Genomic DNA, 128,256 nt, shown 5'->3' on the forward strand with positions numbered 1-128,256 from the left:
AGCACCGTTGGAATCACTGGAGTGACTTGAGTTGAATGACCCCTACTACGTCACTTTCCGCCATACTGGACCTCCGCCATATTGGATTTAGTCCAAACTCTACGAAAATGTTCAGCGTTCGTAAATTTCCTCCGATTTTCATGACACTTGGCTGAGATGATCATCAGACCGAGCCGCACAAAAGATACTTGGCAGATTTTTCAATTTCAAGTTTGTTTGCCCGTGACAGCCAATCAAATATGGTGACGAAGCCGCCAAACAGGAAGTGGACAAACATCTAGGTGACGCTTTGAGTTAACATAACAAAACTCGAGACCATTAGTCAGGACACTGTCCCAATCACTCACACCAATTTTCATGCATATACATTGAACACACTAGCGCCACCACCAGTTTAATGCTGGACATGCGTTTATGCGCGTGATCCTCTTTTGTCTAATATTCACAATTGAGGTAGTGTCTGAATCCTTGTACCATCCCGAGTTCATCGACCCCTATCCCGTCACTTTCTGCCATATTGGACCTCCGCCATATTGGATTTGGTCCAAACTCTACGGAAAGTTTCAGCGGTCACAAACTTCATTTGATTTTCAGGGAACTTGGCGGAGATGATCTTCAGACCGAGCCGCACAAACGATACTAGTCAGATTTTTTTATTTCATTTTTGTTTGCCCGTGACAGCCAATCAAATATGGCGACGATGCCGCCTAACAGGAAGTGGGCAAACATCTCGGCTACGCTTTCATGTATGAAGTCCAAACTTGGTACAGGGACTTGGTATCTGATTGTGAGGACGCACTAGGAAATTGGCATCATTTGGCCTCTATAGGGGGCGCTGCAATACAGGAAGTGAGCTTGTATCTCAGCAACGCTTTGATGTACGAAGTCCAAACTTGGTATAGAGACTTGGTACCTGATTGTGGGGATGCACTAGGAAATTGGTGTCATTTGGCCTCTACAGGGGGCGCTGCAATACAGGAAGTGAGCTTGTATCTCAGCAACGCTTTGATGTATGAAGTCCAAACTTGGTACAGGGACTTGGTATCTGATTGTGAGGACACAGTAGGAAATTGGCATCATTTGGCCTCTATAGGGGGCGCTGTAATACAGGAAGTGGGCTCAAATCTCAGCAACGCTTCGTTGTATGAAGTCCAAACTTGATACATGGACATATTAGCTGATTGTGAGGACATGCAAGGAAAGTGGTCTCATTTGACCTCTAGGGGTGCTGTAATAAAGAATGTGAGCTCACATCAAAGCAACACTTTGGTGTATGAAGTCCAAACTTGGTAGACGGACATGGGAGCTGATTGTAAGAACGCACAAGGACATTGGTGTAATTTGGCCTCTAGGGGCGCTGTAACAAAGTAAATGAGCTTATTTCTCAGCCGTTCTTTATCCAATTGCCATCAAACTTGCTGTGAGTGCTTGCTCATGCCATGGCAACGCCATTCCTGCTATAGCGCACTGCTTGGCCCCCGCATTGCTGCTTGCAGCTATATTTATTATTATAACCTTTTCTTTTCAAAAATGAATGCGCTCTAACCGCTTAACGTACAGACATGTTGAAATAACTGTTGTGTAGGTCTGGAATTGGGCAAGAGAGTTATCATTTCAGATTTTTTGAAAAGTTTATACTTTTTGAGAAATAAGGGATTAAAAATGTTAAAAAACGTATTTTTCTCCCTATGACATCACAAAGGGGGCTCATTTAGAAGGGTCGTAAAGTAATCAGGTGCGGGTCCACCTACATACAATCTGGCACTCCCTAAACTAGTCCTACACATCCTGTAATTAATCGCTTTTGACCACACTGCTTTCACACTGCTCAATTCTCTTCAAGAAAGTTTACGTTCTTGGTGTGTGCTTCGTCCAACAAACTACGAAACGGACGTTTTCCTACCACACCCAATGAAGTTACAATTAATTTGTGTTTGTTATTCAAATGGAGTATGTGAAGTCTGTTTTTAACGACTCGCCTAGTAATCAAGTAAGCAAGCAAGCTGGCTGTCATCGATTAGCAACAAACTCCTAGCTGCTACGTCTAGAGAGTACGTTTCCCATTATTTCCCAATATTTTGTCAGATTAATAGTGGGTTACTGAGGTTAGCATTAGGGCTGTAACATATGCGATTCGAAACCAAAATCGCGATACTCATATCCACACACCTTTGTCGCGGTGTGAGAAGGCAGAATCGCGACACATCCTTTTTAGTGTTTCACACAGCGCTTTGCAGCTTATACGCTCCTTGCCCCGCTCTCTCTCGCTCTCCCTTTCTCGCTCAATGGACACGCGCAACTCGGCCTGCACAATCCAAAAAACATTCACAATCGTGAAAGCATAGACGCATAGAAGACGACTAGCTAAATGACTATTAATATATAAACCGTTCGTTATTTATAAACGGGGTCACCGGAGGAAAATAGGGGAGGGTCATGTCTTTTTATTCTTTGTTGAGGGGAGGGTCACCTAACTTTTTTTCGTCTAGGAGGGAGGGTCACCCATCTTTTGTATTAATGAAAACAGCAAAAAATCAAAGTGGCTTGTTTGATTGTTGATTTCTGTCGCCATATAACGTTCTCTTTCGTTCCATAGCTCTGTCAACATTGAACAATGAAAATAAGGGAGATTTCCCGGGTTTCTCACGCAAAATACGGAAAATGTCAACATTCGTTCCCATTAACGTTGGAAGGGTTGGAGCAACAAAGTAGCCTACTTTATTCACGCCTAACAGCCTATATCCATTTGGTCAACTTTATCCAGCCCTAAAAAAGCTAAATTTAACTTTGGTTTACTTGTAGTTTACCGTGTAGCCTAACTTTAAACAGTGTGCATGCTTAACATAAAGCATACTTGTGCTTCATTCATCCATACATCCAGCTCCTAACGTTTTGACAAGCATTTCTACCAATTGACCTTGTTCCTGCCCATCTCTAGCTTTGCTGTCTCCATCCTTTCTGTTTTTGTTGTTTGCAAAAAAATATATTGCAATTGACACCATCTTCTCGACGAGAAGCTTGGGTTCAGGGGAACCCGACTGTCCTGCCGGAACGTTTGCAGCTGGCTACTCGATGGACGCGTGGGAGCAGTGGCGGGTCGTGTGCCTGGCGGCTCTTTCTGTGGAGGACATTGAAGATATCTACCTATTCGGAACCATGATAACAGGTCTCATGCTGATTGGATTAGGCATTGCCCTGGTTTATCGAGGAAACCAAAAGACGGTGACAGCTGTTCAAAGCCCCGTAAGGCTGCCCGTTATGATTGAAGCAGTGGGCAGAGCTGTCGTCACCCAGACTGGGACCATCAAGCATTTGATGGATACCAGGATGGATCAGACGGATACTAGGTTGGATACTAAGTTGGATAACATCACGGAGAAGCTCACTGCTCTACAAAGGCAATTGGACCAGAATGGACTAAGAGGGTAGACGTGTAAATTGGATTGCGGCTACCCGCCCCAAGACCAAACAACTACAATCTTATCTGCTTTTGGCGCCCCTTAACCAGCACTGGCCTTGGCCAAGGCCGCTGCTGGAAAACAACTCCCCTGGAAGAGCACTGCAGCGAGACGCTCTTGCATCCCTTTCCCCACCCCCCCCACAGACACCTGCTGATTGTGGACTCTGACTGGGACATGACCAAGGCTGTCTCCATAGCAATTTGCTGTGTTATCGCTTTGACAATCTTGCGGACTGAGGCACTAAGACTTTTGGCACCAGGCGGAGCGCTTCACCAGGCCTACACATACATCTAACACATATACAGACATGCAGTCACCCCCGCCACCCCATCCAACGCCTTCGCCGCTTGTACCCCCCAGTCTGTCAAGCGGGTCTGTGACCAGCGCCGCAAATGGCTGCAGGACCAGATGGCTGCCTGCCTGCACTGGTATCCCTCCACCCCCCACTCTCCCCCCCCCTGTGTTGCAAGCGTGTCTTTCATGTAAAGTGTTGTGTAAAGTGTATGTGCTAATGTTGCTGAGGTGCTTTTTTTCCTGTTCCCACACTGTGCTCCCCACAGGAGCATAGTCTGGGGGTTGCCTTTTTTTTCTCCTCCCCTCTCCTCATGTTATGCTGTATTTTTCTTTAATGCCCTGTCTTCCTGCCCTGTCTACCCCCTTTGTCATATTGTATGTATGTTTGTATGGTCAGGTTGATGGTCAATTTCACTGGTACTTGTTACTATGTGACAAATAAAGTCCTATCCTATATAGTATTTATTGGTAACCAGCAACAAGTGCAATTTGTTAATCGCTGTCATTCTCTCTCCTGCCAACAAAAATGTGTTACGTTCCAAGTAGCAGTGCGTAATTCTGCTTCATAAAGTTGAACAAATACATTTGGTCATATAAATAGCCAGTTTATGGTCTACAGTGTAGTTGGTAAGTTATGGTAGGCCAACTTGGTGTGAATATACAGGGGGAATTCTTTGTCTAGCTGAGTAGCCTGGCAGGTGCGCACGTAGGCATAGCCTACTGCCGAACACTGCAAGCGCTAATGAATCGTGCTCTCACGACAACCACGTCGTTAACTTAAATAGGCCTAGGTTAACATCACTCTGAGTTCGCATTCAAGCAAGCAAAACGATGATTTGAATACATCTGTTTCACTGGAAGGGCAAGGGGTAACAACAGGACTACACAGAGACAGGCCAGAATGCAGGACTAATGTTATGAGAGTATTACAGTAATATGGGATATTCTACGGGAAAATATTAAAACGGCAAGACAGCAGGAAAACGTTAAAATGATAAACCCGGAAAAAGTTGGCATGTTAGTTATTTTTCGGTCCCTGTGATTATTTGTGAAATTGTGCAAACGGCCTTTTCAAGTCATTTGAGAAGGAAGGAGTGTAGCAAGCTCCCAAATTGACGCTCGTCTGAGAAATTTTGGATAATGTTCAGCTTCGCCAGCTTTACAATGACTGAGGAAGCCTAGAGACGAGTCCATAGCAATGTGTTGAATTTGTTATTACCCAGTGTGCTTTGTTGAATGGTCTCAATGCTTTATTGTTTTATTTCATGTGAATACTTACTAGAGGAGTAACTTTTCAAGTAGGCTAATGCAGTTGCAGGAAGTGTGCATTTAGTTTCCATGCTTATTGTGTTTCCACAACAATGTTAGTGAGTAAATCTACTGAAATGGCCACCATCTTGGTGAAGTGTGATGTGTAAGGCCACATTTACACATAGCCGGGTATTTAGAGAAACAAATATTTTTCCCCCTCCGTTTTCAATAATAACATTGTGCACACAACATTGTTTTCAACTTGTCATTTACATCAACCCGCATAAATACGCTGTCGAGCGCCATAATAACTATGCCAAACCTATGGGTGGCAGTGTAGGGAAAGGAATAAAGCCATGCTGGCCAATCAAAATCCTCAGAATCGACACCAACGACTAACACGAACAGTAAAAATGCTGACCTCCGTGCGATCCTTCGCCTCTGCTCCTCCATGTAGAGCAGTTGTTGCAAATGCAAACAGGCCAGAAGCGTTTGCACAAAAGTAAAAATTAGTAGCACCTTAACAGCATTCATGATAATCCTGATCAGTAGCCAAAGAAACTGTAAACATCAGGCGCTCACATGACGTTAAGGATTTTCTGGCGCATAATGTGACGTTTAAGAAACTAAAACGCCGTATTTCCCTGTTGACACGGCAGCACATAACTGGCGTTATCAGAAATCTCCACTTTGGCCGGAGGTTTTAGAAATAATCGTTTTCTGTGATAAAAACGGGGTTTTGGTGTAAACGAGAGGCCAAACCGCAAGGGAATATCTGCGTTTTCCCTTCGTGTAAACGCGGTCTAAGATCAGAAAGCAGAGGTTGATTTTAGGACGGTAGCATATGTTGATGTGTTTTCATAGCGCGTAAGAGCGTGGGCGGAAGACATCGACAATTGGCCGGGGAGGGTCATGTCATTTTTGAAAATGCTGCTGGAGGGTCGTTGAAAATTATATTGCAGGCAGGGGAGGGTCATGTAACTTTTGATCGAAGCACTCAAAATCCCTCCGGTGATCCCGTTTATAAATAACGAACGGTCCCTTAGCATCATTAGCATGCTGAACATATTTGTTTAAAACTCTTGCATTCAATTTGACTGATCATCTCAATACCAATGTTTCCCAAAAGGGCCTGTCCCAAGGAGAACAGTAATTACCTTGAAACTTTAACACACATGGGGAAACTGAACAGTCCAACCAGTAGACTATGGTAAGCTAGCCAATTATACTTTGTTTACAATATTCCCAGGCTTCAACCAGACAGCTGAATTAAAGAGGTAGAGTTGTAATATAAATAGTAGGCCTAGGCTATAGGCTAATCTGCATAAAGTGTGCTGTCATAAATATCAGAAATGCAGTATTCTCTCTTTTTATATCAGGATATAAAATAGAACAGATATATTATATTTTAAATTATATTCTAATCCTCTAGTGTGCCAATGTTATTTAATAAAATGTCTAGCCCCCCGCCCCCCTCTCCAAAAAAAATATAAAAAATCGAGGTTTGTATTGAACTGTGGGTCAAAAATCGTGATGCAAACCAAATCTAGAATGTTGGGGGGAGGTGGGGGGCACTGCAATTGTCCCGCCTGCGGGACACCCACAGTGTGTTAATTAACTGCTCGCGAATCCCCGTGTTCATATCCTTTTTAAAAAATCATTGTTTTTTCACAACAATCACGCTGTTAAATAAAGTTAAAATGTCGATTACAGAATGGTTCGGCAGCCACAATTGGTTGTATAGTATAAATCAGATGTTTTAGGTACTAGCCTATGACTGTAATGTAAAGTAATTGAGAAGTCAAGGGGAGTGAGTGAAGAGTCATCTGTAACATGATGGATACCTCTCAACCGTCCTGCAGGCAAGCAGTGCACTGTAGTCCACTTCATTTTTGCTGTAGCATTTTGGTAGCAAAATCTTAATTTTTACGAAACAAGACTACAGTTTGTGACAAAATACCGAATAATAAATACATTTTAACTCATCAAAGGCCAGGCAAACTATACCCACCGACCAACAGCTTGCAGATATGCTCTGCGTCTCCAATACTACAAAAACTCCCAGTCAGAGAGCGATCGTCGATGCACATAATTTGGGGAGAGGCAAAAAGTGTATACAGTAGCCTGTTAAAAAAAACTATTTGATCCCAAATGCCATCAGCATTCTTAACAAAACTTACACATACCTGCCTGAGCTGCTTTTTATGTAGCCTATATTTAAACTTATTTTCATTTTCTATATGGTTTCCCTTTTTTGTACTGTACTTGTTTTAATGATATCGATGTGTCTGAGATGTTGTCTGTCCATCTGTCTATGTCTGGTGAGCCAAAGACAAATGTCCACTATGGTGTAGGCAGGCCTACATTAAAGATTTATTGTAGGCTATTCTATTCTATTCCACGACGCGTAACGTTAGACATGTAGAGATGGAGGAATGCTTTTCAAGTAGCCTATATTATAGCGCTCTCGCAAAACTCATTTGGAAAAGAAAGGATATAATGTGATGTCGTGGTCTTATCGCCCTCTCATGGTGAATAGCACGGATGATTGTTCTTCTTTGTCAATCGGACCATCGTCAAAATGAAACACCATTGTGACAAGTGTGAAAATAGCTGCCTGGATATGCATATGCCCTGAAATAACTGAACATAATTGAAATTTTGGGGATACATATATGACAACCTTTTTCATGCACAATCTGTATGGTGCTTTACATTATCAGATTAATCAAACTAAAATCACTTAAATTTGATAAAAAATGCCCCCCTCCCCCTCCTCCGCTTTTGGTGCTTCCCTACTTTCTAGCTGCAGTGCAGCTGCAGTGCAATAAGTAGATGCCACATATTGGGTCTTGACATATTCACAGGAATCCCTAGAAATGGGTCATTCCACGCCAACTCAGCCACCCATGTACATGACACCTCTCAGATTTTGAAAATATGCCTTATGTTAACAAACGAGGGAATCTGAAGTTTCAGCTCAATATCTCAAACGGTTTGCCCGTGGCGTCCATTTGAATTTCGGGTGCCACGGCCGTAATTGACACATTGAAATGGTAGAAGGCTGGAAACTGGTGTGGTAGTTCATTGTAGCCTGTACTACACACTTCTGGAGGCAGAATCAACATTCCTTACTGTTGGAATGATCATATTTATTCTAAACAGGATTATTTGTTATATGTGGGAACCTTGCTCTTGCCAAAATGAATTTGAAGGGTATGGTACCACTGGCGGGGGTTTTATGGGGGTCCAAAATCCCTCTCCAGCAGAGGTGACTCTTTTGGAACCCCATATTTGGACCCCCAAATGACCATGTGGGCACTTGATGATCCTAATGGGATTTATACCAGATAAAGATACATATTTGTTCTTTCTTTTAATGAAATAATATTTTTGACTATGAAGCTCCATAATATGAATTTTATTCTTCATAATGCACCATTTTGGACATTGTTTCCAGAAGTCTGGAATGTAAATCAGGGAGAATTTAGTGATGTTAAAGCATGAAAATAGTGGAAATAACTTAGTATTATGCTCAGTGATGGCAAACAATTAAATACTGAGACTGTCACGGATTAACCCCTTATCCCCCATGAAAGAGACCCGCCATCAAACTTTTAAAGAACTAAATAACAAGAATGTTACATAGTGTAAGAGTTTTTCCTTGCCGCTGTCACTCTCCAAATAAAATTTAATTGAAAATTGAATTGAATAGTGTCTTTAACTATTATCCAAGAAATTGTGGAAGCAGTGGCATAATTTTGTCATGGTCCTTTTGGTCAAGTTTGAATTGGCGAGCACTGCGTCCATAGATGTCTGGCACACTGACACAACAAATGATATGTTGGAATGGCACCCAACAGGGGATCTGTCTTTGGTCCGATGGCCATGTGAGGATGTTGTTGACCACCCAAAAAGTGAAAAATCACACATGCCGTCAAAATGTTTTAGGACTTTGGTGACCCACCTCTTACCCAAACAGTAAGGAATGTTGATTCTGCCTCCAGAATTGTGTAGAATATGCTACAAAGAACTACCACGCCAGTTTCCAGCCTTCTACCACTATTAGAACAGACGTTATGGGCTTCCAAAAATGGCAAAAGATGAAATGTGAAATTCCAATGTGTCAATTACGGCCATGGCACCCGAAATTCAAATGGACGCCACGGGCAAACCGTTTGAGATATTGAGCCTCGTTTGGTAACATAAGGCATGTTTTCACCAATTTTCAGCAAAATCTGAGAGGTACCATGTACATGATACCCTGATTTTGGCTGTTTTCACTTGGAAGGACCCAAATGGAATATTTGTCGCCGGCCTCATCAAGGGGCCGGCCCAGTACCCAATGACGATCCCAGATACACACACACACAACACAGAGACGAAGTTTACCAAAGTACAAATACAAGTTTATTTATCAGTTCTTCTAAAAACACACAAGGCAGCCTGCTGGGCGAATATGGGCAGTGTATAGGAGCACTACACTTCACCCCTACGAATATTAGAAGGCTGTTCACCATCCCTTTGGCACAATCCCATGTGATCGTTGGATCGTGTTATGGATCTCTTCTAACTTCTCCCGTCTGCAGATGATCCGTCGCGTCGTTGACACAGCCACCTGGGAGTTGGACAGCGAACACCACCGTAACTATCAAGCAGAAAAGTAGATAGAACGAGCAAACAAATGTCCTTCCCTGCTTAGTCTGGAGCGGTTGGCGTGGCTCTTCCTCAGCGATCCGTGGCCTACTGGTTAGCGCTTCGGACCTGTAACCGGAGGGTTGCCGGTTCGAACCCCGACCAGTAGGCACAGCTGAAGTGCCCTTGAGCAACGCACCTAACCCCTCACTGCTCCCCGAGCGCCGCTGTTGTTGCAGGCAGCTCACTGCGCCGGGATTAGTGTGTGCTTCACCTCACTGTGTGCTGAGTGTGTTTCACTAATTCACGGATTGGGATAAATGCAGAGACCAAATTTCCCTCACGGGATCAAAAGAGTATATATACTTATACTATATATATATATATTATATACTATGTATTATATATATACTTATATTATATACTATACTTCACATACAGAATAATACATGTTAAGCTCCTATTGGTGTCCACTGTGCATGTTCGCATACAGAATAATACATGTTAAGCTCCTATTGGTGTCCACCGTGTCCATAACATCATGAGTCTACATACTATCCCAGACAGCAAAATATATTTGGGCCAGATTTGGTCCAGATCGTCATTAGCATTTGGCGCAGATCTACTAAACGGACCTGCCCCGGGGTCATTTCTTCCAACGGGCCAATACCGGAACAGGTTGGAATTACGGATCAGAGACAGATCTGGGCCAGAACTGGCCCAGTACAGTTAATATTGCCATGGCATTTGGTGCGGATCTGGCCCAGACTCATATTCTACATCTGGGGCTCATCTGGCCCTGGTCTGTGATTCATATTTAAGCTATCAGAGAATTAAGACCCACACAATTTGTAATTTTCAAAATAGTTTTTTATTTTAAAAAGGCAAAAGAGAACACTGTGTCAGCTAGCCTAAGCTTAGGCCTACAACATAACACAAACCAATATGTGAAATATAAGGCTTATGTTGATAAACAAACTCCGCTAAACGCACTGAAAGAAAATGTCATGTTAACATAGTCCGTTGCATCTAACCGGCTGATGTCCCGATGATGATGACGACGGCGCTCAGCTGTGTCGGAGGAAGATTACTGGCAGTCTGGTGAGCACTGAAAGCACAGAACAGTTGGGCGATCCTGCAGATCAACAGGTCGGTGGACTTTGACAGCGACAGTTTGTTGTTTCGTGAGAGTTCTTCGACGTTAGCTAGGCTACTCAATCCAGACTGCAGGGCAGGCTGCTATCATGGCAGCTCGCAGGTCAGCAGCAGTTCCTTGGTCGCGGCAGCGGCAGATCTCTCGCAGAGGCTAGCTGTCCTGAGAAATATTTTCGAGCAGACGGTGAATAGCAGCGCCGTTCACGGATGGATGTCAGAGGACCAGGGCAAAAACTAGCCCAATGGACTAAGGTTAAAGTTAGGCATCAACCTGCGATTCTTCCTCACTGCTCCTGTGAGACGTACAAAAAGCACACAAAGCAAAGAAACAAAGAGTAAATATTAGATTCAACATCCAAAGATTATTTATTTTATAACAGTATAGTATGCCAACAACGCATTGCATCCCAAACCGGATAAACTGGAGGACAGCGACAATTCTTGTGGATCTTCGATAAAAAGCCTAGTGTTTACAGCCAAGTTTTTCCACTCTAAATCCATTTTAAAAAACGCTGGCCGTCTATGCAATACCTGCAGTGCTACTAGCAGCAAGGCTAGCTACAGACAAAGTGGGTAACGTTAGCGCTAATGGCTACGAATTTGCAGCTAACACACAATGGACACGATATTAAGCGATTTTGGTAAATAATAAGCAAAGCTCACCAATTTAGCCTTAAAGCTCATGTTCACATAGTTGTGGATGCATGTTTAAAAGAACCTAGACTACAAGCTAACCGTAGCTACTACCTAGCTTGTCTGGCACGTTTCAGTTTGTCAGAATTTCAGAGTAAACTAAGTTTGTAAACTTTCATGTTTAATACAGGCCTAAATATTTAGCAGACTAAAATGACATCAACACCAGTTTACATTTAAAATGATACTTGTATAATGTACTTACCAATAATCACAAAGACGGTGCAGCCAGTCTTCCACTCTGCATATTCACATAACGCAGAGTTGCAGGTTTATGTGGGGGGAAAGTGTTCCGTTAGTTGTGGCGCGTCAGGTCTGCACAGCTCCTGCGGATCTGGCCCACACCCGCCGGGCGGACTCAATTCACTTGTGGCGCGTCTGGTCTGCGAAGCTGCCCCGGATAGGCGCCGCACCCGCTGGATGGACTGTCACAGTCAGAAGCTACAGATCTGTGAAAAATGAAGATGTGTGGTAGTGACATTTTTCACCAAAACGCCAGCGACACATCCTTTCTACACTCACACACACCTCCCGACACGCACAGACACTCCCATTGACACGCCGGCGCACTCACACATAGACCCAGACACCTGTTAGCACCTCCTACACACCTTATTCAAACTTTTTCCTTGTAGCGCGCCTATCGCGAAAATGCACACGTCACAAACGCACACATTTCTCAGTTAAAACATTTACTTACCATCGTTGCGAGCAACGCAGGTACCAGTTGTCTCCTCCCATATTCCACTCGCAACACAATAGGCTTGTTTGACTTCGGCTGAGTCTGACTTGGTCTGGCTTACTACGTAAACGTGATCTTCAGAGCCTAGCCGGGAGGAGCTACAACAGAGGGCAGCTCATCCCGGACAGAAAGGCTACAGTCTGCCTGACGTGACTCGCGGGAGACATCGCGGGAGATATCGCGGAATGTTGTTTGCAATAAACACAGCAGAACTTTAATTCTTACTCATTAAAATGAGCATGATGACTGACCAAATAAATTCTTATGATGTAGTTTAAATAAACCACTGTTGTCACACAGTTAACAGGCCTGCATTGTAGCACATAAATTCAATATCAAGTGTTTTCCCTATATGTGTGTCTATCTATTTAGCCAACAGCAGAAAATAACAGAAAATCCAAACGTTTTCAGTAGGCTAGCCTACCATTGTTGCAGAAATCACGTATAAGAAGGTATCCCTTCATTTCGGTTTATTTTCGCATATTCCAACATAAGGAAGCAGCATGAGCCTCTAGTCATAATCGTCATGAGGACATTCCTCCCAAATGGCCCTATCACGTCTTTGAACTGACGTCATGAGGGCGTGTTACAGCTCGTGCAGCTCGTGGAAGGCAACTGCAAGATCTGTCTGCAGGCTAACCTAGCGTTCACGGGCTTCGGAAAAACCTTTCTCCGAGTGAAAACATCATCATTCCGCGTCATTCACGTCACTTAATGTGTGAGTCAGAGGTCGGAAACTGGGGCTAGATTTTGCTAACAGAGTTGCCCAGTTAGGGGCTCGTCATCACTTTTGTCGTCACGTTGTAGTTCGTTTGTAGTCCATGTGGCCTTTCATGTCCAACAGTTTTAATGTGAACTTGGGAATTTGCCCTTTTTATCACTTGAAAAGCTGCATATCTTTCTTTCACGAGCATCTTACACTATATTTTAAGCAAATACAGTTGTTTGTTTAGGATTAGTGAGTGTATGTTTTAACCTTTGTTGTGGCATCCGTGTTTGTCACACATTCGATGGCAAAGCACTTGAACACTTGCTGTCGGAAAAACAAAGTAGCCATGGGGGCGGTCCATAGATATATACACTAGATGTCACCTTGACTACTGCTGTTCATTGGAACGAATGCGTCAATCGAGACGCCATCTTGCTTCAGTGATCCACTCCTCTATAATGCATTAGCGTCAATCTGGGCAAAGATCTAGCGAAAATAAAATCACCATAAATCGTCAAAATCTCAAGCAATTATCTAGTTTTTTGGGTTGTTCCAACTGACAGGCATGTATTTATGGTTGAGTCTAGAGAAAACTAAGCTTAAGACGATAATAAAGATACATTTTACCCGTCTAGCCCCATAGACTCCCATTCATTCTGCACTAGCTAGCGGCGGCCCCTAGAGGAACAATGAGTAAACTGCAACCAGGTTCGATACAATGAAAGTAAACAGGCTCTTTGTAGACAGGCTCTGGTTGAGGCCACATACCCCTCGTCTCGTTTACTCATGTAAGTTGTAATCTCACCAGAAGTTGCTGTAGATCTGTAGAACATTTACCTCTGCTACTACATAGGCTACGCCAGTCGTTACTTTTATAATCATGGGTCAGTGCCATAGGCAAACGAGATGTAGCTGAATTCATAAATGACAAAGCCATGAGAAAGGTGATTTTCTTACGTTTCAACAACAAAGAAGCCGATCTGCCATCATTGTGAGAAGTTCCCAAATTTGTCGCTAATCGCTAAAAAGGTTTTCTATCGCTGGGGATGGCCAAACGTCGCTAAATAGGTAACGCTGACAATACAGGAGAACTAGTTTAGCGCTTCAGATCCCTGTACAAAGATGGCGGCGGTGTTGACGCATGCTGAGAAGCAGAAGGCGACATCTAGTGTATATATCTATGGGGGCGGTCCTTGTCATTCCGAGGTGCTCTGAATGCACCCTAAGACTCCCGCGATATTTTAAGGCCATGTGACATGGTGTCACGGTGGTAAGTCCCTCCCCGGCTGACAGAAGTCGGACAGAATTTCTAACCAGTATGCATTGCGTCCATCCCAGTATGCATTGTGTTCAACCCAGCATGCATCACATCAAGTCAGATCTGCACAGATCTGCCGCAAGTCGAACTCCCCTAGTGACTTAACCCCTACTGTGTCCGGTTCAGTGGCGCAAACTTTGATGACGTAATATGTGAGTAATTGTTTTGTAGCTTTATTTCATGCAGTATACTGAGTAAATGTGGGATGTATGTTTTCTACTTTTTAAAAGCTATTTTCTGGGGATATTGTGGTAATTTGTATGTACTTCCAAATGTATGTTTTTAAAGGTTTTTGTAATGCTATTTTCTGATTGGTTTATTGTCTGTCCAATCACTGCTCTCGGGTAGATTGTGAGCCCTTCAAAAGGGCAGGGGTTTTCATTTGGGGGGAGAGAGAGCCAGGGGAAAGCACGCTTGCTGTGAAGCTGTGCAGAAGTAAGTGCAAGAGAAAGTGTGATCGTGATCGTTCTGTAAACAGTCTTTTGTTGTAGTTATATTTGTGTTGCCTGATTGAGGCCGGTTTTGTTTTCCGTTTATTCTCAGTTTTTGTTTTCTCTTTTGTTAATCACTGCTACTGCACTGTAAATAAAACTCGCACCCGCTTCACTTTAGCTTTGAGTTGCCTAGTCGTTCTTCTTGCGGTCATCCTGATATGAGAGAGGGGTGGGCAAACCTCAATCTCACACTATCATAATGTCAATCCCTCCCCCACAGGTAATAGTAATCTGTCCATATTAAGCACCCCCACCTCCAGTTACACAAGCAGTCCACAGTCATACCCAAAAACAGCACAAACCATAAACCCCAGGCGACATATTCATGTTGTTTTATCCAATATTAGTTGTGCAGATGTATAGTCCATCTTATACACACCCATTGAAGCAACAAAGAAAATGCAAAAAAAGAGACTTTTGTGTAATTATTCCATATTTTGTGTAGTCATTCTATATCAGAACCCCTGACATACAGTCCAAATAGTCTACAAAAAAACCTCAGAGTGTTACCTTTCATTTGAGACCAGGATTATTCTTCTACACCAAGAGGTTGCCACACAGTAAGCCTTTTATTGTCAGTATGCATTTTGGGAACCCAAAAGTCCTATGGGGAGTTTCCATAGGGCATTTTACAAAACGCATGAGCATACCTTGGCAAATAATGGTCCAAAGCACTCATTTTTTATTCTATATTGATCTACTTTTTCACACAGCTTCACAAGACCTGGTGCTAGGGCTCAGTTGTGTTTCTAAGTCATCTCAAGTGACCTAGAGGGCTGACATGTGGTCAGTTCAGAGGTACTTGTTATCCGGCAGAAATATAGAACAGTATTCTAGCCTCTGTACCTCTGTGTTAGTACTTCCCACAGTTATTCTGATTGTTCCCTAAGAAACTACAAGGTCTCACAGCTTTCTAAAGAGACCAAGCATTTGATGGTAGGCCAAACTAGGTGGGAACAGTGGCCTCTGAAGTAGGGACAGTGCAATTTCGAGGGGGAAAAGTCTAAAAATACCCATCCCATATGAAGTTAAGTTCAGAGCCTATGTTACCATAGTGACTTACATAGCCTGACCGTTTTGGAACTGAAATCCCAGGTTTATCGCTTACTCTGGGTTAACATACCCAGTTAAGCCAGTAAACCTGCTTTCTGGAATACCCCCCAGGGGACTACCGCACTAATGGTTTATGATATAGGCCTTTTGCTGCCACCAGAATGTTGATGTTCTTACATGGACATACTCAAATACACACAATAGTGTTTACCAGACATATTGTAAGGGACTGTTCGTTATTTATTGAAGGGGCCACCATTTTGAGTGCTTCAGTCAAAAGTTGCATGACCCTCCCTTGCCTGCTAGAAATTGTTCAATGACACTCATTTTGACAGAATTGTCAAAAAAGACATGACCCTCCCCTGCCAATTGTCGCTGTCTTCCGCCCGTGCTGCTTTGTGCCACGAAGACACACTGTGATAACATTCTTAAATCAATCTTTCCCGGGAGCTTGCATGCTACCAGTCCTTCCTTTTCAAATGTGTTGCACCTGTTTGCACAATTTCACAAATAATCATATGTGATTAATAATGTGACAAATAATCCCTGTGCATGGGGACCGAAACAATGCATGCCAACTTTTTCTGTGTTTATCACGTATTTTAACTTTCCCCCCCGCTGTCTTGCCGTTTTAATATTTTCCCGTAGAATATCCCATATTTTAATACTCTCATAACATTAGCCCTGCCATCGGGCCTGTCTCTGTTTTGCCCTGTTGCTACCCCCTTGCCCTTCCAACGAAAAAGATGTCTTCAAATCATCGTTTTCCTTGCTTGAAGGGGAAAGTTTAAGTTTAACGGCGTGATTGTCGTGATAGCACGATTCATTGGCGCTTGCATGTTCGGCCGTATGTCTACGTGCGCACCTGCCTACCATCAGGCTACTCAGCTAGGCCTACTAGAGAAAGAATTTCCCCTGTTTGTATGTTCACTCCAAGTTGGCCTGCCATAACTTACCAACTCTGCACTGTAGACCCTAAACTGGCTATTTATATTTTTCTGTGAAATAAGCAAATGTATTTGTTCAACTTTATGAAGCAGAATTACGCACTAGGCTACTTTACACATTTTTGTTTGCGCAGGAGAGAGAATGACAGCGATTAACAAATTGCACTTGTTGCTGTTTACCAATAAATACTATATATTTTTGCAAACAACAAAAACAGAAAGGATGGAGACAGCAAAGCTAGAGATTGGGCAGGAACAAGGTCAATTGGTAGATATGCTTGTCAAAACGTTAGGAGCTGGATGTGGATGCATGAAGCACAAGTATGCTTTACTAATATTAAGCATGCACGCTGTTTAACGTTACACGGTATACTAAAAGTAAGCCAAAGGTAAATGTAGCCTTTTTAGGGCTGTGTAAAGTTGACCAAATTACTGTAATATAGGCTGTTAGGCGTGAATAAAGTAGGCTACTTTGTTGCTACATCCCTTCTGACGTTAATGGGGACGATGTTGACATTTTCCCGTATTTTGGGTGAGAAACCTGGGGCATCTCCCTTATTTTCAATGTTCAATGTTGACAGCTATGGAACGAAAGAGAACGTAATATGGCGCCAGAAATCACATTCCCTCTAGAACAGGGGTGTCAAACATACGGCCCGCGGGCCGGATGCGGCCCGCTAGATGGTTTAATCCGGCCCAGACTTGTAGAGAATACATTTCTGAAAAAGACATTTCTGACTGGTCCTGTGCTGTCAGTTTGGCTACATTGTCGGGAGAAAAGCAGGCGTTGCGACAAAATTCAGAGACAAAGTGCAGCCTGCAAACGGAGGACAAGATGTTTGGGCATTTTATTGTATTTTGCACCAGGAAGTGTTGTAAAACACTAAACTTGGATCATGTTAAAGTGTGGTTGTGCAAACTGTAAATTTAATCAGGTCGCGAGGTCTGACTCACCGTCAGTTTGACTGTTTTCTTAGTGATAATGGCATTCTGTCTGGCTTACCATACCACGCTGTAGTACGGTGGTTAAGCCGAGGTGCCGTACTCAAGCGTTTCTTTGAACTACGAGAGGAAATTGGACAGTTCTTGGAGAAAAAAGGCAGACCAGTAGCAATTTAAATGCCCGGAATGGGTGCAGGATCTGGCCTTGGTGGATAGCCTATTACACAGCACCGCCACCTAGCCTACAAAATTATTTGATCTGATGTAACCTAATCGTATCAGTTGATCGTATTGCTCATGCACTGCTAACTTATGTTTGTTAAATTCATTTTATTTTTCATACATTTGCACATTTACATTTTTAAGGCAGAATGTTAACTTTCTTCATAGCTCCCACTTGAGTTTAGTGTGGTGAGTTGGTTCAGGTGGTCAGATGTAAAAATGTAGGCCTATCCACTCAACTTTAAAAATAAACCAGTTGTTTATGAGAGTGAAATGCATTTTATTTCAATTTCATTGGCTCTCTGAATAAATGTGTAATAATCTAATATATCCCTTGTGATTATGTAGGCTACAAATGTAGGCTGAATGGTAAAGCATAGCCTACTGAAAAAAAACTAAGCTGGAGATTTGGATTTGTCAAAGGATGTTTTGCAATTATTTCACTGGTCCGGCCCACTTGAGATCAGATGGGCTGTATGTGGCCCCTGAACCAAAATGAGTTTGACACCCCTGCTCTAGAACCTTTGCTAGTGCCTATGTCCCTCAGTCTCCATTGAGTCTCTACGAAAGCCGCAGCGCGAGGCCTTTATCTTGCTACTCTGCAAGAAAGAAGGAAATGAGGGGTAAACGTGGTGTGCAGAGAGGGGTGCCCGAAGTGTGAAGACTGAGACTGAGAGCTACATGGAAAAATATGCACCTAGGCCACTTTGAAATGTTGCTGTTTTCATGATTACAAAATTTGGGTGACCCCCCCTCCTACACTAAAAAAAGTTGGGTGACCCTCCCCTCAACAAAGAATAAAAAGACATGACCCTCCCCTATTTTCCTACGGTGGTCCATTCCATGAATACCGAACGGTCCATAAGACTAACTTGTTCTGACTATTCAGTTTGTTTCCTTTACTCAATAAATGCTATATCACAATAAAAAGTTTATCTTTGAGCCAGTGCTGAGAAATTTGCTCATTTTGGCATATAAGGCGGTCATCTTGGATTTTACACTCTACTGAGTTTCATGTAAGAAATACAGCTTGGCAAACAGCAAAAATGGATTCAGCATAAAAAATACCCCTAGAATAGTTTATTTGCCAACTTTTACGCAAAAATGCCTGAGGATTTTTATTTAGGCACATTTTTGTGATTTCAACCTGGTCTGAAGCAGTTTATTTCAAGAAACAATTAGAATTTTACACACCAACACAAGTTAACTTCACAGCAAGTCTATAACCATATAATCTTGAGACTACGCAACCTCATCGTACCTGAACTGCCTAATATACAGTATATCTCTTTATATCCAGAGCCGGACAGTAACGGAGTACATTTACTTGAGTACAGTACTTGAGTACAATTTTGAGGGATCTGTACTTTACTCGAGTATCATTTTTGGGGAGTAGTCATGACTTTACTCAAGTACATTTGAGAGGCAAATATTGTACTCTTTACTCCATTACATTTCTATCCATAACCGTGAGTACCCATTACTTAGAAAAATCTCGGAAACCCTCAATTTGTTGTTTCCCTCTCAAACGTGATTGGATTGTGCAGGCGCCACTGATTGAGACAGCCTATCAGCAATAACCTTCTGCTTTCCGCCAAAGTCAACTCCATGGTCAGATTTAGATAAGAGACGAAGCCATAGACGAAACAATGGATGAAGACGCAGCAGGTCCATCCCGGGAACCTGAGGCCCCACATCGCCAGACTATTTCAATTTTCTGAACAAGTTAATGATAGTTTTCACTTCAAGTGTTTCAATTACAAAATAGTATTTTGTATTTAAAATATGTATTTTAAATACATGTATTACAAAATACTGCCCATCCCTGGCAACATGGTCAAAAGATGAAAATTACTTGATTCAATTCCTTTTACATTCTCCAAGGTATTAACATTAAAAATTTTCATAACTCCATGTCGGACGTTTCTGTACATAAATGTGAGCACTGTGGCCGTAGTAATGCAATATTTAGAAAATGTAGGCTACTCTTGTACTCTTGATACTTTTAAAAACAAGTACTTCAGTACTTTTACTTAAGTAGACATTTGACTGTTGTACTTTTACTTGTACTTGAGTAAAATTTAGCAAAGGGTATCTGTACTTTTACTCAAGTAATGAAGCTGTGTACTCTGTCCGCCTCTGTTTATATCAGAGCCATGTCTTCAGGCTACCAGTGAAATCTATTGGAATTTCAGTAACGTTAAAGGACAATTCCGGCGCAAAATGAACCTAGGGGTATAACACATGTGTACCGAGTTCGACCGTTCGCTGGGATTTGTTTTCATGCTAGTCAAATGTGACCAGTTTTATTGCAAACCGCTTATTAGCGTTTAACGCTAGCCTTCGGGGCACACGTACAGTAGAAAGAAATCGCTATTTCTATACCACTAACAAGGCTTAAAATAGCACCACACTTACACAGTAGCATAATGAGGGTCTCTACATGTAAACCGAAGCATTGAGAACTTTGTAAGTGTATAGGCAGTTTATTAAAAAGAAACACATTACCGTTGACGTCTGGTTCACATACAGGCAGGCGCCTTGGTTAAACAGAACTCTGGGATATGAAGTGAATCTCGGGTGAAACGTTGTTGCAGAAGGACTGTGTAAAAGAGAAGCACTGAACGCAACAGGAGACATAAGAGATGGCAGGTTATTTGAACGAATTTGAAGACATCGAGGATGAACCCTTATTGGACGTCCTTATCTTGGGAGCTCCGTGAGAGGGCTATGAGAGAGAGAGCTAGAAGCTACCTGTAGTCAATACCACACAGGCGGCGGCGATCCATACCAGAGGGACCAGATGAATCCAATAAGTAAGTACACTATACAAGTTATGTTACATCGGAGCTATTATTTCTGATAGGCCTATATTGAGCAAATTACGTTTGATTTTAGTTCACATCGCCTGCCTGTATATGTGAACCAGATATGAACGTGTTTCTTTTTAATAAACTGCCTGTACACTTACAAAGTTCTCAATGCTTCGGTTTACATGTAGAGACCCTCATTATGCTACTGTGTAAGTGTGGTGCTATTTTGAGCCTTGTTAGTGGTATAGAAATAGCGATTTCTTTCTACTGTACGTGTGCCCCGAAGGCTAGCGTTAAACGCTAATAAGCGGTTTGCAATAAAACTGGTCACATTCGACTAGCATGAAAACAAATCCCAGCAAACGGTCGAAGTCGGTACACATGTGTTATTAACCCCTAGGTTCATTTTGCGCCGGAATTGTCCTTTAACATAACATGATAACGTTAGTTTTAAGGCTAAGTTTACATTTACCAAAAGAGCTTGCTTTATTGAGTGTTAACAGTTGATTTTCCAGCACAGATCAGCAAGAAAATGGCCACTTCAGTTTCCATCAATCCTGCACTGAAAAAAAAAGTTCCTTGAATTTACATGATTTTAATGTGTACATCGGTCCCACATAATCAGAATGTGTCCAGCTGACACAATTTTTACACTTTTGTTCTAGTTAATCGTTTCTTGTAAAACCTACACATTGAAATCACATCGTATTACATAAAAAAATCATGTTGAATGAAGATAATACCTTCATATTTATGTAATACCAATGTATTGTGTAATGCAAAAGTAATTTTATCATGTCAATAGTAATAGATTGTAAAAGGTACTTCTAACTTCATTTATTAATGCTAAAAAAATAAACTCTTAAAGTTTTATGTCCCTATAGTACCAGAACAGTGTCTTTTAACTGTTTTTTTTTCTAGAATTGCAGACATCTGTTATACATCTTTTTACTGAAAAGAGTCAAGTCAGTTTAGTAGTCAATTTTTATTGAAAGCAACATGAAATACACAGTATTGTTTTTTATCCAGCAATTGACAAATGGAAAAAAGTGCAGCAAACATCACAGGGAGAGGAGAAAGATAGAGGAGAGAGGAAGATGAGAGAGAGAAGTGAGAGAGGGGGAAGAGAGAGAGGGAGAGAAGAGAAAGAAAGAGAGAGATCAGGCCTGAAGACTGATGGACCAGATTCAAAGATGACTGACCAAAAGGTGACATTTCTAGTTCCTAAAATAAAGATAATGAATAATTAATAATAATAAAAAAAACATCCACAAAAAGATTCCATGACCCGTGGTCACTCAGCCATTGATAGTCCTTTCAGGTTTCAACATAGTAAAAACAGTATTTCTTTTTAAAAAAATAAAAATGGAAAGTCATTCACTGAAACAGGGTGTTCTTTAACCAACCTTGGGAGTTTGCCTTCATCCAGCTCCATGAAGATTTTTTGCAATGCCTCAAAGGTGTATCTAAGCACGGGCAGGTACATGAGGTTATCAACTCCGACATAGTGACAGCTAATGGCCATGTAGATCTGTCAAAACTTTATTCCTTGGAGTACGACCCCAATGTCCTCTGTCTCACTTGACTCATGTTCTCTCAGGACATAAACCTCGCAGCTGGGGCTTATCTAGGAGCTGTTGACCATCCACATTCGTCTACATGGACAGAACTACTTACCATAAACGGCAGCCCATTGCGTTTCAAGGTGGATACTGGCGCGTCCGTGACTGCTATCCCAGAGACAGAATATGTACAGGATCGATATGGCAACCACACAGCGGCGCAAAGACCACTGCTAGGGCCCGCCAACCAACCTCTGGATGTAAAAGGGCAAGTACATGCAGTCATTCAGAGAGGCGACAGAAAGATTGAGGAGGAGGTGTTCATTGTGAAGGACCTGAGCACACCCTTACTGGGCCTCCCTGCCATTCGCAGACTGCAGATGATTCCACAGCTCCATAGCATAGACGACGCAGAGGCACACTTTCGCTCAACCTACCCAGATGTCTTCACAGGGCTAGGTAAACTTAAAGGAGAGTACAAAATTAAGCTGAAAGACGATGCAGCACACTACGTTCTCTCCGCACCACGTCGTGTAGCCATTCCCCTCCGCAGCAAAGTGAAAGAGGAATTGGACCGGATGGAGAAGATGGGGGTCATAGGCCGCGTGGAAGAACCAACTGAATGGTGCGCAGGCATGGTCCCTATTGTGAAAACATCAGGGAAAATACGCATTTGTGTAGACTTAACACTTCTGAATGAGAATGTCATCAGAGAGAGGCTCATATTACCGGCAGTGGATGAGACGCTGGCCAAGCTAGAAGGAGCCAGAATCTTCACAAAGCTCGACGCGACATCAGGCTTCTGGCAGGTACCACTTCATAAAGACTCAATGCTGTTGACCACATTCATCACACCAGAGGGACGCTACTACTTCAAGAGGCTCCCTTTTGGAATATCTTCGGCTCCAGAACATTTTCAGAAGAGGATTTCTCAGCTGATCGATGGTGTTGACGGAGCCCTGTGCCATGCTGATGATGTCCTTGTCACGGGAAAGGATCGGGCAGAGCATGACGAACGGCTGCACAAAGTGCTACAGAAATTCAGAGAAGCTGGACTCACTCTGAACGAGAAATGCCAGTTTGCTATGTGTGAGATTCGATTCCTGGGCCATGTCATAAACTCAACAGGCATCAGAGCAGACCCAGATAAAATAAAAGCGATCCTTGACATGCCTGAGCCGAAGGATGTAGGGGACGTTCGCCATTTCATGGGCATGGTGAATTATGTGGGCAAATTTTCACCACGTCTGCCTGACCTGACAAAGCCCATCCGCGACCTGTTAAAGTCAGAGAACAGCTGGACATGGCAGGCACCCCAACAGAAAGCGTTCCTGGAGACGAAGAAGGAACTAGGGTCAGAGACTGTGTTAGCCCAATACAGCCCAAGTCACGAAACCATGGTATCAGCCGATGCCTCTTCCTATGGAATAGGAGGTGTGTTGACACAAAAACAGCCAGACGGTGAATGGAGACCTGTAGTTTTCATTTCTAGAAGTCTGACCAAGGCCGAATCGCGATACGCCCAAATAGAAAAAGAGGCTTTAGCTGCGACCTGGGCATGTGAGCGCCTGCGAGGATACTTGAGTGGGCTGGATTTTACTATAAGGACTGATCACAAGCCACTTATAACCCTCCTGAAGTCCAGAGCACTGGACGACCTCCCTCCGAGGATTATCAGATTCAGACTTAGATTGCTCAGATTTAATTTCAACATAATCCATGTCCCAGGCAAAAACTTGATAACAGCTGATGCCCTGTCGAGAGCGCCTCTTCCAGCCACAGCTACGGAGGCAGAGCAAGACCTGGAAAAGGAATGTAAAGCTTACCTGGACAGTGTAGTAGAAAGCCTCCCAGCCACACCGACAAAGCTGGAACAGATTAAGAGTGCACAAACCTCAGACAACACATGCAAATGTCTCAGTCAATACATTGCAAATGGCTGGCCTGAACACAGACGAGATGTACACGAGCTGCTGCTGCCCTACTGGCCTGACAGGTCAGTCCTGCACCATGGAGGATTACTCATGAAAGGTGAGAGACTCATAATACCTGAAAGCATGAGACCTGATATCTTGCAGAGACTTCACCAGGGACATCAAGGTATCAACAAATGCCTAGCTAGAGCTAGAGAATCAGTCTGGTGGCCAGGCATTACGTCTGCTGTGAAGCAGATGGTTGAGAGATGTGAGATTTGCGCACGGGAAGCTCACACAGCAGTCGAGCCTCTGCTCACTACCGATCTCCCAAACAGACCATGGCAGAGAGTCGCAGCAGATCTTTTCCAATGGCAGAATGGGAACTATTTAGTCATGATAGACTACTTTTCTCGCTTTATCGAAGTTTGCAACCTACCCAACAGCACATCTGCAAAACAGACTATTGCAAGAATTAAAGCTGTGTTTGCTAGGTATGGATGCCCAGAAGTGCTTGTCACGGACAATGGTCCACAATTTTCCTGTCACGAATTCGCTCTGTTTGCGCGAGATTATGACTTCATGCACGTGACAAGCAGCCCCCGTTATCCCCAGAGCAATGGGGAGGCTGAACGGGCCGTCAGAACCGTGAAGTCCCTTTTGGAGAAAGAGGGAGATTTCCACAAGGCTCTGTTGGCCTACAGGGCCACCCCATTGGCACATGGGAGCTCCCCAGCACAACTACTGATGGGGAGGAGAATCAGAACACCAGTCCCAGTGTCACCAGAGCAGTTACAACCACAGTGGCCTGATCTCAAGAGATTCAGAGAAAAGGACACTGCCTTGAAACTGCAGCATCAACAAACGTTCAACCGGAGACACCGTACCCTGCCACCTCTTCAGCCTGGACAGCAGGTGTGGATCAGACCCACACGCACCAGAGGGACAGTAGTGGGGCCTGCACCTACACCGCGCTCATACAAGGTGGAAACCCCGGAAGGAGGACGGATGTGGCGCAACCGTTCGCACCTCAGAGAGGTACCAGTACCTCCAACATCAGGTGAGGTGACAATGACTAGGTCAGGGAGACTGACCAGGGCTCCTGAGAGACTGGACCTTTGAACAGTATACACACATGCACACCACGGTGGACAAGAAAGAAAGACAATAAGACATGTTAAAAAGAAGAAAAAAAGTCACTATTTTCCTGTTTGAAAATTGAAATGTTTATTAGAAAAGGCATGTTCTGGTTATTGAAAACTAAAGGTTTACGTAATAGCCACAGTGAAATGTAATGTCTTCTGTTAGCCTCTCGGTTTACATTTACTGATGAATATATTACAATGATTTGAAGTTCTGCCAAAACAGTTAAACGTTCATCTAAAAGGGGGAGATGTAATGGCATGATATGACCACTTGGGGACACTCTGAAGAGTTGACATTGGAATGTAGAACAAGTGAAGAAATATAATAAAAGTTATCTAGCTGCATCCTGATTGTTGTGTCCTTGAATACAGAGTATAGAGGAACAATACAGCTACAAAGAGCATTCATAGCCTAGAGAAAACGATACATTTTTCTTTATCTGCAATGTTCCAGGAAGATAGGCTTACATTTATAGGCTGTCCCTGTTTGATCACAGGTCCAAGAAAACGAGTGGATATAACGTCAATGCATTCTAGTTATGTTTCATGTACTTTATTTCATGTTGAGTTTTGCTTACCAGCATGCATTGCGATCCATTTAGTATTTTTGGCTATTATTAGTTTTTAATATTTTGAAACAATATGGTTTGAACAATTTATCTTAGGCTAGCCTAGGCCTATACTCTGATGATGTTTTGAACAATATGCTACGGGATATGCCCATTAAAGTTTATTAAGAAAATGACACCGTAGATGTGAAAGCAGCACATCCTAGCCCGGTATAAATGTCCATGTGTACTCATCATTAGTGTAATGCATTCCGAGGACGTGATTTCATACATGCGTGAAAATATGAGGTGAGTGAAGTTGTAGAACAAGTCATTAATGTGTGTTCATGTTCCGTCTACCTCTCTCCTAGCAACGCTGAGACTTACAGGATGTAATACCATACCATACCAAATCGCGCTTCATGTTTTCTTTTTTTTTTTACCATCGCGGAAATATAGACGTCGCGCGCATAACGTCGCGGTGACCAGTACAGGACGTCCTCTCAAAGTCTCGTGGACGTCTTTTAGACCTCCCGAACAGAGGTCCGCGGGACGTAAAGGGAACCCTACACAATGTCGAGGAGGTGACGTTCGCCAGGGGACCTTTAGGGGACGTCGCCAGGACTTCATTTTGTTTACTGGGTTATGCCTAGTCTGTGCATAGATTGGGGAGAGCACGTAGCCTATACCTAGTCTAGTGCATGTCAAACCTTTAGATGAAAAACACTCTTTAATAATAGGCCTACAATAAATAAATAAACTGCTAATGAAGTTTGCTTTTGACCATCGCATCGCCTGTAACTCCGTGATAAAAGGACGTAACAGGGAAGTATTTGGCTGAGCAACGAAAGGTTAATATGTTTTATGTTTTGTCCACATGATGTAGCTATGTCTATCGTTGTTGCACTCAAAGAAAACTGGAATGTTTCATTCGCCCTCCTTTTCGATCGTCCTGGTGCCTAGGCCTACACTACTTTGGAGCGGTCGTTCTCTCTCCACTTTACTTTCATGTTGACATGTCGAGTTTAATCTCGTCGTGGCAAAAATATTTTTTTCTTCATGTGTGGCCCTAATACTCTGTTGTATGTATTTGTGCGAGGGTTGAAACATCTTAATATTTTTTTTGTCTGGATATAAATGTCACAACTGTGCAGCCAGATCTACACAAACATTTTAAAGCCTGTGTTGCAGGTTAACCACCACTGTTGATTAATGGGTAGGGGAGAACCGGCACAATTGTAACACTTTTTTATTTTTCCAGATCAAACTCGATTTACACAAAGACGATAGACTTGAGAGCTGTGAAATTTGACCAGAACAGAGTCGTACATGTCTACTCCATGAAAGTTGAAACAGAATTTAAAAAATATGTTATAGTTTGTCAATAATTTAACTTAACAGCGACATGTACCTTTGTTACAACCTTGACGCAGCCATAAAAAAGTGCGGTACAGTTGTAATAGTATAGCGTCATGAATGTAACAGTGCTAATATCGTGAATCCTATAACATATTTTAACACAAAACACTGCTGGCTTAAACAAAGAGCATCTGTTTTCATATAAAATCAACAAAAAAAGTCAAAATGTATGACTGTTAAAGCTAATTTATTGCATTATTGATTAGCCATTGCAGACCATATGTTACGGTGTTATGCTAGCTCACAATAACCTTTAAATATGCTTATTTTGGCCATATCCACTTGATAAAACCAGTAAATATAGTTGATAAACTGCTTATTTCTTACATGTCTGAAGCATTTGGTCCAACAGTTATATTTCAAGTTGCTGTGTTAACTTTAATTGGGTGATCGCGGCACAAAAATCATAATCCATAACTCGCAATCAGAATGTTCGCGCATGCGCGATAAAATCAGTTAATTTTGCCATAGAGACGGGTGTTACAACTGACCCGCGCAGGTCATGTTTTTCATTTAATTGCATTTGCTGTGACTATATAAATCAAATGGCACTAATGTTAACTTGAAACAGAGGGACTGAAGATATGAATGACATGTGATTGAAGTCCACACGCTCAAATTTGATGAAGCAAACTTAAACAAACAGTTGCGGTTAAATTTTTTTTCGTATTTATCGTAGACCATTCATATTTGGATGGCTGTAAGATTATACATAATTACATGATATGTGTCTGTTTACATTTCTGTAGCTACACCATATCTTGAGAATAAAACACTGTTACATTTGTACCGCTGTTACAACTGTACATAAAGCACTCAATATATGTATATCATTTTTAAAAATGTCTCCAAATGGTGTTAAATGTCAGTTTTTGTTGTTTTTAGCATTAGCGGGTTTTTTTACGCAATTGACCGTTCACAAAACCCCGCCCATCGAACGAAGATGAGCCAATGGCAGTTCAGTAGCTCCGTGCAGGCAGACATGGCCCGTCAACTTCACCTTATGACTCCATAGAAATGTATTGGGAGCCTTGATATTTGTCCGGTTTTATGGGATTTTATAGTGATATGAGTTCAAAAGGACAGTCAAATGACATATGTGTGATTAACACAACACCGATACACAGAAAAATGCCTTTCAATCTTGATAAGGTTTTCTGTAATTATGTTAAATTAGATTAAATTCTCTCGTCCCAGATCTCCACTATTTTGAAGTAAAGGGTTAACATTACTCCTTAGCAAACCATAACGAAAACAGTGCTCCACCACATCTGTGGATTAAGCCACACAGTCAACTCTATGACTACGTTTACACGAAGCATGGTATTTTCCTAAACGAATATCTGGCCATCTACATTTGCAAATAAAACTGCATTTACACGAGACCGTGTACATACATGCTGTCATGAGCACGCCAAACCACAGTGGCAGTTTAACGATAAGCTCAAGCTCACATTAACCAATCAGAACCCTGAAAAGTCGCACGTGAGAACATGTAAATGTAAACATTGGTCGCACATTTGGTGTACTTCTGTCGCATACTGTGACGTTGGCTGCCCAAAACTCTGTTTACCACAGTTTACAACCAAACGCATAAACAAAGTTTTCCAAAAAAATCACTTTGGCCGGAGTTTTTTTGGATAGCCGTTTTAGGGGGCGAATTCTCCGTTTGCGTCTAAATGAAAGGCTCAAGCGTAGGGAAATGTCTTTGTTTATAAAAATACACATACTCGTGTAAACGGGGTCTATGTAAGTAAGATAAATAAGGATGTTAATTGCCAGCATTGTATATAAAATGATTGTCACTTGGAGGAGACTTGTAGATAACTAACGTTAGCATAGTTAGCTAACCGCTGCTAATAACGTGCTAGCTTCGTCACGTCAGAGAAACATGGGGCTGTGCTATAGATCAGTGGGCTGTGCACAGTAGTATAACATTTATTCACCATATAATAATAAAGTTGAAGTGGCTCTGCAATTTAGGCTATGTTTCCGTTTTTTGGCAGCACCATGTTTCTCAAACCCTTCTGAAAATTTCAGGTACATATTTAGCATTTTTGAGCATTCCAGTCTGGAGAAATTCGACTTTATATCAGGTGTGCGCCGGTTATTTATGCCGCTGCTGTTGGCCGGTTGCAACGTACGCTCATCAATACGTCATCGACACGCCTCTTTATGCAGACAGGATTCGATCAAAGATTGTTAAGGCGGAGCAAGATACTTCGTCGTAGTTCATGTCTATGGGCGCGAAATGGGGATCGAATCCTGTCTGCATAAAAAGGCGTGTCGATGACGTATTGACGAGCGTACGTTGCAACCGGCCAACAGCAGCAGCATAAAAACCGGCGCACACCTGATATAAAGTCGATTTTCTCCAGACTGGATTGCTCAAAAATGTTAAAAATGGACCTGATATGTTCAGAAGGGTTTGAGGATCACGAAAACGTGCCCGAAATTCACATCACACAGGTTGCTAGGTTACGGGGACGCTGGCGAGACACATCGCTCCGTCTGGCATCATGTTTTTGTTTGTTTTTATGTAATGTTCGTAATTTTATGTAATGTCATGTTTATTTTTTTTATTGGTTTGTCTAGTTAAATGTTTTCCCTATTTATTTACGCTATTTTTGATAGTTTTCATGTTATTCTTAGTCCTTTTTACTGCTTCTAAGTCAGCTGATGTCGTTGAAATTTGTCCATTGGGAGCTTGCTATGGCTAGCTTTTGCCCTAGCTTGGCATCGGACATCCTTCCATCTATCCGTGAGCGGTGCAGCACTTCACTGTCTGGTCGAGGGGATCTCTCGGGACAGCTGGACCTAGGCTACTCTGCGAAAGATCTGCCGTGGCCGCCGAGCTATTGCTGACCTGCGAGCTGCCTTGCCAACTGTAGACTAACGTTAACGGTGAAGAGCTGCAATCTCACGGAGCAACAAACAGTCGCTGTTCTACACGATCGCCCAGTACTTTGGACTGTGCTTCCAGTCATCTCCAGACTGCGGTCTACAAGGCCTAGCTTCTAACGTTAACGTTATCTCCAGACTGCCAGTGAATTCACCGGGTTGGTCAGTTGCTAAAGAACTTAGCTGTTGCCATTGCATTGGTTGTGAAGACACAGCTCTGTGCGCAGTTTTCACGGATCATCATTGCCCTTGGACATTTTCAGCTGGTTTGGAAATTGGACTAATTTTAACATCACTTTTCCCCCTTTTTAAAGGTGCCTCTGCTCTGCATAAAGGGGGATTTTGACCCCCCCTCGTGCGATCCGGGTTCCCGGAAGTGACTCCTGATGAAATATCTTGCTCCGCCTTAACAATCTTTGATTCGATCCCCATTTCGCGCCCATAGACATGAACTACGACGAAGTATCTTGCTCCGCCTTAACAATCTTTGGGTGCATTCAGAGCACCTCGGAATGACAAGGACCGTCCTCATGGCTACTTTGTTTTTCCGACAGCAAGTGTTCAAGTGCTTTGCCATCGAATGTGTGACAAACACGGATGCCACAACAAAGGGTAAAACATACACTCACTAATCCTAAACAAACAACTGTATTTGCTTGAAAAATTCCCAAGTTCACATTAAAACTGTTGGACATGAAAGGCCACATGGACTACAAACGAACTACAACGTGACGACAAAAGTGATGACGAGCCCCTAACTGGGCAACTCTGTTAGCAAAATCTAGCCCCAGTTTCCGACCTCTGACTCACACATTAAGTGACGTGAATGACGCGGAATGATGATGTTTTCACTCGGAGAAAGGTTTTTCCGCAGCCCATGAACGCTAGGTTTGATTTCAATGCACTCCAATGGACATCGCGGTTACACTTTCAACATAAAGTTTGTATATTTACACTTCGAATTTCGTCACAGCATTTATATCATGATGTGTTATTAAACCCATAGAGAATACTACGGCAAATGTAAAAATACATTAAGCTAATCCTAATAATTATTTTAGCCACAAACACTTTGCGGTGGAGCATACAGTGTGTAAAAATTGCATTTGGGGCTTTCTGCTATATGAGAGCTATCACTCTACTATTATTCCCAGTCATTATCAAGGAAAATATAATGTTCAGATATGCGACACATTATTAATGGCATTGTATAACAACCCTCATAGTAATAGGTATATTTTAACATTTTCAAATGTATTTATTTGTTGCTTTTATTTTTCCTTCCAACTTGCTGAGGCCCCCCTGGCACCCCCTCGTGGCCCCCCAGGGGGCCCCGGCCCCCACTTTGAAAACCACTGGGCTAGCCAACACTCCTGAATGGTTTGTCCTGATGGTTTTGCATTTTTCGTTAGTGGCGTGCGATATCAAAGGCTTCCATTTACTGCACTGCGGTGCGGTAGCCCTGTTAACAATGTCGCAAAAGCTACTGGTAGGCCTACAATTCTCACAAAACTTGTTGGAAAGGTGTAGCACATGCTAAGGAAATCCCATTCATTTTTGGACCCGATCAGACTCGAAGGGAACTTTGAAGCATTTTCCATACTGTAGCCTATTTTCTCGCAATGATAGCGAAAGTGAAAGTGCCCTTTTAGTTTAAATGATGAATTTGTGCGTGCCCATGTCAGTCATTTCTTTCACGTCTTGCATGTTACTGTAGCCTACATTTAGGTGCGAACTCAATCGCGCATCCATGCAGGCAAAACGTAGAACTCATGGCAAGTATGGCGACGGCACACAACTTAGGAAAGAACGTTTACAATGCTGGCGGTGATAGCCTACAGTTAATGTGAATCGCGGACAATAATTAAAGAAAGAAATCGCTCCATTCAAATAAAAGCTGTAGTATTGTTTCTACATGGCAAATTTCTGTCAGAAACCAGGCTATAATGCATGGGGTAACGTGAGGGGAGTCAGACAGAAGAGGGTCCTGTCTTAGTAGCCTATTCCTGAATCATGTCCCTTTCTAACTACGTTAAAATTGTGTGTTTAGCCGCCAGTATATAATAAAATCAAAACACAAATACAAAATCTTATTAGGCTATAGGTCCAACCCTGTAGCCTCTCTAAGCCTTAGTTTTTAAAAAATACTCAGGTGTAAGTAATTAGTCAAAGAGCCATTGTATTCTGTGTAATAAGGTTAACAAAGATACTCTAGTTTATAGAGTACATTATAATATTATAATGTTCAATACATTTTGGAGACAAATGGAGTCATAACACAGGTCTATGTCCAGGGATGGATTACTGAATGGGCCTACTGGGCCCAAGAGCTCAGGGCGCCCTGAAGCCCAAGCCTCTGTGTGAAGTTGCTTCTTCTCCACCCTTCTCTTCTCTTTCCACAAAAATCACCAGAAGTCATCATTTAAAGGGTCATTTAAAAAAAAAATCTTGGCTATCCCCTATCTTGGCTGGGGGGACTTTTTGCATAATGTACCCAGGGGTTCATAATCCATCCATGCCCATCAAAAGTTTGGAATACCCTAATTGACTGAATTAACTAATGACTTGTTTGTGATTTTTAATCAAATAATATTTGTCCATGGCAGGAAATGTATTGAAATTCTGTTTGGGGGTCCCCCAGACACCACCACAGATTTGGTCCCCCCAAATGTTGACATCATGACTACGGCCTTGCTTCAGCATGAATATTTTCCATAACTACTCTTCGTGATTGATTGTCATTGACATTGTCAGGGTACGGCTTACCAAAGAGGGCAAGTCGCTGTTTGGCAGGTGCTTGTGTGGGCTGTGCCGTCCCGATGGAAACTGCGGTGGAGAGCTGCTGTAACTAGGGAAGCGAGTGCGTTTTGGCCGCTGGTCGAGCTCACCCCGCGACCAGCAGATGACATGATCTATCTAGCTATCTATCTACCTGTCTATATATCTATTTATCTATAATCTGCGCTATCTACTGCTGAACACTCCCTTTGCTCGTCTCTCTTTACTCCTCTCTCGTTAATCTCAAGGGTCTCAAGGTGGGCTTTGGTCTGTAGCCTCCCCAAGGTGACGTAATGCAATGCATTGTGGGGGAAAGTAGAATCACTTCAAAACGCTGTGAAATAGTACCTGCTTTTTCGTATTATATTCCGTTTTGTGATACCCAACAACATCAAATACAATGGATAACAGTTTAAATGTTTATTACCAACAAGCAAATTGTGCAAATTCGTTGGAAAATGAACCCTGCAACACGGCCTTTAAGGTATGCAAATCTTGAAAGGAGTGTGATGCACCAGTTTCTAAAAATACATGCCCTAAATTTGCAAAACTAACACAGAAGGGCTGCTATCACTAAATACAGTTTCCCACCAGGCAGCTTAAAATATCTCTTCCAGACGCGATATTTGGCAATAAGACACACTATTATTATAATAATAATAATGATAAATATAGCTGCAGAGCAGCGACGATTGGGGTCCAAGCAGTGGATCCCTCAATACTTTTTAAAGAACTTGGGATTTACAGTATTTGTGACTTTAACCCGCTGTGGCAGCTACATTGAGAGATAACCCATTGTCACAGGTGGGACTTAAACCACCAACCTCAGCATGGCCAAACAAGTCACTTACCAGGTGAGCTACTTTGCCACTCTGCAATTGTGGATGCAAGTTGGCAGCTTGACTAAAGTGACCTCTGGAGGGAAATGGCTGAAGTCTTTGACAGGCTCAACAGGAAAAGATGCCTGCAGTGCAGGATATTTGAGGTCCATGCCTAAGCATGAAGCCAAAGCAATATTAAGACAAGTAGAACTGGGGACTTCAAAATGTCTTTCCATAGGCAGGACCTGAACTCAGGACATCTTAAGAACCACATTCTGCTGTGATACATGTGATACTGTTTGTGTGTATGTGTGTGTGAGGGATGATAGATGTCCATAGAAGATCACAGAGGTCACAAAATGAGGCATGTTTGGGCAGTTGTGACCTACTAGTTAGGGCTTCGGGCTTGTAACCGGAGGGTTGCCGATTCGATCCCCGACCTAGGAACGGCTAAAGTGCCCTTGAGCAAGGCACCTAACCCCTCACTGCCTCTGTAGCAGGCAGCTCACTGCATCGGGATTAGTGTGTGCTTCACCTCACTGTGTTTCACTAATTCACGGATTGGGATAAATGCAGAGACCAAATTTCCCTCATCAAAAAGAGTATATATACTTATATACTTATACATGTGACTTACACTACATTTCCCAGAGTACAGTGTGCATGGAGTGGAGATATAAAAATAGCATTGGTATAGATGATCAAAATAGGTATTTCTGCACAATTCAATGCATCTTACACATGGTCCCCGAGGTCCATCATAGAAACTTTGAGAATTTGAACTTTCAGCAAAGTTTAAAAATGAAAAAAGGTGTGTGTCAGGTGAGGTTTGAACCTAAGACCTAATTGCAATCCACTTGACTTACAGTGAGCTACAGTGCAGTTTGAGATTAGATATGAGGATGTGCCTCAAGAAAATTCCATGAAGCTTAGGGCAACCACAACATACAGGTGTTTATCATTTAGCTGATTGACCAGACAGGTGAGAAGAGGAAGACAGTTGCCACAGAGTGCAGATGTGTTTGAAAGGACGAGAAGTAGAGAAACTCTTGGAAGACAAATGTCCAGGGAAGTTTGATTTGTGGATTGTTAAACTTTGTAACTGTGATGTTAAACATAATACTTGAATGTTGTGTGTTGTGTATGTATTGGTGAAGCATTTTCTGAGTTTTGCAGTTGCTGTAGAACAGCGTGTGACAAAATAAAATCCATTCACCAGCTTTCTGTGTGTGTGTCTGTAAAGGAGTGTTTATTAGTCTTTTCTGTATTTGTGTGAATGCATTTGTGTACGATTAATTAATGACACACAAGATGCATTTTGAACTGAATTAATTGTAGTTTGGAGTTGAGACATTACACTGAGTTTATGTGTGTAGTATTTGTATATGTTCATGTGTGTGTATGTGTGTCAAAAGTGTCACTTTTGAAAATTACAAACCCTGAAAACTGGACTGCCCCCAGCCAAATTTGAGCTACAGTATGTCTTTCACAGTTTTGTAGTGATAGAGACTGATGTTTAAAAAAAAAAAAAAAAAACTTTAAATACAACTTTAAGTTATCGTTCATAACAATAAATTAAAAACATGAAATTGAATTCTAGAAATAAATGGTAACTTCATGCTACGTCACATTTACTGTACATAAAACATTATATAAAAAATGTGCAGTGCACTTTTAAAGTTACGACTCAAAGGCTGTGATATCATTTCACCAAGGTGATGCTGACATCGATCTAGGCAATTCTCTTCATTATTATTATTTTTTAAACTTTTTTACTTGTTTTTTTTTTCAGGGAGACAATGTAAAGGGTCAGGCCCCATCACACTTAACGTCATTAGCAATGTGTAGGTATTAATACGTTTATCTAAATTTAGGTAACGTTTTTGGGGGGTTGAATTTTAAAGATATTTGAAAAAAATGATGTGTGTTCTCCTCAAATTTGTTGATTATATTTTATATCATTAGGACCAGTATTCAGGAAATAATAGAAAATAAATTGTAACCATTCCAAAAATGATCACCAAATGTCGTCAGAGAGTAAGGAAATACAATGAATTGAAGTAATGGCTTATTTGACAACATTACTATAACCCGTAAAACCCATTAAAAAAAAGAGTTACGGGGCGAAACTCTTGGAATTGTCGTTTATGTTTTGAACGATTTAATTCTAGAATAGCGTATTAATAATGGGCTGGCGCGTTCTCCTATTTGGGTTGCCAGATTAGCAATTGTCAACAGCTGTCAGTTGTAGCAAAGTCCTTTTAGGCAAGTCCCTCCACTTAGCGGCCATAATGCAACGCTTTTTGGGCACTCATCGGGCATCCTAGCAAAAATGTGCATGCGCAAGGCCTCACGACACCAACCTTGCTCCAGCGGTGAGTTCACAACACATGATTGGCATGATGTCTTCACAACACACCATATGATTGGCTCAATGTATTCACATGTCAACGTTTTGCCGAGGAGGGGTGGGATATGTGTAGACAACGGCGTTACAAACTAACCCCATGCATTTCTATGGAGGATTTTTTGATTGCTGTGTCTCCTCATTAGAAAGTCTCTGGTTGTAGTCATGAACGAGTAGCCTAAAAGAGGCAGGCAAATTTCAAAAATTAAAACAAGAAACCAATTAAGTGGACATTGGAGGAGCCTTCCTGAGATGGCGACGTCTTCGTCAAACGAAGAATATCAAGTTTGACGCAGAGCTGGCCATATTTCTCCACGACAGGTAGCCTAGGCTAAACTTCATCTGCATTGCTAACTTCAGCTAAATATGTTACGTTGGTTAAGTATAAGTAATCCGTGAATTAGTGAAACACACTCAGCACACAGTGAGCACACAGTGAACACACAGTGAGGTGGAGCGCACACTAATCCCGACGCAGTGAGCTGCCTGCTTCAGCAGCGCTCGGGGAGCAGTGAAGGGTTAGGTGCCTTGCTCAAGGGCACTTCAGACGTTCCTACTGGTGGGGGTTCGAACCGGCTTGGTGCGTATTATCAGAACCATTTTGAGAGCTTTGATTGCAAATAAAGATGTTTCCAGTGATTATTTTAAAAGGGTATGAATATTTGAAATCAAATTTCATAAAAATGTTAAAAAAAGATAAAAACACTTATTTTTTCGATTCCATGTTTCTACCACATTGTCTTACAATCTATTGACATGTGGGAGTGTCATTATCAGAACAAACATATTGATCAAGAGAAAATCAACATTAAATCAATATTTGTCAGGGGTATGAATAATTTTGTTCTTAACTGTAATTATGGGGCGTGTTTCAACTGATGGGGGGGGGGGGGGGGGTATGCCTCTGCACTCAATTGGATAGACCTAACCAATCAGAGCAACAAAAATAGCTTACCGTGAGATGTAGGAAGAACACACAAACCATCCTTCCTCTCCACAAATGCCTTAACATTGTTTTGTGGTCTTTTGTAAAAGTTATTGTGCCGTCGATATCTTCTACAACACTCATTAGAGAAATCTAAGAGATAGCCTACGTAGTAGGGTAGGCTATTAGGAAAAAACTGATAGCCTATATCCCCTCTGTTTTTAAAAATAATTCAGTTGAACACTGATATGCTACAAACATGTTACAAACAGCTGGGAAAGGCTGTCGCAAATCCCTCGAACAGGTGGTCAATCAGAGATTTCAAACGAGGGATTAACATGTCACAATGCAACACGCTGTTTTCCCTTGATGAAAGTGAAACCATGAGTTTCCCCACATCTCAACTTTGGCCAAAGTTTTCAGAAATAATCGTTTTCAGTGATAAAATCTCATTGAAATAATATGCATTTTCCATATGGGGTCTTAGAAGCTATCTGTCTCCTTCTAGCCACAGCGTTTTGTTGCAAACATAATCAACCTAAGCGTGCTCAGATGACGTGATAGACGAGGCGCTGTTGCTCACCTGTCCATCATCGTAAAGCCTGATTTGATTGGTCCGCCGGCTCTGGGGCGAGCATAGTTGCTCTACAACCAGACCAAACTTCCCGATCTCAAATGTTGTGGGCGGGACTAATTTCGGCTGGCACCCAGGCTAGAGAAAAACTAGAAAAGTAGAAACTTTCTACTTGTGAAAAAAAACAGAATCAGTGCGTTACCTTTTGTTCAAAAGTTAACTAAATTTAGATACATTTTTAGTGTTATTACACTATGTAACATTCTTGTTGTTTAGTTCATTAAAAGTTTGATGGCGGGTCTCTTTCATGGGGGATGAGGGGTCAATCCGTGACAGTCTCAGTATTTAATTGTTTGCCATCACTGAGCATAATACTAAGTTATTTCCACTATTTTCATGCTTTATCATCACTAAATTCTCCCTGATCTACATTCCAGACTTCTAGAAACAACGTCCAAAATGGTGCATTATGAAGAATAAAATTCATATTATGGAGCTTCATAGTCAAAGGTTTTATTTCATTAAAAGAAAGAACAAATATGTATCTTTATCTGGTATAAATCCCATTAGGATCATCAAGTGCCCACATGGTCATTTGGGGGTCCAAATATGGGTTTCCAAAAAAGTCACCTCTGCCGGAGAGGGATTTTGGACCCCCATAAAACCCCCACCAGTGATGCCATACCTTTCAAATTCATTTTGGCAAGGGCAAGGTTCCCACATATAACAAATAATCCTGTTTAGAATAAATATGATCATTAATTGTGGTGCTAGGGCCACCCAAAAAGTGAAAACTCACACATGCCGTCAACATTTTTTAGGACTTTGGTGACCCACCTCTCACCCAAACAGTAAGGAATGTTGATTCTGCCTTCAGTTGTGTAGTACAGGCTACAGTGAACTACCACACCAGTTTCCAGCCTTCTACCACTATTAGAACAGACGTTATGGGCTTCCAAAAATGCCAAAAGATGAAATGTGAAATTCCAATGTGTCAATTAGGGCCGTGGCACCCGAAATTCAAATGGACGCCACGGGCAAACCGTTTGAGATATTGACCTGAAACTGCAGATTCCCTCATTTGGTAACATACTGTAAGGCATATTTTCACAGCTTTTCAGCAAAATCTGAGAGGTACCATGTACATGATACCCCGATATTGGCTGTTTTCACATGGAATGACCCAAATGCTAAATACAAAGACCATCAAATTGAACATTCATTCATATAAACAAAGACACAATAGTAAATTATGTACTTTATTTCAGCCTGTCGAATGTGAGTTCAATTTGCTACATAGCAAAACTAGTTTTCCTAGCTCAGAGGCACCCTGAGCACCATTATCTTTCTCTAGTAGCAAAAGGCTCTCCTTGATGAAGATCTGCATATATCACATATCAATTAAGAGAACTGCAACAGTTTCAGGGCTTGACAGAGAATCAGCAGGAAGTTAAGTGCATCTATAATTCCAATAATTTTTAAAATAAAATAAAATAAATCTTTCAAAAACAATGCAATAAGTTGTTGAATTATCCAAATGTCCTCATGGGGTGGAGAGTGTCAGTACCTCCCTTCAGCCCCCAGTTGTTGTTCGACAGCCTGTTCAATAGTCTGGTGGACAATCCGCACCTCCTCCTGTGATAAAGTCCTCTCCATATGACGGTAAGTGATGCGGTAGCAATGACTTGTCCTTTTGGTTCTGAAAATGAGATATCAGTGGACACCAGGTTAAAACCTTAAATGCAAACTGAATCTTTTACAGGAGCTCAATATAACTTTTGACAATCTGTATCCTGGGGCCGTATTCACAAATAATTTTAAGGCTAAAAGTAGCTCCTAACTAGCGAATGTAGGAGCAACTCCTAAAAATAATGGGTGTGTCACTCCTAACTTTAGGACTCCTAATTTTTTTCACTAAAAGTAATTCACGAAGCATTTTAGACCTAAAAGTAGCACCTAAGTCTGGGACAGCTTAAAAGAAGCCGAGAGGACTCCTAACTCACTAAGACCTATTCACAAACCGCTTTTTCGCAATGTTTTGAAATCCTATGCGGCTACAGGAGCTTCCAATCGCGAGGGAACAATTTTGCATTGTAGGCATAACTTAGGGATGCAATAACACCACCAACAACCAAAACTACTCAATGTCAACATGTACATTAAATGTAATGTCTCATTGTGGATCAAATTAAAATGTTCTCCTCTTTGCAAAAGGGTAGGTCTGAAAGGCTTTGTGAATAACTCCTAGCTGTGAGAAAACTCCTAGCTAAAATCTTTTAGTGCGATTTAGGAGTACTCTTAGTGGTAAGATAAAAGGCTTTGTGAATACGGCCCCTGATCTATGAAAAACACTTGTGTTGATAGGGACTGATGTGGATATGTTATTTTCTATTCTATCAAGTCTGGTCTATTATTACCTATTTTCAATCCATTACTATTCAATATTTCTTTTGTGAAGAAATACATCTTTCCCCCATGCCATGCCAACATACAGTTGTGAGAATACGTTTACAAACCCATGCTAAAGTTGACAGAAATCATCTTTTGGAAATTGATCTTAATGCCTTAATTAAAAGAATGAAGAAAAATCCAACCTTTATATATCGTAAATAAACAAATGTTCTTTCAGGGTGCATAATTATACACACCCCTATGTTAAATTCGGTCCGTGTACGTTCATTCATTATTCTGTTTTGAAAGTGAAATGGAAAATGGAAAAACAAGTGGTATATGACTTTTTGAAGTTCTATAGTCACTTGCTAAATGAAAATTATCCCGTATTTTCACCTAAGGGATTAGGCTACAAAGACGATGTTGACTTAATGGATAATGTGAAATGCAAAATGCAATAAAGAAAAATAAATGTCATTCAAGTAGGGGTGGGCGATATATATCGTCTGCGATAATATCGTGATTGTTGTTTTAACGATGTGCAAATTGACATTATCGAGTATTTAAATTACTTATGGGGAAAAACTCTCAAAATCATGCACTGAAGACTCATACATTCCCAGGAGGTAGGCTATGCGGGAGAAGTGCAGCAGAGCAAGTGTCACGTGATCACTAGTGGGTCACAAAGTTGTCCCACGCAGCCTAATGTTTATTTTGTGCAGCAAGAGTAGCCTACTTGGGATTTTATGCAGCTACTTGTTCAAGTAGCATTGATGAGACAGTCACGTTTTTTCTACACGGTATTATATGTAGAGAAGACATTAGCCTTTGAGTATTTTAATAGTCAGTTGTAAACAAATAACTATTCTCATGTAACTCTTTTGTAAATGGACTGAAGTTCGCTCTAAATATCTACGTTTACCGATTATGCTAACCGTTAGCATCTCTATGGGATTTCTCATTTACATTAGCCTACGCGATTGCTCTAAAACAAAACATAGAAGGAAATAACTGAGATGTAGGGGAGACCGGGGCTGGTTGGAACACTTTTCACTCTCGGTTATATTTCTCTGTCTTACAATGCGTTGAAATGGTCAAATTTGGTGAAAGCTTGGGATCTCAGCTACAAAATGTATATTTTCAATGTCAACAAATGATCCCTTGTTTTGAGTTATATATGATTAAAGTGGTGTTGTGCACGTGTGCCAACCTGCCCCATGCACGGGGTTGGTTGGCACACGTAGTCGGGGTTGGTTGGAACACATGTTATAGTCCTTTGCAGTACTCCTTTTGGTTTTGTTTGAAGTGCTCATCTATATCACTGCCTGTAGGGCTTTGCTGATGTCTTTCCTGTGTGTTTTTCTTCAGTAGGGCCCACCGTCAAGACCAATTTGGTCCCTACCGATTTTTTTTAACTTCAAATGTTTACAAATGTCTGAAATGCTTCCAAATGTAAAACTATGTTCAGTAATTACAATAACAATGTTAAAATAAAGATTGATGATGTTTTTATACATAAAATACAAAGTTTATAGATTTGTCACAAAATAGCCATAGGGAATGTATGTGCCAACCAACCCCAAAATCAGTGTGCCAACCTGCCCCGCCCACATTAGGTCAAACTTTTTTGCACAAATGCTGTTAGCCTGCTAATATCAGTCACCTCAGGTTTTCAAACTTCATTTTAAATTATAGATGAGTCCCCTAGCAATCAATTATAATCAATATATTTTTTTTATATCCCTAACTATTACCCTTCTAGGATGTATTTAGTGGGAGGTGCATATTCTAAGTTTTGACACTACAAAATTAAAAAGTTGTTCTCACCTAAAGGGTTAATGACCTGGAGACCAGTTACATACGTGAGTTTACGCTACTCAATAAGGCCGTCAGTTTAGTGTTGGAATTTTGTTGCAGCTCCCTCTAGTAGCCTGGATATTAACAGTGTTTCAACCTGCCCCTGTTCCAACCAGCCCCGGTCTCCCCTAGGTTACTCTGTTGGTCTGCTCTTAGTTTTACATTGAATCCTATGTAAAGGTTTGAAAAGAACTTCAGCTTCAGACTTTCTCTTGGGAAACTGTTAGGCCTATTCATCTTCTCTAATGTCAATGTCATCTTCTGGCTAGACCATGTCATTGCCACACACACAAGTGGGGGCAAAATTGGAAATGTGTCAGAGTGACAATGCATTGGTTGATTTGGTTAAAAAGTCACAGGTTAGGTTATTGGTTATTATTGTAATGATGCTATTCATAAATAATGAGCTGTAAAGTAACTCAGACTTTAACAAAAACAATTTTTTAAAGGATATCGACTAATTATCGTTATCGTCAAAATCACAAAAAATATCGAGATATTATTTTTTGTCCATATCGCCCACCCCTACATTCAAGCATTCCGTTCTTGACGCATAGCCTATGCTGTGTGTATGTTCAAAAAAAAATACACCAATCTTCTAAAATTGTTTTTACGCCTCGCGAATGGAACGTTTCAGTTATGTGCCCGGTGTACCCCCCCTGTAACAGTGTTATTTGAACAGTATAGGCTACCTAAAAGGTCTGAACTAGATTTTCTGAAACAATGGTTCCTTTGGTCGCCTCATCGCCTCATTGGGCCGATCATACATTTTTATCGGGTTGGACCTACAGACGTTTGAATGCGGTCTGGGTTGCCTGTTAGCCTACTTCTGTTTGCTGACGAAACGTCTCAAGTTCCGTTTGCGCATCATGAGAAAGCCTTGTCTATTCCTCGCTTGAGTTTGTGATTGTGAACATTGCAAAATCTACACTTAGCATCCACGGCCTGCACCAATGTCTGTGAGGTGCTGTGAAATGGCTGCAATGCTTTGGCAACAGATCACAGATTATGTCTGTAATAGCTTTTATGCCTCTACGCCATATCATTCAGATGGCCACGATATGACAACGCCCCCCAAAGAATGAGTGAAAAACGGTGTCGTTTCTACTTCCAGATCTATCTAGTTCAGACCTAGGTAGGTCTGTCCAGAAGGCATGGTTAGAATGACATTTATTTGTCTTTATTGCATTTTGCATTTCACATTATCCATTTATTAATAATATGACATAATTTTCACTTAGCAAGTGACTATAGAACTTCAAAAAGTCATATACCACTTGTTTTTCCATTTTCCATTTCCCTAGCCAAATAGAATAATGAATGAACGCAAAAGTACACGGACCAAATTCCCATAGAGGCAGGCAGATTTTTATTTTTAAAGGCCAGTTACTTCATACTATGCATCCTGATAAAGCTCCCTTGTCAAGTCAAGTCATGTCAACTTTATTTATATAGCGCATTTCATACACAGAGGTCATTCAATGTGCTTTACATAAAAAAAAGCAAACAGGAATTACAGGTAGCTAATAAAAGCATAGAAGGGCAATAGTCAGAGAATAGTTTAAAAAGTAAAGAATAATAATAAAATAATAATAATAATAAGAAGAAGAAAACATAAAACAGACAAGGTGATAGTACATAAAAGCATAAAAGGGCAATAATTTAAAAGTGTTTAATAAGTAATAATTAAAACACGAAAAACAACATAGAAACTATTACAATTTTAGCTAAAACACTTTCCCAGATTTAGAAATGTAAAAAATAAGAGATCAGTTAGCAGAAAGCGTCTGAGAAAAGTTTGGTCTTAAGTCTAGATTTGAAACTGGCTACAGTTGGGGCAACTTTGATCTCATAGGTTTCAAAATACCTCTCTAATAGAACACAGTGGGTAGATGTGACAGGATCAACCTCAGAGCCATTGAGACTAAATAATGGTGTTCCACAGGGCTCAATTCTGGGACCACTGTTGTTTACATTGTATATCAATGACATCTGTGCTTCAATAGAAACTTGTAAAGTGCATTTCTATGCAGATGACACAATCCTTTATGCCTATGCACCATCTGTAGAGCAAGCAGTGTCATATCTTCAATGTGCATTTGATTGTGTGCAGAAATCCTTGAAAGATCTTAAACTGGTTCTAAATGAAGCAAAAACAAAATATATGATCTTTACTAGATCGAGAAAGTGTGACCTTGATGCCTATAACATTTGTTCCCGAAATGGGGCACAAATTGAGCAAGTTTCTCAATACAAATATCTGGGCATTTGGCTAGATAACAAACTATCATTTAGAACACATGTGCTTGATCTCACAAAAAAGGTAAAAATGAAATTAGGTGCACTATACAGGATTAGGTCTTGCGTCTCTTTAGAAAGCAGAATGACCATTATTCAAGCAACTATAATGTCAGTCCTAGACTATGGTGACATTGTTTATATGCATGCAGCCCCTTCCACTCTGAAATCACTTGATGCAGTTTACCACAGTTCACTACGTTTTATAACTGGAGATGGGTTTAAAACTCATCACTGTAAATTATACCAAAATGTAGGATGGTCTTCCCTCTATGATAGGAGGAAAAGGCACTGCCTCCTTTTTGTTTATAAGGCATTACTGGGAAAGTTACCTTTTTACCTAACTTCTCTTCTGAACATAAAATCAATCTGCCACAATACACGCTCACAGGGTTTTATATCTCTTCAAACTCCTCAAATTAAATCTGAATTTGTTAGCTTTTACATTGTTTGCATCTAATAAATGGAACAAATTGCAAGAGTTATTGAAATTAGATTTAGTTTGTGTCACTAGACCAATTCAAGGGTATGATTGATGATATGGCTGTTGCACAATGTTCTTGCTTTGACTGATATTTAGACCTTTTATATCATTATTATTATTTATACATTCCCCTTCTTTTCTTTCTATTTATTATTATTTTTTTTATTTTTTTTTTGTTATTATTATTATTATTATTTGCCTTTTGTATCTTTTATTGTTCTTGTTTTGTTGTTTTGATTATTGTTGTTGTTTTGTAACTCAGGGCATTGCTCTAAAAGAGCTTGATGCTCAGTCAATTTCTGCCTGAATAAAAAACGGTTGATGATGATTGATCTGAAAGTTGGTTCCAGAGCTGAACTGCATAGCAACTAAACACTGCTTCACCATGTTTAGTTCTAACAGTACGTTTTACTAACAAGTATTTCTCCTGAGACCTGAGAGGTCTGGAAGGCGTGTACTGCTGAAGCATGTCTGCTATGTAATTTGGTCCCGTTCTATTTGGTGATTTATAAACAAGCAGAAACGCTTTAAAGTCAATTCTGTGACTTACTGGAAGCCAATGCAGGGACTTGCAGGAAGCTGCAGTTGGCAAGATTTGTTTGATCATATTCACTGAAACAGACACTATGCTCCGACAGAACAACATAAATAGAGCATCACAGTCCCGCCCCTCCTCCGAGAGAGCTTAGTTTCCGGAAGTAAATTTCCCATTCATTTCTCCCATTGACGTTTTGGAAAAATCCGTATCTAAAGAGTTTTAGAGCATGTCTTAGGCTAATCAGCTACGGCGTAACTCATAAGCATACAACATATCATTTCGAGTGAAAAAACGAAGAGAAAGTCCAAAAAAAGTCAAAGGTACAAGACTGTGTACATATTTTTATTTCCGAGCGAAGGAACTACTCATCCCACCTCACTGCGCCTCACTGAAAAATATATAAGCAGCACGAACCAGCGGGAAATCATTTCCAACCGGCGACAGCACCTGAACCCTTTCCTCCAAACAATGATTTTTATATAGTTAATAGCAGTTATTTCAGGAGTAATCGTGTAAATAATAGTGTTTTGGTATTGAATGTTATATTTACCGTCGTGTATTTTATATCGTGTGTGTGAAACCGGTTAACGTTAACGTTAGCAACATTGTGCAGTGCTTCATATCTGACTGCCATCCTGATGCATGGACCGGTGCATGGTCTGCTCTTGGACCACCATATTCAGTTTATTAACTTGCTGTGAATTATTACACAAAATGTTCATTAAATGTACAAAGAAGTATTTCTAGGTTAATGATTGATGATATGGCTTGTACAGTATGAAGGCTACAGTAGCCTAGCTAATGTTAACTAGCATTACCAACCTCCCTGCAAAACTCACCACACAACTTCGTAGGTTTGATAGGTCTTGTCCCTCATGCTGGCCCTTACAAAACCCACAAGCTGACCCTCAACACACAACAGTCAATAATGTGACCCGATTTAAAGTGGTTTTCACCCCTTTGGACACTCTTGATTTCGTCCTTGAAACAGTGAAATATTCACGGGGCATGGATGGTTTGCTAACCATTTTACTGCAGTGTCTAGCCGGTGGTAGCATCCAGCCTGTGCTATCTAGCTAGCTAGTTCAAAGGTTTAAGTACTTAATGGGGATATACAGGGCTTTTTATGCCTCGACTAAGTTGATGTTTCATATAAACAACAATTCATATTCATAGAAACAACAAGGTCACTAAAACATAATATATTTCATACCTGTGTTGCAGCATGTAGGCTAATGTTAGCAGCATTTAATGACATTCTAATGTCTGAAAGGCTAATGATTAGCCTATCGGCTACCTGAAAAGTTAAGTGTTCAAACTAGCATTTCCAGTGTTCTATTTGATGGTGTATTGGCTTATCCAAGACATTGCGAATAAAAGACATTTATCTCAAAACAAGGTTAGTGCCCCGTGAACTTTTGGCGTCTATATGAGCATACACAATCGCTTAGTACAGCCGTAGCTGGTTTTGAGTCTACCATGTGCAGTTAAGTTTTTATGGCTTTTATTTATACCCGAATTGTCAATGGAGAAATTGCATTGAATTCTTACTTCCGGAAACTCCTGTGGGCGGGACTGTGATGCTCTATAAGCCAGTTTTAGCTCCCGGTTCTTCTGGTCCAATCAGCAGGGCTGTGTGAGATCTGACTGTCAATCACAGTCTGGTGCGCACAAACTCGATGAGAGGGTGCTCTGTGGTAGTGGGGGAGGGGCATGAGACTTGCAAACATTCAAAATGTTGGCTAAGTCCCCTCAATCTGTCAGACTTGCCAATTGCAGCTTTAAGTATTGGAGTAATGTGGTCAATTCTCTTAGTTTTTGTGAGAACCCTAGCTGCTGCATTTTGTATCATCTGAAGCTGTTTGATAGTCTTTTTAGGAAGGCCTGTGAAAAGCCCATTGCAGTAGTCAACCCTACTGGAAATGAATGCATGAATAAGTTTTACTAGATCATGTTTAGACATTAGCCCTCTAAGTTTGGCAATGTTTTGAGGTGGTAAAAAGCTGATTTAGTTATTGCTTTCATGTGGCTGTTTAAATTTAGATCACTGTCAATTATGACACCAAGATTTCTAACAGTATCCTTTGCTTTGAGCCCTTTAATATCAAGGAGAGTGGCAACCTTAAGTCTTTGCTCTTTTTTACCAAATGTAATTACCAGTTTTTTCTTTGTTCAACTGAAGAAAATGTTGAGACATCCAGTTGTTAATCTTGTCAATACACTGACAAAGAGATTTAAGGGGACCATACTGCCCTACTAAGGCAAAAGACCTTAACTCACCAGAGTGTGAAACTGAGAAAAAGACTTTAAAGTTATATTAATGTCCTGACAATTGAGTAATAGGTATAATATTGTAATTTTCACATTTTGTAGTTTATACCTGTATTATCTACAAAAAAATTTGAACTCAAATTTGACCTTTGACCCTTTTTTGGAAGTTACTGTATTCTGCCTTAGTATTGCCCACAAAATGACAATCGATCATACTAAGGCAAAATACCTTAACTTTTATTTTATATCACAATGTTATGATAACAATGATAACTTTCACTTAAAATGTAAGCAATATTAACCCTATTGGACTCACTATGATAAAATGGCTTCACATTTAATAACATCATATTTTTTTCTGTATTTCATACTCATACTAGTACCACACAGACAGTCACTTCTGACAGATGTCAGAATTAAGAATGATAGTGTTTTCATGTTTTAATATATATAAAGCATATTTTTCTGTTTGGATATGAGGCACTAATTTAGACTCATTGGCTTGTTTATTTCGACAACCAGCCTAGAACAGAAAAAATATTTCATAATCATCCCATTGTAGAATCTTAATGTCTGCTGAAAAGTTTCAGTGAAAACATAGGAATTCATATTTCTTGGGATTTTACTTGCAGTATTTGCATTATTATCATGAAATCAGGAATACATTTTGATGATATGTTTAGGTCTTTTAAAAAAATATGATTAAACACTGTAGGCCTATACATTTTCCTGGATAGAATGGAAACTTAACCAAATGCAGATGATAAAACAAAGTTCTCCCACACAAATTAGGTAGATTAGGATGTGATTGGTTGCCTTTATTTGGTCATTTTTTATTACTGCAATTTAAAGCTGCCTGCTTTGCGACTAGCTATAATTTCCCCACTAACCCGCAGCTACACTAAACTTTAGGATTGCATTGATAGAATTGACAGCCTGTAACAACTTGGGAGTTTTGACTAGACGGCAGCAAGTTTTAAAAACTTGTGGCAGATTTAATGGATTTGCTTTCTCGTCGGTTGTTTGGTATGGATTTTAACAAGGGTTCAACTAGCACTAGAGCTAGCATATGAGAATTTTTTTTTTTTCCAGTTGACATTGAGCCTTGTATTACGGGCTGTGATGTGAATTAAGATATCCTAGGCTACAAGCCATGCTCTAATGCAGTGTTTCCCAAACTTTTTTTCTGGCGACCCACTTTTTAAAAATGACAGACCATCGCGACCCATTTCACTTCAAATCTACCCTGCAACCACCAACACTGTTTTAGGCCACAGGTTCTCCAACTTTTCTATGCCTTCCCCAACCATACATTGCTATAGAATCTAGATAGATAGATCCTGCTTTGAACACGGTAGTGTTGCATTTTGAGCACCATCAGCGTGAAAAGTTGGAAATGACTACTGAAAAGATACGTTTTAATGCACATCCGAGAGTTTGGGGAAATTCTCGCATGTTGGGCATTCGTCAGCATAGTAAAGCTATTTCTGTATTTCTAAAAAAAATGTTGTAGGCCACGTTGTGTTGCAGACAAATGGGTCCATAACACTGTGGACGTCAATTCCGATGTAAACAGCAAATAACTCAAGTCGTTATATTGTATTGTTGTATTATATTATATAGTCGTTATATCAGAACAAGAGGCTTTTGGGCAATAGCCGGAAGAATGCGCCTTTACTTTGGAGTTTGCGAGGTACAGTAGAAAACGAGAGAATTAGTGTTTAAAATGTCTATTTAAATTGTAGCCTAATATAATGCACTGTTGTGCATTTTAAATCAGAAATAAGAATGTGAGGAGGTTGCTATTAACTTTAAAGATTGCATCTACAATCGAAACTATCTTCATGCAAATTGAATATCCTTATCCGGTCTATGGATGTCTGCTTTAGTTGACAGCACGGTCACTAGATTTTAATCGGTAAAGTTGAGGAGCTGGTATCTGTTAATGTTCGTGCAAATAGGCGGATTCATGTCCCTTGCAGTTTGCAACTGCGAGGTACAGGTCATGGCAGGCGCCCCACAGAACGGTTTCATTTTGAGAGGTAGATATCCATGCTCTGGCTCCCCCTCTGCGATGCGTTCGTCCGCCAGTTTCATGAGCTTTTATGACAAAACCGTAACTGTGGTAGTTAACAAACTACATCCTAATAGAAAACTGTTAACTTTCCTGGTATCAAATAACAAATGGTATCAGTTAGACCTATAACACAACATAAATTGTGCTGGGCTGGCGACCCAAATAAATTCTCCTGCGACCCACCCGTGGGTCGCGACCCAGACTTTGGGAAACACTGCTCTAATGCACCGCTTGTTACTGAATATGTTGTTGAGTTTAGGCTTTTCAGTTAGGCTAGGCTATCAAGATTAGCCTATCTTTAATGCACCAGCATATATCATTCCTTGATCTTGGCATTTAGGCTAGGCTACGTATCTGATGTTACGGGCTTCTGCCACAGTTTCCCCTCGGCTTTTTGAAGTTACGGCAAAAACAATCTTATTTCTCCCAAAAAACTGACGGTTTTATGCGTTCACTAAACAAAGATTATGGAAATAAACACCACTTTTCCATCAAAAGCCTTGTTGTAAAAGGCATAGCTTCTAACTTGTTAGATTTACGACCTAAGTTTGCTAGCTCTGTGCCTGCCGACCAGCTCCCGACCTTGGTCGAGAGATGTGACGCAGGACGTCCCCTGATTGGCTAGTCAGTAGGCGATGCAATGTGTGTATTGGCTCTGCAGAAACAGTCAAAACAGTGCCAAAATTCACTGATTGGCTCTTCAGAAACGACGACAAAACACTGCCAAAATTCGTGTCTGTAAAAATGTTTTGTAGCTTCGTAGATCCAGTGGACAAATGTTTTTCACAAGTGCACAAAATATTTCTGCAGGTACGCATTTTTTTCGCACACAGACAAATTAATTCCACAGTTACAAAACGGTTCTTCACAAGTGCACAAAATATTTCTGCAGGTACGCATTTTTTTTGCACACAGACAAATTAATTTCACAGTTACAAAACGGTTCTACACTTGTGCAAATCATATTGGGCACACAATCTTTATGTCGTTGTTCTGACTCCATAGGATATGGGCATGTAGTAGTTTACCATGGTGGCATCTAAGTTATTCTTCTTGTACGTTTACGTAGGAGAAGAGGAGAAACAATTTAATTTGATTAAGTTTTTGATTTGTATCAAAGTTAAGTTGATTTGTATTTGTTGATTTGGTTATTGTTGGTGTTGGTTACCCTGGAAATCCAGAGAGCACAAAGGAATTGTCTCTGCGAGACACTCTGGCAAAGAGCAGTGATGCACGTTACTTTTTCCCCTTGCATTCCGGGGAACCGGCTAAACTGATGAAGACAGCGCTGCAACGTTGGAAGACAGTACACATTGGTCGTAGTGTTATCCGATTGCGTCGAAGTCCGAAATCATTCAGAGTAAACATGGTCTAGTGTTATCCAATTGCGTGCAGTAAGATTTTTAAATGCATGATTGTTGCCGCCCCTCGAGTTGGGCCATTACATTGCTCTTTGCCAGACCCTTAATCTTTCTAGATTATCAGGGTCTGGATTTTCCAGGCTAGGTGTTGGTGCATCCCTTAGTTACAATGCACAATTATTCCCTCGTGATTGAGAGCTCCTGTGCATTTCAAAACATCATGACGTGAAATTCCACAAAAAGAATTGCTTAGGATTGTTTTGGTCTTAGTGAGTTAAAAGTCCTATCGACTTCTTTACATTACATTACATTACATTTGGCTGACACATGGTAAACAGTTTAAGCTTTTTAAAGCAATTCTCTCAACAATTCTAGGACAATTTAAAAAAGGTAGAGTACAATAAGAATAAGTGCATCAAGTGAGTGCTGTTTTTAAACAGTCGAGTTCTAGTCGGGTGGTGAGTGCTAGGATCAGCAAGACTAGTTGTAAGTGGTGCTACAAGAGGAGATGTTCTCTGAAGAGCTGGGTCTTCAGGAGTTTTCTGAAGATGGAGAGGGATGTCCCTGCTCTAGTAGGAACTGGTAGTGCGTTCCACCAACGAGGAACAACAGATGAGAAAAGTTTGGATTGGCCTGAGCGTACCGGTGGTAGAGCTAGACGTCGTTTGTTTGAGGAACGCAACAGTCTAGAGGTAATATATGCCTGTATGAGGGCATTTAAGTAGGTGGGAGCAGAACCGGAGACTACTTTGTAGGCAAGCGTTAGACTTGAATTTGATGCGGGCAGCCATAGGTAGCCAGTGTAGCTGGATGAGCAGCGAGATAACATGTGCCCTTTTGGGTTGGTGGTAGACCAGGCGTGCCACTGTCCCAGACTTAGGTGCTACTTTTAGGGCTAAAATACTTTGTCAATTACACTTAGTCCTAAAGTTACGAGTAACATGGCCATTATTTTTAGGATTTTCTCCTAAATTCGCCAGTTAGGAGCTACTTTTAGCCTTAAGATTCTTTGGGCCAGATGTACGTACATTGCGAACGTAGCGTTATCAGCGCCATGGCCAAACAGCAGAAAGCGAACGCAGTGGATCTTCAGGTTCCAGGCTATTTATCAAACCTGTATCTCATCGGGTAATCAGCCTTTCTCCGCCCCCTACCGCAATTTGCGAGCATTCACAACTGAACGGCATACTTCAATTACAAGTGCAGTTGAATTAAGTTAACTGATAACATTAAAAATCAAATGTTTAGTGATCATGAAATAATACAATACATGATGTTGACGTGAGATGTCAACAAGCCGGGAGATAATGAAGAGCAGTAGTTCTACTCAAACTAGTGCACATAGGCTATGGAAAATTGGTCAAATCTAGCAAGTAGGAAAGTTTAGGTGGATGACATGAAAGTGAAAGTAAGACATTCGAAAGGCCAACGAAAGTTAAAGGTTGCATCAGCGATTTCAGGCCCAAAAAAGGCCCAAACATAAATGATCACATTCATCTAATCTTTCCTAACGATCCGGCCCAGCCCCTACTCTTGCAACTATATATGGGTGCTTCTGAGTGTGATGGCATGTGAGTGTATAATTGGGGGGTAATGGTGTGTGTGTGTGTCTGTGCCTGCTTGCCTGCATGTGTGTATGTTTTTATGTGTTCGCGCTTGTGGGTGTGTTTATATGTGTATGAGTATGTGTAGTAGTGTGTGTGTGTGTGTGTGTGTGTGTGTGTTTGTGTGTGTTTTTGTGTGCGTGCGTTTTTATGTATGTGTGTGTGTCTGTGTGTGTGTCTGCCCCTGTGTCTTCATATGTGTGTGTATGCATGTGTGTTTATGTGTGTGCTTGGGAGTGTGTGAATGCCTGTGTGTGTGTGTGTGTGTGTGTAGCTGATATGGCCCCCCATGATCGGAATTCCACAAAACTTGGCATGCATTCAGAGGGTGTCATAATGATTCCACACTTCAAACTTCACACTTCAAATTCTGTGCAGTTTTGAACCTGTCAGTCAAAGATACCTGCGATTACAACATATCATTTTTGCCTTTTCATTTTTAACTAGGTGGCCCTATACCTCAAATGAGCAGATATGGGATGGGTTGACATGGCCCCTTGAGACCAACATACGAAAAAAAGTTGGTCATCCTAGGCCCTATGGTTCTTGAGATATTCACAGAAAACTGTGTCCGGCCTACCCTCCTTTAGGGGGTAGGCGATGGATCAAAGCAAAAAACACGCTACGCTAGCGGCGGTCATAATAAATCCCAGGTCAGTGAAATAGGTAAAAAAATAAGTATTGATCATCTTACTTTGAATGGGTAAACTTGTCCACCAGGGCCACCTTCTCAACCAAGTCACCCCCGAAACTCCTGACAAGGTCATAGAAGTCATTGTCTTCGTAACCCTCAGCAGGAAGCCAGAATGAAATATCATTCCACAAGGGTGGGTATTTACTAATAGCCTGAGAGACAGGGGAAAAAGAAGAATCATTAAAACGTCTAACAACTTAGAGATTTGCTTGTTTTCGGGATAAGACGTCTTAAAAGCAGTCAAACTCTTCTTAAATTAAGTCAAATGATTTTACGAGAAAGCGCTAGGTAAGTCTCTTCATACTAAAAATAGTACCAAATAGATTTTTTGATCTTGATATAAAATTAATAACACTTGGTTGGACTTTATTAGATAAGCAGTTTCTGTAGTGTATTACTAAGGCTGAACCTGCATTTTTGGCTGTTTTCATTAAAATTATTAAAATACAAAATGTAGTTACTATTGTTTTTAGTATAAGGATAATTACTTTTTTGTTTTTTTGTAAGATTATTTGACTTAAAATAAGTCAAAGTCTTCTTAAATTAAGACATAAAAAACAACTACATTTATCTGCCAATGGAATAAGAAAATAAATTGATATTTGATATGTTGTCTGTGTCCTTTTTGCATATGAATTTAAGAGATTTGCAGATTATTACATTCTGCTTTTATTCACAATTTACACAATGTCCCAACTTTTTCCTGTTTTGGGGGTGTACATTTTTTTCATTTAATTTTACATTTACATCAACCTACGCATTTGTTAGCTTAGGCATTTGTCAGCAAAGCCTTTATATATCCATAGTAGTATAAAAGTATTTCTGATATGTTGCTGATTGGATCATAAACGGCCACAGCAACAAAGGGGAATGACTGACTCTTCTCTAATAACTGTGATACATGTTATTTTCTATTTTCTATATCTCTGATATGTTGCTGATTGGATCATAAACGGCCACAGCAATGAAGAAAAGTGAAAGTGATTGATAATGACTGACTGACTATTATTGTGTTACATGCTCCAAATGTAAAGCACTTTGAGCTGCATTCTGTGTATAAAAGGTGCTATACAAAGCTTATTATTATTATTATTATTATTATTATTAATTGATCTACCTATATTTTCCAATTATTTAAGCTTATTGATATCATGATTGATATCAGTTTTGCTGGGATGAGATTTTTTTTTAGAGAATACACACAGCATTCTAAACACAGTTCGCAAATTTGGAATTTAAAATTTGGAATGTCATCTTTCCACCTTACTACAGATTGTCATGTTAACAAAGCTTATAATATTCACTGTTAATTACTGAAACTTCAGAACTCAAAAAAGTTTTAAGTCCTAGACATTACCTGAAACGTGACAGGATGGTCAATGCTGGGCAGGCAGAACTGTTTCAGAAAACGCTCGTCCTCGCTCCAGAAGATACGAATATCTGGGATGCTGTAGAGGACCATTGCAAGCCTCTCTAAACCCAACCCAAATGCCCAGCCTATTTTATCCTCTGCTCCAGCTGAACAAAGAGTGGTGATGTGTGAGGAGAACAGAAGGAGAGAGGTAAATGAAAAGAGCAAAAAATTGAATACAAGCATACAGTCACTATATCATATTCTCTTCACCTTTCTCAGTATCCAGGTCTGAAAACTCATACAGGCTACTCCGCTGACTACAAAACAAGATACGCTATACATTAGATAGTTGATGTTGATTAAATTATCCTAAGAAAATTTAGAAATGTAGCTTTATCTTGACAACTACAACCATGGTAAACCTACATGTGTTTTATGTATTCACCACATCATTAATCATTGATGAATTCAGTTTTACTCTGTTTGGTTAGCTGGTTATACTGTTTATAAAATATGAGATTTTCTTTGGCAAAATACAGGTGACATTCCATAGACATAGAAACACACTATACATCTTTGAGCGAGACAGGCAGGAAAATTAAATGATCCTCTGCATAAATACAGCTAGCATTTCAAAATCACTTGAGAACAAAAATATTCAAGTTCAGTTGCCAAAAGTTTGTTTCAATCAATAGGATATCAATGATGGGTAGGGCAGGTATCTGGAAATCTACCCCAGTGTCAAACATGGTTTTGTTAAAAAAATACAGAAATGTTTAAAAAAAGTGGTATCCATGAAATATTAAGATCTACGGTATGTCTCTTCATGATAAGTATACCGCCACAGAACGATGGCCAGTCTCCGATGTGGCTTCAGTGGTTTTTGCCTATGTGTAGTTTGATGTGTTAATGCAAGTGCCACCAGACTTAAACAAACTCAAATGTACACCGTCTCATGAAAATGACACCTCCACTGCATGTCATCAGTTCTCTAGAACAGCTTTTCTCAAACTTCTTTGACCTGAGGCCCGGGTATGGCAGACTTTGGGGTCATAGGGCCCACCTACATGACAACCCCCCCTTCAAATTATCATTATCACAATTATTATTGTTATGCAATATTGTTATATATGTACTTCAAAGCAGTCAATGTTTAAAGTGCTAACATGCACATCAGAGGACTGCTTTACTAATGTAAAATATATATACAATAGTTCCATTGCTTTTGCATGCTTGCATGAGAAATACTGTACTTCTCAAAACAACAGCAATTATATGGGTGACATTTTTTGGGATGTTTCCCCCATGCAAGCATCATACACTGGAGAAAATATTGACATCCTTTTAAATGAGATTTCATTTGATTGTCTGAATGTAAGGATTCAGGAAGCACAATACCAGTTTTTGTGTATGGTAATCAGCGGAGCAGATAGGCATAAATCACTGATCTGGAGATCTTTAACAGGAAGAATAATTAGGCTACAATAGCTTTTGGCCACGTTATATCTAAATTTGACTATACAATACTCAGTGCTAGACAGTGTATTATCAAAGTCAAAGTCTGCTTTATTGTCAATTTCTTCACATGCCAAGACATACAAAGAGATCGAAATTACGTTTCTCACTATCCCACAGTGGAGACAAGACATATTTTACCAATTAAGTCCACAGACAAACATAACATTCAAGTAAACAATAAAAAGTAAATAAGAAGGCACATACAATGAATAAATAAGAGCAGCAAAATTGGGTTGAAATTGTGCAATTGTGCATAGACAGTCAATATAGTAGTGCAAAGTCAGGCCAATAAATGGCTGAGGTAGTTCTGTTTTACCTAAGTAAGCAAGTGGCATAGTGGTGCAAGTTATGTAAGAGCAGCAGAAGTGTGTTGTGTTTTCAGGACAACAACAACAAGTTGCAAAATGTGCAAGTGTACAAGTGGAGGAGTGCAAGGCAGCCATTGTGGGTCCAAAGTCCAGGATGTTATGTAGCTGAGGGTGGAGGGGGGGGAGGGGGGAGAGAGTTCAGCATCCTAACAGCCTGGTGTATGAAGCTGTTGGTGAGTCTGGTGGTGCGGGAGCGCAGGCTTCTGTACCTCTACCCCAGAGGGCAGTAGATCAAACAAATTGTGAGCGGGGTGACTTGCATCACTCACAATTGTGGTCGCCTTGCGGGTGAGGTGGGTGGTGTAAATGTCTTTCAGGGAGGGGAGTAAAGCACCAATAATCCTTCCAGCTGTGTTCACTATGCGCTGCAGGGCTTTCCTGTTGTATTCAGTGCAGCTTCCGCCCCACACAGCGATACAGCTGGAGAGGATGCTCTCAATGGTGCCTCGGTAGAATGTGGTCATGATGGCTGGTGGAGCACTTGCTCGCCTGAGTTTCCGCAGGAAGTAGAGGCGGCGCTGAGCTTTCTTCGCCAGTGATGCAGTGTTGGTGGTCCAGGAGAGGTCTTCACTGATGTGCACCCGCAGGAATTTGGTGCTGCTCACTCTCTCCACCACAGCACTGTCGATGGTCAGTGGCAGGTGTTGGGTGTGACCTCTCCGGAAGTCAACAACAATCTCCTTGGTCTTGCTGACGTTCAGCAGGAGGTTGTTGTCCCCGCACCACGTGGTCAGAAGGTCGACCTCCAACCTGTATTGAGTCTCGTCGCCCTTGGTAATGAGACCCACCAGAGTTGTGTCATCAGCAAATTTCACTATGTGATTGTTGCTGTAGGTTGCAGTGCAGTCATGCGTCAGCAGGGTGAAGAGCAGCGGACTGAGCACGCAGCCTTGGGGGGCCCCCCGTGCTCAGTGTGATGCTGCTTGAGATATTGTTGCCAACACGTACTACTTGAGGCCTCTGACAGAGGAAGTCCAGTAGCCAGTTGCAGAGGTAGGTACTGAGTCCCAGTTTGTCAAGTTTGCAGATGAGTTGTTGTGGTATTATGGTGTTGAATGCAGAGCTGAAGTCTATAAACAGCAATCTCACATATGAGTCTCTTTTTTCCAGGTGGGTGAGGGCTGGGTGGAGGGCAGAGCAGATTGCATCCTCTGTGGACCGTTTGGCTCGGTATGCAAACTGGAAGGGGTCCAGGGTGGGGGGGAGAATGGATTTGATGTGTGACATGACAAGCCGCTCAAAGCACTTCATGATGATGGGTGTCAGTGCCACGGGGCGGTAGTCATTGAAGCAGGATGGAGCAGTTTTCTTCGGCACAGGTATGATGGTGGCAGCTTTGAAACATGATGGGACGATGGGAAGGCTTGCTTCAGGGAAGTGTTAAAGATGTCTGTGAAGATCCTTAAGCTCCTCAGCAAAGTCCTTCAGCGCACAATCTGGGATGTTGTCTGGGCCTGTTGCCTTACCGGTGTTGATAGCAGTAAGTGTCCTCTTCACGCTGTCGGCAGAGAGGCACAGGGGCTGCTCGTGTGGAGGGGGAGGGGTCTTCTGTGGGCAAGTGCTGTTTTGTGCTTCAAAGCGAGCAAAGAAGCGGTTCAGATTGTTGAGCAGAGGGATGTTGCTCTCACAGCTCTGTGGCGCGGGCTTGTAGTCGGTGAGGGCCTGAATGCCCTGCCATAGGCTTTGTGCGTTCCTGCTGTCTTTGAAGTGGGTGGTTATCTTGTAAGTGTATTCCTTTTTTGCTTCCTTGATGCCACGGGACAGGTTGGCTCTCGCTGTTCTCATGCCGGCTTCATCCCCAGCTCTGTAGGCTTTGTCTCTGGCCCTCAGCAGCCTGAGGACATCCCCTGTCAGCCATGGCTTCCAGTTAGCCCGAGTGATGATGTCTTTTGTGTGGGTCACATCATCAATGCACTTGGTGATGTAAGAGGTTACAGTGTCTGTATACTCCTCAATGTCTGTCTGGTTGTTGTAAGTGGCTGCCTGCTTAAACATTTCCCAGTCTGTTGTGTCAAAGCAAAAGTATTATCCAGTCTCTGCTGTGTTTTTATGGGAGTTGCAAGAATCCACGTAGTTCTATTAAATGTTGTTACTTTGTAGCCTTCCAACACGTTATAGCGGAGCTTTGCTACCAACGTTATCGAGTGGTTTCAATTTCTCTACCACATTGAATGAATGCTCATACCACCACAGTTAATTGTATGCCTCTATGTTTGATGACACCAAATTAGCAAGTATTTCCTCCTGATTGCAGAAACGTTTGTTTTCTTTTTCTGTCGGTCCATGGTTCCTTGATCAATTGTGCAAATTATCAGACAGAGCATAATTTCACTCCGCGGACCAGCAGTTTCCATGTCCATAGTTTGAGAAACAATGCTCTAGAACATCTTTTCAGAACATTTCACCATGTCTCTCAATATTCTTTTCAATTTCATTATTCTAGATTCATTAGATATAAAGTGAAATATTTCAAGCCATTTTTGTTTCAATCTTGATGATTACGACTTACAGCTCAAGAAAACCCCAAAATCAGTTTCTCAAAATATTAGAATAAATATGTTATAATACAGAAATGTCGGTTTCCTGAGCCTTTAATCTCTTAGTCTGGTTCAGTAAACACAACCGCAATCGTGGGAAAGACTGCGGACTTGATAGTTGTCCAGAAGACAGTCATTGACATCCTCCACAAGGAAGGTAAGCCACAGAAGCCCATTGCTGAAAGGGCAGGGTGTAACAGAGTGCTGTATCAAAGCATATTCATGGGAAGTTGACTGGAAGGGAAAAGTGTGCAAGCAACAAGGATGACCGCAGACTTGACAGAATTGTCCAGCAAAGCCAATTCAAGAACTTATGGGAACTTCACAAAGAGTGGACTGAGGCTGGAGTCTGCATCAAGAGTCACCACGACGGCGACATTTGGTTCCCACAAAACACATACTCAGCCATCTCATCCTGGAAAAAATGTAGCTTAGCTTCCAATATTTTGCATGTGTTCATTTGTGAATTATTTTAGTGACTGAACATCAGCTAGCAGGAGTAAAGATGCTGAAAGTTGAACCTGTCAGCCTAGTCAACCAAACAGAAGCCTAGTTGATAATGTTTGATAGAAATAACTAAATGTCTAACATACCTTTGTTTCAAGTTTCAACAACAGAGCTGCTAATGTCAGACTCCATCAGATCAGGAATTGTAGCCTACTGTGTGTGGGTGGGCAGTGTTTAAAACTAGGTGGACTAGGTTTTTTTGTTTTGCTTTTAACCGGTTTAGATGCAGATACAACCATAGAACCATTACTTTTGCAATTTTGTGTGTTGGTCAAAACCTTTTATACCAAAAACATGACGAACATAGATTTTTTGATGACTCTAAATAGTATTTTCTAATGTATGGGATGATAGAGAAACATAGCCACAGTCCCTTCTTTAATTTTGTCTTTCTGTATTGTCTCAACATAATTAAACAATACATTTTTAATCTGGCTTGGAGAGTTGGGCACAACTTTGGCCTTTAATCTCGAAAAAAATATGTTCCACTCCATCTATGGCGGTAGACTTTTAGTATATGATTCAGGAGGGAATTGGGACCAATAAAAACTATGAGACATTTCTGTTGTAATTTTTGGGCTAGATTGACTGGCCTACATTGTCAGTCAATAGTGAAAGTAATGTTAGGGAGTAGGGGTGGGCGATATATATCGTCTGCGATAATATCGTGATTGTTGTTTTAACAATGTGCAAATTTACATTATCGAGTATTTAAATTACTTATGGGGGAAAAAACACTCGAAATCACGCATTAAAACCCCATACATTCACTAAATACAGGAGGTGTATGCGAGAGAAGCCCCTCGTTGCAGCAGAGCAAGTGTCACATGATCGCTAGTGGGTCCACCTTGTCACACGCAGGCCTAATGTTTATTTTGTGTAGCGACCGAGACGTAGGCCTACTTGGGATTTTGTGCAGCTACTTCTGTTCTGTTCACGTAGCATTGATCACATTTTTTCCTACATGGTAATATATGGAGAGAAAACATTAGCCTTTGAGTATTTTAGTAGTCAGTTGTAAACAAATAACTCTTCTCATGTAACTCTTTTGTAAATGGACTAAAGTTCGCTCTAAATATCTACGTGTATCGATTATGCTAACCGTTAGCATCTCTATGGGATTTCTCATATACATTAGCCATAAGCTAACGCATTAGTTTCTATTCTGTAACTTGGAATGCAAACCTACATGATTTCTCTTAAACAAAACATCGAAGGAAATAACTGAGATGTACTCTGTTGGTCTGCTTAATTTTACAGTGAATCCTAAGTAGGCTAAAGGTTTTTGAAAACTCTCTTGGGAAACTGTTCATCTTCTCTAATGTAGCTGGCTAGACCATGTCATTGCCACACACACAAGTGGGGGCAAGAGTCACAGGTTAGGTTATTGGTTATTATTGTATTGATAAAATAAATAATGAGCTGTAAAGTAATTCAGACTTTTACAAAAATGTTTTTAAAGGATATCGACTAATTATCGTTATCGTCAAAATCACACAAAATATCGAGATATTATTTTTTGTTCATATCGCCCACCCCTATTAGGGAGTAACAGAATACATGTACCGGTTCACTTAAGGGTAGGCTACTTACAATTTCAACAGCAACAAAGCCAAGTCGGCGTCCGGTTTGCAGTCTTCTTAAAACTACAATCTGACTACATTTTCAAGGCGCGATTGGATACTTCCGCAGAGTCACATCCGGACTTACTCAGACCGGGTTCAGAAAGTTGTATATTCTTTTTTTCCGCGGAGAAGCGATAGGGGGAGACGAAGCACCCACCAAACGACCCAGAAAGTGTTGTAGAACCATCAGAATGTCTCTCAACCTGCATAATTAAGGTCATTTTTGCTAAAATTGTTGCATAGTGCTTCTTTAAGATGGGTTTCTTGTAGAAACGCTATTTTAGTATTTAAACATTTTAAATTATGAAATACTTTGTTATGTTTGACAGGAGAATTCATCCCTCTAACATTCCAACGAGTAAGTCTTAAGGCACCACCTGATGTAGGCAAGGAGTTTAAGTTTGATGCCATATGAGGGTATGCTTATTTTGAGGGTGTGTGCAAGGAACAGATTCATTTTCGCCAATCGCCACCAATGCCCCCCACCTGCAGCCCAGCACCAAAAAAAGAGAGGAATGATCCTCTCAATGATAGACATATTGGGTAAACGAAGCAGCACGCCAGCAAGAGCAAAGAAAAGCAAAAAAAATACACACAATGAAACCTAACTCACGTACATCTGGCCCTTGGTCTCAACACCAGCCCATGCAGCTGGATCCTGAACTTCCTGTCAGGTTGACGCCAGATAGAAAGAATAGGCTCAAACACTTCAGCCTCCTTGATCCTTAACACAGGTACACACCTGTGCTGTGTCCCTGTATACCCACAACTGTGTGGCTATGCATAGTTTCAACTTTGTCATTAAATTAGCTGACGACACCACAGTGATTGGATTGATTAGAAACAAAGATGACACGTTCATTCCCTTCCACCTCAGACAACTATGAAAGTTTGTCATGAGATCTAGATTCTAAGGACCTTCTCCAGAGACACAAGAGAGTATTTTGACTGGAAGCTTCACTGCATGGTACAGAAGCTGCACTGCTTTAAAACACAAAGCACTGAAAAAGATTGTGCGTCCAGCTCAAGGCATCTGTTGATGTGAGCTGCCCTCCATCCAGGACAATAGGTGATGCAAAAGCCAGGAGAATAATGAATGGATCCCAGCCATCCTAACCACAGTCAGCTTCAACTGCTTCCATCTAGCAAGCGGAATCATAGCCTCAAGGTTTGGACTTGCAGACTCAGCTTTTTATAAAAGATTTGCAGACTCTGCTCTGACAGACAGGATGCTTGCTGTCCATGAACCCAAAATCCAAAAATGGAAATAACAGGTCTTTGAATTGACACTTGGGCCTATAGCCTAAGTTAAAAGTTGAATAGGCATAAGTCACGACTTGTTATAACAGAGGTAAATATCATAGCAAATTGCCTATGGTGATGACACAGCTTTTAAAACATTGATTTCACTCTCGCTGGAGAGATGCGCGGTTCGCGGTTACAGCCGCGGTTTAAACCACGGATCGGGCAGATGACATGAAGAAATATAATATTTTAATTAAATTTGGGCGGGTGGCGGTTGAACCAATCAAATGAAAAAAATATAGCCTATACATTGTTAAATTGTTACCTACATCCGAAAAAAAACGGAGCACACTTTGAAATAGGCTAGTCAAATTTTGCTCAGGCAGTAATTTGGCCTAGTTGCTTCTATGCATGCTGCTTTGTTTAGGCCTAGGCTACTATCAGAGATGGTGTGGCGAAATTGGTGTATTCCGATGTTTCACTGAGCAACCCCTCTTACGCACGCACACACACACACACACACACACACACACACTAAAGGTAACAAAAAGTCTAAATTAAGTAGCCTATCGTAGCCTACCAGCATTTTTTCCTCTCCGGTGTGCAATAAGAAAGTAGTCTCCCATGTCGCGTATCGTTGCAGAGCCTTGGTGATATATATATAAAACACATAGTCATTGTAGCCTACCATTCAGGGAATAGGCATTTAAAAGAGAGACAGATTATGGAGTGATATGACTCAGAAATGACATCAGGCAATGGCAGTGCGAGATGTTGAGAACGTAAGAGTTAAAAGTTCTACAAGCTCAATAACATCCACTGAAGGTAAGAAGGTAAAAGAAGGTAAGAAAAATAGTCGGAAAACTTAGATGTGTAAGGCAAGCAAGCAAGTTTGGCGGTTGTTACTAAAAATGTGAACATGCATGTTGCACTGTTGTGCGGTGGACTTTCGGAATGAATAGAGCCGGCGTGTCTTTAATATCGAGGTGCCATAGTTTGTCCGATCGGCCTGCTGGTATAAAATGAATTGCGCTGTCTGTCTGAAAAAGACGCGCTCTCTTCCCATGCAGTCAAAATGAATGGGAGTCTTCAGAGCAGACTTGTCATAGTGTCACCCTGACATGACAGTGCGTAAAGTAGCCTATAATGTGAATGACTAAGGATTTCTTTCTTTTTGCAAAAAATAAAGTACAATAGGCATTAATTAGTAGGCTAAATAGCAGCATGTTGAAATGATGTGCCAAATTGCGTTTTATTACAATGATAAAATTGTGGTCTACAGGCCGATGTGCGTTTTATTTGGAGACTGTTTTGCGAGACAGAGACCGAGTTTGCTGCTGATATTCTGGGGATAGGCTACAACATAGCCAATGTAGGACTTTAGCCTTTTAATATATTTGCTGCATTGGATCAGTCTTTCTAGAAAAGGCAAGAGCTTTCTAGCCTCATGTCAGCAGCGCCGCATCACCCATTAAAACAACCAGCGGATAGCGGGCGGGTGCGGTTTTGAAAATTGGTCAAAAAACGTTGGTGCTGATGGATGGCTGATGAATAAGTTTTGCTATGCAGTTACGGTTGAAATAATAGCCCATCCGCGCATCTCTAGAGTGAACGCAGAACGGGCACACGCATTGGGCACCCTGTTTATGCCCATCATATCTTCATATAGCTAATCTATAGGCTACAAAATATCAGAAAATGGTTTTGCTTTAGGCTTATAGCCTAGCACAGCGGTTCCCAAACTTTTCCCCCGCGGCTACATTCCCAAACTTTTCCCCACCGGCTACATTCCGACTCGGCTCGCATACCCCCACCATCCGACACATAAACACATAAAAACGTAACGCATTCTATAACCCCCCCCGTTGACAATATTTGTCCGTTTCCCGGTTTTAGTTGCGTGCATTTGGTCAGTTAAAAAGTTATGAAAAGTAGCCTGCATAGGCCTAGTAGCCTAACTACATCCACATACAATATCTTATAATAGGCCTACAACAACGCCTGACAAGGATGTATTCGTTTGGACAACATTAGGCTATACAGCCTAGAAAGGCTAAACTTAGGCTACCTTTAGTTTGTTAAATGTAAAGCCTAGCTTAATGTTACCTTTCTTGCCCATCTGAAATAACTCTTAGCTTTGCTCCTTCCCTCCTTTCTGTTTTTGTTGTTTTCAGAAACTTGTTATATCCGCAAAACTTTCCACCCACGGACCACGGACCATCCAACGCATTCAAAAGTAACGCATTCTATTAGCTATTCCAGGCGTCATAATAAGGTGCCCTTTTTTTGATGAACACATACAGAGTATCCTTTAATTTCATGTTTCCATATCATTATGACCTGATTCGAAATTATGTATTTATTCATGAATTAATTACAAAAGATTTAAAATTTTCATTTTACACCTGTCCGCCATAGCCCTTTTCATCTCGCGTACCCACTAGAAGCAGCTCGCGTACCACCGGGGGTACGCGTACCACAGTTTGGGAATCCCTGGCCTAGCAGATAATGACTACAAATTAATTAAACAAGAAAACTGCATGTGTCTTTCTTTCCTCCGATTGGAATTAATGAAATTACTGCGCAAAGTGGAAAGGGGGAAAAGTGTGAGATTTCGCAACATTTGTTTATGTTGTAACAATATGAAATGAATACAGTAAATATCAGAACAAGCGAATTAGCCAAAAGATGAACGATAATGCGCCTACTGTAGCCTATATATAGTAGGCTAAAGCTTGCGAGATGGAAAGAGGAAAATAACGTTTAAATGTCCATTTAAATTATAGCCTAATCTAATACACTGTTTTGCGTTTTTAATCGGAAATTAGAAGGAATGTGAGGAGACTGCTATTAACTTTAAATAATATAGGCCTATCTACAATTGAAACTACTGATAGGCTATCTGCAGCCTACACAAATGCCTTACATAGGCCTTATGTCCTGGCCTATGGATGTCTGCTTAGTTGTTTTTTTACGATTTAAAAGGATACTTTTTAGATTTTAACGGGCCAAGTTGCCGCTACTGTTTAAAAATCTAGCGGAAACACTGTTTTGCGAGTGAGATATTCACGCTCTGGCGTCCCCTCTGCAACGTATTCGCCCCCCAGTGCGGCCCTGTTTACCGGCAATGCTACAGTGGAATTAAGCTGCCACTTTGTGGCGAAAAGTTGTTATACATTTCATGCAGCTGCATGAATCACGGAAAGCATGAATAAAGTGGCCTCTTAAAAATGGGACCCACTGTAGCCTATAAGGGTAAATCGCACTGATTTGAAGTTATCTACAATAACTACCAGTGAGCAGCTGCCTGCAGCATAAAGGCACTGGCGCATCGCTTCACTCTGACACTACTATGTAACTGTCCCTATGCTTTCATGCGCCACTGCTACACTCCATGTTGTATCTTCACAGGCTAATGGCCAGCATAGCCTAGGCTAGTCCTACTATTTTAATCCATCTTCTTGGAAAACTATGACACGCTGCTATTTAGACCTATGAGGCAGACACAGACACATTTCTACACCCATTCGTTGTGGTGGAAAATCTCACAAGTAAACACATACTGTGAGTGGGTTTATAATGACCTGAATGAGGAAACATTTTATTAGCACAAAACAACTACATGTCAGTTAATAGCAAAAGCACAACAATGTTGTGGTACCTGCATCATCAATCAGCGACAATCATACAATCACAATTACCAGGATACGACTGGCTGTGATGTATGTATGACTGACATATCCATCTGACTAGGTGGCCGTATCGCTCGACCAAAGCGTCTTCTGTCATCCTGGACCTCAGGGAGAGAAAGTTCAGGTAGCGGTGGTGCTCGTGTGACAGAAAGAAGACGACCCCGGCATGGGCGTTGTGCAACTACCAGTGGATGTCCATGTCCATGTGAGCGCGTTTAAGACGGTCACTGACACCTGGTCTGACCACTGATGTCAAGAACAAAGAACTTGTCACCTGGCTCCAGCACCCCGGAAGGGCCCATCGTATGGGGATCGTAAGGGGCCCCAGTGGGCATCATGGCGGACAAAAACATACGCCGCCTCTCACAAACCTGGTAAAACATGCTGTGAGGTGGGAACTGGCGCAAATACCTGGGCACTCTCTAGGTTAGTGTGCCGTGTTGACTGGCTCACCATGGGCACCTGCCCAGGAACGCCTGAGTTATGTCAGCAGCTGAAGTGGTCTGCGGTCAACCATCGTGAGATGGTTGCCACTCTTCTTGAATCCAACAATCGAACCTTCAACAATCACATCAAGGTAATAACCAAATCAGCTTTTAACCACCTTAAAAACATTGCCAAACTTGCCAAAGAGGTCTTGTGACACAACATGCTTTCTCCTAGGCTGATCAAATGTAGCACAACAGCTGTCATACCATGTATTTAAAAAAGATATATAGGGGTTCCATTGTCATGTGCTAGTAGCCCCATTTTATTCACATAATTGTGGATGATGTAAGATCAGTCTGGTTTTGCCATCATGCACATCTTTTTAAAAGTCTCATTCACTGAGAAACCGTTTAATACTTGTTACTTTCAAAATACTATAGCTCACTCCAAGTTGCATATGCATGCTGCACGTGAAAATGATCTTCTACCCCCATTGCCCGCATTAGCCAATGAATGAAAATACACGGAAAAACAAGCGAATCAGAAAGAGCCCTTCCCATTGACGCCGAAGGGAAACTGATTATTCATGGCCTCGCCCACCTTGGCTTGTGACCGCCTACAGGAAGACTGGAAGATTTTGCGGCTAGGGGATTGTCTCTCTGCAGCTAGTAGGAGCGAACAGCAAGTTGCTAACATGGCGGAAAAAAATTGTGACTGTGTTATGTGGCAATAACACATCAATGTTGCATGTCTTGCCTTAGAAACAAGAGTTGAGGAAGAAATGGTCCGGATTTATCGTTGGAACACCACCACCGAAGTAGTGCAACATTAGTTCTGTGTTCCAATCATTTTGACCACACTCACTGCCTACAGTTAGAAAGTGGTTTTGCATCGATATTCTGAAAACCTGGTTCTGTACCGTCATGACGATCGACCACCAGCTCACAGGCTGTAAGTACAAACTTTTCCACCTAACGTCTGTTACAAAATAGCATGTTCATATTCTTTACGTTAGCATGCATGAAAAGGGTACAAGCTAGGCTTAGGCTAGCCTATATTACAGGAAGCTACACCAGGCACGTAACTGAAGTGTTCTGTTCGCGACGTGTAAAATCAGAGAATGTCTAATAGGAAGGGCTCTGGTAAAATCCATAAGAGGAATGGTCTATTTTCCCGAACGTAGCCTACAGGCCACTAACACGCCAGGTGTACCTACTTCCATTGATTAGGCCTATTGGAAGCTAATTGTTGCAGTACATAACGCGAACAGAAAGCTTCAGTTACGTGCCTGGTGTAGCTACACTCATAAGAAACTGACCACACTACCCAGAGATTTAGCTTGTTGAACCTATAATCTTCTAACCTAAATGTTAAACCACAAATAATAATATTAGCAACAATATCTTATGCTCAACTAAGTACGGGTATTGTTCTAGTCTAAACAGGGAAAATCAAAAACACAATATTTTTTGATTTTCTATTAGGCTAAGTTGCTATCACTAGAGCTCAGGTATTTACACTTCAGTCTAATTTATGTCTTCTTGCCATTATTACATTGATCTTTGTAGGCCTACAATGATGTTTTGTTTGATTACTTGCTGTTTACTTAGTGTTTTTGTATGTCTTCCAGAGCACATCCTCATGTCAGGCTACACAGCTTTCTAGCCTACATTAGGTCATCACGTTAGAAGCAAAGGTTTGTGATCTAACTTTTATTGTTGTGCTAGTTCATTTCTAGTCTTTTTCTAGTAGGCTAATACAGGTTCTTATGTGCTCGTCAATGTTTGGGAAAGTCAATTCATGGGTCTCTTCAGGTCACTTTCCACAGGTGTATAAAATCAAGCTCTTCGATTATGAATGCAGACTGCATGGTGCTTGATTAATACACCTGTGTAAATGGACCTGATGAAACCCATGAATTGCATAACAGATAGAATTGATATTACCGAATGTCTTCTTGTGGGTGTGCTACTAGTACATCGCTAAAATATTTTTGTTTCCATTGTGCCAGTACAGTTTTGTGTGAGATAGTGAATGTCCTGTGTACTATTAGTATCTTGTAACTTGACAGTAATACACATTTATTTACTTTAGGTACCCAAACAGAATACTTCATGAAAAGTATGAGTATTGATACAAGCACTTCGGATACACCATGGGCATGGGGGCCTGCTACCTCTACTGCCATCAAGCCTGTTCATCCAAGGCCAGCTAGAAGACCTCGGGTTGATCAAGAGGAGGAGGATAAAAGCAACATCTCCACAATAACACCTGATGGCTCCACCTATGGCCCAGCGCAATCAAAGAGCAATGTAATAGAATCATCACAGCCAACGAATGTGTTTTGTGTGTTGTCCCTTCGGATCCCCAGGACAATACAAGCCGAAACAACAACTCAGACCTTTTTCCCTAAATAATCCCAGCACCATCTTACAAAGGATCTGTAGGCCAGATGTCTGCATCGTCTGGCAAAAAGAGGACATTGTTAATTCTGTGCATAGTTTGGATGTTCTTGTTTTGTGTTTGCATTATTTTAATAGACTGCAATATTACTATTTGTCAGTGTTTTACGGACCACCTAGCAAAAAAAACAGTAGACCTACTTCAACAGTATATTACACAATAGGCCTTCTCACTGAACCACCTTGCTTATTGTCTTTGCACCTTGCTTATGGTGTCAGAGGATTCATACGATTTAAACTGGCATAGGTTACATCAGTGTTGCAGAACTGTTTGGATTTACATACAAGTTGGTTCAATATTGCAAACAACTCATCTATTATATTTTACCACATCTACTTGTGGAACACTTCAGATAGCTTGCGGACCACACTTTGAGTACCACTGCTGTATGTAAATATAATAAAGTTATTTATTGAAAATTGACTATACTTACCTGATATACTAGACCTGTTTTGTATATTTGTTTTAGGAGTTTCATCAGTTTTTGTCCCTTTTAAGCTAAAGGTTTATCTTACCTTTCATATCTTCTGTCTCACAGAGGGCCATAGTCGTCATAGTCGAATGTTTAGTGCATTTTGAAGGGAGTACATTATGCTAAGGCAGACTGGTTCTAATCCTGGGTACAGGGTCATACAGACAACAGGGGTACTGGTGTTGCCCATTTTTCTAACCACATGAGCAATCCCCTTACGAAAAAGTACTATAGGAATCTCATAGTATTTGGAACAAAATATTATAGTAATCTTATAGGAATAATTATTATAGGAATAATTGGGACATACTGTAAAAGTACTACTAATAACTATAATATCCTGTAGTTTTTCTATAGTAGTCTTATAGTACCTATAGTATGTCCAAATACTATAGTATTCCTATAAGATTACTGTAATATTTAGTCCCAAAATACTGTATGATTCCTATAGTAGGCTACTTTTTCTGTCATACGTGACAGAAAACAACTTGAGTAGGCTAACCTCTGCCAGATGTCAGGCTATCAAAGCCATAGTTCTCATTACCGGAGAAGTCTTGCAGCACACATTATCTGCTTCTGTAGGTATTCTGGTACAATTCCAGCAAAATATAGCTAGGTAGGTGTGTTTGCATTTAGATCTATATATATATATTGGGCTATGACCAGGTGGTCTTTCAATGATAGTATCATGTAATTCAAACCATAACAATCTATTCCGATAGCATTAGCAGGCTAGGTCAGTGGCTGAACTGCATTTAGGGTGCTTACCTGTGTTGTGAAGTAAAATATCTACTAGGAAGATTGCAAAGACTTTTGACTGTGTAAAGAAATAGGTCTTTATTTTAAAACGTTTCCAACTGTTTATTACTTCAAAGCAAGATGACGTTCATTGTCACAAACGTTTACCTCTTTTAGGAGACATTTTAAGCTGACAGGCAATTGTTACCATTCTATTAAACCAACGTTCACCGACAAACGATCAGGAAGCGGTTCTTCTTCCTACTTGGATACTAGGATCAAACACTTGAAGTTGCATCTCCGAAGACATTTTGTGCAACAGTTTTGACTCGAGTTTTAGCCAGGTTTTAGCACTGTAAAGTTGAATATGGAGCATAGCACAGGCAGAATCGGATGAGGACGCACTGGAGGAAGCGTCACAGTACTGTTAGCCAATTAGAGGTGAATTCATTAGCATGTCATTAATATTCATGACTAGAGGCGAAATCCAGTCGTTCCTCCCCGCCCACCTTCCCCACCAAACTAGAACAGCATGAAACAGACGCAGGACAGCATTTTTTTCACCAAAACCGGCTCACAGGGCATTCATCAATACTACAGACCACTGCAAAATTAATGAAAAAACGATGAGATGAGACCTTTAATTGTCATGGATAAGTTAGTGTAGTGTTAGTGTGAGGTAGTGTTTTTTAATTGTGCTTTTAGAATGACCTAGTCTTAACATGTATAAAAGCAGTTTTACCATGACAATAAGGGTGCTTAAGGCACCAAGAAAACACATACACGACTGCACACAGATACAAGTTGAGTATAGATGCCAATGTAGTACTATTCTTCTGGGATTTGCAAAATTGGAGTAGAAATGACAGATAAAGCTTTTAGCTTTGTAATGTTACACCCATGCACCCGTTGCATTTTAAACTAATCAACTGCCTACACACACACACACACACACACAATAACACATCCTAAACAATGACTCTGAATAATACTCTACAATAAGTATTCCAGTGAAGGTCTTCTTGAGATTTGCACAAATTCTTATGTGTTATACAGTATATGATGGATTTTCAAGTCAAGTGAGAATGGACTCTCAATCTATGGTTCTGTACTGAGCCACAGTGATAAATAACTTATGCAGTTGGGATAAATAATGCAGCTTCATTAGTGACAAACAACATTATTTTGTTGTGTTCCCATAGATCAATAAAAACAAAGGAGTGCAAAACATCTGTGGGACTAATTGGTTTGTAAAGCTTTGGCAGCTTCAGGAAACATGGAAAATAAGGAACAGGATCATAGAGTTGTGCTTTATGGTGATATGTAGTAAATCATTATTATTTAGGACTAATACACAAAGTCAGGAACCATGGCTCTAAGAATTTCCAACAATTGCTTAGACTTTTGGGGCTTGCATGTGAATACATGTGTATAAATAAATGGACCAACTTCAATTACATTACAATGATGACAAATACCACAGTTTGTGTGATAAAATGCCTCCAGAGTACTTGGCCTGGTGTTCGATTTTGTTATTTGAAATCAGGTTCAGTCATAACTCAACAAAGTAATCAGGCTTTATGCAAAAAAAATGCAGGTCTTTATAAATTAATTTACAAAGAGGGCTGGGTGTATTCAGGGATTCCAGTCAGAGGAGAGGAAAGTTTGGGGGAAATATAGCTGGAGGGTCAACTGCTAACAATAGGAGTCGTAGTTAAGTTTAAGCGTAACATATTAATGTGGTGAAAATCCACAAGGCAAAATATTAGACTGTCAAATGGTATCATGTTGGCTTAAGAGTACAATAAAACCAAATATTCAGACAATTTTCTCCTCTCAATGACTCCCTTCTTCTGTAAAGTCAATGTTCAAGCAAACTGGCTGAAATGGAACACTGCACAAACAAATATTTGTCCTGGCCATTCAACCCCCAGAGACAGGGAGGTAAAGGGAATAAATAAATGTGAGTAGTGCATAACAGAGAAATCTTTGTCTGTGACCGTGTGTTTATACAGAGATGCGAGTGGTTCTGAGCATAAATGAGCATGTGTGGCTGGGTGTAAGGACCAGCTGTCTAATACCCTTGTCCCTCTAGTGATTACTTCCACTGGGACCACTGTGAATTAATTCAGGAACAGGGGAGACTGAAAGTAGGAGCCTATGCATGAGGAGGGGAGGGTACCAATCTCATTTCAAGATCTTTGGGTTTGGGGTTGTTTGATGGGTAGAGGTGTCTGATGACAAAATGTGCCAGGTCAAGACCTCAGCTGGTGGTAATTCATGTAGTCAGTGTACTCCCTCTTGCTTCCCTACTGATACTGTCAATTTCTCCCAAAACCATAACTTATTTTGCTACTTAGCTTTGGAAACTCACATTATGATACTTGACCAACACATCTGAGGAAATCCAGAAGTGGTAAATAAGAATAACTGTATCTGACTTTGCATGCATAGTGATCACAATTTGGCATGCGATTCATTCAACACATGTATAGGGTGGGGTAAATGGGGAAGTGTTGCTGATAGGGGGTTGGAGAATAAGATTAAGATTGAAAATGCCACCTGAACCACAATAGGACCTCAGCTGTTGTGTTAAACCCCCAACCTAATCCAAACTCCCTTCCACCAGCACCACCCGCCTTTTTTGGCCCCTAGAGGCCTAAGGCTAGGGGCTGGAGGACCGTTAATTGTCACCAAACATGACTTTAATCACATTGGCGGGGCCCAGTCCATGCTTTTGGGCGTGACCAAAAACGCCCCTCTCCCACCCCCTCTGGCTCTAGTGGCGTGTGCCATCATTAACACTGGGTCCCATATGTTGCCTGGGGCTCTGGGGAGGGCCCACTGCAACAGCATCACTTAGACTCACTCACACACACACACACACACACACCATAGACACCAGAAGAAAATCGATATGTGTGGGGATTACACACTAGGTCCTCTAATGAATAACTGAGTGGACCAGCAGTACTAATGGAGCTGCCCTCCTACCCCTCCCCTCCCATCAGCTCCCCCATCCACAATTAAAAAAAAAAAAAACATGCCACACTTCTGTCACGCTTCACATATGGCAGTCACACTCTGGGGTGGGGGTTGGGGGATAAATAACCTATCAACTTCCCTTGGTCTTTCTCAAGATCCCCACTCTATTTCTCTACATAACTGAACCTCAGTTTGTTTAACAATTCCTTTCCACCATCTCTTGATCTCCCTGCTCCCTTCTGTTTCAGTCACTGGCATTACTACAGCAGTAACTGGCATCAGAGGTGCTTGTCTTCCATCTGGACGGTCCCTGTTTCACATTTAATTTGGTTGCACTGCCAGCCCTTTATTGTCTTGCTTTCTGAAAGGAGTGGTGAATGTGTGTGTGTGTGGGGGGGGGGGGGGTGTCTGAATGAGCTGTTGCCTTGGTAACAGAGCCACACTGATCTGCCGCAGTGAAGAAAGGGAGTGGAGGAGAGAAATAAGGAAAGTGAAAATAAGAATGAGATGGGGCAATGTGTGTACTATGAATGTGTGTGCATGTGAGTATGTATTATATGAGTGTGTAGGATACGAAAAATAGGCCGTTGACAAACACAATACTGACTAGAACAAGCAATAGAATGCATATCCACCCTCAGATAGGTGCAAGCTTAGACAAGTGGCAAAGCAAAACTCATTCATACGCCACATCGGCACTGCTACATATAAGGCCAAGGGCCATTTTTTTTATTATATAAGAATTTAATAATGAACATTCCCTCTCTTGCACAATCTCTCTATGTAAAATGGACAACATTCTGGTAAATTCTCTATTTTCACACGATGCATAGAAAACTACCAATAAGCTCAGTTGATGTCTAAATGATGTCTAATATCCAAATTAAGATACATGGAGAGTATAGCCTATAATGACCAGATTTTCAGGGAGAATAATCACATTTGTGTGTAAATGGATACTAGAGCTATTCTAAATAAAGAAATAGGAGATGTAAACAAAGAAAAAGAGAGGGGAGGGAGAAAGCAAGAGAGATGTTCTTCAATAAGGTTAATGGCAAAATGGCAACTACAGAGCATCCTAAAATACTTCTACAAAAAAAGATCATAATCTAACAATCCAGCTACACCTTACACATAGCATGTGTGTTTAGCTATATAGTTTAACCAGTTGCATTCTTAATGGATTTCACACAAGAAACGCACCTAATGTAACACAATAAATCACATGCACAGATGTGCTACAGTTTTCATAGTTCCTTTAATCTCAGATTTTCTTTCAATGATCATAGTGACCTACTGCATCAAGTTGCAAACAATAATTTCTCCCTTTGTTAAACATTAAAAAAAATGAATGTCATTTTGTTACAATATTTAGTGAAAACATAATATTTACATAACACAACACAATTTTATAGTAGATGTTACAGACTACACTACAACTCATTTCAGATGGACTATTTAGATAGACACAGCTACAATGCACATTCAGAAAACTAATTCCAAATTTTAGTTCAAGGTTTTTGTGGTGAATTATGGACAGCACTACATAACTGCATCAACACTAAGTAGGCCTTTAATAAAGGTTGATGGCAGATTGCTATGAACCTACAGGCTATCCAATATGTCTGCTCATTTGTTTTGGATACATGCCACAGTGTGGGGTCAAATCACAGTACATCACAGTGAAATCTAAGCAAAAAATGGTCTGTCTGGCACAACAGCAACATCTACTGGTAGAAGTAAGAAAAAGCTTCCTGAAACAACAGCAACATCTGCTGACATGCTTGTAACTGGCATTTGTGGGTAGGACTCCCAGAGCAATAAATCCCTGCAGATATACTGTACCTATTACAAACTACCACTGTCCAAGTCTGATGTGTCCATTTGGCGAAGAAGTAATATAACAAATTAAATCCATTGAAATCAAATGTTGTTTGTTTTAAAATATTAAATCACTTGAAAGACATGAAATTTGGGAAGAGGTAGGCTAGTGTCATTTTCTGATTTAAATTACAATGAACAAGTGTCATCCATGACGTAAACACAATTTCTTTTCATGCTGTATCTATTCACATAATAGATGAAGAAATCGAATGTGTCAATGCGCTCTCCAAAGTTCTGTTTTCTTCACGTGCATAGAATGTAGCTTGAATTTTATTCTCTGTCTGTATGTTGCTTTGGATAAAAGTGTCTGCTAAATTAATGTAAATGTAATGCAGAAAGAGATAACACGTCTTGGTTAAAGTTCATGAGCTCCCATTGACCAATCTTATTACTTACTGCTGCTCCTGCTTCAGGTATCAGGTTTTCCCCTGTGTTCCCTATATAGGATATCCCATTTTGCTAGTATATAGTAATATACAAAGGAATATCTTCAAAGTGATTTCTGCATTTCTGATCGTCAAAATAGGGCCCAATATCTCTTTGAACGTCTTCAAACTATTTGATCTCACTAGTCTACTCTCTCCTGTTGACAGAGTGAGTGCTTAATTTGGGAAATATTAGGTGCAGGAGCAGTGGATGAATATGAGCAACACAGTGCACGCCAGAACGTATTGGGACTTCTGATGGGCTACATGAATCAAATTATTTCAAAGCATGACCTACCCACAGATTACTTATAGTAAATGGTATTTCAATGCATTGCCAACTCAATGCACTAACAGTTCAAGCATCAACGTCTGTCAAAATGTTAAAGCACTGTCACAGCATTGTTGGCTGTGTTAAAAAGGGGAATGATCTGGAGTACAGAGGGGTCATCACCAGATTTGTTGAATGGTGTGGAAAAAAACATCTTCAGATGAACACCAGTAAGACAAAGGAGATGGTGATTGACTTCAGCCGTAAGGCACCACCAATTGCACCAGTGAACATCCAGGGAGTGGACATTGAGGTGGTATCAGTCTACAGATACCTGGGTGTTCACCTTAACAATAAACTGGACTGGTCACATAACATAGATAGGGCTGGGACGGTAACCGCATTAAGTATAAGTATAATATACTCTTTTGATCCCGTGAGGGAAATTTGGTCTCTGCATTTATCCCAAACCGTGAATTAGTGAAACACTCTCAGCGCACAGTGAACACACAGTGAGGTGAAGCATACACTAATCCCGGCGCAGTGAGCTGCCTGCAACAACAGCGGCGCTTGGGGAGCAGTGAGGGGTTAGGTGCCTTGCTCAAGGGTGAAATGGGAAATGGGCTCTGGGCTCTGACCACAAAGCTGTCAGATAGGCTACTCTCCGACATTCATTCGTTTTCTCAAGAATAGCCTATAGTTTAGAACTGCTGCCACAGTGAAATGTCAAATGCTAACTTTGAAAATTGTTTTCATAGTTAAGCTACCTTGCAACACTCAAATCGCAGTTGCAGTATTTAGCTCAGCATGGTATTGGTGACGTTTCATCGGTCACTGAACAGCAATGTTTTAATCAGAACGAACTGTCTTCTCAATTTTTTAGAACACCAGTGTAACCTTACTCCATCAGTGAAAAATGTTCACAATGTCATGATATTAATTTCTATACAAACCAAAACAGCGGATTCCTAAAGAAACGCAAGCATCGATCCCATTAGGGTATCTTATACTGTATTTGTACCAAAAACAGGGTATCTGCACATTTTCTAAGTGCAAATTTAAAGACCTTTTTAAGACATCTAAATGGAAAAATTAAGACTATACCACGGCAAAAAAAGATACATACTACAACTTAAAAACTGTTTTATGCAATCGTTTTTTTCTACTACTTTTAACACCCACCCCATTTTGGATGTCTAAAGAAATTATCACATATATTTTGGCGAAAAAAAATAATTGTGTGTGAATTACCTTCACAGCTATAAACACCCAACTTTAGGGTCTGGGCTGCTTGCTTTTGAAACTGGCTGCACATATCTGGTTGTGCTACTGGCTGAGACTGACTGTTCTTCACCTGTAGCCTATCTGTAGTAGCCTAGGCTACTTGCCAAACATGTGTACTGGACTGGATTCCCTTCAATATTTCTTTTTTCAAAGGTAGACTAAGCTATTTAAATATTTTAATAGGCCTACTTTATATAATTTACTATGTGCATCTATTGTCCCATATGCAGCACATCAAATCAAAGTTAATCCACTACTTTACATCTTGCACACCAGTTGTATTTAAACCAACCAAAGCTTGACTGAAACATTGTAAAACCATTGACCTGTTTTAAAAAAATGTATGGGAAAAGTGAAACCACCCCATTAATTAAGACAGGTCCTCCTTGCATGTTCATGCTGAAAAAACAGCTGGTTTCATCTCAAGCACACACGTATTATGAACACACTTACAGATGCGTTTTTTTTATGTAGCCAGTCGCCGACATACAGGTAGGCTATTATAACTTAGTCTTAGACAGATATTTACTTAGGCTAGGCCAGCAACACAGATGCAAACAGATCAACTTAACGTGTATTTCCTCCTGATAGCGAAAACTTTTGTTTTCTTTTTCTGTCGGTCCTTGGTTCCTTCATAAATTGCGCAGAAAATTTTCAGATGAGTGACAGAAGCCGCGCATAATTTGACCAGCAGTCTTTATGTCTGTGAAACGATGCTGCGTCCGAACAAAGATTCTAGAAGCCCAGCACAACTCCAAAAAGGAGGACAAATGAGTGTCCAGCTTGAGGCTGTGCCGGACAGGGCTTTTAAAATCCGTAGCCTATGTCCGGCCTAAATCCGAACGTATGGCCACCCTATCGCTAACTGGCTTACTAACTCTTTCTCCCTCCCACTCTACCGCTCGCGTAGGCTACCTGCATAGGCCTATCCCAGGTCTCGGCTACACCACGAAAACGTCAGGCATATTTTTACATATTCTTACTGTTTTCACACATTCATTGACACGCGTGAAAAACATCTTCACTTTGCAAACACTACACTTCCTCCAGTAGCCTTATAGTCACTTAGTCATATAGTACAATTGCGTTAATACACGAAACCGGGTGGAGACATTTCACTCTCTCTCGCACTTGCTGGTGGTCCCATGGCCTACACAAATTTAATATCTCCTTCTTGAAAATTCAAGACATTCCAGACAATATAAGACTTTTTTAGGCCTTGTAAAGTCTTAAGACTTTTTAAGGATCCGCGGGAACCCTGCAAAAATGACATTGTACAGTGATTCGAAGAGCAGTAAACAGTGTTGTAAGGCTGCGTATACAAAACCGCTTCTTTACAGATCAGCTGGCTAATGCTGCTTTTGCCAGCTGCCCGTTACGCCTGGTCAAACCTGTTGTATTTTCGCTGTTAATATTTTTTTGTATTATTTTATTCAGATGAGAAAGATACGTTTAGATTTTCATGTGAACAGTTTAGGAAATGGCTTTTTTCTACTGTCCCAGAGTTGTCCCAGACATCTTTCTATTGTGTCCCGGAAACATTTTTTATGGTCCCCGGGATGTTGACACATTGTTAATTTTGAGCCCTGGTACATCTATGCCCCTATGGCATGATTGCAATCACTGTGATTTTTTTAGTTTTCACTGTGTGACATAGCATCATAGACACAAGACGGATCTTCCTATTTCTTTTCATCTTCCTATTAATTGTTTGTTAATAATGTGTGTGTTTGCGAGGGGGTGGGGGGGGGGTGGGGTGTACCTGTGTGTGTCTGGGAAGAGGGTATGGGGGGTGTATATGGGGGGTAATGGATTAAATTGTTTAGAACAGCAGAACAAATGTTACATTTTCTTTCTTGTAAAACTATCTAAAGTCTAGATTCTACACTCACCACTTGATTTACCACATTCCCATTTTCCCTGTGAGATTCCGTTCTCAAATTCAGGGCCTATGTGTGTATGATGTCTATGAGACTCTTATATGACGGTGTACCTGAATGGACTAAATCCTGTTCCATCACTCCACACCCAAGCACCTCCAACCATCTGTCCTGGAAACGAACCTCCATTTCAAAGGAGGGATGAGTGAATGGGAAGTAGCATTCCACCCAGCGTATTTCCAACTCTAAGGAAAGGGGAGGAAAAACAGAAACAGAATGGACCAGTGAAGAAGTATAATACAGATATCAAGTGAATGATGAGCAGAGCACTATAAAAGCACAATATTTGGATCAAATTCTCACCTTCCCCAAATAGATGTCTGATCAGATGTGTTAATGTCTGTTTGAGGTTAAACTCCACCAATTTCACTGCCTCCAGGGTATGAGTCTTCTGTTTTTGAGGGGTACGTCGACCTCTTTTTTCAAACAGATTCAGTTCCTCGCCATTTGTCACCTTTGCAAATAGCTGTTATGTGAAAAAAGGAGATAGAGATTGACAGATTTACAGACATGCATAGAGAAAACACACAATTTGAATTAAAGTTGTTTACAGCCCCCTTACTTCATGATTGGAGAAGAGTCGTACCCCCTCCATCTGATGGAACACTGGGTAGTGGCTAGCATCTATCTCATCTCTCCGATAAACATCCCCAACGGCCAGAAAAGCATCCAGCCCTGAACGAACCAGCTCTGTCTGATGAGCAGAGGTATGTGCACGCAGCATGGTGTTATGGTTCAGATAGTAATTGTCCCCTTTCTTGCGACTCGGATGGTCCTTTGGAATGAGCAGGCTGTCAAAATTCTGCTCCACAGTTACTACAGGATTGAGGTTGTCAAATACGGAGAAGAGTGGGTTGCCCCACCGGCCAGTGTAGGCACTGTAGAAATGTGATTTAATGCGCTCCTTAATAAGCCAGAGTGGGTGATGTGGACTATTATGGAGGTTACGGCCTACTTTGGACAAAATTTTGGGCGTAATGTTAGTGTATTCATCACAGCAATATGTCTGACCTAACACCTCCAATGAGTTCTGCTTGACTATGGACTGAGCTGTGAGACCATCACTGCTCAGACATCGGAGATTGCGGGTTACTGTTTGTTTCTTTGCTCTGAAGCAGTTATAGAGGCAGTGTTTGTACACAGAATCAGGCAGGAGAGACTGAAGGTAGGGTCTATGATACATCCTCATTGTAGATGGATCATTGAGCTTTGAGGGAAGAGAAAAAACAGATAATGCATTAACCTTTCATTTGACACCATTTTTGGTATTTTCTCATTTTAAGGAAATAAAGATTCAGTCCATAAATCTGGAGTGTTTATTGACATCTGAGCTTAATAGCCAATCAAATGACATCTCTCCCTTCCATGTACCAGATGCAACATGGTGATTGGCTGGAATTTGTAATGACTTGTAATGACTGTCTCCCATTTACAAAGCCAGGATAGATGGATTGGATTGTTTTTAGCATGCACACAGCAGACAATAGACAATCAACGGACTGATTCACTGAGGAATTCACTCAATTTGAGAAAAAGTTTGAATCACAGAAAGCATCTTTGGGCTCTATTGTGCAACCGGTGCAAACTGGCGTAAAGCACAACGCAAAGCTTGTTCTTATCTTACACCCCAGTCAGTGGCGGATTTTGCGCCATGCGCTCCACTTTTATTAAACCTTGCGCCCAGGGGTGTGGCAGAAGGTGTGGTCTGACGCATGATCCAAAAATCGCTATCTTACACCCTCTAAAAATCATTACACCACCAAGAGAAACCTGGTCAGAAATCCGTGGCGAGTTGTTTACAGTGAATCTAAATAGTAGGCTAAATGCCCTCCGCTGGCTGCTGAAAATTGCAGTTTAACAAGAAACAGCAATTCTAATCCGAGGTACCTGTCTAGTTTTATTCCATAAATATATTGTTTTTTATAGACGTTAGTGGCATGCGCTATCAAGAGCTTTCATGTGCTACGCATGTTTGTCAACATCGCAAAAACTACAATTTTCAGACAACTTGGTGGAAAGGTGTAGCACAGGCTAAGTAGTCCATGAGCCACAGGGGGTTGTCACTACCACCTGGGGGGGCAAATTCTCACTAAATTTTTCTGAAAGCTACATATCTCTGGAGTATAAAATGGTATGATAGCAAGTTGGATCTTGTAGCTTTGTGGCTGTACAGGCCTTCAAAGTTGACCTCTGATTTGAAAGAAAGGAAATTCCGCCTATTGGCTTTTTTTGTTAAAACACTCATAAGAGCCTAGAAAATAATCCAAATCTTATTATTACTGATGCATATGTGGTGTTTGATGTTGGCATACATATTTTGACTCATTATGTGATTTTGCGCTTCATTTTGGTTGATTAAATTCAAGATTTAGCCTATGTGCAAAAAAAAGCTAATTTGAGTTTTCAGAGCAACATGTTATGGCAATACCTGAATGCAGACCTTATTGATCATTACTATTCTACCTTCCTTACTTTTAATTGTGAGTTGAAATTAATGTTAAATGATGACATACATAGGTCTGCAGTACAAATGTTTTTTAAATTGTAGCTGAAACGAGTACAAAGGATCTTTAATCTATTCATAGAATTCATCGTCAGAACAGGAGCACAGAGGATGCCATCTCTATGGCACTTCACTCTGCCCTGTCCCACCTTGACAATAGCAACACCTATGTAAGAATGCTGTTCATTGACTTCAGCTCAGCGTTCAACACCATCATCCCCTCCAAACTGATCACCAAACTCAGTGAACTGGGCATCAATACCTCCCTCTGTAACTGGATTCTGGACTACTTGTATTGCATTCATTGTGTCTACACTTGAGATAAATAAGTTTGGTTTTTCTTTTATCACATACACATATATTGGTAGATGTTTTTTCTTTACCTTGACATGTTTCGACGTATACTTCCATCTTCATCAGAAGGTCACACGGTGGAGTAGTGTGACGTGTTTTTATCAGCTGATGTTGTTACGGAGGTGTGATCCACCTGTCAGTTTTTTGACAGGTGGACCACACCTCCTGCTGTCAGTCAGCCGCCCCCCAGGACGGCACTCCAGGTATGGGAGAGCATATATGCTCCCTCATCTCTGTTCATCGTCTTTGGGCTCCGCTTTCTTATTTCAATCGCCTCCTTTATCCAGCGGTGGTATCGGTTGTTCTCCTGCTTAATGACTCTGGCATGCAGGAAACTGACAGGTGGATCACATCTCCGTAACAACATCAGCTGATAAAAATGCGTCACACTACACCGTGTGACCTTCTGATGAAGACGGAAGTATACGTCGAAACATGTCAAGGTAAAGAAAAAACATCTACCATCCTGGTGACATCCAACCAACTAAGCCCCCATCACCCCCTGCCCCGCCTGATGCCTCCTTGCCTGTGCCTGTTGAGGTGTCCACGACCATGGCAACCTTGACAGGGACAACAAGGAGGCGGACATCCCCTAGCCCCCCCCCACAACTGCACTACCCTATCCCACCCATCTATCCCATCCATCTATTTATTTACAAATGTCCATACAAATGTAATTACACTTATACTGTACATAGCCATATTCCACTGCTTTTCATCCTGCACATACACTTATATTATCCTATTGGGTAACACTCCAAAATAAGGTGCCATAATAAATAGCAAACTAGTAATTACCTAACCCTTTGTTAATATTTGTTAATTGTTACTAAAATATCTATTTGGCAAAAGTTAATAGTTTTTTCATCATTAATTAAATATTAGTTGTTTGCATAAAATCTGTATGTTAATGTTTTAACAAATCTATTAACTAATATTGTATTAATATATGTTAATAGTTAACTAAATATATTTTTGGCACTAATTAACAGTTATTTCTTACATCATTTAAATGTTAAATGTTTATTTACAAACTATATGCTAATATAAAAGTTAATGACATATTATTATTTATCTAGCTTTTCTGATTAGTTTTGTGGATAATTTATGGAATTTATGGTTTATGGCTTTATGGTCTTGTGGGGTGCACCCTACTGCCAGTGGTTGGTTGTGTGAGAGTTTGCGCTCCTCTTCTTCCACTTCATCCTTATTGGATACCTCTGTGGTTGGCTGTCCTGTAATTGGTGACTCTGTCTAGTGTTTGAAAGTAGTGTACTCTTTGCCTTTGGAAGTACTATTTGGTTGCTGCTTGAATTTGGTGAAATTCAGGGGAGGGGGGTGTAACAGAGTTAGAAATGTAGTTTAGTGTTTGTATGTGATTTTCGCTGTAATTAAGCAGCTTTATTGAGATTGGTGTTTTGGAGCCCCCTTTGGAGAAACGCTATACTGCAGCTCTGCTGCGTTTTGTCCTTGTATTGTTGCCATAGCCGATCAGAAGCGGTATGCTTTGCATTGCGTAGGTTGACTGTATAAAGCTCTCCCCACTTTGTTTTAATTTTGTAACTGTAAAATGTTGTTTAAGTTGAAAACTTTGATATACCACCTGTATTATGTTACTTTACATGTATTGTTAAGATTTGGGTGCAATTCTAGCAACTTAGAGAACGTTTATTAATGTTTTCATTATGACCACGAGAGTCTAACGTGACTCGCTAGCAACTTTCCATGCATTCAGTGTAGTTTAGCTTAGTGTGCATGGAAAGTGCAATTCAGTCTAGCAGGAAATGAATGTACATTTAGTTTAGCATTATGCATTACCTCCGTATGGTCTACGTCTGTAAGTGTTTAGTGAGTCTCAGAATATTAATAAACTGTTGTTCTGTGCACCTGAACATTCCATGTCGCATGTCTCCCTTGCTAGTAGGGCTGACAGTGATGGTATAGGAATGATGCATGTAATATAGCCCATTCAACTACTTGTTGTTTTGTTTTAACATTTCCTAAAGGAATAAATGTGATAAGCCAGTTTTGGTCTCAGCCCCTTCACCGTCTGACTAGTTATATATTACTAATATATTAATAAAGCTTAACCAACTTTATTGTAAGGGTCCCACATACTGATAGTTATATATTACTAATATATTAATTAAGCTTAACCAACTTTATTATTAGTGGCTCCACACTGATATCTATATACTACTAATATATTAATTAAGCTTAACCAACTTTACTATAAGGGTCCCCCATACTGATAGTTATATATTACTAATATATTAATTAAGCTTAACCAACTTTATTATAAGGGGCCCCACGCTTATAGCTATATACTACTAACATATTAATTAAGCTTAACCAACTTTATTGCAAGCGGTTCCGGCGCCGACAACAGTGGCAGCATGTCAAGGTAGCTCCGTGTTTTTTTCTTGAATTTCCCCTTGGGGATCAATAAAGTATCTATCTATCTATCTATCTATCTATTGTAAGGGTCCTATGGAGAGCGGTTCATATTGGGATAGGCAGAAGCAGAGTTTAATATCAATTTATTTATGCAAACAACTAATATTTAATTAATGATTAAAAAACTATTAACTTGTGCCAAATAGATATGTTAGTAACAATTAACAAAGGGTTAGGTAATTACTAGCTTGCTATTTATTATGGCACCTTATTATGGAGTGTTACCTACTATGGCAGTGTTTCCCAAAGTCTGGGTCGCGACCCACGGGTGGGTCGCAGGAGATTTTATTTGGGTCGCCAGCACAATTTATGTTGTGTTATAGGCCTAACTGATACCATTTGTCATTTGATACCAGGAAAGCTAACAGTTTTCTATTAGGGTGTAGATTGTTAACTACCACAGTCACGGTTTTGTCATAAAAGCTCATGAAACTGGCGCATGAAACTGGGGGACGAACGCATCGCAGAGGGGGTGCCAGCATGGATATCTACCTCTCAAAATGAAACCGTTCTATGGGGCGCCTGCCATGTACCTCGCAGTTGCAAACTGCAAGGGACATGAATCCGCCTATTTGCACGAACATTAATAGATACCAGTTCCTCAACTTTACCGATTAAAATCTAGTGACCGCGCTGTCAACTAAAGCAGACATCCATAGACCGGACATAAGGCCATTAAATTTGCATACAGTTTTGATTGCAGATGCAATCTTTAAAGTTAATAGCAACCTCCTCACATTCTTATTTCTGATTTAAAATGCACAACAGTGCATTATAGTCTACAATTTAAATGGGCATTTTAAACACTATTCCTATCGTTTTCTACCTCGCTAACTCCAAAGTAAAGGCGCATTCTTCCGGCTATTGCGCAAACGCCTCTTGTTCTGATATAACGACTATTCATGGGTTTCATCAGGTCCCTTTCCACAGGTGTATTAATCAGGCACCATGCAGTCTGTATTCATAATCTAGGTGCTTGATTTTATACACCTGTGGAAAGGGACCTGATGAAACCCATGAATACAATATAATATAATACAACAATACAATATAACGACTTGAGTTATTTGCTGTTTACATTTGAATTGACGTCCACAGTGTTGTGGACCCATTTGTCTGCAACGCAAATAGCCTACAACATTTTTTTTTTAGAAATACAGGAACAGCTTACTATGCTGACGAATGACTACTGCGCAACATGCGAGAATTTGCCCTACTCTCGGATGCGCATTAAAACGTATCTTTTCAGTAGTCATTTCCAACTTTTCACGCTGATGGTGCTCAAAATGCAACACAACCGTGTTCAAAGCAGGGATCCTATAGCAATGTATGGTTGGGGGAGGCATAGAAAAGTTGGAGAACCTGTGGCCTAAAACAATATTGGTGGTTGCAGGGTAGATTTGAAGTGAAATGGGTCGCGATGGTCTGTCATTTTTAAAAAGTGGGTCGCCAGAAAAAAAGTTTGGGAAACACTGTACTATGGTAATGTTACTGTTTCTGCACTACAATGGTACTGTTACCACACTGCACATAGTTGTACATACTGTACATATCTGTCTATATGGTTCATACTAAATATCCATATTTATTCAGTTTTTCTGTAATATATTCTGTTAATACACTGCATATATCTATATTGTTCTTACTACTACTATAATGGTACCGCCACTACATTGCACATACCTGTACATGTTGTTCATACATTGTTCATATTACAGTACATAGCCATATTTATTCTGCTCTTATAAGGTAACTGCTAATACACTGCACATATTTATATTTAATTTATGCTACTCTAAACCACCTTCTGCAAAACAACTGTACTACTGTCTACACTGCACTATATTTCTTGTCCTGTCTATGCACCACCTGCCTATACTGTGTACTGTATATCACATTGCACTTTTCTGCTTTTTTGCACTTCTGGTTAGACGCAAACTGCATTTCGTTGTCTCTGTACTTGTTCTCTGCACAATGACAATAAAGCTAAATCTAATCTAATTTAATCTAAAAAATTATCTGCCTCTGCTTTGCCTCTTTACGGATCATGCTATGAATAACAGCAGCAATGTCTGCATAAGTTGAGACATTGTTATTGACCTTCTGGACCAGAGACATTCCATCAATGATTGTTGCTGTATTATATTCATCTGAAAGATTATCTGATAGTGATGCAAGTTTCTGCAAATGCTTTGCAAGTGCTGCTTTAGAGGTTTTCCTTGGGGTCCCCTCAGGTGTCGCCAAGGTCCAAGAGGGTGACAAAAGACTTCTCTCATGTCCAGTCTTTAACATGATGGTCTTGCCATGTGCCTGTGTTTTCTTTTTTGACTCATGCTCGTGTCATGTCTTTAATTTTTGCTTTGTCAATGTATCATGGAATTTGTGCTTAGGTGTATCTGACTCCAGCCTCTATGTCATGATCTTTGCCTGTAGTATGAGCCTGAATCAGATCATCCCTAACCTCTTGTGTTGCTTTGCCTGCTGTAGATATGCAAATTAACTCATGTTCCTCTGAAAATGGATTGATCCAATTTCAGTTTCTGTCTCTTCTCATCAGAACTGTGTAGCATTTTTAAAACTGTTGTAAATGTATGTACTTGTAGAACAAGTCTTGGAAAATAGTTATTATTTCTTTTCAATGGAAATTATTTTAACATCAGATGAAAGACAATTTTAAGTATAATAATAATAATAATAATTGTACATAATGATAACAATGTGTAAAGTATGTATATTTTCACCAACCAGTTAATCTACATCTCATTTCCCACATTCTTACTAGTCAAAAGTACAACTGAAATGTATAATGTAGCACCTGTGATGCAATTACCATAATTTCCCAACTATTAGCTAGAGCTTATACATTGATTTTGCAAAATGTCTTCAGCTATGAGGTTAATACACGGGGGCAGTTAATATGGTATATGGTTTTGTTTCTTTTAACTTGCATAAAACACTGTCGGGTGGCTTATACACAATACGGCTAATACACAGGAAATTACTGTATGTATTTCATGTGCCATGGACATTATAAAATTATAATATTTATGTTAAGCTGGGTACATGTGGTGATGTGAACAATATGGTATTCCTTGAATGTAAAGGTAATATGTGATTGGTAATCATGATGTTTTGATCTCTTGGAATATCTCTTATTAAATACTAATTTACTGAATTTTGGGGTGTTTCCGAATAGTACATTTACAAATAGTAAATAGCATAGCAATGCAGACCTATGTAATCATTTGTATTTCAAGTCTCTGCTGGGAGGTAGGAAGGTATAAATACATTGATTAATGAGGTAGTGGGCATTTCAATTAGTGCTGCAACACGTTGTGTCTCTGAAAACGTAGATTTGCTCATTATTACACATAAATCTTGAATTTTATCAACCAAAATGAAGGGCAAAATCACATAATGATTCAAAATATGTATGCCAACATCAAACACCACATATGCATCAGTAATAATGAGGTTTGGATTATTTTCTGGGCTCTTATGAGTGGTTTAACAAAAAAAAGCCGATAGGCGGAATTTCCTTTTTTCAAATCAGAGGTCAACTTTGAAGGCCTGCACAGCCGCAAAGCTACAAAATCCAACTTGCTATCATACCATTTTATACTCCAGAGATATGTAGCTTTCAGAAAAATATAGTGAGAATTTGCCCCCCCAAGTGGTAGTGACACGCCCCTTTTTGCGCCTGTGGCTCATGGACTAAAGGAAAATCCATTCATTTCTTTAGCTGATAGTATTGAAAGCTACCCATATCGTAGCCTATTAGCTCGCTCGCAACAACAACTGGAGAGTGGATGTCTCCGTGAAGACACCGCTGTTACATTAGATGCGCAGATTGCGCACTCAATCGCAAATCGACGCAGTAAAAATGCAACGACTGGTAGTAACGTAGGTAAATGGCAAAACATTTTGTATGCACTCGGGATGATGGCCTAGTAGGCTTAATGTGAATTGCGGACTATAAAGTAAAGGAGATTTGCACCAAATAAAGGCAGTGTTGTGGATTGTGTTTCTACATGTTGGCACAAAACTTAATTTCTGTCATAAACGAAGTAAGCTAAGCGTTTCTCTATTGTCAACGTGAACTACCGGTATGTTCAAGCGTTCAAGTGACATTAATGCATGGGTTAACGTGACGCGAGTCAGACAGAAGATGGGCCTGTCTTTAGTTCCTGAATCCTTAGGCTAAATGGTGTGATTAGCTAGAATGAATAAAGTTCTAGCTAATCACACCGGGGGGGGGGGGGGGCTGCCGCCACTGTTAAAAAAAATCTAGCGGAAACACTGCACATCTGCAATCTATTATAATGTTCCTCAAATGGAGAACAAATCGATGTTCTCTCGCGTATCAAGGCCACTCTAGGCTGTCATGCTTCTATGTTTGCAAAATTCCTGACGGTGCCTGATCGCTAAACTTTCGTTTTCCTTTCTTGTTAATAGCAGTTGATAGTCCAGTCAATAGTCCCGCATTCAGACCGCTCCATTATTATGACCGCCGCGCAGCGAAGCGGCGGTCATATAGGTTTAGTCAGATTTTTTTTCTTTTTTTCTTTTTCGCATGGCCAAATTTCCGTCAAGGATTCCTGGGACACTGAAAGACCGGGGTGCACGGAACTTGGTGGGCATGTAGCCCCACAAGGATAGCATGGAACCATTGTTTTTCGTTTTGATCTGTAGCCCCCCCGCTGGACTAGACCCCCCGAAAGGAGGGTAGGGCAGACACAGTTTTCTGTGAATATCTCGAGAACCGTAGGGTTTAGGAGGACCACCTTTTTTTTGTATGTTGGTTTTAAGGGGCCATGTAAACCCATCCCATTACCACTCAATTCATGTATAGCGCCACCTAGTTAAAAATTAAAAAATTAGGTGTTGTAATCACAATATCTCTGGCTGACATGGTAAAAACTGCACAAAATTGAAAGTGTAGGATCATTATGACACCCTCTGAATGCATGCCAAGTTTCGTAGACGTTCGTTCATGGGGGGCCATACAATAAATTAATTTATGTGTACATTTAGTGACCATACACACACATATAAACACGTACACGCACACAATTCAAGAATTTCTCCGAATTATGAACAGGCAAGATGGGGGTGGGGTTGTATAAAATGTATTTTACGTGTGAAATCTATGAACTAATCATGTTTTGGTACTTGTTGTCTAGCAGATACCAGTAAGAATTGAGTGTGCATAATGCAATTCAGTGAGACAGTTAGAACCATACATGCCTTTCACCTTTTGTTTTTAGCCAGCAGCCAGACCAGCAGATACCCTGACTTTGCTGAATTACTGAAGCTAAGCAGGCTTGGTTAGTACTTGGATAAGAAACCTCCTTGGAAGAGTAGGTTCCTGCTGGAAGTGGTGTTGGTGGCTGGCCAGTAGGTGCCACTCTTCCCTGTGGCCAAAAGCCACCAAACAAATATCAATCCCAATGTCCTATTGCAGTGACAGGGACACTGTACTGTAGATGTTTTCATTTGCATGAATGTTAAATTGAGGTCCTGACTCACCATGGTTGTTAAAGATCCCATGGCACTTATCGCAAAGAGTAGGTGGTTCCCTGATTTGCTTTATTTATGTACACATACATAAAGACACACACACATAAAAACATACACATACACAAAGACACGTAAACACACACACACTACACATGCACACACACATACATGCACCCATACAAACACACCTACATACACAAACACACACACACACACACACACACACACACACACACACACACAAAACACACATACACAAAAACAACCACACACTCTGCACACACTCAATTACAAACACACAAAAAAGGAACAAAGTAGGAAATTAACACAATCTGACAAGCGTGACTTATTTTTGTGGAAAAAATGTGCTGTCCGGCGGTCATATTTTGTACCGCTCTGCGGTACATCTAGTTAGATTAATGTTATCAGACAGCGCTGTAAAATGTGTCCAGAAATTTCTCGTATTATGATGGCTAGAGTTGTGGGACTTAATAAATGATGCGCAATAATTAATAAATTATGCGCAATACCCGCAATCCCACGCTGAAATTTAAACCCCTGTTTTAAATGCGTATCTTTTTTTCTCTCGGAGGTGGCCCGTCGAGCACTGCTGCCAGATTGCGCCTATGTATGTATATCATCCAAAATGCTTGATTGTGAGATTGCAATGCACATTTTTTGCTAAATGTTCATGTACCACATCAGCATTTTTGTTCGGTTAATCTTTTGTAAATTGCTTTACAATTACCCTGGAGCCCTCATTGGCAGCCTCGGGCTTCCCTCAGCTTGCCACTATTCACTCTTTCGTCTTCATTAACATTCCCGGTAGAATTCTCAATATTTTTGGCCTCTATGAGTCCAGTTACATAGTCTCTCTGTTCTTGGTCTTGGATTTTGTTAAATAAATATCTAAATAAATGCGACTTATAGTCCAGTGCGACCAGAATAGAGATATTAACGCCGCCATTTTGGGAGTCAAAAAATAATAGTCTAATAGTGATACACCTGCGATTAAATCCAAGTTTGCTACATTGAGTATTTTAAATAACCTGGTGCAAGGTGATCGACATCCTAGACCTCAAGTAAGATACTGTGACGCTAACTATAACACCACGTCTTGATACATAAAGCTTAAGAGTTTGAAAACAATTTTCTGGCTGGACTTACGTTGTCTATGTGTAGACGTGAGGGGCTCTTAGCGAAGACGAAGTTGCATCCAAAGCTGGCAGCGCCTAGGCTACGGATCCTTCAAGCGAACTGTTCCGTGTTTGCAGCTGTCTGTGTCTGCAGCTAACGTAGGGCTGTCAACGGGAGCTACTCTGATTTTTAAGTGAAATCTAGATTACTATTTTTTTCGTTTGGCAAAAATGACAAAAATAAGTAAAAGACTATGACTGTGTTGTTCTCTCTTTGACGCCTGTAATAAGGATAATGCGATTTCAGTTTGTAAAATGTATGTGCCCCGCTCCTCACCCCCCAACTGTATTAATCCAACCTATGTGAAGCACTGAAGGGGGCGAATTCCCCCTCATTTTGAAAAATGAATTTTAAGCTCTGACTCTGATAACATTAAATTAGCTTATTACGCCCACAAGATGGCACTTGTTGTGGCACTTTGTTGTTGTGCAATGGCAATTTCAAATGAAAATGGCTTCACAATCACAACCTGTTATACACGACGCTCCGCCTTCTTTCACATTGAAAGTGTGGGTGTATTTCGGTTTTCAACAAAAAGCGTATAGAAAGGACCTTGACATGCACCATGCCATGACAAAGTTTTTGCACTACCCTCCTACTAAGATTTTGCACTTCAGTTAAAGTGTAGAAGATAATGTTCACAGAATTAAATGTGACATTTGAAGTGAGTTGAACAATCTTATTTATGGGAGACATATTATTCAAAGGACAACATGCAATATATCGCAGTATCGAATCGCAATACTTGTTGTATCTCAATATGTTAAGAATCGCAATAATATTGTATCGCGGCCCAAATATTCTCACCCTACTCGATATTAGGGCAGCCTGTCACAGGTTATATGTCACAGGTTATATGAGGAAAAGTGAGACGCCTGATTGCCTGAGAGTTATGTCAGGGACAGGGTGTTCTGATCTACTCAAGTTAATTAGACATTTATGAGGACGTCATATATACTGTAGTCTCATTGCCTACTGTATATTAGGGCTTTGACTCCGAACTTCGTTATTAGAATATAATTCAAATATTTAAAAAAAATAATGATATTCGAACGAATATTAGGCAGCCCTTAATATTCAAACCTGTTATGGGCATTATTTTGTGTAAACGTTGTTTTCAATTCTGATTCTGAGGCTTTTTCACGCCTGGTGAAGTTGTGAATCGCGTGCTCATTAGCAAGGCTATTATTGGCTCTTCTGGGCTCACGTGACTGGACGGTGGAGCAGTGACTGTGTGTGTGTGTGTGTGTGTGTGTGCAGTGTGTGTGTGGGTAGGTGGGGGCAGTGTGCTGTAAGTATGTAGAGGATGTGTGTTGGAGAAGATCCTGAAGACAATGTGCTGTGTATGTAGGGAGGGGGGGGGGCAGTGTGCAGCAAGTATGTAGAGGAGGCTTACTGTAGCAAGCAGTGTGCTGTATGTATATGTGGTGATGACAGTGATGATGTAAGTGTGTGTGTTTTTTGTGTGTGTGTGTTGGGGATGGGGGTGGGGGGGCAGAAAGGCTAGGTAATCAAGGACATGGGTAGATAGATGGAGGAGAAATCAAAAATAATAAATAAAAAGTTCTATGGAGATGTGCAAAAGTTGGAGAAAGTCAGATGTATAAGTATAGTTTTTTGATCCCGTGAGGGAAATTTGGTCTCTGCATTTAACCCAATCGGTGAATTAGTGAAACACAAACAGCACACAGTGAACACACAGTGAGGTGAAGCACACACTAATCACGGCGCAGTGAGCTGCCTGCTACAACGGCGGCGCTCGGGGAGCAGTGAGGGGTTAGGTGCCTTGCTCAAGGGCACTTCAGCCGCGGCCCACTGGTCGGGGCTCGAACCGGCAACCCTCCGGTTACAAGTACAGAGTGCTAACCAGTGGGCCACGGCTGCCCTCGTGTGTGTGTGTGTGTGTGTGTGTGTGTGTGTGTGTGTGTGTGTGTGTGTGTGTGTGTGTGTGTGTGTGTGTGTGTGTGTGTGTGTGTGTGTGTGTGTGTGTGTGTGTGTGTGTGTGTGTGTTAGCCCGACCGATAAAGGATTTTGAAGGCCGATACCGATACAAATATTTGTTGATTTAAAAATCCGATATTCCGATATATCGGCCGATATATATATATATATATATATATATATATATATGCGTATATATTTTCAGAAACACACAACAAAACATTAACAGATTTCCCTAACATTAGTTATTTGTAGTTATTTATGAGTATTGACTAAAATAATATGATAATGCATTTCAAAAACAATTATTTTTAAATAATATTGTCACAGTGGAACAGAGGAACATCGAAATATATTAAAGTTCTGATAAATAAAATGTATAAAAATAGAAACTTAAGATATGAAACTTAGTATTTTGAACAAAAACACAGTAACAACAACAAGCTTCATAAATATAACTTTGAACTCAGACTTAATAATTACAAAAAATAATGATGACATTATTACTATCATCATTTGTATTATCATTAAACAAGATAAAGGTCACTCTTAAATGTTTGAGTGTGCGTGTGTAATAATTAGTCCCTATTGCCTTAAGCTACCTTATAATTACAATGTTAGCTTGCTTATCCCTTTACCTGCACTTTTAAAATTATTTCCATCAAGCTACATCAAACCATTTTCAATCATCAGTTGCTGTCGGCTGAACGACAGTCTGAAACGCACACTTGGCGTCATTGGATTTCACACACATGTAAAAGAAAAGCTAACTTTTATGCACAAGCTACGTTTTGCACAAGCTACGTTTGATACTTTTTCTCTATGTCTAAATGTTCACTCCTCTCACGTCTAATTTACATTTTACAATGCAAATCATTACTTTATTTAGGCAGAATAAGTTTGTTGTGGTTTCCAAGCTCATTAATGTTAACGTTAGCGGTCTTCCACTGATATTTATAGCATTAGCTAGCTTTGTGGTTAGCTAGTCTATGATGAGCCCTAATTTAGCAATGGATAACGTCATACTGCAAATTGTAAAACATACGCTTTCAAAATAACAGGCCGGGGAGAGATGATATGTCTCACTGCTATAACTGTCACGCTATTAAAGAAATACATCTTCAGTCACATTGTCAAAAGTTATAAGGACAGACAGTCAACTACACTGTAACAACGTAACGTAATTACTAGCTAATTCCGCTTCACTCTCGGCTTATTTAACAGCAGCAAAACTGGACATTGTTTTCACGAATTTTGTCATGCTTATTTGAGTTAAGAGAACTGATGGGGATGTTCTTTTAATTGTTATTTCAAGCAATGTATGTCTTGTGACCAAATCACCATGAACACACTTCACTAATGATCTCACTCGCGGATAACTGGTTCTCTCTGCCCGACTCTGGCTGGATCAGCAGGTTGCAGGATGTGTTGCCAGCAGGGACGGTGTAGAGTGCCCTCTGGTGGACAAACTATACAACGCCAACACTCATGACATGGTTGAAGGGTGTTTCGTCCGTTTTTATTTTATTTTTAAAATATTCATTTATCGGCCATTATAAATGCCGATACCGATAGTTTGGAAAATGCCTAATATCGGCCGATATTTTGTGTTTGTGTTTTTTGTGTTTTCGTGTTTTGACGTGTGATGAAATAAGAAAATAAATAAAAGGTCTGTAGCATAGGGAGAGGGATGTAAAAGTGCTAAAAGTCATGTAGGTGTGTGTGTGTGTGGGGGGGGGGGGGTCATGAGTGCTGAGGAGTGAATGAGTGCAAAGTCAGTATAGTGTGAGTTCAGAGTTCGGATGGCCTGGGGCTAAAAATTTCTCCTAAATCTCTGTTCTGGCTTTGTGACTACATAGGCGTCTTCTTGATTTCAGCGGTAGGAATAATCCATTGTTAGGATGAAAAGAGAAGATAACATGCTGTAAATTAACACCCATAAGTATTTCTGGGCTAAAATATTGCAAAGCGATTTGGTTACTTTATTCATCATGCTTTTATCAGTTGTAACATAGTCAAAACATTAAGCATATCATATCAGAACATGAAATAATAACTTCAGCTGCCATACACCATTATTAGCTATCCTAGCTAACGTTTATCCTAGTACCTAGAGGCTAATGTAACTCGTCAGCTTGTACGTTGCCCAGCGAATAAGTAATCTCTTACATCTCTTAAGTTAAAGAACACACTTGGAAAACACTTGAACGGTATTATCCACTTACATTCAGATCTTGCCATAGACTATCAAACACTTTGCCTAAGTGCTTGCTTGGTAGTCTACCATCCTGTTCAGAGTCTATGGTTGCTATAGCAACAGTTGCTGTGCTTGATAGACTGCGCGATAACAGTGACTGATACACTGCCCCCTGGTGGACAAAATATGTACAACTTAAGTTCAATACCAATGTAGGTCTTACCGAAGACATTTAATGGTCAAAATATTATTAATAAATATTCAAATATATTCAAATATTAATATTAATAAACAAACAAACTTTGAATATGATTTTTGGGAAAAAGTCAAAGCCCTACTGTGTATTCAAATCTTAAACATACCGGCTCATACCTGAATAGACTTTGTGCACGAAAGGCTTTTCCTGTAGCTCATTTCCGGTGGAGCGATAACTGTGTTGAGCGATAACTGTGTTGTAATGACATCTTCTGTTTACCCAATAATAACAATTTTAACACACCTGTAAATCCTTCTTTATCGTAATGATAGATAGATAGATAGATACTTTATTGATCCCCATGGGGGAATTCAAGGGTCTCAGTAGCATACAGACATCACACACAACATGCACTTACAGCAGAAATGGTAAACATAAGTATAAGTATAAACATATAACTAAACTCCACTGTACAATAAAGACAGTAGAAGATAAGAAAGATAAGAAAACTAACAAAACTAAATACTAAATACACTATATAAATTAAATTAAGAAAGTCCAATGTGCTGAGGGTGATCAAGCATAAGACGCTTGTAGTAACAGGGCCAGGACTGGTAAGGTGCTAAAGGGAGTGAGTGTCATGGTGAAGGTGCAAAAGTAGTCCAACCATAGTCCTTTAGTTATGTGTGCATGGCAAGGTGCTCAAGATAGTGAGTGTCATGGTGAAGGTGCAAAAAGTAGTCCAACATTAGTCCAACAGTGTAAGAGTAAGGTCTAGAGACCAGCATAAATAATATGGACAATAATATGGATAATATGCTGTTTCCCTAATGCAACACCCAACCCAAACTGTAGACAGTTTACATTACCAATAGTGGCAGGTTCAAACACACCTGGCTCCACCGGAAACAAACCAGCACACAAAAAGCATTTCGTGCATGTAGCCTATTCAGCACACGTTAAGCCAGAGAGTTTCTAATGAGGAGACACAGCGCTCAAAAAATCCTCCATAGAAAAGCATGGGGTTAATTTGCAATGCCAATATGCAGCTGTCTACATAGGCTATATCTCACCGCTTACATTTGTTTATGTAGCCGTATGTGCATTTCAGGCGGCAAGACAGGCGACAAGGCTGTCTTGGGTGACGTTAAAATAAAAAGTTGTTAGTCTGTTGGGAGATTTTAAGACCAAAGAAAACGAAGCGAATTAAGTCTAGGCCTACTACATTACATTACATTACATTTGGCTGACGCATTTCTAGCCAAAGCGACTTACATATGTCAACTATATTACAAGGGATTAAATTGTCCCCGGAGCAACTTGGGGTTAAGTGCCTTGCTCAAGGGCACAACGGTGGAAGCCGGGAATTGAACCGACAACTTTCAGGCTACTGCACGCTAGTCCAGTTCCTTAATCGCTACACTACCACTGCCCCTACTATGTGGAGGTATGCCTATTTGCATTGCATAGGCTACTGTGGTAAAAACATAGGCTACCGGTATAAGGTCGTCTCGTTCAATTGGAGGAGAGGATTTCCTTAAGTTGCCCCAATTAATGTCAATGCAACATATGGATCAGTGACAGAAGGACTGTAGTTTCAAAGACTGTTGCAGTTCATTTCAAGACTTTTCATCAAGTTGAGGAAAACTGGAGACAGGCTATGTAGCTTAAAGAATGACATAATCAGGCTGAATAGAATGCAACATGTTCATTAGCCTAACTTACGTAAACATGCCTAACAAGATCTAGCCAGTATCTATGTTTTCATGGACTGCAAGAGTCCACTTCGTTCATTTTTTAAAAAAAGGCTACGTTGTTTGTTGCTTCTACCCACGTTATCTCCAGTGGTTCCACTGTTTAACTTGCACAGATGCGCACACACAAGAATGACCACTACTACCCCCTAAGGCTATGCCTCTTTATTTGATAACAATAAATTAAGAAATGTTTCCTATTCTGGGAAATGTTTCGTTTCTTTTTCTTTCGGTCCGAGGTTCAATGATACCGTTTAATTGTGCCGGAAAGTATCCGCTGACCAGCAATCTCCTCGTCGAGGAGGCCCTAACCCTGCAGATCATAGACAGAGAAAGCATAGGCCTAATGTATGCTTTGGGTACAGAACACAGTTGCATGTCCAGTGTACACGGAGAATGACAGTGTCTTGAAGCGGCCGCAACCAGCTGCAACTCCACTTCCAACGTCATGATTCCGACAGATACGCCCGACACTTCTGCTTTTTATCTGTTGGTGGTGGAGTTGACCGGACATCTGAGGCTTCAGACGTTACCAATTTATCATCCATCGCGTCTGGCCTCTGAAAAAACTTTTAAGGCTAGTCTGCCTGGGCCTGGCCATGTTAGAACCGCCTCACTAATTTTTTCGTTGTTTAACATGGACGTTTTAAGCGTGCGCTTCCTATTTGAAATGCAGCATAGGCTATGCATGTTGTTTAATAGATTTCAAACGGTAGAGCCTGTACATTTAAAAACATAGCCAGAGGACGTATTGCTTTAATATAGGCTTTCATTTTAAGGCTTATTCTCAAATTCAGATTGCGTTAGGGGGACGGGATTATTAGCCAATTTCAATCGGACAATTTGACCGGAGACATTTAATTTTGTCGGACATGTAGACTTAGATAAGTCTTATAATTGATTTTGATGATTAAATATGTGTGATTACTGATATATGAAATGTTTAATCTGAGGATACAATTACAATTGCCGATTTTTGAGAATGATTACAATTAGATAGATCAAGGGGGGAGTAATCCTGTAGTCCTGGTTCTAAAGGTGGATTTCTGGGGACACCCGTAAGGGAGCTGAACACGCAGCAACGGGTTAACCGGGGACTCACTGGGGGACCAGGGTTGGGAGGTTGCTACACCCCTATAATAGATGATTATATATACTATTGTTTTCACTATCCTTCAACTGATACTGCTCTTTCTTTTCACTCCACATGTGCCTATGAGGTTGCCGGGAGCCACAGACAACATCTGGGACAGAGACTTTGCCTTTGAACTGAACTGTTTCTTTTGACCCTTAGAATGTGAGATAATCATCAGCAACATAATCAGTTTTTAAGTTTTCTTTCAAGGTGCCTGCACTTCTTTTCTTTTCCTTAAAGTGCCTGAGAAGTAATGCTTGGTTTTATTATTTTTCAATTTTTTTGTTAGGACACATCAGACTCTAGGGGGGACTGTAGAATTCTGGGGTATTCTCACTGTATTCTGATGTGTTCATATGTTACATCTGTGTGTAGTATACAACGGGGACAGGTTCATATTATTGTACATAACTGTGCCTTAGGCCTGTGTACCAGCATGAAGGTCATACAGGCCGATGTTTAGGAACATCCGAGGAACATCAGTGATAACATGGGCCGAGGGAGACAGCATGTCTGCCTATTCAGGCTAGTATCTCCATCTGGCCAGGGCCGGGTTTTGTACACTGGTTGGCACCTGCCACGTTGGCATGATTGACATTTGTATGTTTTAGTATAACAGGCTTTGTCTTAGGTTTTAACACGGAGACGGATCGAGGAAGCGACCCGAGGAGCATCTTCTGTCGGAAGGCTCAGCAGCCGCTTCTAATAACAACAACAACTGTTAGACTCTGCACAGTTTTACTGTTTGAGACTTAGCCTATGTTCTGTTATTCATTGTTGTACCATCTACAATAAATCATCATCTAATCGCCGATCCTGATCCCGCCGTCAAGCTTTATTGACCATCTTCAATACAGACATTAGAACTAAAAAACAACGCAACAACCAGAGAATCCAACAGACATTTCATTTTTTTTTTCGGCCAATGTCCGGTAATTACCGGACAACGGTAACCCTGCCAGAGCCGTATATTGTAACGTGGCACGAGATCTCGTCACCTTGACGAGAAATATCGTGACATTTTTGTATCGCCAGATCTCGTGGCACAAGATCTCGTCACACCCCTAGTGCACGCTCATCCAATTCTGTAGACAATTAAGAATTCCATTTGTTGTTTTTTCCGTTCAATGGGCTAAAGACAGGCTATCCACAAACGTGAACGTTTAATCACTAGCATGGGAATAACTGAGGCATCATCTGCGTCGGGTTCGGGTTGGGTTCATACATAAAAATGAAAATGCCTGTCGGGTTCGGGTCGGGTTCAGAAGCAACTCTGTCGGAGGCGGGCCGGGGTCGGACAGAAATTTGCGGCCCGAACCGCACTCTAGTACCTATATCAAAGACATGATGTTTAAATCAGTGTAGCAGAAAACTGCCGATGTAGGGATTTGTAGCAGGCCTCTAAAGGTCCGACTTTACTGTTGTTGTGTGCCTTCTGGTTTCTCCACCTACTGGTTGCACTCGCTGTGCTCATAGCCTAGCCCTCAGCAGGAGTTGTCAGACATGGGGGGGGGTTCACATTGCACATGCAGCACTGCAAAAAAAATATTTTCAATGCCTTGCACACGCATGAACTGGTCTGCCGCTGCGCTGAGCAAAGCGCAGCGCAAGCGGCATTTTGCTAGCCTGACGAGCCAGACCCACATTAAAATGTAGGGTCTGGGCACTCACCGTTCGCAGTGCTCAGTCCGAGGGGCAGGATAATCAGTTGTCTTTCAAATTCCCTCTGCACGCAATAGGACGCGGCAGCGCTATGAGTCCCATGCGTTTCCCACCAGCGGAGCTAGTTGGCTAGTTCAAACGTTTGCCAACTTAATAAAAGCTTAACTCGTGTCACACTGTTCGCCAACAGCAACATCCATCTTATTTGTTTTCAAGTAGCAGGGAATTCAAGCCAAACCGTTGCAACTCTGCCATCAATCATTATGTTAAGCCCACCTAACGACTCTATACACGATTTCATTGGCCTGATTGAGTTTCGATTTCTGGAGCTCACAAGCCAACGGAGAGTTGCTAGGGGCGCGTCTAGATTTCTAGGCTAGCATTTTGCCGCTTTCACGCTCCTGCGCATGTCGCAGTCGAAGATGAACCATGTTTTGCGCTGAGCCCGGTAGCAAGCACAACAAAAATCATTGGGACATGGGACAACCTTGCCACGAGCGAAGTGCATGCCGCGCGCAATGTGAAGTCCCCTTTAGACAGATTTGAAGTCACTTTTTATATGCACCGCCTACATTAAGGCCACTTGGACAAAAGACATGTAAAAATACTTTTGCAAACTACAGTGGGCATTGCTTCGATTTGGCCAGCTTCCCTCGCGGTCCGCGTGCGGGATCACGCGGTATCACGCGACTTTAAATTTTATTTTTCCATTGACAACAACCCAACCCAACAACCCAAACAACCGGCAGATGTCTCTTGTGAGCAGGGTGTCTCGTAAAAAGAAATGGAGCCTGGAAAACCCTACACAGACTTCAGCAGACTGGTTTAGAAATAATTTAATAGCCAGAAATATGCCTGCCCTGCCCTAATAAAGAAATATTTGGTTAACTGCGAGTGAATCCCGTTTGCAGCCGTAGAAGAACCGCAGGACAAATGAAACATTCCGGTTTTCTCCGAGTGCAACAATGATAGACAGACATCATTTGGACAAAATATAGAGCATATTAACCTCCGTTGCTCAGCCAAATGCCTTCCTGTTACGTCCTGTTATCACAGAGTTACAGGAGATAATAGAGCATTTAGTGCTGTCCCCAATCCCAGACGTTCACATTGCATGTTTGTTTGTAATGGATGCAACCGCGAGATACGCGCTTGTCATAGGTGCTGATACCGTGGGTGCTCTGTCGCTCGAGCACCCACAGAAAACATCGAGCACCCACGTGTGCCAGCTTACAGTCCCGGCTAAATTTACATTAATTTAAAATCAAACATCACAGTTGATGTTAAATTCAGCATCTCTCATAATGTGATTGGCTATGTTGCTGTCAATCCCCTACTCCATATACTAACCACCAATGAGAGCGTCTCTCGTATGAAAATTCCTGACACTTCCCACCTGAAGAATTAACGCAAGGCTTTGTCGGGTCTTCAGCCCCGAATGTTTAAAATGTATATAGCCCTGAATATCATTTTAAAAGTAGTCTGTCAAAGCTTATTGTTTTGTGACACAGCTAAACACTGGTACCTCATAGAACGTCTATAACATAGCCTAGGTGGTCGCAACTCACAAAAGTAAAGCAGATAGAAAGAACTCACGCAAATCTAGCCTACAACACGCAGACAGCTTCATGCGCAGGGGAGAGAGAGCGCACGCACAAGTGTTTTATGATTGTTGGCTTCTGATGGTATCTTGCTAATTCACTGAAGAAAGACTAATAATTATGGATAGAAAGATAATAATGTAATTCGGCCCTTGAGGGTATTTTTAATTGCAACAAACAATGGCACTAATTAAAATAGACGATAGATACTCTCCTCCTCTAGTTGCTAGACATCCAGAGCTTTGATTCAAGCCCAAATTCGCTGCACAACGTTTTCAGGAAATACTTGTATTACACACGAGAAACACGAAGACGTGCATTTGTTTGTAATGACGCGGAAGCGATGCAGGCCATAGATTTGAAATATAGGCCTACGCCAAATGTTGAAAAAAAGTTCACGTGTGATGAAGTCGTGGGTAGGCTATGTTATTCACCTATTGAAATTCTGAGGGGAAAATATCTGCCTTTTGGAGATATGATCGATCGTCTATTGACACTGAACATTTTGACAGTGATAGTCACGGTGCGTCTTTTGCGTATACGACAGTGTCCACTAAGCATACCATGCTTATTACCCTCTGCCCAACATAGCTGGAGGTGGCAGTGCTAATCGTGATGATAGTGTCCGTAATGGACGTGGTACAGACAGCAGGGGTAGTAAAAATAGGGCTCTGAAGAACTACAATGTCACCCGCGATAGGAACTGATTTGACCAGGCTACTTTTTTATTGTAGGCCTGTAATAACGGTTTGTGGTTATAGTAATAGTTTACTATTATTGGTTTGCATCTTAGGCCTACTGTTTTCCTGTTATTTTTTTATGTGGGTAATATGACAAAAAAGAAAGTAAACCTGCTCAAATATAAACATCCAGTATTTACTGAAAGGTGCATAATTTGAGGTGCTTACCATCCAGTGGCAGATTAGATGGGTAAATTTACCCCCTCCATAAACTTTTGATTATACTCAAATATTTTTATATTTACAGTAGAACTTTATCTCTGACCATTTTCAAGCCATAGCCTTTTGAAATTTTGATCTAAAAATCCAATGGTGTTGTTTTCTGTCAAGTGAGTGGTGCCGATTTTAAGGCTATTTCGCATAGGCTACTCAATGGTGCTATTTCACACGCATTATAGCGACCCCCACTCACTGGGGTTAGGTGGAAGGTGTTAATAGACGATTGGCGTAGCCTACACTGGACTAGGGCTGTCAAAATTGCTCAAAAATAACGTTTGAATTTTCCCTCTAAAATAAACACATGTATTCGAATATATTGGAATATCTAGGCTATATTATTTGCGCATTATGTCATCTGTTTTTAACTTTTTGGAAACTTTTGAATTAACTGAAAGAAGATAAATATTTTTCGTTAGTTTTGGAAGTTTATTTTTACGTAGCCTACAATGGCCAGTTCCGGTTCTTTTTGAAACAATGAGTGAGCAGGCCGCGCGTTTGTATGGTTATATTGCTTGACAGGGGGGATCCCAAGCAGCTTTCAGCCATAAGGCTACTTTGAGAACATTTCCTAATTCACCCGATACTGATATTCAAAATGTTGAAACTATTTCAGCATAGCCTATAAGCAGTTTAATTAAAATGTAATGTTAGTTGTAAACAAACGGGCTACTTGGTGAGGCTTGGCCTCACAGATGCGCTCGTGCCTTAAATGGCAAGAAAAATCTTCACGATATAGGCCTATTAACTGACCGCCCGATTCACGTTGGCTGGGGGGCAGGAAGGGCCATCAGACATTTGTTCCCAAGGGTCTATGAATTGTTAATCCGGCCCTGGCCCCAACGAACGCAACTTTCCACCTCTGAGACAGCTTAAAAGAAGTCGAGAGGACTCCTAACTCACTAAGACCTACTTACTGTAGGCTGCGCAAACCACAGGCCTTGTTTTTGGGCAAGCCTGCATTCGAGGCAGGCTTTCTGTTGAATAATTTTATATAAATCCTGCGCTAACAGTAATCCTCCTATCCCCCGCTACCACAGCTGTGGATAGTGTGGCATGCTCACGCGTTATGTCTCCTTCTTGCAAACTAGGCCTATAGCCCAACCATTTACGTCTTCAAAAAATAACAACTTGCCAGATATGCCTTCATATCTTTGGGCTTCATTCAGCATTTTGTTCTTCCACTGGAAATTTCTCCAGCTGCCTGCTGCATCCTTTCTGTTTGTATTGTTTAGAAAATGTTTGACGTCTTGAGTTAATGCATTAAACATTGTTTGCTGGTAACCCGCCACAAATAGCCTACAGATTCTTGCATGCGTACATTCTCTATTCTCTCCAAAATGTGCCCGTTCTATAGGCTGGCCAAGTGCGTAATTCTGCGGCATAAAGCAGATGTATTGTTTATTGTACAGAAAAATAAAAATAACCTGTCAAGCAGTCAATTGACTACATTGCAGTCAATAAGTAGGGCAAATTAATATACGAAACCAAAACGTGGGTCATAGTTGTCTAAGACTCTGCTGTTAGGCCAAACCCATGAACAAAGACGCATTGATATCTACAATAGAGTTTTTTTTGGCGAAACAAACTCACAGCCGAACATTGCAATAAATACATAGACCATCTGGACTAAGTCATCAACAGAGTCATAGCACTGAAGGGAGAGGCAACTGGCATGTGATCTCCCCACGGGCCAATGGATGTACAAGTTTTCTCCTGTGCCTACGATATTTAATCCAGTGTTTTGTCAAATTGCAAAATGCTATTCCTTTTAACAAATTTTTATGATAGTATGAAGTACTTTTTGTATAGGCTACTATCTTAATTGCTTTATACTCAATACTTGATGACAGCCGCCGTTGCGCAGCAGTTATCAGTTCCCTGTCCAAGAGTTCGAATCTGGGTTAAGATTTTGACAAAAATATTCACATTGTTGTTTACCTAAGTTTATCTTTTGTGCAGATCATATTATCAAAATCAGAATCAGCCTTCTTGGCCTGGTTTGCGTAAACTAACAAGGAATCCCCCCCCCCTCCATGAAAATCAAAGGCTACATATTCTCAACTGACTCGACAAAAAGTGCGCACCTTATTATTATCTGCAGGTGTGTGACTTTGACTTACGTGCACGTGGCTGCAAATTGACTTTTAATTTATGTATTTTCTGCCTTGGACATTTTAAAATATGGATGTATGGTGGTTAGAATTGTAAATATCAATTAGAAACCTAAATATATGTATAATTATTAATTTGCAAACAAATAACTGGCGTCAGTGACGTCTTTGACATGAAGATCCCCGGAACTATGCTTCTACTAGCATTCTACCACAGGGTGAAAGGTGTAGTTGTAACTACACAACTTTACGATAGTGGTTGCGAACGTTCGTTGCTACTATGGTTTTGGGAAACACTAACGTAGTGTAACGATGCATTGGACTATGTAAGTTCCACCACCATAGTTCAAACTATCGTTTGGGAAACAGTTTTGTCGTACTTACATAGTTTCAACCATGTTAGTTGCTAACGTAGTTAGCTTTTGGAAAACGCACCCCTGATGTCTGATATGTGATCAGTGGAATATGGGGAGGGAAGTGGCAGTGTTTTTTTTGCGCGTCTGCAGAAGTCAGCCAAATATGAATGTAATTCTGCGGCATAAAGCAGATGTATTTGTTTATTGTACAGAAAAATAAAAATGACATGTCAAGCAGTCAATTGACTACATTGCAGTCAAGAAGTAGGGCAAATTAATTTACAAAACCAAAACGTGAGTCATAGTTGTCTAAGCCTCTATAGCGTAGCCTGTTAAAAACGTCGCTAGATAGTATTAAATCGCCAACAACATTGTTTTCTGCAGAAGCCTACCCAAGGCTACAGATTAATTCTGAACAGTTATTTCGTTACCACCGTGTAGTCAAGCCTTAAGCCATACCCAAGTAGCCTAAATCGAGGTAATGTTTAATTATGCATGATTTATTTTGTTATTGAATTCGTAGGCTGGGATTCCTCTCGGCAACAATTATGTTTAACGGTAGCCTCCTGCTTTTTCAGAAGGGGCTGCAGGCAGGCTACTGACAGAGCGATGTACAGTGGCAGAGCGACGCACAGTGGCTGAAAGTGGTACTAAAGTTTCACGCAGCTTCACGCCGCGTAATTGGCCATTTGAAAGCAACGCCCACTGTAGCATTAAATTGGATTTGATCCTGAAATAGCAAAACTCATATATATGTCCCTCACCTACTATACATAACACTTTACTCACTGAGCTAACACATCCCTTATGAATTGGTCATGCGGACATCTATCATAACGTAGGCAACATGTTGTCCTCAGGTAGTCTATCTGAAACAAGTGGTTGTCCTTGATCTAAAACGGGTTACCTTGGGCTGCAACTATTGTCAATGAAAAGTTTTAGTAAGCTACTATTCTATCTTTGTGGTTAATCAACTAAAAATAAAAGATGTCTTGGGTGCTGACATTATTATAGTAAATTCTGAGATATGAAATGATAAGAAATATTTACATATTAGCGCATCAGAGGGGTATTCCAGAAAGGAGGTTTAACAAAACACCGGTTACCAGTTAGTTCAATCAACCCTGTGTTAGATAACCTAGAGTTGTGCGCGTTCACGGCGAACTTATAAAGGCATCATCTATTGAGAGTCGAAACCATGAGTGAAACCGACGAAACGAAGACCACCGTATTTTTCAGAGGCGGAGTAGCAAGTTCTCCTCAAGGCTTACGAGGAGGAGAGAACTGTAATAACAAAAAAAGAGCAATACTTGAGCGTCTGCCAAGGAACGAGACCTTGCTTGGCAGAGAATAGCCTAATTCAGTGTTTCCCAAAGACTGGGTCGCGACCCGCAGGGTCGCAGGAGATTTTATTTGGGTCCCCAGCACAATTTATGTTGTCTAATAAATTAAATATTGGTGGTTGCATGCATGTTGCATGTTAGATCTGAAGTGAAATGGGTCGCCATGGTCTGTCTTTTTTAAAAAGTGGGTCCCCAGAAAAAAAGTTTGGGAAACACTGGCCTAATTGACCGTGTAAATGCGTACGTTTAGGATAGCCTATTAATGTCAAAAGCACAACTAAATAATTCAGTGAACATTACATATTGTATTGACTGCTTTAAACAATGCTTTCTTAAACAAGCCTACCTTGTCACAGATTGAGTGGGCCATAGACTCCTTGAGAATCCCAAATGTAATTTTCTATTTTAACACGGGTTCTGCACCTGTGGGCCAAGTTAAACCTTTGCGCTCCAGCATCGGAAGGGTGATGAATGTCGGAAGGCATGGGTAGCCTATCCTTTATTCCCCAGTAGCCTACCCATCAAGTTCTTCTGTAATTGCACATATAACATTAAGTTACAGCCTACACATTAATTAGTCTGTAGTGGGTCTGATAATATTCCAGTAACAGGGCTGCCAACTTTTCAAAAAACCTTGGAGTGAGATTTGGTGGGGCAAACCAAAATGTTGTTGCGGAAATTTTTGTTTGGCTCATTCAGCATTATACCGTACAGTAAAAAAAACGTACATCAGTGGTTTTCAGGTGTAGGCAGCAGGCATGGACGGATTATGAACTTTCGGGCCCCTGGGCCCACATGTATTAAGGTCTCCCCACTAATAGAGCTGCACAGTCCCGCCCACAGCCGATGCCGGATGTAAAAATTCAATGCAATTTCTCCATTGACAATTGCGGTATAAGCCATAAAAACTTAACTGCACGTGGTAGACTTAAAACCAGCTACGGCTGTACTAAGCGATTGTATATGCTCCTATAGACACCAAGAATTCATGGGGCACTAACCTTGTTTTGAGATAAATGCCTTTTATTCGTGATCTCTTGGATAAGTACTTCATTACCCACAATCCTGAACAATCCCACAATCCCACAGTGATGCCTCTGATTGGTGGAAAGGCCGTTATGGTCATAGTTTGAAACTTTCTCAGCGAAAAATATTGACAAAGATGGCGAAAATCTTAATGTGATTAAAAACTTTCTTGAAGAATATTGGTACTTGTATCAACAAGGATTGGGGTTTATACATCACACGAATACACGATGATAAATATAAATATTCAATATCAAAACACTATTATTTACACGATTACTCCTGAAATAACTGCTATTAACTGCACATTCACGATATAAAAATCACTGTTTGGAGGAAAGGGTTCGCGTGCTGTCGCCGGTTGGAAATGGCAAAATAACTCGCGCCGATTTTGCCTATATTATTCAGTGAGGCGCGGTGGTTTATGGGATGAGTAGTTCCTTCGCTCGGAAATGAAAATATGTACACAGTCTTGTACCTTTGACTTTTTTGGGATTTTCTCTTAGTTTTTTCACTCGAAATGATATGTTGTATGCTTAAGAGTTATGTCGTAGCTGGTTAGCCTAAGACATGCTGTAAAACTCTTTAGATACGGATTTTTCCAAACGTCAATGGGACAAATGAATAGGAATCTTACATCCGGCACCTAACCGCATTTTGGCGGTGGGCGGGACTGTGCAGCTCTATTGTCGCAAATGTGGAAGGGGGGTTTGGGGGTCCTCCCCTAGAATTTTTTACATTTGTTTGATGTGATTTCCTGTATTCTGGTGCATTTTGGGGATGGTCAATACTAAATTCAATGAGATTCATAGCCTACATCCTGATGTGTTGATATTGAGGCAATGATTCCATGCAAAGGCTTGGGCTTCAGGGCCCCCTGACACCTTGGGCCCCTGGGTCTGGGACCGGAAGGGCCGTGCAGTAATCCATCCCTGAGACCAGGGTCCCAGAGTTAAATTAACATTGGTATCAAAGGGATCTAGCCTACTACTAGGACCATGGGCGTCGGAGGCATTGTGAAAGTGGGTGGGACATGTCAGCGGGGGGTATGGGGGTCCTCCCCCAAAAAGCAAAAAAAATGTTTTGGACTAGATGCAATTTCCTGAATTCTGGTACATTTTAACAGGTTATTTAGATACTTCTATATAACAAAATAAAGCCAGCCTACGAAATTAATAAAAAGTAAATCATGCATAATTTAAAAATAACTCAATATATAGGCTACTTGGCTACGCAAGAAGGTTTCCATTACAGCACCGTGGACGTTCAATGAACGCATGAAAGCGGATGGTTTGTTTGAAATCCCGACACTCTTTCAACTACATGGAACGTAATAGTGATCATCAAATACCTCCAACAGTCCAAAAGTAAATTAAATATCAAACTAAACCGAAAATGTCATGCTTTTGAAGGCCTACCAGTATGCCGCTCCAAGAAACGCATGTCTCAAAATAAAACCCGCATAAGAAATAATGGGCTGTCTCGAATACAATCCTGCCCCTAAAGGCCTGTACTTTGTCTTAAGACCCCGGCCATAATTTGAGGATTTATAGTATCTAAGTAGACAAACTGGCTTCAGATATCCAACAGAGTGAATACGAGATTGTGCAGTCTTAGCTGTGGTTAGTGACGTGACGCTGTTAATGGGGAGTTTTACATAGCCTAGCGTAAACCTATAGGTTATTATTTATTTGGCGTACCTATAAGGCTTTTTACCTTATCAAAAGTGAGGTGAACGACTGATCTCTTCAACACTGTGGGGGATTTGGCGCTTGTAACTGTGTGTGTGACAGAAGCGGAATGGGAGAATGCGTGTAACAAAAAAAAAAAGAAAGTTTATGAGCATTTTATGCGCAAATGGGAGAATCCAATGAAAATGACAATGAAGCACTAAACAGATGCTGAAAACAGCACTGGTATTTCGCACGGCAAAAGTGTGTGTGTGTGTGTGTGGGGGGGTCCAAACTAACAATTTTAAAAAGTGGGTGAGTGTTTTGTAAGAATTTAAGAAATGTTTGTATATTTTAATTTTTAAATGCATCAATCAGGTGCACTTTCAAAATAAATCCAGAGGTCAGACTGACAGAAGTGGTCACCTGTGTTATTCAGCTAGTTCATTTAAGATAATATATTGGTCATTGTAATAGCCATAGCCTATAGCCTACATGCTATTCCTTTTTCAGGATGTACCCATATCTGCATGATGTGAATGTTTGCATATGGCTTATGTCAGGCTTTATATCAATATTTGTGTCTCGTTATTTGATTATCTTCATATTTTTGAATTAATGTCACTAGGAAGCATGCCAATATAAATATATTCATTTATCTGTGTAAGTGGGATTGGCTGGAACCTGACAATATAAGAACCATGATAGTGGGATAATCTATGGCTGAGCAATTTACAAAAATGTATGTAGGCCTGCTGACAAATAGTTTACATTAGAATACATTATAATTTCGCCCCAATGAGGCTATGTAGAAATGTGTTGCAATTTCAAACCCGGATTAGGCTACTCAGGATCGATCCACTTATTGCACAGAGGCATGCTTTATATCCTCGTATTCGGTACGGTTTGCTGTTTATTGTGATATTGGGTTTGCCACGTGTTATGTGAAGGGTTAGTGAGATATTAAACCAAGAGTAATGGGTGTGCACTGTGTGCAAAATGCAAATATGATTAGCCTAAATTGCACGTCGGTTCAATGATAATTTTCTCGCGAACCATTTATCACAGCAACTTGGCGCTAATATCATTGGAAAGCTAGACTCCGCTCGTTCACATGATGTGTGATATCATATGTATAGGTTTAGTTTAGTTGAACCTCATCTACCAGGTATTTGACCTACCAGGTTGACACTTCAGCGTGAAAAATACTCAATAATACTCCTATTATCCCATACCTGAAGCCGGGGAAATGCGGGGGGAATGCGCCTGGGATGGCTTCTGAAGTAGCATCGCAAATGAGAGAAAATTTAGAAAATTCCACAAACAGAGGGTGCTCTTGAACCCTCTCACCATCTCTGAAAGCATAACCGTGGCTCAACAGGTAGATCTATAGATAGGCTAAACTCATTTTTCAGGCATCTGACCGACCGGGTTGACACTTCAGCGTGAGAAATCGGGGGTGTGGCGTGTGAGTGTGTGAAACTAATCAAATGCGTGTGTCTCACGGCCAATGCGTGAGAGTTGGCAGCTATGCAGTAAGGTGTAGGCCTGCCCTAACGCACCCTGTTGAAATGTGTCGCTCAAATTAGATTCCCGGTAGGCCTACATCATTCCTGGCATCGTGTAGGCCTACTGAGCGCTGCCATTTCATGAAACATCACATATCTTCTGGCAATTATTAAAATAAAAATGTGTTTTAATAAACACCAACACCATTAAGAGAGCATCCAAAAATAGAAGTGGCCTATGACCTATCCATTCGACTTTAAGGACATTCTGAAAAAGCCAAAGCCTGTTAATTGAAGCTCACCAGCTAAGACAGCCTATCGTCGGTGCACATTTGGAAAACTTAATAAGTGATGTTGACCTGCCAGTTGGTGAAACTACACTTTAATGATCCTTGTGGGTTTGTGTCCAGGAAAACGAATGAAGTTGCGCAGGAACTGCTTTAGCGCAAGGCAAACTTTACGCACCGACCGACAGCTTGCCATATGCTCTGCGTCTCCAACACTACAAAAACTCCCAGTCGGAGAGCGTGTGTAGCCTATTAAAAAAAAAAAAAAACTATTTTATCCCAAATGCCATCAGCATTTTTAACCAAACTTAGTGACAACACGCATACCCGGCTGAGCTGTTATGTAGTCTATATTTAAACTTATTTATTATTTTTTTATGTTTTCCCTTTTCTGTACTGTAGGCTACTTGTTTTAATTATATCTTCAATGTGTCTCCGATGTTGTTTGTCCATCTGTCTGGTGAGCCAAAGACGTAGGCTAGCTAGCCTACATTAAAGATTTATTTTATTATATTCTAATCCACCATGTGTAGCCTAATGTAGGGATGGAGAATGCTTTTCAAGTAGCCTATATTTAGGATTCAGCTGAAAAACTCGAGCGCTCTTCAAAAACTCGTTTGGAAAAGAATGGATAGGCTATCATGTGATGTCGTGGTCTTATCTAACCTGACTCTCGCCAGATGAATTTCGTTCCGCCTAGCTCCACTCATCCATCTGGGACCAATCCATTGGAGTGTTGCTTCAAAAGGCTGGGCTTAATAAAAAAATGCTTGCATATGATTGAATAAGCCACTTGTCCGTCATCTATTGACGTGCTACTTCAACCACTCACATCGAAGCCAACCCGTGACGCTGATAACAGTCTCACAGTCGCTTCTACGCTATGTCACATCTATGAAACTCCCGCCCTGCGTCCTGATTGGCTGTACCATAAAATCTGGTGCAGAAATCACTCTCAATGGAAGAGGTCCAGAAATCCCAGGTTTACCGCTAACTCTGGGTTAACATACCCAGTTAAGCCAGTAAACCTGCTTTCTGGAATACCCCCCAGCCCAGATGTCTTGAAGGATTGAAGAAGCAAGTTTGAAACAATATAGCCTATTTTTTAAGTCAAGAAACGTTCTTGTGAGGGAGAATTCGACTTTAAACCAGACAGCCTAGTAGTAGGACGGAGTTATAGCCTAAAATAAGGACAATGTAACAATTTGTGTCACTAATACAACACAACATATTGATAAGACGCTTAAGGTGGCCTATTGTTTATTGCAGGACGGGATCCAGTTTAATGCTATATTTTGCACAATATATATAGGCCTATATATTAGTGCTCATGGCTTATGCGACCTCAAATCCGTCTAAACAATTTGTCTGACAACTCCTGCTGCAGCTGCAGTGAGCAATGCGACTACGCGCAAGGAAACCAGGTGGAAAACCCAGAAGACCGTATCAGCGCCATGCCCCCATCGATAAGCTACATTTATTTAACAATGTCACACACCTCCTCGTTTGATGTAAGTGGGGATGGGATTGGACCCTATCTACCAGGCTAACCTGCTGGGTCGTTCAGTTCAAAATTAACAAATTATCAAAGATGGAAATGCAGATTATACAAGTGTCTTCAGAGACTTGTGAAGCACTGATATTAACATACATATTAACAGACAGTGAGCAGGAAGGCAAAGTTAGCACCATGCACTTACCTCAAATACTGTGGATTGCTGGGGTCGTTTCTGCCTCTCGCCGAATGTGATCGTAGATGTCCGAAGATTTGCCAGATGCTATTTAGAACTGGCGCGTAATTTACTTGGGACATGGCGAGGGAGTGGAAAATACGATTGGACTTGTATTCGTAAAATATTGTGTCATGGTGACAGAGTGCCATAAAAACTACACATGATAAAACCGCTCGTAGTTTTTTTTACAGGCGTCATCATGGTCTGACCGGTCTGACTATCCGTAGACGGGCTCATGCTCATAGACAGTACAATTTATGCCCACAAGATGGCAGCCTCTAGGAAAGCCTAGGTGCTATCACTGTACCGACTGCTTCTTCGAGAGAGCAAGACATTTTCATCATACAACTACAGGTAGAATGTTAGAATGTTATGTCTGGCATCATTCGTACCATTCACCGCAACTAGGCCTATACCAATATGCCGGTGTCAGTCGGGGGTAAAAATAAAATAGGCCTAATTAGTCCATGAGCCAGGGCCCCACATTTGGGCCATCGGTAGGCCTATATCTGGGGGGACAAATGCCATCATTGTTTTTTTGGCAAGAGGCAGACAGAGTACACAGCTTCATTACTTGAGTAAAAGTACAGATACCCTTTGCTAAATTTTACTCAAGTACAAGTAAAAGTACAACAGTCAGATGTCTACTTAAGTAAAAGTACTGAAGTACTTGTTTTTAAAAGTACTTCAGTATCAAGAGTACAAGAGTAGCCTACATTTTCTAAATATTTCATTACTACTGCCACAGTGCTTACATTTATGTACAGAAACGTCCTACATGGAGTTATGAAAAATGTTAATGTTAATACCTTGGAGAATATAAAAGGAATTGAAAGTAAAATCAAGTCATTTTCATATTTTTACCATGTTGCCAGGGATGGGCAGTATTTCCAATACATGTATTTAAAATACATATTTCAAATACAAAATAATATTTTGTAATTGAAACACTTGAAGCGAAAACTATCATTAACTTGTTCAGAAAATTTAAATAGTCTGGCGAGGTAGGGCCACAGGTTGGCACATTCTCGGGATGGACCTGCTGCGTCTTCATCCATTGTTTCGTCCATGGTTTCGTCTCTTATCTAAATCTGACCATGGAGTTGACTTTGGCGGAAAGCTGAAGGTGATTGCTGATAGGCTGTCCCAATCAGTGGCGCCTGCACAATCCAATCACGTTTGAGAGGGAAACAACAAATTGAGGGTTTCCGAGATTTTTCTTTTCTCCTTTTTTTTAGAAGTAGCTTGACGGGTACTCATGGTTATGGATAGAAATGTAGTGGAGTAAAGAGTACAATATTTGCCTCTCAAATGTACTTGAGTAAAGTCATGAGTACTCCCCAAAAATGATACTCGAGTAAAGTACAGATTCCTCAAAATTGTACTCAAGTAAATGTACTCCGTTACTGTCCGGCTCTGTACACCCCTAGTACTAGAAAAATCAAGATAGCAGTGCAGGGGTGGTAGCGAAATCACTTTTTTCAGCTCATGAAGTTACTAACCCCCTAAGATAAATTCAGTTTTTAAAACCTGGTGTATATCTTGTTTGTGCTCATGGTAGGGATATTGTCAATATTCTATATACAGCGGTCCCGTACCGGGCCGCAGGACATTCCTAACCGGGCCGTAGCCTACGACATGAGTTTAAAAAAAAAATGCATGCAAACTAAACTAAATTTAATTCGCAATAATGTCACGTTTTTACATGGCATAGGCCTATATGCAGTTGTTTGATTGCACGCATGTTTGCATTTTGCAAGGTCTATTTTCTTACATCTGTCTGTCCCGCCTTCAACACTTTTACATATTGCCTTCAGCGCTGCGCACCCTCAGGTCAGCTCACTTCACTTGATCAGTTCTTGGCGAACGGTAGTGTCACACGAAGTTAACTAAACTGCTAGAATGAGCAACAAAAAAAACAAGCATCTTTAGCAGGTCACTGGTGTACTGGCCAGAGTGTTTGAGTTGCGAGAGCCGCTGCAGAGATTTCTTACAGAAAAAAAGTCACCGTTAGCTGCACATTTTAGTGATGAGGACTGGGTGTCAAAACTCGCTTACCTGTGTGACATGGTTGCTTAATGACCTCAACCTGTCGCTCCAGGGGAGAATGACGACTGTCTTTAAACTGGCAGATAAAGTCGCTGCATTTAATGCCAAATGCAGATCAAAAGCAGAATATCCCGAGATAGCCGTAAAAGTGCTGAAAACGTTCCCACCATCTACCAGTATGCGAGGCCGGGTTTTCGGCAATGACTGCAACTAAGACCAAATTGCGCAATCGACTGGACATTTCAAACACACTGAGGGTGTCACTGTCTTCCATCACCCCCAGATGGAAGCTTCTTGTTGCAGGGAAACAAGCAGGGCTCCCACTGATTATATTCGTAATGCACGTTTTGTTCCCATATTTTGTTAAGCATGTTCACACAGATGTAGCTTCAAGTTGTTCAATATTCATAGTTCATATTGTTCAATTTTCACTTCTTCAAGTTCACGTTTTTCACAAGAGATCGTTACCTTCACTGTTCATACATAACTGGAGCTAGTTCTTTTCAAGTAATGCATGCAACACATATGGAACATGGAACCCCTGAACCCCCAACCCATAATATAAAAGGTTGGGGACCCCTGTTCTATAATATGGTGCTTGGTATCATTGGAAAGGGGACCTTTTAGGCTTTCATTTAAGCCCAGTGCTGAATCTGTCTGACAAACACAGACGTCACATGACTTCTTTAAACCAGAAATAACACACATTTTCTCACAATTTCCGCCTAAACTGTATGCTTTCTTTTATCCCTGTGGCTTGAAAGAACACCAGGGACACAAAACTCAACAACTTCAATACTCAAGGCACTCTGATGATTCAGAAAATGTACAATATATACAATATAGCCATACTATTTATTTGTGAGAGCCTTGTGAGAACTTCCACTAAATTGGACGTTTTTCGCCAAGCATGGAAAGATAGCCTTATCACCTACAAAAAAGCACTCAACGAAGCTAAGTCAACCTACTATTCCTCGCTGATCGAAGAAAACAAAAACAATACAAAATTTCTCTTTACCACAATCTCCCGCCTGACGAAGAGCCACACTGAAGTAACCGAATCTATCCCTATTTGCCTAAACAGTAATGACTTCATGAACTTTTTCAATGACAAAATTGAAACAATTAGAGATAAGATTAACAACCAATCAGTCTCACCAAATATTCATACTCCATTGCTGAACGGTAGCGAAAATATAATTGAATCACAGATGAGACGAACGTTGAATTCATTTACACCTATCGACATATTGGACCTCACTTCCACAATCTCTTCATCAAAATCTACAACTAGTTTACTAGATCCTATTCCTACCAATCTTCTGAAGACTGCTCTCCCTTTCTTGGACAATGCGTTGCTCCAGATTATAAATAACTCACTGCTATCAGGCCACGTACCGCAGTCGTTTAAGTTCTGTTATTAAGCCATCCCTCAAAAAGCCTAACCTTGACCCTAACAACCTGGCCAACTATAGGCCTATATCTAATCTCCCTTTTTTGTCAAAAATACTAGAAAAATAGTGTCGAAACAAATTGGTACCTTCTTGCACATGAATAAAATCCAAGAATTATATCAGTCTGGTTTCAGAGCTCACCACAGTACTGAATCAGCCTTAGTTAAAGTTTTTAATGACCTCCTTATCGCTGCCAATAATGGACATATATCAATATTGGTCCTCCTGGACCTCAGTGCTGCCTTTGACACCATAGACCACAATATACTACTCCACAGGCTTGAACATTCGATAGGCATTAAAGACTCAGCACTCGCTTGGTGTAGATCATACCTTTTTAACCGCAGACAATTTCTACAGGTTCACAATAAACCGTCTACCCAGACTATGATAAAATATGGGGTGCCTCAAGGCTCAGTACTAGGGCCCCTGTTATTTTCTCTCTATATGCTTCCTCTAGGCTCAGAAATGAGGAAATATGGCATTAAATTTCATTCTTATGCAGACGATACAGAACTATACCTTTCCATAAAACCTGACGAATTAACTCCGTTAGCCAAACTTGACACATGTATAAGAGACATAAAGACATGGATGACAAATAATTTCCTGCTTTTGAACTCCGATAAAACAGAAGTCATGGTTTTAGGTCCTAAAAAGATGAGGGATATCCTATCCTCATCACAGGCTACATTTACTGATCTTCGACTATCCTCATCCACAAGTGTTAAAAATCTAGGAGTTACAATTGACCAAGACCTACAGTATCACTAAGTAATCACATAAAACAGATTACCAAAACTTCATTTTATCATTTAAGGAGCATTTCAAAGATAAGGAAGTCTTTATCCTTACCAGACGCTGAGAAATTAATCCATGCTTTTGTCACCTCAAGGATTGATTATTGCAATGCTCTATACGCTGGCTGCAACAACACCTGTCTAAAGAGCCTACAGCTTATACAAAATGCAGCTGCTCGCACACTCACTAGAACTAAAAAATATGAACATATTTCCCCTATCCTGGCATCTCTACACTGGCTGCCTGTTAAAAGTCGCATTGACTTCAAAATATTGCTTCTAACATACAAAGCCATTAATGGCCAGGCACCAGAATATATTAAAGATCTCCTAGTCCCATATAACCCACCTAGACCACTACGATCACAGAATACTGGCCTTCTTGTAATTCCAAGAATCTCAAAAACTACAGTAGGAGGCAGAGCTTTCAGCTATCGCGCACCCCTCCTCTGGATGCATTTGTCATGTATACAGACCTTACTGTCCTGTATTGACCCTAGGCAGATGGGTCAGGCCCTTGAGTCGTGGATCTGCTCGAGGTTTCTTCCTATATGTATCTCCAATTCTAGGGAGTTTTTCCTCGCCCCTGTTACCCATGGGCCTCTCTCTCTCTTTCTTTTCTTCCTTTCTTTCCTTTTTCTCTGATTGCCTACATTCTGTAAAGCGCCATGATACATGTGTAATGTTTTGGCGCTCTATAAGCACAATAAATTGAAATTGAATTAAATTAGACTTGTGTGGCCAGCACAAGTCTTCAAAATAGAATGGAGCCAATATAATGGACAAATAGAATACCCTATTAGTCCAGGGCCAAATGGCCTAGTTTTTGAGATACCTCCACCCAATCATGTTTTTTTATATTTTTGATATGTCTAGTTTATGAAATGGATTGTTGTATAAAAATATTTTACTGCACAACTAGTTTTTGGGATGGTATCTGAATCTTTCCCAAAACCGGAAATTGTGAAAATTCCGGATTCTGCAAAAAGTACATTATTTGCGGTCACATATATCTTTGGAAGTAATAATCAGAAACTCACCAAATTTGGACTATGTTCCCAGGTCGTTGGCCCATACAATGAAGTGATAAATTAACCCTTTGCAGACCGCGCCGAACATTCAATTTTTTCATACTCGATGGCCTTATGGCACAAAAATGCTTATTGTGTGATTATGCTACATGACAGATATATATTTACCCACCATTATAATCAGGAGAAATAGCCCTTTCAAATGGTATAAAATATAATTAATAATTTTGAGGAGAACACACATATTTTTTAAAAAATATCTTTAAAATTCAACCCCAAAAAACACAAAACTATCAGTTTGTCAAGATTAATCTTATTTTTCCCCAAATTTCTGTTGTAGATAGAGAAAAACTTAGAGTGTATGGGAGATTCACAATTTTGTCCTCTACTCAGTGATGAAAACAGAATCAATGTATCACCTTTTGTTCAAAAGTTATGATAAATGTATTAGACCTTTGCAGACGGCACAAAACATTCCGATTTTTCATACTTGATGCCCTTGTGAGACAAAAAGGCTTATTGTGTGGCCATGCTACATGGCAGAGATAAGATATACCCACCATTGTAATCAGGAGAACTAGCCCTTTAAAATGGTACATATCATAGTTAATAAGTTTGAGTGTAACACACATTGTTTTTAAACAAAACCTTCAAAATTTAACATCAAAAAACACGAAAATATCAATTTGTAAAGATGAATCTTGCTTTTCACCTAATGTCTATTGTAGATATAGTGTGTGAAAGATAGACAGTGTTGTGATCTCCTCAGTGAAAAAAACAGAATCAATTTATCAACTTTGGTTCAGAAGTTATGATTAATTTACTCATAACTGCAAGTCGCAGTAACATGTAGAATTTTTAAAGAGTAGGATGTTTTCCTTTCCTGGTTTAACATCTGACCAAAAATACACATATATAATGGTCATGTAACAAATATAAGATGTTTTACCATCATAACAAGATGCATAGCTAAATATAGGATGTCTTACTGTACTCTGAAGAGGCTAAATCAATTGTGGGGAGGAAAGATAAAGGCTGAAATAAAGACTAGCCAGATGGTAACTGCTTCTCCATGTGCTTCATTCTACTATGAAAACAAGAATAAGAGACACTGGCACATGTGTTAGGTTTACGAAAGAAGAAATAAATAATTTTATTTAGATAAGTCTTTAACAATTCCATTAAATAATCAGGAACAACAACTTCAGGTAAATAACAAAACATATGTTTACAAACAAGCAGTAACTATTAGAACTACAAGAATGACAAGACAACAGTATAACAAAGATCAACAAAATACTTTAACATGATGAACAAAGCATCAATTCATATTAACATTCACACTAATAAGTGTTAATTGATTAAACATTAGAAGAAATTCAATACATTTAACAACCATACAGCATATAATTTGATACAATATATAATTATCGATATCATTTGCCCTACAACATAAGGTGATACACTAACGCCACATTCACACCAGATCCGTGTGTGTATGTGTGTGTGTGTGTGTGTCCATCTAAGCCTAGCAGACGATGAGGTGTAAATGCTACTGGAGTTGGTGTCCCTGTCTGTGTTAGAAGGATAGGCAAAGTGTATGCTTTCTACCTAACATGGGTCTTGACCAAGCTCAAAATAAAGAAATTGTCAGATAAGAAAATTAGAAATTGAATTACAAATCTAACCAAACTATTATCACTATAATCCCTGTCATTATTGTTATAAGCAACACTCTTATCACAACCAGAAATGTGCATACGCCCAGTTGGGGCGAACACACACACACACACACACACACACACACACAAACATGCTTACCAGGCTGAGGATGATGGGAGATTACTCTCCTCCTCTACCACATCATTGTCTTCCTCTTCATCCAGAAACTACCCATCCATGTCCCATGTCCATGCCACCGTGGTCCTTGGGGTCATGTTTGCCATCAGCAGACGGCTGCTTTCACCTCAGTTGCACATACTTCTCTCCCTCCATCTAAAATAACAAAAAATCACAGGTCTAATAGTAAATAGGTTCTTTAGTTTTATTTTACATTACTTCCACATAATCTTAATCACCACCAACCATGACTCTTTTCACTAAAAGTATTATTGTCACTGGAGGACTCCAATATTGCTTGGAGAGGTAACATTAGTCTCAGAGCTCACTAGGTGTTATTGCCTTGGCTAAACCATACATAGCATACCAGCTTACAAGCAAACATTGATTCATGAACATGAGTCAGGAGATATGACAGAAAACATCTAAACAGCGTATGCATACACATACACACCGTGCATAGGCTACTTCAGTTGTGTAAAGACAAAACACCCCCTTAGAAAATAATGTGTCGACGAGTAGGCTTGGGTGTATGAGCTCCCATCATAGTTAGCCACCCAAAAACCTCATAATCGTAGCAGCCAAGGGCGCGGGAAGGGGGGTGCTGCAGGAGATAGATTTTTAAAAATGATTATCTGCTGGCATGATAAAATGATTATGCTGTCTGACATTAGGTCTATTTATATTTTTGTATGTGAAATGATGAGTCAAATAGCAAAAAAGGGTTATGGATAGGTTAGAATATAGGCTACTAAAAATTAACAGTTATAGAGATCAACGTGAACGTGAGTCAGTTACTGTAGAGTGGTTTCAGCTATGTGATAGCGATCAAGTGTGTAGCCTAGGCCTACGGTTGATATAGACCTACATATTCCATGCGATTTACACATTCAAAAAAAGCATGGATAAGCTAAGAAACTAATAAATGTACTAGTGAAATCATTTCACTATCCTAGTCGCTAAGATAGAAATTAGGACACATACTTGCTGTGGAGACGACACACTTTAGGCTATTCAGAAATTATTTGCGAGATCATTGCAGCCTGATTATTAGCCTATATTTAAAGCTTATACCATGGTCTAGGTTGAAAAGGGTGTCATTCTTCACGTCGGTAACGTAACATTAACGTTGTCATTCATGTCAGATGTTTCTATCTAAGCTAAGCAACTTGGCTACAAACAACTGTAAATTGTGCTATACATATTACGAAGGAATGAAAGGTTTATTTGACAATAAAATACCGATTAGGTGTACTTGACAAAGTTGGCAGTCATGAAGCACGGGAGTGAACTTTATCGCGACTACGCGTCAGGGACAGGTTGCAGCCTCTTCTGGTGCTAACGTTACCTAATTTAGCTAGTTTTCTGTATCAGCTGACAAGCAAGGAACATCGTTCAAAATAGAACAAATCGTTAAAATGTCAGTCCTAGTAGGTCTGTAATCTTGGTTGACATATAGTAACCCCCCAGAAATGACTGAAAATAATGAGTTTACTAAAGATTACGGTGTGCTAAAATATCAGCTGTCATATCAGCTGAAGTGAACATTCCCCTTGGAAATGAGATACCACTAGCCAACCATAAGGGAGAGCGGGATGATTTAAACACTTGAATTAACGTAATTTACAGAGATCGTACCACACTGAAAGCTAATATTTTGTCACTAGCAACCTGTCTTCTGTCAAATAGGCTATCATTGCATTTTCAGCTCGGAATAAAACCGCCAATGTTCGTTCGCAGCCTACCTTCTGGTCCGGGTGAATGAAACAGGGATGGGGGACAAAATAAACATGCAGTTTGCTATGTAAACATCCCACAACTCCTTCGATATTTTATAATAATATCCAAATGGTCGTTACTTGACATCAGAAGCAATCGCTACCTGTAATAGCCTATACTTACAACCGGACCCGCATCACACAGAGCAGGTTGTTTGCGCCATGCCCCTTTTGAGGGGAAAACATTCCCTCAGAACAAGCCAAAGTGAACCGGTAGACATGCCGAAAAGTTGCAGGTGGGTTAGGCTACAGCTTTGCTGGCAAATAAATATTAGCCTAGTTATTAAATATTTATGAAATTATAATATCGTTCATTAGTCTTCAAAAGACAAACCACTAACGTTAAGTGCTACACCAAAAATGAATCAGACCAAAGAAAACAGAAATCTAGGCTAACACTTAACGGCTATGACAGAAATTATCATATCTCAGAATTATCTAACTAACAACATCTGAGCCTGTGAGTCAACTACACTACATTAAAATTCAAATATGAAGGCAAAAATACAGGAAAACAATTTAGTTACTTACCTGGAGACTCGATGAGATAGGCTACGAGTAAATGTCCGGGTATGACTGAGTGGGGTTGTAGCACCACTTCGTACTCGGGAGACTGAAGGGACATGTTTTTATATTAATTGAATTAAGCTTTTGTAGGTATCTTTCACGGTCAACGACCGGCAAAGTGGTTATGTATTGAGTGGTCATATTGATTTGTGGTATTTTTTGTTATTATTTACTCCTGCGATTTCTGTACGAATTACGTTTATTGACCCTAATTTGCGTTGGAGTTAATGAGAGGGGTTGTTTGTTTTCCCCCCGAAAGGGGCGGGAACGTTTGTCACGAGTCAAGTTCCCGGATGTGCCGGTCTAACGTATGCGAGGAGTCGGCAGCAGCTATGCAGCATTCATATCAGACGAGCGGTAAAAAAGTTCAGCGAATTTAGCTGCTGTTGGACTTTACATTTCTGACATGGAAATATGTAAAATGCGAGACATTCGCGTAAATAATGATGTGCTGTTAACATTCACAAAACAGCGATTTTTGAAAACTTCCTCGTGAAGAACAGGACCTTCAATATATGGTCACAAGATTGAATGCAACATAAAACAATTACCATTTTAATTTTATAATCCTTATTAATGCCAACATTTCATGTCAATGAATCTCTCAGTGTGCTTATTTTTCCGGTGTGAGCGTTGTATGTTGGGTATTTCTCTTACCCCTCGGTTTCAAGTAAGCTCCCGATCTTACTTGGTTTTAAAGGGTATCTACCCCTTGCCCTTATCCCTACCCCTCGATCGAAATGAGAATTGAGATAGCCCTTCGTCTCACGTGCACGCGCAAAACTAAGGGGAAGGGGGAAGGGGTAAAATAGAGAATTGAGATTGGCCCCAACTCTTGATTTTTCCTTCACGTTTTTGAGGAAGTTTTCATTGATAAAATTGGTTGGGGTATGGCTGAGTTATTAGACTGAACGTCATCGGTAGGGTACCGAAATTAGAGCATGCGGTCTGCAAAGGGTTACCCATTTTTATTTAACACACACACACAAATCACAAAGGGGGTCTGATCAGATTTAGAATTGTAGAGGCCTCAGATTTAGTGGCCATTTATATAAAAAAAATCTGACAAATATGGGTTTTGTTAGGTGAAAAGAGATTGAAATCAGAAACTACCAACTATACAGTTAAATATTATACCATAAACCTTAAATATATAAATAATTTAAAAAATATAAATTTTTGGCTCCTGCAATACCAAATTGTATCATATGCAAGGTCATGTAGTGTGACATTTTTATCCATAGCGACAAAAAAGGGAACAATAAAGGGGGATGATTAGGGGGCCAGATTGAATGAGCCAGGTTGGTAATTTAGCCAGGACACCGGGGAATCCTCTACTCTTTGCGATAAATGCCATGGGAACTTCAATGACCACAGTGAGTCAGGACCTCGGTTTAACGTCTCATCCGAAGGACGCATCTCTAACAGTACAGTGTCCCCGTCACTATTGGGATCAATCTTTTTGGCCAGAGGGAAGAGTTCCACCTACTGACCACCCACCAACACCACTTCCAGCAGCAACCTAGTTTTCCAAGGAGGTCTCCCATCCAAGTACTAATCAGGCCCACACCTGCTTAGCTTCAGTAATTCAGCTAAGACAAGGTATCCGTTGGTCTGGCTGCTGGCACATTTAACGAGTGTCCTGTGAGGTAGGATTCAAACCAGTTAAGTGCTGAGCCAGAGATGCCCATGTTTGAGAGTATGGAGAGAAGGAATACAGTGGCTAACCGTACCAAAGGCTGCTGATAAGTCAAGCAGGATGAGGACCGAGCACTGATCTGTTGCTCTGGCTCTTTTAAGGCTTCTGTCACAGACAACAGAGCTGTGGAAAGCTGATATATACAGTATGTATACACAATGGCTAGCAGAACTAAGGGCTGAACAAAGCTACCTCCCTGAAGACTCAGTGACCATCAAAGCGGCAGACATCCAAGAAAGGGTCTTATGCATGAAGAACTAGACAGGACCTGGACTAGACATGGTCCATAGCTACTAGAGACTAACCTCCCTACATGAGCGTCTGGTCACACATATGAACCAAATACTGAGTGATAGAACCCACCCTGGATGGCTGACTGAAGGGTAAACAGTCTTGATCCTGAATGACCTCCAGAAGTGGGCAACCCCATCCAACTACAGGCCAATAACATGTCTCTGTACAATGTGGAGGCTCCACTCAGGCATCATAGTGGATATGTAGTAGAGTACCAGAGTGGTGAAGGAGAAATCAGGCAGAGACAACAGGTTAAAGGTCTCTTATGGCTAGGCTACATACCAGTATATAAAGCAGACCTGACCGCAGGACTCACACCAGTCTCTTACCGTGCGTCACAAAACTTTGAACCCCTGCATAGAGAAAAGCCAGCGTTCAAATGGCCAATTAACTAATTACTTCCGCCGACACCGGTAAAGTCTAAACACCCAAAATGGGCACACCACCCCTACCTGGCGGACATCTAAAGAGATTGGGATTATAAATGGTAAATATGAATATGAATAATTATAAATACAAATTTAGTAGCGCGGTGCCTCCACTGTAAAAATACTACACTTACCTTAGGCTAGTGTATTATGCACTTCTACAGAATTTAAATAACAATGTGAAAATAATAACGGAGTGTCTATTTACACCCCTGGTACGAATAGCCTTGGCCACACAGCTGAGCTATTCATACCCTGTGACATAACAACAAAAAGACATTGCTCACGTGCACAAAAAACATGGCGGACATTCGTTTTTTGTCAGCAGAAAGTGAAGAATTCTGAAAGGTTTTAGATTGAAAAGTTGCGTTTTATTTTCATACTCTTGGTTCAGTGAACACATACAACCATCAGTTTGTTAGTTAACAGAAATTTCGTGAATATGACGTTCAGGCCTATAAACTATAAGTTTACCCGCAAACACCATTTACTTGTGGAAGAGGATAGTGCAGTGGTCTCAGACATGGGATAACATGCGGGAGTCTGGGGTTTGATTCCCGTGTGATGCGTTTTGGCAGAGTGAGTGTGCATGTGTACCAACGTCTCTGGAGAGAAGGCGCGCAATTTGAACAAGAAATCGGTTCTCAAACGGAAGTTTTGATTGCAATAATTAGCTAGTTCATGCACCAGGGTGTAAATAGCATACAGTACTATATACACCAGGGTACGAATAGCATCCACTTCTAACTATACATTAATGCAAACAGCATGCCTTATTCAGAGAGTCTATTACACAGCTGAGCTATTCACACCCTGTTACGTAACAAAAAACATGTTGCTTGTTTTTTTTTAAATTATTATTACATTGTGTGATCAATATGCCAGAATAAATCACAGGGGTGCAAATAGCATACACTGATATTTGTACCAGACGGGGTATTACTAGAACACATTGCTGTGTGCACCGGGGTACGAATAGAATACATTGATATTTGTACCAGACGGGGTACTAATAGGACACATTGCTGTGTGCACCGGGGTACGAATAGCATACATTGATATTTGTACCAGACAGGGTACTAATAGGACACATTGCTGTGTGCACCGCGGTACGAATAGAATTCACTTCTAATTGCACCAGGGTACGAATAGCATACACTGCTAATTGTACCAGGGGTGCAAATAGCCTTACCCATATATATTCATGAAAACACTACATTTGAATTAAATCTAATAGCAAAGTATCTTCAAGAAAGCACTACCTTTGAATGAAATCTATAGTATCTCCTACCCATTTTGAATTTGCACTTTTCTTATCCTGTCCTGCATTGTCTTGTGTATTTTGTCATTGTTCTTGACAAGAACATTAGACATGAACAAGTTGTTTTATTGCTCAATTTTGTTTTGTTTTGAAAGCAATTTAAAATAAACATGGTTATGTCATATTTCACATTACCTTTTCAATGTCCGCCTACATTCCATGTATGTTGAAGTAAGTTTTTGCTACATACTCATAAAAAATGGTTAATTTATCACTTCATTGTATGGGACATACAGTCCAAATTTGGTGAGTTTCTGATAATTACTTCCAAAGATGTATGTGACAAAGCAAATAATGTCCTTTTTGCAGAATCCGGAATTTTTTACAATTTCCGGGTTTGGGGCTGGATTCAAATACCATCCAAAAAACTAGTTGAGCAGTAAAATATTTTTATACAACAATCCATCTCATAAACTAGACATATCAAAAATATAAAAAACATGATTGGGTGGAGGTATCTCAAAAACTAGGCCATTTGGCCCTGGACTAATAGGGTATTCTATTTGTCCATTCTATTGGCTCCATTCTATTCTGAAGACTTGTGCTGGCCACACAAGTCTAATTTAAGGCTCTCACAAATAAATAGTATGGCTATATTGTACATTTTCTGAATCATCAGAGTGCCTTGAGTATTGAAGTTGTTGAGTTGTGTGTCCCTGGTGTTCTTTCAAGCCACAGGGATAAAAGAAAGCATACAGTTTAGGCAGAAATTGTGAGAAAATGTGTGTTATTTCTGGTAAATGTGACGCCTGTGTTTGTCAGACAGATTCAGCACTGGGCTTAAATGAATGCCTAAAAGGTCCCCTTTCCAATGATACCAAGCACCATATTATAGAATATTGACAATATCCCTACCATGAGCACAAACAAGATATACACCAGATTTTAAAAACGGAATTTATCTTAGGGGGTTAGTAACTTCATGAGCTGAAAAAAGTGATTTCGCTACCACCCCTGCACTGCTATCGTGATCAGTGAAGTCCCGCTAGGACGCCATTGACGTGTTGCCTGAACACCAACCATATGGACCACAGAGCGGTAGCACAAAATCAATACGTCTTACAAGGCGAAAAAACGCAGAAAGGCTAGATTCAGCGCTAGCTATCAAGGTAATCTCTCTGATCTAGAAAATATGATTAGACAAATTAGGAAAAATTGACCAGGAATTGAATCGTAATGTTAAACCAATGACCTTGCAACCTACTCTTGAATTAAGTTCACCTGAAAGCGTGGAAGTGAATGAATGTGCTGAAACAGATGTTAAACAATGTGCTGGATTACTGAACCAGATTACCCTGACCTCAGGAATACTTGATGATTATTGAATGTGAATAAAAGAATGGGAAATGAACCATAACTGCAAACAATGACCTCATAATAAATAATAAAGTGTGATGAATGAAATGTATCATTACAAGTATTTTAGTAGCCTGACCTTGTAAAGTTTAGGGAATTATGTACTTAGAGAATTGTATGTCTCAAAACTGTTTAAATTAATGTATTCAGATTGCATTGTAATGCCATAAGTGTTTGTAACCTGTAAGAATGTAACCGAACTCTCTTGATGACTGTAAAAGTGTATGTTGCTAAATGTAATGTGTCACATGGTTATAAATGCCATTGAATGTAAACTGTTTGTGTAACCTCTGGAAACTATCTGTAAACCTGAATGTAATGTATCATCTCCGAAATGTAACCCGGAGAAGTATGTTAATGCGTGTCATCTTAAATTGTTGGTTAAGATCAGTGACTTCTAGAATGTATTAGCTATCGTGAGAATTTTCCCAGCTACCGTGAGAATATTCCCAGCTACCGTGAGAATATTCCCAGCCATCGTGGGAACTTCTAGAAGGTTCTAAACTGTCGTGGGAAAATAGGATTGATTTGTCTCAGGAATGTGTGGGGGAGGACAAGTCTACCTAGTATAAATAGGGGTCGAACTAAACGAACGGGGCTGCTTCTTCTTTTTTCCTTCCTTCAACTCGTTGGGTTTTTGCTTCATGATGTCGCGTGCGGTTGTTAGAATTCGTCCTCCGAAATTCGTTGAGAAGCAAAGTGTTGGACGTCGTGCCAGGCTGAGTCGCGGACCGAAACACCGTGGAACCTGTTGCAGATATCAGACCTGCTACTCCGACAGAGAGTGACTGCAGAAGACAATCAGCTGACTTTTTCCCCTTTTTTGAGGACTTACTTTTTTCCGTATATTCTCTTTTTCTCCATTTGTGGATTTACCATTTTTATTGTAATCTCTTCTCCATTTGTGGATTTACTATTTTTTTACTATTGTCTTACGTAAGACACACCAACAAACGTTGTAAAACAACATAGTACAGCGGCTATAAGGCCAGATTTTTACCTGAATCGTTCAGTTTATATTCAGGTGAATTAAATATGTTGGCATAACATGACTGATAGATGTATTTCTTTGCAAAAGAAATATCTAATAATAATG

The 128,256-nt window shown here is 40.6% G+C and overlaps 1 protein-coding gene and 2 long non-coding RNA genes across 6 annotated transcripts; 1 reads left to right on the forward strand and 2 right to left on the reverse strand.

The window, feature by feature from the left end:
* Nucleotides 1-21,699: 21,699 nt before the first annotated feature.
* On the reverse strand, nucleotides 21,700-22,283 carry LOC143131786 (uncharacterized). The gene is made up of 2 exons (XR_012988213.1): nucleotides 22,136-22,283; nucleotides 21,700-21,953 (listed from the first exon to the last, which is right to left on the reverse strand). It is a non-coding gene; the product is annotated as an uncharacterized LOC143131786 (long non-coding RNA).
* A 16,684-nt stretch (nucleotides 22,284-38,967) lies between these two features.
* On the reverse strand, nucleotides 38,968-112,751 carry fars2 (phenylalanyl-tRNA synthetase 2, mitochondrial). Of its 4 annotated transcripts, none has more exons than XM_076291080.1 (7): nucleotides 112,512-112,751; nucleotides 79,597-80,241; nucleotides 79,338-79,500; nucleotides 79,088-79,219; nucleotides 54,655-54,815; nucleotides 53,298-53,449; nucleotides 38,968-39,421 (listed from the first exon to the last, which is right to left on the reverse strand). In XM_076291080.1, exons 2-7 carry the CDS (start codon nucleotides 80,221-80,223, stop codon nucleotides 39,283-39,285), a joined length of 1,374 nt encoding a protein of 457 aa, XP_076147195.1. In that variant the 5' UTR covers nucleotides 80,224-80,241; nucleotides 112,512-112,751; the 3' UTR covers nucleotides 38,968-39,282. The 4 variants fall into 4 exon arrangements, with proteins under 4 accessions (XP_076147195.1, XP_076147197.1, XP_076147198.1 ...); XM_076291082.1 differs by having other exon boundaries at nucleotides 79,597-79,809; nucleotides 112,512-112,749; XM_076291083.1 differs by having other exon boundaries at nucleotides 79,597-79,728; nucleotides 112,512-112,748.
* LOC143131787 (uncharacterized) lies at nucleotides 67,452-68,940 on the forward strand. The gene is made up of 3 exons (XR_012988214.1): nucleotides 67,452-67,523; nucleotides 68,203-68,268; nucleotides 68,667-68,940. It is a non-coding gene; the product is annotated as an uncharacterized LOC143131787 (long non-coding RNA).
* Nucleotides 112,752-128,256: the final 15,505 nt, after the last annotated feature.

This window comes from Alosa pseudoharengus, unplaced genomic scaffold (assembly GCF_046254945.1).
Source record: "Alosa pseudoharengus isolate Yale_2024_CS ecotype anadromous, Long Island Sound unplaced genomic scaffold, YU_APseudo_1.1 YU_APseudo_1.1_scf_18, whole genome shotgun sequence".
In the NCBI taxonomy this organism is placed as follows: domain Eukaryota; kingdom Metazoa; phylum Chordata; class Actinopteri; order Clupeiformes; family Clupeidae; genus Alosa; species Alosa pseudoharengus.

What these genes read in the sequence shown, in the direction of transcription:
- fars2 (XM_076291079.1), bottom strand. Translation starts at nt 95,435, where the DNA reads ATGTCTTCGGTAAGACCTACATTGGTATTGAACTTAAGTTGTACATAT. An exon ending in CAGACATCTATTTGGGGAAG is followed by an intron (nt 79,220 to 79,337) that starts GTGAGAATTTGA and finishes CCCTTTCCTTAG; the next exon opens with AGTTGGAAATACGCTGGGTG. An exon ending in GACAAGTTTACCCATTCAAA is followed by an intron (nt 39,422 to 53,297) that starts GTAAGATGATCA and finishes TCTCATTTTCAG; the next exon opens with AACCAAAAGGACAAGTCATT.